General features: G+C 39.8%; 2 protein-coding genes and 4 pseudogenes across 12 annotated transcripts; 2 read left to right on the plus strand and 4 right to left on the minus strand.

The window, feature by feature from the left end:
* Positions 1 to 1956: 1956 nt before the first annotated feature.
* Positions 1957 to 2476, minus strand: LOC134809094 (cytochrome c oxidase assembly protein COX16 homolog, mitochondrial-like; annotated as a pseudogene).
* PANTROV1R-PS268 (vomeronasal 1 receptor panTroV1R-ps268 pseudogene) lies at positions 14968 to 15412 on the minus strand (annotated as a pseudogene).
* ZNF708 (zinc finger protein 708) lies at positions 16582 to 59188 on the minus strand. 4 transcript variants are annotated; one of them, XR_010153781.1, is made up of 6 exons: positions 58962 to 59188; positions 57719 to 57899; positions 41763 to 41889; positions 40510 to 40605; positions 17516 to 20153; positions 16582 to 17257 (listed from the first exon to the last, which is right to left on the minus strand). XR_010153781.1 is itself a non-coding variant. In XM_063801445.1 (5 exons), the coding sequence occupies exons 3-5, from the start codon at positions 41872 to 41874 to the stop codon at positions 18688 to 18690; spliced, it is 1674 nt and encodes a 557-aa protein (XP_063657515.1). In that variant the 5' UTR covers positions 41875 to 41889; positions 57719 to 57899; positions 58962 to 59188; the 3' UTR covers positions 16582 to 18687. The 4 variants fall into 4 exon arrangements, 2 of the variants coding, with proteins under 2 accessions (XP_063657515.1, XP_524178.4); XR_010153780.1 differs by lacking the exon at positions 57719 to 57899; XM_063801445.1 differs by having other exon boundaries at positions 16582 to 20153.
* On the minus strand, positions 18013 to 18692 carry LOC134809093 (zinc finger protein 257-like; annotated as a pseudogene).
* A 29284-nt stretch (positions 59189 to 88472) lies between the features above and the next one.
* ZNF738 (zinc finger protein 738) lies at positions 88473 to 114931 on the plus strand. 8 transcript variants are annotated; one of them, XM_024351783.3, is made up of 5 exons: positions 88473 to 88676; positions 91303 to 91395; positions 104816 to 104942; positions 105445 to 105540; positions 106950 to 108866. In XM_024351783.3, exons 1-5 carry the CDS (start codon positions 88674 to 88676, stop codon positions 107042 to 107044), a joined length of 414 nt encoding a protein of 137 aa, XP_024207551.1. In that variant the 5' UTR covers positions 88473 to 88673; the 3' UTR covers positions 107045 to 108866. The 8 variants fall into 8 exon arrangements, with proteins under 8 accessions (XP_024207551.1, XP_024207554.1, XP_016792575.3 ...); XM_024351786.3 differs by having other exon boundaries at positions 88483 to 88676; positions 108185 to 108866; XM_016937086.4 differs by lacking the exon at positions 106950 to 108866 and adding an exon at positions 112417 to 114931 and having other exon boundaries at positions 88494 to 88676.
* A 344-nt stretch (positions 114932 to 115275) lies between these two features.
* LOC134809092 (zinc finger protein 430-like) lies at positions 115276 to 116278 on the plus strand (annotated as a pseudogene).
* Positions 116279 to 126085: the final 9807 nt, after the last annotated feature.

Raw genomic sequence — 126085 nt, forward strand, 5'->3', positions numbered from 1 at the left:
GATTGAGACCATCTTAGCTAACATGGTGAAACCCCGTTTCTACTAAAAATACAAAAAGTTTGCTGGGCGTGGTGGTGGGCACCTGTAGTCACAGCTACTCGGGAGGCTGAGGCAGAAGAATCGCTTGAACCCAGGAGGCGGAGCTTGCAGTGGGTCGAGATCATGCCACTGCACTCCAGCCTGGGCGACAGAGACTCCGTCTCAAAAAAAAAAAGAAAGAAAAGAAAAGAAAAATTAGCTGGGCATGGTGGCCAGTGCCTGTATTACCTGCTATTCAGGAAGCTGAGGTAAGAGGATGGCCTGAGCCCAGGAGCTTGAGGCTGCAGTAAGCCATGATCAATCTACTGCTCTCCATCCTGGGTGAAAGAGTGAAATCCTTTCTAAAAAAATGCCAAAGCATAGCAACGTAAACTTCTGTGGGTTTTTTAAAATTGTTGTTATTATTATTCTAAGAGCTTTTGAGGTAAAGGTGTTGTTTGGCTACATAGGTAAGTTCTTCAGCAGTAATGCCTGAGATTTAGGTGCACCCAGCAACTGAGCAGTGTATACTGTACCCAATGTGTAGTCTTTTAGCTCTCACCCTCCTCCTGCTCTTCCCCTCAAGTCCTCAGAGTTCATTATATAATTCTCACGCTTTGGAATCCCCATAGCTTAGCTCTCACTTGTAAATGAGAACATACGATATTGAATTTTTATTCCTGAGTTACTTCACTTAGAACAATGATCTTCTAATCCATTCAAGTTGCTGTGAATGCCATTACTCCATTTTTTAATGGCTGAGTATTACATGGTATATACATATCCCATTTTCTTCATCCACTTGATGGTTGATGGGCATTTAGGGTGCTTCCATATTTCTGCAATTGGAAATTGTTTTGCTATAAACAGGACTGTGCAAGTGTCTTTTTTATATAATGACTTTTTTCTTCATGTAAATGCCCAGTAGTGGGATTGCTGGATCAAATGGTAGTTCTACTTTTAGTTCTTTAAAAAAATCTCCTGGCTGGGTGTGCTGGCTCAAGCCTGTATTCCCAACACTTTGGGAGGCCAAGGTGGGTAAATCACCTGAAATCAGGAATTTGAGACCAGCCTGGCCAACATGGTGAAAACCTATCTCTACTAAAAGTACAAACAAATTAGCCAGTCATGGTGGCATGTGCCTGTAGTCCAAGCTACTGAGGAGGCTGAGGCAGGAGAATCACTTGAACTTGGAAGGCAGAGGCTGCAGTGAGCTGACATCATGCCACTGCACTCAGCCTGGGTGACAGAGTGAGACTCCATCTCAAAAAATAATAATAAGAAGAAAATCCCCAGCTGTTTTCCATAGTGATTGTACTAGTTTACATTTCCACCAGTAGTGTTAAAATGCTCCATTTTCATCACATCCATGGCAATATCTAGTTTTTTGATGTTTCAATTGTGGCCATTCTTGCAGGAGTAAGGTGATATCACATTGTGATTTTAATCTGCATTTTCCTGACAATTAGTGATGTTGTGCATTTTTTTTCAGTATTCACATTTTTTATTTCAAGGTGTAAAATATATATGTCCAGTATTGTTACTTTCATCTGCAGATGGAATAATTGGGAAGTATAAAAACCTGTACTTGACTTTTTTTTTTTGTTTTTGAGACAGAGTCTCGCTCTGTCATCCAGGATGGAGTGCAGTGGCACGATCTTGGTTCACTGTAAACCCTGCCTCCTGGGTTCAAGCGATTCTTCTGCCTCAGCCTCTTGAGTAGCTGGGAATACAGGCATGTGCCACCATGCCTGGCTAATTTTTGTATTTTTAGTAGAGATGGGGTGTCAACATACTGGCCACACTGGTCTTGAACTCATGACCTCATGATCCACCTGCCTCAGCCTCCCAAAATGCTGGGATTACAGGCATGAGCCACTGTGCCCAGCCTTGTACTTGATATTTTATCAAGATTATCTGCCAACAAGTTACCCACATTCAGGTTTCAATGAGCCTGGAATCTTCTTTCCACTTGATAGGAGTATGTATTAGGAAATCCAGTTGATGACACTTTTATTTAAAAAATCAAAAAAATCAGCACAGTCAGGTTGTCTTAGTCTTAAGGATTTCTGGATTCCTTTCTTGGAGGAGGTCAGGATCTTTCCAAGGCTTGGGTCCTTGGATATTCTTCCAGTCATCAAAAGTGGAGTCTTTTATTTTCTCATATTCTGATTCTAATGATACTATTTGCTTTCAGTTTTTTTCCAACTCAGGATCAATTTTAATCTTCACATCATCATGTCAGATTTGTAAAAACTCACGAACACCAAAAGAAACTCCAACAATTAGCAACAACATGGGGACTTCGTAGTGGAGAGTCTTATTCTTGCGCAAAGCACGCATCGCTGCGGGTGCAAACATGACTGAACTCTTCCATCCGTTTAGAACTGCAAGCAGGCCCAACGCAGATTCTCAAATCTCAGCAGTCCAAGCTCTCATCAAGATAAGACTCACCAACTTTCCTTGGTTGTTTGGTGCTTGGTCCTTACTGATAGGTTTCCAAGCATTTTAAAAATATGTTTGCTGGCCATTTGTATATCTTCTTTTGAGAATTGTCTATTTGTGTCATTCGCCCACATTTTCATGGGATTATTTGTTTGTTTGTTGGTTTTTTCTTGCTGATTTGTTCAAGTTCCTTGTAGATTCTGGGTAACAGTCCTTTGTTGAACGCATTGGTTGTAAATATTTTCTACTCTGTGGGTTTTCTCTTTGCTGATTACTTCTTTTGCTGTGCAGAAGCTTTTCAGTTTAGTAAGTCCCATTTATTTATGATTTTTTTTTTGCATTTGCTTTAGGGTTCCTGGTTACAAACTCTTTGCCTAAGCAAATGTCTAGAAGTGTTCTTCTGATGTTATCTTCTAGAATTTTTATAGTTTCAGGTCTTAGATTTCAGTCTTTGATCCATGTTGAGTTGATTTTTGTATAGGATGAGAGATGAAGACCCAATTTTCTTATTCTACATGTGCTTAACAGCTATCTCAGCACCACTTCTTTAACAGGCTGTCCTTTTTTTTTTTTAAATGGAGTTTTGCTCTTGTTGCCCAGGCTGGAGTACAATGGCACAATCTTGGCTCACTGTAACCTCTGCCTCCTGGGTTCAAGTGATGCTCCTGCTTCAGCCTCCTGAGTAGCTGCGGTTACAGGCATGTGCCACCATGCCTGGCTAATTTTTTTGCATTATTAGTAGAAACTGGGTTTCGCCATGTTGGTCAGGCTGGTCTTGAACTCCTAACCTCAAGTGATCCACCTGTCTCGGTCTCCCAAAGGGCTGGGATTACAGGCATAAGCCACTGTGCCTGGCTAATTTTTGTAGTTTTATTAAAGACGAGGTTTCACCATGTTGGCCAGGCTGGTCTCAAACTCCTGACCTCAGGTGATCCACCTGCCTTGGCCTCCCGAAGTGCTGGGATTACAGGCATGAACCACCACGCCCGGCCTTAGGGTGTCCTTTTCATACTTTGTTTTTGTTAACAGTGTCAAAAATTAGTTGGCTTTAAGGATTTGGGTTCATTTCTGGGTATGAAATTCTGTTCTGTTGTTCTACATGCCTATTTTTATACCAGTACCATACTGTTTTGATAATTATCACCTTTTGGTATAGTTTGAAGTTGGTAATGTAATGCCTTCGGATTTGTTCTTATTACTTAGTCTTGTTTTGGCTATGCGGGCTTTTTGTGGTTCCATATGAATTTTATAATTGTCTTTTTTTGTTTTAGTTCTGTGAAGAATGATGATGCTATCTTTATGGTAATTGCATGGAATTTGTAGATTGTTTTTGGCATCATGGTCATGTTCACAATAGTCACTCTACTTATCCATGAGCATGAAATGTGTTTCCATTTGTTTGTGTCATCTATAATTTATTTCAAGTGTTTTGTTATTTACCTTGTAGAGATCGTTTGCCTCCTTGGCTAAGTATATTCCTAATTATTATTATTATTATTTTTCAGCTGTTGTAAGAGGGGTTGAGTTCTTGATTTGATTCCTAGTTTGGGTTGCTATTTGTGCATAGCAGTGCTACTGAATTTTGTACATTGATTTTGTATCCTGAAACTTCACTGAATTCATTTATCAGATCTAGGGGCTTTTTGGATGAGTCTTTAGTGTTTTTTAGGTATACAATCACATCATCAGTGAACAGTCACAGTTTGACTTCCTCTTTTCCAATTTGGATGCCCTTTATTTCTTTCTCTTGTTTGAATGCTCTGGCTAAGAATTCCAGTACTATGTCGAATAGAAGTGGTGAAAGTGAACATCCTTGTCTTGTTCTAGCTCTCAGGGGTAATGCTTTCAACTTCTTCCCATTCAGTATAAGGTGGGCCGTGGGTTTGTCATAAATGGCTTTTGTTACCTTAAGCTATGTCCTCTCTGTGCCAATTTTGCTAAGGGTTTTAATGCTGAAGTGATGCTGGATTTTGCCAGATTTTTTTCTGAGCCTATTGAGATAATCATGTGATTTTTGTTTTTAATTCTGTTTATGTGGTATATCACATTTATTTACTTGCATATGTTAAACCATCCCTTCATTTCTGGTATAAAATGCCCTTGATCGTGGTGTATTATCTTTTTGATATGCTGTTGTATTTGGTTAGCTAGGAATTTGCTGATAATTTTATCATCTATGTTCATCAGAAATATTTACTTTTTTTTGTTTTTTTGTCATGCCTTTTTCTGGTTTGGGGATTAGGGTGATATTGGCTTGATGGAATGATTTAGAGAAGATTCCCTTTTTATCTTTTGGAATAGTTTCAGTAAGATTGGTATCAATTCTTCTTTGAATGTCTGATGATAAAATATATCTGTGAATTCATGTACTCCTGGACTTATTTGGTTGGCAATTTTTTATTACTATTTCAATCTCACTACCTCTTATTGGTCTGTTCAGAGTTTCTATTTCTTCCAGGTTTAATCTAAAAGGATTGTGTATTTCCAGGAATTTATGCATCTTCTCTAGGTTTTCTAATTTGTACATGTATATATATTCATGGTAGCAAAATCTTTTGTATTTCTGCGGTATTGTCTGTAAATCTTCCATTTTGTTTGTAATTGAGCTTATTTAGATCTTCTCTCTGCTTTTCTTGGTTAATCTTGCTAGTAATGGTCTTTCAATTTTGTTCATCTTTGTAAACAACCAGCTTTTTGTTTCATTTATCTCCTTGTATTTTTTTGTTTCAATTTCAGTTAGTTTTTCTCTTTGTTATTTTTTCTGTGCTGCTGCATTTGGATTTGATTTGTTTTTGCTTCTCTAGATTTTTGAGGTGTAACCTTATGTAGTCTATTTTTGCTATTTTAGACTTTTTGATGTAGGCATTTATTGCTATCAACTTTCTCTTAGCACGACTTTTCCTGTATCCCAGAGGTATTCGTAAGTTGTGACATTATTGTCATTCAAATCAAAGTGTTTTTAAATTTCCATCTTAATTTTGTTGTTGATTCAAAGCTCATTCAGGAGGCTGGGCATGGTGACTCACTCCTATAATTCCAGCACTTTGGTGGGCAGATCACTTGAGGTCAGGAGTTTGAGACTATTCTTGCCAAAATAGTGAAACCCCATCTCTACTAAAAATACAAAAATTAGCCAGGCATGGTGGCTTGTTCCTGTAATCCTACCTACTCGGAGGCTGAATTGCTTGAACCTAAGAGGTGGATGTTGCAGTGAGCCAAGATCATGCCACTGCACTCCAGCCTGGGCAATAGAGTGAGACTCTGTTTCAAAAAATATATATATATCATTCAGGAGTAGGCTATTTGGGTTTATTTCTGCATTCTGTATTCTGTTCTACTGATCTACGTGCCTGGTTTTTTTTTTGTTTGTTTGTTTGTTTGTTTGTTTGAGATGGAGTCTCGGCTCTGTCTCCCAGGCTGGAGTGCAGTGGCACGATCTCAGCTCACTGCAAGCTCCGCCTCCCAGGTTCGCGCCATTGTCCTGCCTCAGTCCCGAGTAGCTGGGACTACAGGCGCCTGCCACCGCGCCCGGCTAATTTTTTGTATTTTTAGTAGAGACGGGGTTTCACCGTTTTAGCCAGGATGGTCTCGATCTCATGACCTCATGATCCACCTGCCTCGGCCTCCCGAAGTGCTGGGATTACAGGCGTGAGCCACCGCGCCCGGCCTATGTGCCTGTTTTTATACCAGTATCCTGCTGTTTTGGGGACTAGGGCCTTATAGAATATATTATGCCTTGAAGTCAGATAACACGATGCCTCCAGATTTGTTCTTTTTGCTTAGTTTTGCTTTGGTTATGTGAGCTCTTTTTTGGTTCCATATGGATTTTATCAGTGATTTTTCTACTTCTGTGAAGAACATTGGTGGTATTTTGATGGAAATTGCATTGAATTTGTGGATTGCTACTGATTTGTGTACATTGATTTTGTATCCTGAAACTTTGCTGAATTCATTTATCAGTTATAGAAGCTTTTCAGAGGAGTCTTTAATGTTTTCTAGGTATACTATTATATTACCATCAAACAGCAACAGCTTGATTTCCACATTACCAATTTAAAACTTTTTTTTTTTTTTTTTTTTTTTTTTTGAGACGGAGTCTTCCTCTGTCACTGGGATGGAGTGCAGTGGCACGATCTTGGCTCACTGCAACATCTGCCTCTGGAGTCAAGCGATTCTCCTGCCTCAGCCTCCTGAGTAGCTGGGACTACAGGTGTGTGCCACCACAGCCGGCTAATTTTTGTGTTTTTAGTAGAGACAGGGTTTCACTATCTTAGCCAGGCTGGTCTCCAACTCTTGAGCTCATAATCCACCTGCCTCAGCTTCCCAAACTGCTGGGATTATAGGCATGAGCCACCGTGCCCGGCCTAACAATTATATCTGTCTCATCACTTAAAAGAGCCACTAATTTTTTTTTTTTTTTTGAGATGGAGTCTTGCTCTGTTGCCCAGCTGGAGTGCAATGGCATGATCTCAGCTCACTGCAACCTCCGCCTCCTGGGTTCAAGCCATTCTCCCATCTCAGCCTCTTGAGTAGCTGGGATTACAGGCACGCACCACTATGCCTGGCTAATTTTTGACATAACACTAGATTTGAAGTGCTGTGGCTGTAGTAACTAGAAATGTCATGGTTGACTCAGCTTTACCTTCTGCCTATTTCTCACAAACACAGCAAAACAAGGAAGGCCAGAAATCCTACACCTTGATTGCAAACACACCAGTACCCTTCTAGGGAGAATATATGTTTGAACATATTAACTTGAAATTCCTGGCATCTTTTCTTGAAGAACAGACTTTTTTTTTTTTTTTTGAGGTGCAGTTTTTCTCTTGTTGCCCAGGCTGGAGGGTAATGGCGCAGAATCGGCTGACCGCAACCTCTGCCTCCTAGGTCCAAGCGATTCTCCTGCCTCAGCCTTCTGAGTGGCTGGGATTACAAGCACCTGCCACCATGCCTGGCTAACTTTCTTTGTATTTTTAGCAGAGACAGGGTTGCATCATGTTGGCCAGGCTGGTCTCGAATTCCTGACCTCAGGTGATCCGCCTGCCTCGACCTTCCAAAGTGCTGAACTTACAGGCATGAGCCACGACGCCCGGCCTGAGGAACAGATTTCTATATGGCAAATAATAAAGGCAAATAAAAATTAACACTAAAATAGAATGAGGAAAGTATTCTTTCTTCACCAGAATGGTTGTGACAGAATGGTTGCAGCAGGGTGGTCTTAAATAACCCTCACTCTATTTTGTTATTCTTGAACTATGGTCATAAGACATTTATGCTTATTTGAGAGAAATCTTTTTTCCTAATTCAGAAATTTAGCATGATTTTCACAATCTCACATTTTCAAAAACGGTTCATTATAAAAAAGAAAGATGATTAAACCAACTTCCATTTTTTCCCCAAAGAGTAACAAATTAAATCTGTAGTCTAAAGTACAGCTAATAAGTAAAACATAAAGATTAGTCACTTATTCTGGCTGCATAATTGGGAATAAAACACTTTTTGGGCTATAGGCCAAGAGCTTTCAGAGATGTTAGCTTATAGAATGTCAAGTGACCTGGTACAGAGACTTTCACCCCTCTTTCAAAAGGGAACATAATACTGAGTCTTTCACCCCTAATTCCAACTATTAAGCCAGAACGGGAGAAGTGTAACATGTCATTATCCACAAAGCATTTTATTATTACAGATTGAGGGTACGTGTGCAGATTTGTAACACAGGTATACTGCATGATGTTGAGGTTTGGGCACTTAATAATCCAATTACCCAAGTGGCGTACATCATACCTGTTAAGTAGTTTTTCACTGCTTCTCTCCCTTCTTTCTTCTTTTTGGAATCCCCAGTGTTTATTGTTTTCATCTTTGTTTCCATATGCACCCAATGTTTAGCTCCCACATGTAAGTAAGCACATGTAATAGTTTTCTGTTAATTTGCTGAGAATGGCCATCTTCTGCAGCCATGTTGCTACAAAGAACATTACTTCACTCTCTCCTGTGGCTGCATAGTATTGCATGGTGTACAAGTATCTAAGTTTTTTTTTATATCCAATTTAAGATTCATGGCTACCTAGTTTAATTCTATGTCTTTGCTACTGTGAATAGTGCTGCAAAAAACATGTGAGTGCAAGGAGTCTTTTGGGTAAAATAATTTATTCTCAGGCCGGGCACAGTGGCTCACGCCTGTAGTCCCAGCACTTTGGGAAGCCCAGGCGGGTGGATCACGAGGTCAAGAGTTGAAGACCAGCCTGGCCACCATGATGAAACCCCATCTCTACTAAAAATACAAAAAATTAGCCGGGCATGGTGACACATGCCTGTAGCCCCAGCTACTCAAGAGGCTGAGGCAGGAGAATTGCTTGAACCCAGCAGGCAGAGACTGAAGTGAGTCCAGATCGTGCCACTGCACTCCAGCCGGGGAGACAGAGCAAGACTCCATCTCAAAAATAAACAAATAAACAAATAAATAATTTATTCTTCTTTTGGTATACACCCAGTAATGAGACTGATGGGTCAAACGGCAATTCTATTTTTGGTTAAGAAATCTCCAAACTGCATTTCACAAGGGCTGCATTAAATTGCATTTCAACCAACAGTATATAAACATTCCCTTTTCTCCACAACTTCAACATCTGCAATATTTTTACTTTTTAATAACAGCCATTCTAACTGCTGTGAAATGGCATCACATTGTCATTTTGATTTACATGTCTCTGATGATTAGGGATGTTGAGCAATTTTTTGCATGTTTATTGGCAGCTCTCATGTCTTTTTTTGAGAAGTGTCTAGTCAGATCATTTGTGTATTTCCTTATTAAATTTTTATAGTATTCTAACCATTAAATTAATTTATATATTATATACATAATATATATGAATTAAATATTAACTTTTTCTTGTATGAAGTTTGAAAATGGTTTATTCCATACTCTAGGTTGTCCGCATATTTGTCAATAGTTTTCTTTGGTGTGCAGAAGTTTTTTAGTTTAATTAGGTGTTAATTTTTCACTTTTATTTTTGTTGCATTCACTTTTATGGTGTTAGTCATAAATCCTTTCCAGAGGCCAGTGACTAGAAGAGTACTTTTTTGGCGTTCTACGATTTGTATAGCTTTAAGTTTCACAGTTAAGTTTTTAATCTATCTTGAATTATATTTTTTATATGGTGAGAGGTACAGTTTCAATTTTCTCCTTCTACATATGATTAACCAGTTTTCCCACTACCATTTGTTGGATAGAGAGTTTTTCCTTGTTTACTTCTGTTGACTTTGTCAGAAAAAAGTTGGGTGTAGAAATGTAAACTTATTTCAGGGCTTTCTCTTCTTTCTATTGGTCTACATGTGTATTTTTGTAGCAACCCATGTAATATGGATTACCGTAGCTTGTAGTACAAGCCAGGTAATGTGAGGTCTCCAGGACTGCTTTGTTGTTAATGTCGCTTTGGCTAAATGGGCTGTTTTATTCTTCCATATGACTTTTAGAATAGTTTTCTAATTCCATAAAAAGTTGCATTTATAGTTTGATAGAAATAGCACTTAATCTGTAAGTTGCTTTAGGCAGCACGGACATTTTAATTATATTGATTCTTTAAATTCATGAGCGTGGAGTGCCTTTTTACTTATTTGTGTTGTCTCTAATTTTTTTCAGCAGTTTTGTAGTTCTTGTTGTAGAGATATTTTACCTCCTTGATTTAATGTATTACTAGGTACATATTTTTTTTTGTAGCTATTGTAAATAGAACCATGTTCTTTTTTTTTCAGCTTGAATATTATTGGTGCAGAGAAATGCTACTCATTTGTGTATGTTGATTTTGTATGGTGAGACTTTGCTGAAGTCATTCTTTAGGCTTAGAAATCTTTTGGTGAAATATTTTTTGGTGAAGTTTCCCAGGTAGAGAATTATATCACCAGTGAAGATAATTTGACTTCCTCTTTTTCTATTTGAATACATTTTGTGGCTTTATCTTGTTAAATTGCTGTGGCTACGACTTTCAGGACTATGTTGAATAGAAGTGTTTAGAGTGGATACTCTTGTCTTTTTTTTTTTTTGAGATGGAGTCTCACTCTTGTTGTCCAGGCTGGATTGCAATGGCATGATCTCAGTTCACCGCAACCTCCGCCTCCCACATTCAAGTGATTCTCCTGCCTCAGCCTCCTGAGTAGCTGGCATTACACACGCCTACCAGCACGACCGGCTAATTTTTTGTATTTTTAGTACAGACAGTTTCACCCTGTTGGCCAGGCTGGTCTTGAACTCCTGTCCTCAGGTGATCCACCTGCCTCAGCCTCCCAAAGAGCCGGGATTACAGGCATGACCAACCACACCCGGCCTTCTTATTTTTATTCTGATGGAGACCTCATCCAGGTTTTGCCCGCTCAGTATGATGTTGGCTGAGGATTTGTCATGGATGGCTCTTATTATTTTGAGGCATATTTCTTCAATGCTTAGTTTGTTGAGAATGTTTTTATAAATGAATATTAGATTTTCTTGAATGCCTTTTCTGCATGTGATAATCGTTTTTTAAAAATTATCTTTACATGGTGAATCACACTTATTTACTTGTATATGATGAAACATCTTTGCATTCATACAATAAAGTTTACATGATTGTGGCAAAATACCTTTTTGCTTTGCTTATAAACTCAACTTGCTAGTACTTCATGAATTTTTGTTTCAATTTTCACCAAGAATAGTGACCTGTAATTTTCCTTTTTTGTTGTGTCTTCACTAGGTTTTACTACCAAGATAATAGTGTTTTCAAATAATAATTTAGGAAGGACTTCCACCTTGATTTTTGGAATACACTCGGTAGAATTAGTACCAGGTTATCTTTGTATGTGTGATAAAATGTGGCTGTGAACTCATCTTATCCAGGGCTTTCTATGGTTGGTAGCTTGTTTTATTAGTAATTCAATCTTATTATATACTTTATACATTGTTGCTCTGTTCAAGACTTCTGTTTCTTTCTGGTTCAATACTGAGAAGCTGGATGTATCCAGGAGTTTATCTATTTTCTCTAAATTTTTTAGTTTGCATGCATAGAGATGTACACAGTAGTCTCTGAGGATGTTTACTATTTATGTGAAATTAGTTGTGATATCACAACTCTAACATTTAAATAGATGCAGAATAAAAGCTTGACAAAATTTGGCTGGGCGCAGTGGCTCACACCTGTAATCCCAGCACTTTGGGAGGTTGAGGTGGGCGGGTCACCTGAGGTCAGGAGTTCGAGACCAGCCTGGCCAACGTGGTGAAACCCTGTCTCTACTAAAAATACAAAAATTAGCCGGGCATGGTAGCTCACACTTGTAATCCCAGCTACTTGGGAGGCTGAGGCAGGAGAATTGCTTGAACCTGGGAGGCAGAGGTTGCAGTGAGCCGACATCATGCCAGTGCACTCCAGCCTGGACGACAAGAGTGAAACTCCATTCAAAAAAAAAAAAAGTTTGACAAAATTCAACATTCCCTCATGATAATCTCTAAAAAATAATTAGTATAGGACAAATGCATCTCAAGCCAATAAATGCCATGTATAGAAAAAAATGCCCAGCTAACAACATATTAAACAGTGAAATGTAAGCTCTTACTCTAAGACCTAGAACAAGACAGGGATGCCCTCTTTCTTCCTTTTTCTTTCTTCCTTCCTTTCCTTCTCTCCTTTTCTTTCTTCTTTCTCTCTCTCCTTCCTTCCTTTTCTTTCTTTCTTGTTCTTTCTTCTTTTTTTTTTTTGACAGAGTCTCACTCTTATCACCCAGACTGGAGTGCAGTGGCACAATCACAGCTCATTGCAACCTCTGCCTCCCAGGTTCAACTGATTCACCTCCCTCTGCCTCCCAAGTAGCTGGGATTACATGCACCTGCCACCATATCTAGTTAATTTTTGTATTTTTAGTAAGACTGGGTTTCACCATGTTGGCCAAGCTGGTCTCGAACTCCTGACCTCAGGTGATCCACCTGCCTTGGCTTCCCAAAGTGCTGGGAATACAGGCATGAGCCACCACTCCTGAGCAGATGCCCACTTTCCACATTCTTAACTAAACATAATACTAAATGTCCAAAAAGAGAAATTATAAGATAAAAGCAAAGATAGGCAGATTGGAAGAAAAGAAATTAAATTATTTCTGTTTGCAGATGATATAATCTTAAGTACAGAAAAGCCTAAGACTTTACTAGAACTACTAGAACTAATAAACAAATTTAATGAATTTGCAGATGATATAATCTTAAGTACAGAAAAGCCTAAGACTTTACTAGAACTACTAGAACTAATAAACAAATTTAATAAATTTGCAGATGATATAATCTTAAGTACAGAAAACCTAAGACTTTACTAGAACTACTAGAACTAATAAACAAATTTATTAAATTTGCAGAATACAAATCAACATATGAAAGTCAGTAGCATTTCTATACACTAACAATTAACTATCTCAAAATGAAATTTAAAAAGAATCCCAGCTACAATAACTTCAGTAACTATACTTTGAAATAAATTTAAGTAAAAAGGTGAAACACCTTATGTTATAATCTAAAGAACATTAAAGTAAAAAATTAAGTAATACACAAATGGAAAATATTACTCATTCCTGAACTGGTACTATTAATATTGTTAAATATGTGTGTCAAACAAAATAATCTACAGATACAATGTAACCTGTATCAAAATACCAGTGACTTCATAAAATGTTTTTAAATGTATTTAAAATTAATATGGTACCACAAAAGACCCCAAATACCCAGAGCAATCAAGCAAAAAAGAAAGGCTGAAGGTATCACACAACCTTACTTTGAAATATACTACAAAGCTATAGTAACCAAAGCAGTATATTGGAATAAAAATGAACACAAAGAAACCAGAAATATATCTATGTATTTACAGCTATCTAATTTTAAATATAGGTGACAATTTCTCAGAGAAAGGACAGTATCTTCAATAAATGGTGCTGAGAAACTTTACAGCCACATGCAAAGCAATGAGACCCTCATTTGACACCATATATAAAAATCAACTCAAAATAAATTAGAAACTTTCATGTAATGCTTGAAACTGCAATGAAACTAATACACAAAAGTAGAGTAAAAGACCCATAACGTTGGTCTAGGCAGTAACTTTTTTTTTTTTAGATGGAGTCTCGTTCTTTTGCACAGGCTGGAGTGCATTGGTGCAACCTCAGCTCACTGCAACCTCCATCTCCCGGGTTCAAGCAATTCTCCTGCCTCAGCCTCCCAAGTAGCTGGGACTACAGGTGTGTGCCATCAAGTCTGGCTAATTTTTGTATTTTTAGTAGAGACGGGGTTTCACCATGTTGGCCAGGCTGGTCTCAAACTGGCCTCAAGTGATCCACCTGCTTTGGCCTCCCAAAATGCTGGGATTGCAGGCATGAATCACCACACCCGGCTGGCAGTGACTTTATGATTTAAACTCAAACCCCAGGAAAGCAAAGGAAAAATAGATGACTCAGATTACTTCAAATTAAAAAGCTGCTGCACAGAATCTGATGAAATCAACAGGATGTGACAACTAAGAAATGAGAGAAAATATGTGCAAATCATACATGTGACAAGGGGTTAATATCAAAAACATATAAAAATTCAAATGACTATATCACAAAAAACAAACAACTATTAAAAATGAGTAAAATGCTTATTTTTCAAAAGACATACATAGATCCAACAGATACACAAAAAATTCTCAATGTCAATTATTATTATTGAAAGCCAAGCCAAAATAACTGTGAGATATATACTCACTTTTGATAGAATGACTCTTAGTAAAAAGAAATAAGTGTTGATAAAGATGTGAAGAAAAGGGAATGCTTGTACACTATTGGTATGAGTGTAAATGAGGACAGCCATTTTGGAAAACAAAAGAGATTTTTCAAAAAAATTTAAAATCAAACTACCATATAATACAGCAATTGCACTATTAAATATACATCCAAAATGAATAAAATCACAATGAAGGAACATTTGCACTTCTATGTTGTTCGCAACACTCAACACCTAATAAGTAAATAAAGACAATGTGGTAGATATATCTAGTGGAATACTCTTCACTTCTAAAAAAAAATTCTATTATTTTTGACCACATGGATTGACCTAGAGGATATTAGTTGAAATAAGCCAGGCACAGAAAGATTAGTATTTCACGATTTCACCTACACTTAAAGTATAAATAACAAATCTCATTGAAGTAGAGAGTAAAATGGTGACCACAAGATGCCAAGATATTTAGAAAAAAGAATGGTTTGGAAAGATGTCTATCAATGAATACATAATTATAGTTAAGTTGGAGGAATAAGGTCAAGATATTGTTTGTACAGCACTGACTACAGTTCATAATAGAGTATTGTATTTTTGAAAAATGGTAAGAGGATATTACAGGCTCTCACCACAAAAATGTTAACTATGTGAGGTAAAGCATTAATTACCTAGAATTTAGCATTTGACAATGTATATATACTTCAAATCATCATGCTTTACAGAACACACATTTCATCTGTCCAGTTAAGAAATGTATTTTTAAAACATTATAGAAGGATAACAATGTTTCAAATATTGTGTCTTTGTCATTAACTTGGCTGAATGGTATCCAAAATATATAGTTTTTGTGCTGTTTTTTTCGCATTATTTTTCAGCCACAACACAACCATAGGTACTCCGATATTTAACGGCATGTTCTGGACACAGCACAGTGTATGAGAGGAGCCAATGTAGTTTAGGGCTTCTAAGCTTGGGGCACCTGGAGTTTATGGTGCTGATGGTAATGGTATCATAGACAGTAAACGGGCAGGTGATGTTTATTGTCCCATGACTGTGAACACAGTAAACAAGCTTGCATGCAAAATAATAGAAAATGTTTTCATCCACAAGTTGCCAAAACTTCCAAAATTCTTCAGAGAAAATGACCAAGGAGTTGGCTATACTTAGATGACTCAGAATAAAAACCGTAGATTGCGCCAGGTGCGGTGCCTCATGCCTGTTATCTGAGCATTTTGGGAAGCTGAGGCAGGTGGATCATGAGGTGAGCAGTTTGAGATCAGCCTGCCCAATATGGTGAAACCCTGGTCTCTACTAAAAATACAAAAATTAGCTGGGTGTGGTGGCGCACGCCTGTAATCTTAGCTACTTGGAAGGCTGAGGCAGGAGAATCGCTTGAACCTGGGAGGCAGAGGTTGCAGTGAGCCAAGGTTGGGCCACTGCACTCCAGCCTGGCAACAGAGCAAAACTCTGTCTCAAAAACAACAACAAAAAAAACTGTAGACTGAACTTCACCCACTGAAAAAAAATTATATGAACTGAAAATTTCTTCAAATTGTAATATCAGTATGGAAAAGAAATATTATCTCAAATTTCAAATTCACAGAGGTCACTTTATTATTTTGCCACGTTTAACATTCACACTTAAAGTAGAAGATTCTGCATAGAAATGTAAGTTACACTACACTATAGAAAATTAAATTTAAAATTCTTTACTTACCATTAGAACTCCTAAAATTTTAATTTCTAAAATATATTTTCTAGCAAATTTTGTATTTGCTACACTTTGTATAAAAATCTAGGCCAGGCGCGGTGGCTCACGCCTGTAATCCCAGCACTTTGGGAGGCCGAGATGGGCGGATCACGAGGTCAGGAGATCGAGACCCTCCTGGCTAACACGGTGAAACCCCATCTCTACTAAAAACACAAAAAATTAGCTGGGCGTGTTGGCGGGCGCCTGTAGTCCCAGCTACTCGGGAGGCTGAGGCAGGAGAATGGTGTGAATGCGGGAGGCGGAGCTTGCAGTGAGCTGAGATTGCGCCACTGCACTCCAGCCTGGGGGACACAGTGAAACTCTGTCTCAAAAAAAAAAAAAAAATTAAACAGATATAAACAAGAAAAAAGAATAAAAATTTAACCTACAGAAACAATTTTTTTTAACTTATTTGCAGTTGAAAGCCACTGGCAAAGGAGATTACCAGAGATGTTAGTTGATTATGTTACCAAATAGTATATTCTTACTGTCATTTACCTATACCTTTGAGTAAATGGGATAGGTTTCAGTTAGTGGCATAATAATGCTTCATTGAATGCACAATAGTATTAACATGTTAAAAAATGTATAATTAAACAATTAAGTTCACACAATCTGAAAATTTTAAAATGTACTGCATTTTATTACATAAAAGTACAAGTAGTAAAATCATGTACTACCAATTTTTTAACAAAACTTAAATGTTCTTACTATAATGCAAAAGAATATTACTCTAAACACCTACCTCATGCACCACTCAATATCATAAGTTAACCACAAATATCGTCTCCACTTAGATTTTCATCATGCATGTTATATTTTAATGTCCTTACTCTTCCAAAGAAAAGGCCATAAATAATGCCCACCTAAAAAAAAAGAAACTCTCCTATCTTTGATGCTGTGACAACTGATCACATGCTTTCACATGTCAATACAATAGAAATGAAGAAATAGCATCAAGTAATTTGAGAGTTGAATTACAGCATTATTAGCTTTTTAAAAAATCTGTACTTCTTTTCAAGGAAAAAAGTACACTTTGGGCCAGGCGCGGTGGCTTAAGCCTGTAATCACAGCACTTTGGGAAGCCAAGCTGGGCAGATCATTAGGTCAGGAGTTCAAGACTAGCCTGACCAATATGGTGAAACCTCATCCCTACTAAAAATACAAAAGTCAGCCAGACGTGGTGGTGTGCACCTGTAATCTCAGCTACTCAGTAGGCTAAGGCAGGAGAATTGCTTGAACCCAGGAGGCAGAGGTTGCAGTGAGCTGAGATTGTGCCACTGCACTCCAGCCTGGATGACAGAGAGACTGTCTCAAGGAAAACAAACAAAAAAAGTATACTTTGAATGTAATTACAAACTTCCAAAAAATCTTCGACTCCTTTTAAAGTTATGTACAAATAAATTTATCTACCATTAGTTTGGGATCATTTTTTACAGTCAGCACTTTGATATAGTGTAATGTCTGAAGCGTCCATACCTTAGTTTATTTGTTTTTGAGATGGAGTCTCACTCTGTCGCCAGGCTGGAGTGCAGCGGTGCAATCTCAGCTCTCTACAACCTCTGGCTCCTGGATTCAAGTGATTCTCCTGCCTCAGCCTCCCAAGTAGCTGAGACTACAGGCATGTGCCACCAGGCCCAGCTAATTTTTGTATTTTTAGTAGAGACAGGGTTTTATCATGTTGACCAGGATGGTCTCAATCTGTTGACCTCATGATCTGCCCACCTTAGCCTCCCAAAGTGCTGGTACTACAGGTGTGAGCCACCATGCCCGGCCCTACCTTAGATATTTCTACTGTGAATTCTCTGATATTTACATAGACTTAATTTTGAATTAAATGTTTTAAATATATACTGCATCTGCAAAAATATATCTCAGTATGAACCCTCTGGTGCTGTCTAAGTTGTAGTTTTGGAAAACTTTTTTTTCAAATTTATTACATTTGCAGGGTTTTTCTCCAATCTGAATTCCCTGATGTTGAACAAAGTTGAAGCAACTGCTTCAGGGTTTTCTCTAGTACAAAATGTGTACAATAAGATCTGTGATACAAGTAAAGGTACTACAACCCTCTTTTATTTGTAATGTTTGTCTTCAAAATAAATACTGTAATTTAAAAGCTTATATTTTCTGAAAGATTTTTTGACAGTAATTAAATTTATAATACTTTTATTAAGTACTCTCTGATGTTGAGTAAGATGTGAGCAGACATTAATGGCTTTTTCACAGTCTTTATATTGGTACAATTTTTCTCAAGTATAAATGCTTTCCTGGCAATAAGGTGTGAGTATTCATTAAAAATTTTGCCACATTCTTCACACTTGTAAGAGTTTTTCTAGTAAGAATTATCTTACCTACAATCAAGTGTGACAATCATTTAAAGGTTTTGTCACACTTTTCGCATTTTTAAAGTTCCTCACCAGTATGATTTATGTTTAGAAAAGTTTGAGGTGTTGTCAAAATTACTGTGATGTCTTCCAGCTTTGTAGTTTCTCTCCAGTGTAAGTTTTTTTTATGTTTAGTAAGATTTAGGGACCAGTTAAATGCTTTGCCACATTCTTTACATTTGTAGGGTTTCTCTCTGGTATGAATTATCTTTTGTTTCATAAGGATTAAGAGCCGGTTAAAGGCTTTGCCACATTTATCACATTTGTAGGATTCCTCTCCAGTATGAATTATCTTGTGTTTTAATAAAAGGTGAAAATACATTAAAGGGTTTGACACATTATTTACATTTGTAGGGTTTCTCTTTGGTATGAATTCTCTTATGTTTAGTAAGGTTTGGGGATTGGTTAAAGGCTTTGCCACATTCTTCACATTTGTAGGGTTTCTCTCCAGTATGAATTATCTTATGTTTCATAAGGGTTGAGGACTGGTTAAAAGCTTTGCCACATTCTTTACATTTGTAGGGTTTCTCTCCAGTATGAATTATCTTATGTGTAGTAAGATGAGAGGACAGAATAAAGCTTTTTCCACATTCTTCACATTTATAGGGTTTCTCTCCAGTATGAATTTTTTTATGATTAGTAAAGTTTGAGGAGTAGTTAAAAGTTTTGCCACATTCTTCACATTTGTAGGGTTTCTCTTCTGTATGAATTACTTTATGTTTAGTAAGGATTGAGAATATACTAAAAGCTTTACCACATTCTTCACATTTGTAGGGTTTCTTTCCAGTATGAATTACCTTATGATAAGTAAGAGTTGAGGACTTGGTAAAGGCTTTACCACATTCTTCACATTTGTAGGGTTTCTCTCCAGTATGAATTACCTTATGATTAGTAAGGTGTGAGGACCGGTTAAAAGCTTTGCCACATTCTTCACATTTGTAGGGTTTCTCTTCAGTATGAATTATCCTATGTTTAGTAAGGGTTGAGAATACACTAAAAGCTTTGCCACATTCTTCACATTTGTAGGGTTTCTCACCAGTATGAATTCTCTTATGTGTAGTAAGGTGTGAAGATAGGGTAAAGGCTTTGCCACATTCTCCACATTTGTAGGGTTTCTCTCCAGTATGAATTTTCTTGTGATTAGTAAGGTTTGAGGACTGTTTAAAAGCTTTGCCACATTCTTCACATTTGTAGGGTTTCTCTCCAGTATGAACTATCTTATGTTTAGTAAGGTTTGAGGACCGGTTAAAAGCTTTTCCACATTCTTCACATTTGTAGAGTTTCTCTCCAGTATGAATTATCTTATGTCTAGTAAGAGTTGAGGACTGGTTAAAAGCTTTTCCACATTCTTCACATTTGTAGGGTTTCTCTCCAGTATGAATTATCTTATGATTAGTAAGGTTTGAGGACTTTTTAAAAGCTTTGCCACATTCTTCACATTTGTAGGGTTTTTCTCCAGTATGAATTATCTCATGTTGAGTTAGTTGTGAAAGCATGCAAAATGATTTGCCACATTCTTTACATATGAAAGGATTTTTTCCAGTATGTCTTATCTTATGTCTCTTTGTATTTGAATATTTATGAAAGACTTTCACATATTTATCATACTGAACTATTTTGCTCTGGGTAGTTGTCACACACCGGTTAAGTCCCTTATGACCTCCTTTGTGCAACTTATGCTCATCCACACTTTTACAGCCTTTCTGATATCCACATTTTCCATATCTTCTCAGTATCGCTTGTTGGAAAGAATTTTTTATATATTGCTCTGGCCTAAGGTCTTTGGCAAAATGAGAACACATAGCTGAAAGAAATAAAAATAACAAATTATTCCATTTACTCAACTCAGATTAATATCATTTACAAATCTAACTTATACCAACTATATAAGCAAGATGACATAGCAAAATACCACAGATCCTAAATCCTTTATAGACATATAAATGTAACAAAAACATTCTGACCAAAATACGTTTGTAACAAATTTATAAATAAGTAAAGTGTGTGCAGTGCCCCAGGTGATGACAATGCAAAGAGCCACATAGGAGAAAAAAGAAAAGTCTGTTACATTTACCCAACACACCTTTTTCTGCTGCCCAATATATCATAGTGCCTTCAGAAGTAAATTGCCAACTCCTGGTTTCTTTTTTAAAAGACTAAAAAAAGTAGTGTCACATACATCTTTATTTCTGGCTCTTAGGGGCCTTTTCAGACACTGGTTTCTATCTCCCATGACATAAAGTGCTAAAAGAAATGGTGGTATACTTTGGAATGACAGTTTGAGTCTGCTGAGACCAAAGTTAAGTGTTACAGCAGCAGAGACTGCAGTACCACATACAGGAAACAGGTTTAGCAAGTGATTACTGACTATTTAGAAAAAAAACGCTAACATACTTCTTTAACTTAAAAAGCCCACAAAATTTCAGACAAGACACAATCTAAGAAAACGTCTGAGAGACTCCCAAAATCTGTAGCCAAGACAACTGGTTTCAGACTATCCCAGGCCTAAGCTACATTATAAAGATTGTGACAGGGCCAGGCACAGTAGCTGACAGCTGTAATCCCAGCACTTTGGGAGGCCAAGGCAGGCGAATCACCTGAGGTTGGGAGTTCAAGACCAGCCTGACCAACATGGAGAAACCCCGTCTCTACTAAAAATACAAAATTAGCTGGGCATGGTGGCACATGCCTGTAATCCCAGCTACTCGGGAGGCTGAGGCAGGAGAATTGCTTGAACTCGGGAGGCAGAGGTTGTGGTGAGCTGACATCATGCCATTGCACTCCAGTCTGGGCAACAAGAGCAAAACTCCATCTCAAAAAAAAAAAGATTGTGACAGGTAGCTTGTTTTTAATATCTAAATCTCAATCAAAGATTAATGTACACAAAATATTAGGGTAGGATGACCCCATCAAAAACATTACTAAACTTTCAGAAGCAACCATAGGAATATAAAGATGTATACGTTTTTAAATTTAAAATAAATTAACTACACAGTGAATGAAACAGGAACACAGACAACTACTGAAGTTCAGAAAAATGAAGATAACAATAAAAATATTTAAAATATCAAAAAACATAAATTAGGAAGATAAAAATGTCACAGACAAGAAGAGAATCTTGGGAACTGCAAGATAGAGTAATCTATCATTTATAAAAATGTCTTATGAGATAACCAGTAAATTTTCAAAAAAAATTGGAAGGCCTGAAGAGAACTGGGTGATATAGTCAAAAGTCCTGGGAAAAAAAAAACAACAACAGTTGTCAAGTGAAAATAATACAACTAAAAAGAACTGGCCGGGCACAGTGGCTCATGCCTGTAATCCCAGCACTTTGGAAGGCCGAGGCGGGCGGATCACCTGAGGTCAGAAGTTCGAAACCAGTCTACCTAATATGGTGAAACCCCGTTTCTACTAAAAATACAAAAAATTAGCCAGGTGTGGTCACACGCCCCTGTAATCCCAGCTACTCAAGAGGCTGAGGCAGGAGAATCGGTTGGACCTGGGAGGCGGAGATTGCAGTGAGCCAAGATCATGCCATTGCACTCAAGCTTGGGCAACAAGAGTGAAACTCCTTCTCAAAATAAATAAATAAATAAATAAAAAAGAACTGTCCAACTGAATAAAGGAAAGACCTTCCAAAATAACCTAATCCTGAAAAAGTATATTGGCACTGCATATGCCCTACATACCAAAGATGCTGAAAGGAGTTCATCCCACTGAAAATAACATGATGCAGGAAAACACATAATCATACAAAAATACATAACTTTCTGGGAACGATATTTACATACACAAAAACAGAATTCCTTAGCATTTTAATAATGATGCAGAAAACATTATTAATTATTCTCTAAAATTTAAAAGATAAAAGCATAGAAATGATTATAAACATCTGTTAATGTAACATAAAAGTAAATAATTAGTGGCCAGGCATGGTGGCTCATGCCTGCAATCCCAGCACTTTGGGAGGCTGAGGAGGGCAGATCACCTGAGGTCAAGAGTTCAGGACCAGCCTGGCCAACATGGTGAAACCCCATCTCAACTAAATATATAAAAATTAGCTGGGCGTGGTGGTGGGCAACTGTAATCCCAGCTACTTGGGAGGCTGAGGCAGGAGAATCGCTTTAACCTGAAAGGTGGAGGTTGCAGTGAGCCGAGATTGCACCATTATAATCCAGCCTGGGTGACAGAGAGAGACTGTCTCTCAAAAAAAATGAATAAATAAAAATTTTAAAAATATATATGTATATAATTAGCAACATCAATAACAAAGTAGAGAGCAGATGTAATGAGAAAGAATTTTTGTATGCAAATAAGGTTAATATATATATATATATTTTTCTTTCAGATGGAGTCTCACTCTGTTGCCCAGGCTGGCATGATCTCAGCTCACTGCAACCTACGTTTCCTGGATTCAAGCAACTGTGGTGCAAATAAGGTTAATTTTTACTACATTAAAATTGTTTTATTTTTTAAAGTTTTTATGTAATTTCCAAGGTACCATAAAGAAAATATCTGTATAGATACACAAAAGAAAATAAGAAAGAAGTGAAAGCATATTAATACAAAAACCAAAGGACACAAAAGAAGACAGAAAGAGGGAAAATGAGGGACAAAGATACAAGAATTAAACAATAGAATTAATAAAATTACATTAGTTACTCTTTCAGAAAATTATTTATATATAAAATTAACTTTTCAATCTAGAGACAAAATTTTCAACAAAATGATTTATTAAAATCTTTCAAATACCAAGATTCATTTGCCTTTTTACAAGAGTCAGTTGAAATCTAATGATAAAAAAAAGACTGAAAGTAGCAAGATGAAAGTAGAAATTTTATGTAAATATTAACCAAATGAGAGAAGAAGAGGTCAAAATAATATTACACAAGCTACATCTTAAGTCAAAAAGTGTCATATTTAACAACATGTACTTTAAGTCAAAACTCTGAAAAGAGAAAAAAGGACACTGAACAATAGTAGATTCATTTACTGGGAACCAATGACTAGTGTGTGTGTGTGTGTGTGTGTGTGTGTGTGTACGCATGCACATCTCACATGAGGGTTTCAAATATATAAAACAAATATTGACGGAATTGAAGAAACACACAGAGAGCAATATAATTGTAGTAGAATATATCAAGACCCCATTTTCTTAATAAAAATAAAACAAGATGGAATATTAGTAAGGGAATAGAAAACTTGAAATCAGTATGGAACAATTATTTCTAACAGAGGTATAGAGAGCTGAACATCAGGATACACACCCTTCCCAATAGCTCATACAACATTCTCCTTGAAAGGACCATCTGTTAGGCCAAAAAAAATTCTTAACAAATTTTTTAAAACTGAAATTTTATGAATTACTTTCTGTGACCAAAATGGAATGAGATTATAAAACAATAATTTAAAAAACGGAAAAATTCACAAATATATAGAAATTGAACAACACACTTTTGAGCATGCTGTTGTTCAAAGGTTGAAATAATTAATATTGTGTAGATGTCCATGCTGCTCAATGTAATCTAGAGATTTAATGTAATGTCTTTCAAATTTCTTATTGCACTTCTGAAGAAATAGAAACAGCAACCCCAAAAGTATATGGAATCTCAAGAGACTATACTCAACAATCTTCAAAAAAAAAGGAACAATGTTAGAGGTATCACAGTTCTTTACTTCAAAATACATGACAAAGCTACATAATAAAAAACAATTTTGTGTGAATATAAAGATAAGAAAGTAGACTAATAAAATAGAATCCAGCACATGAACTTTCACATATATGGTCATATAAAGAGTCATTTGCTTACCCATAATTACTGCAGCACTGTTACTGAAAGCCAATAGGTAAAAGCAATGCAAATTTCTGTTACAAAATCATTTAGTAAATATAATTTGAAATATAAAAACACTGGAATATCACTCAGTTTGCAAAAAGCAGAAAATATTATAACAACTATAAAGATAAATCTTAACATTAGTCAAGATGAAACGAGCCAGTCACATAAAGACAGAGATTGTATGATATGTCTAACAGTTACACTCTGAAACAGAGCAACAATGGTGTTTGAAAAGTGAGATGAAATGGGAATAATTGGTAGTTGTTTAATGTATATTAAGATTTAGCTTTACGGCCAGGCAGTGCTGTACTCCAAGCACTTTAGGGGGCCGAGGCAGGTGGATCACGAGGTCAGGAGTTCAAGGCCAGCCTGGCCAAGATGGTGAAACCCCGTCTCTACTAAAAATACAAAAATTAGCCAGGCATGGTGGCAGGTGCCTGTAATCCCCAGCCACTTGGGAGGCTAAGGCAGAGAATTGCTTGAACCTGGGAGGCAGAGGTTGCAGTGAGGCGAGATTGCACCACTGCACTCCAGCCTGGGTGACAGAGTGAGACTCTGTCTCATACACACACACAAAAAAACAGATTTAGCTTTGCAAGATAAAAACATTTTAGCATATGTTGCATACTAATATAAATATAATTAATATGAATAAACTAAATATTTTAAAATCTTGTAGGTGAGGCGCAGTGGCTCATGCCTGTAATCCCAGCACTTGGAGAGGCTGAGACGGATGGGTCACTTGAAATCAGGAGTTCAAGACCAGCCTGGCCAACATGGTGAAACCCCATCTCTACTAAAACAACAACAACAATAACAACAACAAAAAATTAGCTAGGCGTGGTGATGCACACCTGTAATCCCGGCTACTCAGAAGGCTGAGTCAAAATACTTCCTTGAACCCAGGAGGCGGAGGTTGCAGTGAGCCAAGATGGCACCACTGCACTCCAGCACAGGAGACAGAGTGAGACTCCATCTCAAAAAAAAAAAAAAAATTGTTTTTTAATTCTAAATTTTGCTGTGTGTTTTTGACAAATAAAAGTAAACAATAATACTTAAAAGAGATAAAGACTTATCATAGTTTTAAAAATATCTTTAAATCCAAAAATAATAGAGATTCACAAATAAATTGAATGTTAATATTAGAAGAATTTCTATCACTATTCACTTAGACAGGATTAAACAACCATTCACAACACACCTACACAACAAATACACAAGTTATAAAAAAAATACACGGATAGGCTGGGTCCAGTGGCTCATGTCTGTAATCCAAGCACTTTGGGAGGGAGGCGGATCATGAGGTCAGTAGTTCAAGACCAGCCTGACCAACATGGAGAAACCCCATCTCTAATAAAAATACAAAATTAGCCAGGCATCGTGCCACTGCACTCCAGCCTGGGCAACAGAGCAAGACTCCATCTCAAAAAAAAAAAAAAAGGCCAGGCACGGTGGCTCACGCCTGTAATCCCAGCACTTTTGGAGGCTGAGGCGGGCAGATCACATGAGGTCAGGAGTTTGAGACCAGCCTCAACATGGAGAAACCCCGTTTCTACTAAAAATACAAAATTAGCCAGCCGTGGTGGTGCATGCCTGTAATCCCAGCTATTCGGGAGGCTGAGACAAGAGAATTGCTTGAACCTGGGAGGCGGAGGTTGCGGTGAGCTGAGATCACACCATTGCACTCCAGCCTGGACAACAAGAGCGAAACTCTGTCTAAAAAAAAAAGAAAAAAATACAGGGATAATATTTACACAAGCAAACAAACAGAGATAATTACATTGGCAGTAGACATATGGCTGATTCATATTTAATTTTGCTCGACATTGTCTTAAATTGCATTGAGTTAATCATTGTCATATACAATTTATTATTATTATTTATTATTATTTTTTGAGACAGAGTCTCGCTCTGTCTCCCAGGCTGGAGTGCAGTGGCACCATCTCGGCTCACTGCATGCTCCACCTCCCAGATTCACGCTATTCTCCTGCCTCAGCCTCCCAAATAGCTGGGACTACAGGCGCCCACCACCAGGCCCAGGTAATTTTTTGTATTTTTAGTAGAAACAAGGTTTCACTGTGTTAGCCAGGATGGTCTCGAACTCCTGACCTCATGATCCACCTGCCTCGGCCTCCCAAAGTGCTTGGATTACAGGCATGAGCCACCATGCCTGGCCTGTCACACACAATTATAATACAAACTAAAATATCAAAACACAATTAATTGGTGTGAGGTGGCATAACCTAAAAAATATAACTCAAAAATATAAAATTGCAAAACAAAATTAAAATATGAAATGTAAAACTTACTGGACACCATCAAGTAGATTAATATATTCATGAAAGAAATCCTAGAAAAAGAATACAGAGAAAAAGTAATATGAGGACATTTTAAGATAAAAACAACCTGAGAGCCAGGCACGGTGGCTCACCCCTGTAATCCCAGCACTTTGGGAGGCCAAGGTGGGCATATCACTTGAGGTCAGGAGTTCAAGACCAGCCTGGCCAACATAGTGAATCCCGATCTCTACTAAAAAAATACAAAAATTAGACAGGGTGCGGTGGCTCATGCCTGTAATCCCAACACTTAGGGAGGCCGAGGCAGGTGTTTCACGAGGTCAGGAGTTCGAGACCAGCCTGGCCAAGATGGTGAAACCCCATCTCTACTAAAAATACAAAAAAAATTAGCCAGGCGTGGTGGCAGTCCCCTGTAATCCCAGCTACTCCGGAGGCTGAGACAGGAGAATTGCTTGAACCTGGGAGGTGGAGGTTGCAGTGAGCCAAGATCAAGCCACTGCATTCTAGCCTGGGCGACACAGCTAGACTCCATCTCAAAAATAAAACAAACAAACAAACAAAAAATTAGCTGGGCATGGTGGCATGTGCCTGTAATCCCAGCTACTCAGGAAGCTGAGGCAGGAGAATCACTTGAACTCGGGAGGCGGAGACTGCAGTTAGCCCAGATCACATCACTGCACTCCAACCTGGGCAACAGAGTGAGACTTTGTCTCAAAAAAAGAAAAGAAAAACCTAAGAACTTTCCAAATTTTGATGTAATAAAAAAAATTTCTAACCAATAATACTTGATCCAAAATTATTTTACTTTAAAAACAAGATAAAAATAAAGACTCCAAAATAAAAGGTGTCGGTGTTCATCACTACTAGCACGGTCCTATGAAAAGTACTACATGGTGTCCAGGCACAGTGGTTTGGGCCTATGAGTCCTACAGTTTTAGCAGGCCAAGGCAGCCAGATCACTTGAGAATAGGAGTTCAAGATCAGCCTGAGCAACATAGTGAGACTCTGCATATAAACAAAGAGAAATACTAAAATGAGTCCATTATTTTGAAAATTAAAATGATGCTGGCCAGCATCATAAAACCATATATAAAATAAAGCTCTCTATTAAATGTAAACATACAGACACATATAGAGTTATTTACTATCATAATGATGGTACACAAAATCCTTAAGCTACTTCTACAGAATATGAAATATAAAATATAAATCTGTTAGTAGATGCATAGTATAAAATAATCTTTAATATCAATAACTACTGAAAAATATAAAGGTATAGCTTTCGTATTAAATTGAAGTTGTTACGAGATTAAAATATATCATTTTAGTTTTGGCTGGGTGCTGTGGCTCACATCTGTAATCCCAGTACTTTGAGAGGCTGAGGCGGGTGTATCACCTGAGGTCAGGAGTTTGAGACCAGACTGCCCAACATGGCAAAAACCCATCTCTACTAAAAATACAAAAAATTAGCTGGGTGTGGAGGCAGATACCTGTAAGCCCAGGTACTTGGGAGGCTGAGGCAGGAGAATTGCTTGAACCTGGGAGGTGGAGGTTGCAGTGAGCCAAGATCATGCCACTGCACTCCAGCCTGGGTGACAGAGCAAGACTCTGTCTCAAAAAAATAAAATAAAATAAAATATATTATTTACATATTAAAATGTTTTATGTAATCTCCATTTCTCAAGACAATTACAAAGATAATATTTATCGAAAGTATAAATAAGGAAATGGAAAAATAACAAAAGCATGACACTACACAGAATAAACAAAAATAAAGGCAGTAAAACAAGAAATGAGAAAAAAAAATCTACAAGAAACACATAACAGTAACAGTAAAACTGGTAATAGCAACTCTATTTTAAAGCAATCATTTTAAATACAAATTAATTAAACTACTTAATAGAAAGAAACATAATCCTAGGATGTTGTGAGGTCAAAGTGGGCTGATCACTTGATCCCAGGAGTTTGAGATCAGCCTGAGCAACATCTCAAAACCCTGTCTCTACAAAAAAAATACAACAAAACTTGCTGGGTGTGATGGCAAATATTTGTAACGCAGCTATTTGAGAGGCCGAAATGAGAGGATCATCAGAGTTTGGAAAGTTGAGGCTGCAGTGAGCCATGATCATGCCGCTGAAAACCAGGCCGATTGACAGAGTGAAACCCTATTTCAAAACTGAATGAATAAATACGCCAGGCATGGTGGCTCATGCCTGTAATCCCAGCATTTTGGGAGGTCAAGGTGGGTGGATCACTTGAGGCCAGGAATTTGACACTACCCTGGCCAACACAGTGAAACCCCAATTCTACTGAAAATAGAAAAAACTAGATGGGTGTGGTGGCACATGCCTGTAATCCCAGCTACTTGGGAGGCTGAGGCATGAGAATCACTTGAATCCAGGAGGTGGAGGTTGCAGTGAGCCAAGATCATGCTACAGCACTCCAGTCTGGGCAATGGAGTGAGATCCTTTCTCAAAAAGAAAAAAAATTAAAATAAATGAATAAATAAATAAAATTATAAAAAAGAAAAAGAAATAAAACATCTGAGTAACTGGAAAAAAGCATACAATATGCTGCCTACAAGAGAATGGTTTTAGCATTGCGTTGAATAGACTGAAAGTAACATAATAGAAAAAATTTATTTTTCATGCATATAGTAACCACAATTGGGTAAGGTAGTTATAATTATATTAGACATAATATGCTTTTAGTCAAGTACTAGCATGAGAACAAAATTGATATTATATAATGATAAAATAGGTCAATTTACCAGGAATCTATAACTATTATATCTCTTTCTATATGTATGTATGTATAAAACATCAGAGCTGCAAAATATAAAAAGCAAATACTGACAAAAGTGAAGAAATACTTACCAACATAATAACTGTAAACATCAACACCCCATTTGCAATAATAAATAAGAAAATAAGGGGAGGAGCCAAGATGGCCGAATAGGAAGAACTCCGGTCTACAGCTCCCAGCGTGAGCGATACAGAAGACGGGTGATTTCTGCATTTCCATCTAAGGAACCGGGTTCATCTCACTAGGGAGTGCCAGACAGTGGGTGCAGGCCAGTGGGTGCGTGCTCCGTGCGCGAGCCGAAGCAGGGCGAGGCATTGCCTCACTCGGGAAGCGCAAGGGGTCAGGGAGTTCCCTTTCCTAGTCAAAGAAAGGGGTGACAGACGGCACCTGGAAAATCGGGTCACTCCCACCCGAATACTGCGCTTTTCCGACGGGCTTAAAAAACGGCGCACCAGGAGACTATATCCCGCACCTGGCTCGGAGGGTCCTACGCCCTCGGAATCTCGCTGATTGCTAGCACAGCAGTCTGAGATCAAACTGCAAGGCGGCAGCGAGGCTGGGGGAGGGGCGCCCGCCATTGCCCAGGCTTGCTTAGGTAAACAAAGCAGCCGGGAAGCTCGAACTGGGTGGAGCCCACCACAGCTCAAGGAGGCCTGCCTGCCTCTGTAGGCTCCACCTCTGGGGGCAGGGCACAGACAAACAAAAAGACAGCAGTAACCTCTGCAGACTTAAATGTCCCTGTCTGACAGCTTTGAAGAGAGCAGTGGTTCTCCCAGCACGCAGCGGGAGATCTGAAAACGGGCAGACTGCCTCCTCAAGTGGGTCCCTGACCCCTGACCCCCGAGCAGCCTAACTGGGAGGCACCCCCCAAGCAGGGGCACACTGACACCTCACACAGCCGGGTACTCCAACAGACCTGCAGCTGAGGGTCCTGTCTGTTAGAAGGAAAACTAACAAACAGAAAGGACATCCACACCAAAAACCCATCTGTACATCACCATCATCAAAGACCAAAAGTAGATAAAACCACAAAGATGGGGAAAAAACAGAGCAGAAAAACTGGAAACTCTAAAAAGCAGAGCGCCTCTCCTCCTCCAAAGGAACGCAGTTCCTCACCAGCAACGGAACAAAGCTGGACGGAGAATGACTTTGACGAGCTGAGAGAAGAAGGCTTCAGACGATCAAATTACTCCGAGCTACGGGAGGACATTCAAACCAAAGGCAAAGAAGTTGAAAACTTTGAAAAAAATTTAGAAGAATGTATAACTAGAATAACCAATACAGAGAAGTGCTTAAAGGAGCTGATGGAGCTGAAAACCAAGGCTCGAGAACTACGTGAAGAATGCAGAAGCCTCAGGAGCCAATGTGATCAACTGGAAGAAAGGTATCAGCGATGGAAGATGAAATGAATGAAATGAAGCGAGAAGGGAAGTTTAGAGAAAAAAGAATAAAAAGAAACGAGCAAAGCCTCCAAGAAATATGGGACTATGTGAAAAGACCAAATCTACCTCTGATTGGTGTACCTGAAAGTGACGGGGAGAACGGAACCAAGTTGGAAAACACTCTGCAGGATATTATCCAGGAGAACTTCCCCAATCTAGCAAGGCAGGCCAACATTCAGATTTAGGAAATACAGAGAACGCCACAAAGATACTCCTCGAGAAGAGCAACTCCAAGACACATAATTGTCAGATTCACCAAAGTTGAAATGAAGGAAAAAGTGTTAAGGGCAGCCAGAGAGAAAGGTCGGGTTACCCTCAAAGGGAAGCCCATCAGACTAACAGCGGATCTCTCGGCACAAACTCTACAAGCCAGAAGAGAGTGGGAGCCAATATTCAACATTCTTAAAGAAAAGAATTTTCAACCCAGAATTTCATATCCAGCCAAACTAAGCTTCATAAGTGAAGGAGAAATAAAATACTTTACAGACAAGCAAATGCTGAGAGATTTTGTTACCACCAGGCCTGCCCTAAAAGAGCTCCTGAAGGAAGCACTAAACATGGAAAGGAACAACCGGTACCAGCTGCTGCAAAATCATGCCAAAATGTAAAGACCATCGAGACTAGGAAGAAACTGCATCAACTAACGAGCAAAATAACCAGCTAACATCATAATGACAGGATCAAATTCACACATAATATTAACTTTAAATGTAAATGGACTAAATGCTCCAATTAAAAGACACAGACTGGCAAATTGGATAAAGAGTCAAGACCCATCAGTGTACTGTATTCAGGAAACCCATCTCACGTGCAGAGACACACATAGGCTCAAAATAAAAGGATGGAGGAAGATCTACCAAGCAAATGGAAAACAAAAAAAGGCAGGGGTTGCAATCCTAGTCTCTGATAAAACAGACTTTAAACCAACAAAGATCAAAAGAGACAAAGAAGGCCATTACATAATGGTAAAGGGATCAATTCAACAAGAAGAGCTAACTATCCTAAATATATATGCACCCAATACAGAAGCACCCAGATTCATAAAGCAAGTCCTGAGTGACCTACAAAGAGACTTAGACTCCCACACATTAATAATGGGAGACTTTAACACCCCACTGTCAACATTAGACAGATCAACAAGACAGAAAGTCAACAAGGACACCCAGGAATTGAACTCAGCTCTGCACCAAGCGGACCTAATAGACATCTACAGAACTCTCCACCCCAAATCAACAGAACAGACATTTTTTTCAGCACCACACCACACCTATTCCAAAATTGACCACATAATTGGAAGTAAAGCTCTCCTCAGCAAATGTAAAAGAACAGAAATTATAACAAACTATCTCTCAGACCACAGTGCAATCAAACTAGAACTCAGGATTAAGAATCTCACTCAAAACCGTTCAACTACATGGAAACTGAACAACCTGCTCCTGAACGACTACTGGGTACATAACGATATGAAGGCAGAAATAAAGATGTTCTTTGAAACCAATGAGAACAAAGACACAACATACCAGAATCTCTGGGACGCATTCAAAGCAGTGTGTAGAGGGAAATTTATAGCACTAAATGCCCACAAGAGAAAGCAGGAAAGATCCAAAATTGACACCCTAACATCACAACTAAAAGAACTAGAAAAGCAAGAGCAAACACATTCAAAAGCTAGCAGAATGCAAGAAACAACTAAAATCAGAGCAGAACTGAAGGAAATAGAGACACAAAAAACCCTTCAAAAAATTAATGAATCCAGGAGCTGATTTTTTGAAAGGATCAACAAAATTGATAGACCGCTAGCAAGACTAATAAAGAAAAAAAGAGAGAAGAATCAAACAGACGCAATAAAAAATGACAAAGGGGATATCACCACCAATCCCACAGAAATACAAACTACGATCAGAGAATACTACAAACACCTCTACACAAATAAACTAGAAAATCTAGAAGAAATGGATAAATTCCTCGACACATACACTCTCCCAAGACTAAACCAGGAAGAAGTTGAATCTCTGAATAGACCAATAACAGGCTCTGAAATTGTGGCAATAATCAATAGCTTACCAACCAAAAAGAGTCCAGGACCAGATGGATTCACAGCCGAATTCTACCAGAGGTACAAGGAGGAACTGGTACCATTCCTTCTGAAACTATTCCAATCAATAGAAAAAGAGGGAATCCTCCCTAACTCATTTTATGAGGCCAGCATCATCCTGATACCAAAGCCTAGTAGAGACACAACCAAAAAAGAGAATTTTAGACCAATATCCTTGATGAACATTGATGCAAAAATCCTCAATAAAATACTGGCAAACCGAATCCAGCAGCACATCAAAAAGCTTATCCACCATGATCAAGTGGGCTTCATCCCTGGGATGCAAGGCTGGTTCAATATATGCAAATCAATAAATGTAATCCAGCATATAAACAGAACCAAAGACAAAAACCACATGATTATCTCAATAGATGCAGAAAAGGCCTTTGACAAAATTCAACAACACTTCATGCTAAAAACTCTCAATAAATTAGGTATTGATGGAACATATTTCAAAATAATAAGAGCTATCAGCTATCTATGACAAACCCACAGCCAATATCATACTGAATGGGCAAAAACTGGAAGCATTCCCTTTGAAAACTGGCACAAGACAGGGATGCCCTCTCTCACCACTCCTATTCAACATAGTGTTGGAAGTTCTGGCCAGGGCAATTAGGCAGGAGAAAGAAATAAAGGTTATTCAATTAGGAAAAGAGGAAGTCAAATTGTCCCTGTTTGCAGACGACATGATCATATATCTAGAAAACCCCATTGTCTCAGCCCAAAATCTCCTTAAGCTGATACGCAACTTCAGCAAAGTCTCAGGATACAAAATCAATGTACAAAAAACACAAGCATTCTTATACACCAACAACAGACAAACAGAGAGCCAAATCATGAGTGAACTCCCATTCACAATTGCTTCAAAGAGAATAAAATACCTAGGAATCCAACTTACAAGGGATGTGAAGGACCTCTTCAAGGAGAACTACAAACCACTGCTCAAGGAAATAAAAGAGGATACAAACAAATGGAAGAACATTCCATGCTCATGGGTGGGAAGAATCAATATCGTGAAAATGGCCATACTACCCAAGGTAATTTACAGATTCAATGCCATCCCCATCAAGCTACCAATCACTTTCTTCACAGAATTGGAAAATAGTACTTTAAAGTTCATGTGGAACCAAAAAAGAGCCCACATCGCCAAGTCAATCCTAAGCCAAAAGAACAAAGCTGGAGGCATCACGCTACCTGACTTTAAACTATACTACAAGGCTACAGTAACCAAAACAGCATGGTACTGGTACCAAAACAGAGATATAGATCAATGGAACAGAACAGAGCCCTCAGAAATAACGCCGCATATCTACAACTATCTGATCTTTGACAAACCTGAGAAATACAAGCAATGGGGAAAGGATTCCCTATTTAATAAATGGTGCTGGGAAAACTGGCTAGCCATATGTAGAAAGCTGAAACTGGATCCCTTCCTTATACCTGATACAAAAATCAATTCAAGATGGATTAAAGACTTAAACATTAGACCTAAAACCATAAAAACCCTAGAAGAAAACCTAGGCATTACCATTCAGGACATAGGCATGGGCAAGGACTTCATGTCTAAAACACCAAAAGCAATGGCAACAAAAGCCAAAATTGACAAATGGGATCTAATTAAACTAAAGAGCTTCTGCACAGCAAAAGAAACTACCATCAGAGTGAACAGGCAACCTACAAAATGGGAAAAAATTTTCACAACCTACTCATCTGACAAAGGGCTAATACCCAGAATCTACAATGAACTCAAACAAATTTACAAGAAAAAAACAAACAACCCCATCAAAAAGTGGGCGAAGGACATGAACAGACACTTCTCAAAAGAAGACATTTATGCAGCCAAAAAACACACGAAAAAATGCTCACCATCACTGGCCATCAGAGAAATGCAAATCAAAACCACAATGAGATACCATCTCACACCAGTTAGAATGGCAATCATTAAAAAGTCAGGAAACAACAGGTGCTGGAGAGGATGTGGAGAAATAGGAACACTTTTACACTGTTGGTGGGACTGTAAACTAGTTCAACCATTGGGGAAGTCAGTGTGGTGATTCCTCAGGGATCTAGAACTAGAAATACCATTTGACCCAGCCATCCCATTACTGGGTATATACCCAAAGGACTATAAATCATGCTGCTATAAAGACACATGCACACGTATGTTTATCGCAGCATTATTCACAATAGCAAAGACTTGGAACCAACCCAAATGTCCAACAACAATAGACTGGATTAAGAAAATGTGGCACACATACACCATGGAGTACTATGCAGCCATAAAAAATGATGAGTTCACGTCCTTTGTAGGGACATGTATGAAATTGGAAATCATCATTCTCAGTAAACTATCGCAAGAACAAAAAACCAAAGACCGCATATTCTCACTCATAGGTGGGAATTGAACAATGAGAACACATGGACACAGGAAGGGGAATATCACACTCTGGGGACTGTTGTGGGGTGGGGGGAGTGGGGAGGGATAGCATTGGGAGATATACTTAATGCTAGATGATGAGTTAGTGGGTGCAGCGCACCAACATGGCACATGTATACATATGTAACTAACCTGCACATTGTGCACATGTACCCTAAAACTTAAAGTATAATAATAATAATTAATAAATAAATAAAAGAAAATAAAAAATTCAGACATTATAGACTGTATTAATTATTTTACATACAGAGGAATACCTGAGAGTAGATAATTTATAGAGAAAAAATGTTTATTTGGCTCACAGTTCAGCAGACTGTACAGGAAGTGTGTGCCAGCATCTGTTTCTGGTGAGTAAGGGTCCTAGTAAGCTTATAATCATTGTGGAAGGCAAAGTATAACTGGGCACATCACACAGTAAGAGACAGAGTAAGTGTGAGGTGAAGAAGCCAGGTTTGTTTGTTTTTTTAACCAACCAGCTCTCATTTGAATCAATAGAGTGTAACCTTTTTGATTATCAAAAGGATGGTGCCAAGCCATTTATGAGGAATTTGCTCCCCCATGACCCAAACACCTCCCACCAGGTCCCACATCAAACAGGAGGATTATATTGCAGCATGAGGTTTAGAGAAAATGGACATCCTCTAACCTTAGGCCAACCATATCATATCACCAACTAGGCTTAACAGATATGTACAAAACTTTCCAGGCAAAAGCAAGGGAATACACACAATATTCTTACTTGCTCCTAGTGTGTTCTGTTATGACACATACCAAGTCTTATTAAATTTATGAATACCGGCTGAGTGCAGAGGCTCATATCTATAATCTCAACACTTTGGGAGACTCACATGGGGCAAAAAGTTTGGGACCAGCTTACACAACATAGTGAGACCCTGTCGCTACTAATAAATCAAAAAATTAACCAGGGGTAGTAGTGCATTTCTGTAGTCCCAGCTCAAAAATTTGAGGTAAAAGGATCACTTGAGCCCAGCAGCCTGAGGTTGCAGTGAGCCAAAATCATGTCACTGCACTACAGCCTGGGCAAAGAGTAAGATCCTGTCTCAAAATAACAACAAATACATTTAAGAAGACCAAAAGTATACACTATGTTTTCTGACCAAAACTGAAAGAAACTAGGCATTAAAAGCCAAAGTAAAACTGGGAAATCCAAAAATATAGGAAATTAAAACACACTCTTCAACAGATTCTTTTTTTTTTTTTTTTTTGAGACGGAGTCTCGCTCTGTTGCCAGGCTGGAGTGCAATAGTGTGATCTCGTCTCACTACAAACTCTGCCTCCAGGGTTCAAGCAATTCTCCTGTCTCAGCCTCCTGAGTAGCTAGCACTACAGGTGCGTGCCGCCACGCGCAGCTAATTTTTGTATTTTTAGTAGAGAAAGGGTTCCACCAGGTTGGCCGGGATGGTCTCGATCTCCTCACCTTGTGATTCACTTGCCTCAGCCTCCCAAAGTGCTGGGATTACAGGCGTGAGCCAATGCACCCAGCCACTTTTCAACATATTCTTGCTCCAGGGTCAAAAAATTTAATTTTTCAAAGACATTACTATGACCTAACAGTGGTGAATGAATTTAATCTCTATAAAAACCCTAATCACATAGTTTTTTACAGAAATATAGTTTATTTTTATTTTTATTTTTTTTAGATGGAGTCTCACTCTATTGCCAGGCTGGAGTGCAGTGGCTGCAGTGGCATGATCTTGGCTCACTGCAACCTCTGCTTCCCGGATTCAAGTGATTCTCCTGCCTCAGCCTCCTGAGTAGCTAGGAATACAGTCACCCGCCACCACGCCCACCTAATTTTCGTATTTTTTTTTTAGTAGAGACGGGATTTCACCATGTTAGCCAGGATGGTCTCGAACTCCTGACCTCATGATCTGCCCGCCTTGGCCTCCCAAAGTGCTGGGATTACAAGCATGAGCCACCAGGCCTGGCCTAAAATTTTTAAATTTGATTATAAACTATAGATAAACACCCTTGAAAAAGAACAAAGAGGCATTATACTTCCTGATTGGAAAACATATTAAAAGCTACAAAAACAAAACAATGTGGTACTGACACAAAGATAAACAGATGAAAGAACAGAATAGACAGCCCGGAAATGAACTCTTCTGTATAAGATAAAATAATCTTCCACAAAGTTGCCATGAGCATCCAATAAAGAAAAGATATTCTCTTCAAAAAATATTGTTGAAAACTGGAAATCGACACTGATGAAATAAAGTTGGATCATTTCCTTGAACAAAATACAAAAAAAAAATGGTTTAACTAAATACTTAAACATGAAAAGATAAATAACATCTCTTGGAAAAAACAGGAAAAAGTCATGTCATTGGTCTTGGCACTATTTTTTTAGATATGACACTAAATGCATGAGCAACTACAACAACAGCAATAACCATTAAGATTTAACTGCATTATACTTCAAAATTTCTGCACATCAAAACAAAAATTCAATAGACAATGCCTCCTAGAAAATGGGTGAAAATATTTGCAAATCACAAGAGATGAGTGATGAGTTAATATTCAGAATATATAAACAACTCTTAAAACTGAACAATAAAGCTGAATAACTTGATTTATTAATGAAAAAATAATTGAACTGAATTTTCATTAAAAAAGATACCCAAATGGGAAAAAGTATTTGAAAAGAAAAGCAAAATTAATAATTTATAGAGAAACACATAAAAAAGAAAAATGAAATCATCTCACACCCACTACAATGGCCACTGTAAATTTATGAAAAACACCAAATCTGTTGATAATGCAATGAAAATAAAACCCCTGTTGATTGTTGGTAGAAAACAAAAGAGCAGCCATTGTTTTAAAATGTTACAAATATTGGCCGGGCATGGAGGCTCAGGCCTGTAATCCCAGCACTTTGCGAGACCGAGGCAGGCAGATCACAAGGTCGGGAATTCGAGACCAGCTTGACCAACATGGTGAAACCCCATCTCTACTAAAAATACAAAAATTAGCCGGGTGTGGTGGTGCACACCTGTAATCCCAGCTACTCGGAAGGCTGAGGCAGGAGAAATCGCTTGAACCCGGGAGGCGGAGGTTTCAGTTAGCTGAGATCAGGCCACTGCACTCCAGCCTGGGCAATAACAGCAAAACTCCATCTCAAAAGAAAAATAAAATAAAATAAAATAGAATAAAATAAAATAGGAATTACAACTATCCAAGCCCCTTGTAAGCAGCCAACTAAAGGTGGACCCTAGTACAGAAACTGCAGGCTTGAGACCAAGCTACTACCCCTCTCCACAAACCCAGAGGGCATCCCAGAACCCTGTCAGCCCAAAAAAGAAGATCTTGGCTGGGCGAAGTGGCTCATGCCTGTAATCCCAGCACTTTGGGAAGCTGAGGCGGGTGGATCACAAGGTCAGGAGTTCAAGACCAGCCTTACCAACATGGTGAAACCCCGTCTACTAAAAATACAAAAATTAGCTGGGCATGGTGGCACAAGCCTGTAATCCCAGCTACTCGGAAGGCTGAAGCACCAGATCACTTGAACCCGGGAGGCGGAGGTTGCAGTGAGCCGAGATCACACGACTGCACTACAGCCTGGGTGACAGAGTGAGACTCAGTTTCGGAAAAAAAAAAAAAAAATCTTTACATTCTGAAATCAGTTTATCAGTTTATAAAAACTTGAAGAGGCATTTCCATTTTCAAATTTACAGACACCAATGCCAAACTATATTGTGCCCACTTGTCAATGCTTCTCTTTTAACATAACACTGAAAATATGTGGCAGAAGAATTAGTCAAAAAACAAAAAACCCATTGAAATTGAAGACAAGTAAAATGTTTCTGTTTGTAGATCATAAAATCTTACATATAAAAATACATAAACAGTACATTAAAACCTATCTAAATTAATAAATACACTTAGTAAATTACCAAATATAAAATCAACATATAAGTTATCGTTCCATAAACCTAAATTGTCTAATAAAATAAAGGAAGAAAACAATATTATTTACAATAGCATTCAAATAATGTATTTCTGAGAACAAATTCACCCAAGAAAGTGAAAAAAATCTTTACAATAAAAGATATAAGATTTCAATGATGAAATTAGAGAAGACACAAGTTTTAAAATATTTAATATCTATGGATTTAAAGAATAAATATTGTTAAAATACCATATTATCCAAAGTGATCTATAGATTCAAGAAACTCCCTACCAAAATTCTAGTGGCATTTTTTTCATAGTAATAGAAAATACAATCCCTAAATTTACATGAAACTATAATAAATCTTTTTTTTTTTTTTTTTTGAGATGGAGTTTCACTCTTATTGCCAAGGCTGGAGTGCAGTGGCACAATCGCAGCTCACAGCAACCTCTGCCTCCTGGGTTCAAGCAATTCTCCTGCTTCAGCCTCCAGAGTAGCTGGGATTACAGGCATGCGCCACCACGCCTGGCTAATTTTGTATTTTTAGTGGAGACGGGGTTTCACCATGTTGGTCAGGCTGGTCTTGAACTCCTGACCTAAGGTGATCCACCCACCTCGGCCTCCCAAAGTGCTGGGTTACAGGAGTGAGCCACCGTGCCCGGCCCAGTAAATCTTTTTAAGAGACAGGGTCTCCTTATGTTGCCCAGGTTGGTATCCAACTCCTAGGCTTAAGGGATCCTTCTGCCTTGGCCTCCCAAAGTGATAGGATTACAGCTGTGAGCCACTGCCCCCAGCCAAAACTACAAGAAACTTTGAATAGTCAAAGCAATCATGAGGAATAAGAACAAAGCGAACGTCATACTTTTTAATTTCAAACTATATTTCAAGCCTGTAGTAATACAAATAGGATGAAATGTGCAGAAAAATAAACAAAAAAAAATGGAACAGAAACCACAACTCTTACATATTTCAGACATGACACAAAAAGAGAACTTACAAAATAGTTTAACAGAGTTTCTCAAAATTATGCAGATATTTCTGAGTCTCCAGAAACAATGAGAAAAAAAAGTCAGATTGTGCAATCTCTTATATGCCATGAAGAGGACTTTAGCTCACTGTAAACTTGAAGGAAGATCACTGAAGGGAAAGTAGAATTTTTAAAGAATTTAAAAGCATAAGACAGAAGATGCCCCTATGTTGAAGTTAAAAAAACAAAACAGCTGCCTAGAAACTTTGGAACACAGATTTCCAAGTCAAATTTTAAGGACTGGCTTTCTCTTTTACCTTTGGACCTCTCATCTGTGTCATCTGTTGTATTCACTCTCACCTACCTGGGGGTTTGGCTACCATCTCGTGTATCTTCATATTCCAGGGCTCTTTTCCTTGCTCCAGACAGGTGATCAGGTCTAAATTAGACACAGCAATACCTGTTTTATTAAAAATAAATAACATGAATCTTGCTCATATTCTCCAGTTACCAACCTAGTAATTTTCTCAGTAAAGAGAATGCAGGCCAGGCACAGTGGCTCATGCTGGTAATCCCAGCACTCTGAGAGGCCGAGGTGGGTAGATCACCAGAGGTCAGGAGTTCAAGACCAGACGGGTCAACATGGCAAAACCCTGTCTCTACTGAAAATACAGAAATTAGCTGGATATGGTGGTGCACACCTGTAGTCCTAGCTGCTCGGGAGGCTGAGGCAGGATAATCACTAGAACCCAGGAGGCAAAGGTTGCAGTGAGCTAAGATTGCACCACTGCATCCAGCCTGAGTGACAGAGCAAGACTCCATCTCAGAAAAAAATATTTTAAAAAGAGAATGTAATAGAATATTCTAGTATATTAATCACAAAATATATTCTAGTAAATTAATCACAAAATACTAACTTATAACAAAATTTCTAAATATTAAGAAAATATTTTCAATTTGTATGTTCTTAATTTTACTACTCAGTGCTACTGAATCAAAAATTGGTGGTGGCAATTAGATTTTAAGGTGTGGGCAACAGTATTTTATGCCACTAAATTTCTGGAATTACCACTAATCTAGAGTGAAGGATACAGATCAGCTCAGAAACGTGGAAAGTTCAGGTCAGGGTGAAACATCTACACAGATAAATCCTACATTTTCTTAAAAACAGGTAGTTGAAACTCATTTATGTAAGCATAAATTGCCAAAAAACACGCAACAAAAAAGAGAAATAAAACCTTTAGAGTATATTAGGAATTGTATATTAAAGTTATCCTCACCTTGCTGGGCAAGGTGGCTCACGCCTGTAATCCCAGCACTTTGGGAGGCTGAGGCGGGCAGATCCTGAGGTCAGGAGTTCGAGATCAGCCTGACCAACATGGTAAGACCCCATCTCTACTAAAAATACAAAAATTAGCCGGGCATGGTGGCACATGCCTGTAATCCCAGCTATGCAGGAGGCTGAGGCAGGAGAATCGCTTGAACCCTGGAGGCAAAGGTTGCAATGAGCCAAGATTGCGCCACTGCACTCCAGCCTGGGTGACAGAGTGAAACTCTGTCTCAAAAAATAATAATAATAAATAATAAAAATTAAAAAAAAAAAAAACTTATCCTCACCCAGGAATACCAGGTTTCTGTAGTTCTCTAACATGACATTCCTATATAAATTCTGCTGTGCTGTGTCCAGGCACTGCCACTCCTCCAGAGAGAATTCTATGGCCACATCCATAAATGTCAATGGTCCCTGAAAAACACATACACACACACATATTTACCAAGTGGTTATGGACACAATTTTTAATTTGACTCAAGGTGAAATGAGAGAGTAAAGAGAACTGGTTCTGACTTATAGGAGTGACTGAAATTATCCAATAAAATAATTTTCAACACAGAAATATTCTCGAATGTATTCTCTAACTCTGAAAAAAGAGAGTAGTATAAGATCCACAAAATCAGCGTATATATGTTACTTTTCTGAATGATAAAGTATAAACTTAAGGGCATGAACAGAAACATGTACATTTTTTATTGCTATATATACATCATACAGAATGACTTGTGTATATTTTTCAGATGGAAAAGACATGTTGAGTTAGAAAGTGCTTCTCAAATTTTAGTCTGTAAAATAAACTGGAGATCTTGTTAGTGGAGATTATTTTTTCAGAAGATCTGGAATAAAGTCTCAGTTTTTAAATTTCTAACAAGCTCACCAATAATTCCAATGTTTTTGGCCCAAAAAGAATATTTTGTCAAACATCCCGTAAGTAGAAGGGCCTGTGTTTTTTTCAGTTTTACTTACCTGTACACAAAGATAAGAGCTTTCATTTTCCAAAGACATATGTATACAAGGAAAACCTAAGAAAAAGTCAGCTCCCAGATAAAATATGATGATTTATGCACATTAGCTGCATAAAGATACTTAATAATGAACAGAAAAATAATTAACTCTATGGTGAAAAAATCTTTCAGAGAGCTCTTTAACCAAAAGACTTATTTTGTCTTTTTTTTTTAACCAAAAGAATTATTAACATCAACTGCACTAGGACAAATTTTTATGATGTGCTAATGCATAACACAGAAGGACACAGCACCACTGCTGGAATATTCCCCCCAAAAGTAAATTATAGTCTGAATTTAACCATAAAGAAAACATCAGTTCTGTGCAAAGTTCAAGATAAACATATCTTTCACGTTTTAATTTTTAATAATGATTTTAGGTAGACATCTTGAGAATATGCCTTTAAAGGTGTCAGCACCACCTGTTTACCTGATGCCACCACACCCACAAGCAAAAAGATGAAGACTTGCAGAAAAAGTCCACCCATTTCTGTCCTTAATAACAGAAGAGATGCAGGAAAAACATGCTGCACCATGGAAATAAAGATATAAGTTTCATTTTTCCTGTCCTCAGGTGCCCTTCCCTTACATGGACACCAACAATTTCTGCTACAGTAATAAAAATATGGACCACACTGTCCTCTCCCTACCAAATCCAAACAGAAACAGCCCTATGGCCATCCTTTTAGTGCAAAGGTGAGACTTAACTCTTATGAATGTATCTGAACCCCTCATACTCAATTCTAGCCTCATGTTAAAATCACATGAGGCACTTAATTAAAACAACATGGGGCCAGGTGTGGTGGCTCAAGCCTGTAATCCCAGCACTTTGGGGGGCCAAGGAGGGTGGATCTTCTGAGGTCAGAAATTCGAAACCAGCCTGGCCAACATGGTGAAACCCTGTCTCTACTAAAAACACAAAAATTAGCTGGGCGTGGTGGAACGCGCCTGTAGTCCCAGCTACTCGAGAGGGTGAGGCAGGACAATCGCTTGAATGTGGGAGGCAGAGGTTGCAGTGAGCTGAGATCACGCCACTGCACTCCAGCCTGGTGACAGAGCGACACTCCATCTCAAAAAAAAAAAAAATACAAAAATTAGTCAGGCACGGTGGCATGCACGTGTAATCCCAGCTACTTGGGAGGCTGACTCAAGGAGAATCACTTGAACCTGGCAGGCAGAGGTTGCAGTGAACCAAGATCAAGCCACTACACTCCAGCCTAGGAGACAGAGTAAGACTCCATCTCAAAACAAACAAATACAATATGGATGTGTCCACCTGGAGCAATAAACAGAGCCTGTGAGGAGGGGTGAAGTACAGAGATTTCTGCAAACTGTCTGTGTAATCCTAATGAGAAGCCTGGGCTGATAACCACTTAGCTAAGCATTGCCTCTCAAGCTTTAGTGAGCTTAAAATTCACTTGGTAATTTTGGACCCACTCTACGTAATGGGATTCTACAGGTTTGGAAAGGATCCATGGATAAATGTTTTAAACAAGACCCCTGTCAATGTTAATGTTGCTCCCCCGGGCTCATTATTAGCAGTAGTTAAAGAAAGCAGGCCCAGCACAGAGTCCCTTACACTCAGCACTCTTGTCACAACACAAGTATTTCTGGTACAAATAAAGACAACCCATCTTCATCCTAAAGTTTCATATTATTTGCTGGCTCTTTAAAGTTTACAAAGGAAACAGAAGGCAGCAATGTCTGAAGAAGTCTGCATTTGGAAAACAACATGTACTAATGCAAGGTGTATTAAGCAGGCGCTATGTGCTCTCAAGGGTATGTTACAGGCTGGGTGCAGTGGCTCACGCCTGTAATCCTAGGAGGCAGGTGGCTCACTTGAGATCAGGAGTTCAAGGTCAACCTGGACAACATGGTGAAACCTCATCTCTACTAAAAATACAAAAAAAAAAATTAGCCAGGTGTGGTGGCATGTGCCTGTAATCCCAGCTACTCAGGAGGCTGAAGTGGGAGAATCGCTTGAACCCAGGAAGAGGAAGTTGTAGTGAGCTAAGATTGTGTCACTGCCCTCTGGCCTGGGTGACAGAGCAAGACCCTGTCTCAAAAAAAAAAAAAAAAGTATGTTACAGAGCACTGTGCTGGGAATAACATATTATATGATTTAACTCTCATAACATCATGCGAGTTGGTACTAAGTGTTTAATAATTACCAGGATTTAGATAAAGAGCCCAGCATTTTTAACTCTTCTACTGTTTCTCTGTCATTGGTTTTTTAAAAAATGTGTAGAAAAGCCGGGCGCGGTGGTTCATGCCTGTAATCCCAGCACTTTGGGAGGCCCAGGTGGGCAGATCACGAGGTCAGGAGTTTGAGACCAGCCTGGCCAACATGGTGAAGCCCCGTATCTACTAAAAATACAAAAATTAGCTAGTCATGGTGGTGGGTGCCTGTAATCCCAGATACTCAGGAGGCTGAGGCAGAATTGTTTGAACCCGGGAGGTGGAGGTTGCAGTGAGCCAAGATCATGCCATTGCACTCCAGCCTGGGCAACAGTGCGAGACTATGTCTCAAAAAAAAAAAAAAAAAAGCGTGTAGAATAAAAGCCTAATACAGACAGATGAGAGGATTATAGAAAGAGTTTAATGTAGTTTCGAGGAATTTTTACTGGGTTTATATTTACTTTTTTGTGACTTGTGGAGCAACTACTGAATCTGCAGGAATAGAAAACAAGTTCCTAAATGGAATGTTTCTGCAACCTTGGTTTTAATAAAAAATTAAGAAATTAAGACCCTAAAATACATATTTTACTTTTCCCATTTATCTGCTTTTGGGTTTCAGGAAATTGGGAGCACCAGCTCTAGAGAGGCAGCAGAATTCAACAACCAAAACTCTGATCTCTTCTGATCAGTTCTGTGAGGCAAGACTCCAGGGCTGGGTGAGATCTAAACAAGGCTCTCAAAAAGGGTGAATCTGAACAGAACTGGGTAAGGGGAGACCCTCTGTAGAATTCTGTTCTCTATGCCACTGGGGTATTTCAAGTTCTGTTTTTCGTAAGCTTACCTAAGAGAAACTTAAATCCCAGCGTTTGTGTAATTTTAATCTTTTCTAGCCACTGCCCTGTCAATTTTATAACATATACTAATAAGCAATTTAAACAAATCTCTTAAGGTTTTCTAGGGTAATATTATTAGAAGATAAATATGTATTATTAGCAAGATAAAAGAAATCAAAAAATAATAATGCTTCTGTCCATAAATATCCCTTCAAGTGATGACATCAGAAGCCACAACAATATAAATAAAGTGGCCCAAATAAAGCTCACAATTTTTTCACACATCTATTTGCTGTACCAACCATATGATACTTAATTCAACCATTTATTCAGTTGCTAGTCTAGACTAAGAGTTTCTGGATTGTAGAAACCATGACTGCTTCATCTATTTTTCTAATGGCCATATAAAATTATAGCAATCAGTTTATCTGCTTGAGTCTCCAGATCTCCTCCTTGTTTTTACCCAAGTACCAGAAAACTGGAGAAACTCATCTGGGTACCAATCAAAAACATCCCTTGTATAAGGGAAGGAACAAACACAGGATGACTCATTTCTCTTACACTGAGGCAAAAGCAGAATTAACCACTCTTGTCAGCCTGACACAATTCTGCTCTGGACATCCTCAAATGTCTCAAAAATGCCTACGTAATTGTGAGAGGGTTCCCAGTGACTCTGGGCTGATGGTCCAATAATAAGCCAGGCTAGAGAGAGTCATGCTGATTCTAAATAGAAAATGGAACTGCCCTGGTTGAGCTCCAGAATTACTTGTTCTGATTAACTAGCTTTTGGGTAGAAGGACAAGAATATTGTACATAACATTTTACAGGCAGGTATAGTTGTGGTCATGGCTCCGGATACTTTGCGGTCTTGATCTCTCACTCCTAAGATGTTTATTTATATTTACAGAATTTGCCATCAGATTCTGTTTACATCTTGAGCCTCTCACGTAACTGTGGCAGACCTGCTACAAGATCTTACTGGACAAAATCTGAAAAGCTCAAAGAGCCACAGTCTCAAAGGGAGCTGTAGGATGTCTATGTGGACATCTCACAGTGCAGAAAATGCCTTCTATTGGTTTTCAGTACATTCCCAATTTAAAGTCTGGCCCTGTCTTGTAATCCCAGGCAGAAGCCAGATCTTATGTGCAGATTCTAAGTGGGATCAACCTGACTCTGCATCCTTTGGTGTTACAGAAAGCAAAGTACAATCAAAGGAGAGATCCCCTCAGAGGCCGCTCTGGCACGTTCCAAATGATGTTTACCTAAAAGGAAATAGCTGAGGAAACATGAACATAAGTATACAATTTATTTGGGCCAAACTTGAGGATTGTAACCTGGGAGCAAATATTCAAGTTGCCTGGAATATATACTTTGATTAGCAGCAGTTACAATTGGATTTGCAAAGACAAAAAGAGAGGCACATAGAGTGGGTTGATACAAAGTTGTCTGTCAACATTTTTTATTTACAAAAATAAATTGATTATTGATTGGATATACATTGTTAGGCTATAGGGTGTGGGTTATAGTGTCCAGTGTGGCATTTTTAGTTCAATTTATAGCTACTTGTGGCAACAGCAAGCAGTTTCAAGAGGTAACTACATAGCTCAAAGAAAAAAGACATAATTGTGGTCTCATTTTAATGTCTCTCTGAGACTTATAAAGAAAAGGATTATTAGCCAGGCATGGTGGTGCAGGCCTGTAATCCCAGCTACTGAGAGGCTGAGACAGGAGAATCACCTGAACCTGGGAGGCAGAGATTGCAGTGAGCCGAGTTCGTGCCATTGCACTCCAGCCTGGACAACAAGAGTGAAACCCTGTCTCAAAAAAAAAAAAAAACCTTTTATATAGGAAATGCAAATCCTTTTCTTTTCTTTTCTTTTTCTTTTTTTTTTTTTTTTTTTTGAGACAGGGTTTCGCTCTTGTTGCCCCTGCTGGAGTGCAGTGGCGCAATCTCAGCTCACCGCAACTTCCTCCTCCCGGATTCTCCTGCCTCAGCCTCCCGAGTAGCTGGGATTACAGGCATGCGCCACCACGCCTGGCTAATTTTTTGTATTTTTAGTAGAGAGAGGGTTTCTCCATGCTAGTAAGGCTGGTCTCGAACTCCCGACCTCAGGTGATCCACCTGCCTTGGCCTCCCAAAGTGCTGGGATTACAGGAGTAAGCCAGTGGGCCCGGCAAAGTTTTCATTTTTTCCAAGCCTCAAGATCTAGATTCAGAAATTGGAGCTGCAGATTCAGATTCTGGATGGGTGGAGTAGCAGCAGGTATTACTTGCACATTTGTGGGCATTTTAGCAAGAGGAGAAAAAAGGAATTAAAAATTCTCATGTCTACATATCTATTCAATGTACACATGTTATTCTGCTAGGGTTTTTGGGCCCCATGGTCTCTGAGTCAGCTTCAGGTCTGATGACAGGAGTCCCTGAGGCTGGGCACGGTGGCTCACGCCTGTAATCCCAACACTTTGGGAGGCTGAGATGGGTGGATCATGAGGTCAGGAGTTTGAGACCAGCCTGGCCAATATGGTGAAATCCCATCTCTCTTTTTTTTTTTTTTGAAACGAAGTTTCGCTCTTGTTGCCCAGGCTGGAGTGCAATAGCACAATCTTGGCTCACTGCAACCTCTGCCTCCCAGGTTCAAGTGATTCTCCTGCCTCAGCCTCCCCAGTAGCTGGCATTACAGGCGTGTGCCACCACCCTCAGCTAATTTTTGTATTTTTAGTAGAGACGGGGTTTCTCCATGTTGGTCAGGCTGGTCTCGAACTCCTAACCTCAGGTGATCTGCCTGCCTGGGCCTCCCGAAGTGCTGGGATTACAGGTGTGAGCCACCGTGCTCAGCCTTTGGTGAAACCCCATCTCTACTACAAATACAAAAAAAAAAATTAGCCAGGCATGGTGGTGAGCATCTGTAATCCCAGCTACTTGGGAGGCTGAAGCAGGAAAATTGCTTGAACACAGGAGACCGAGGTTGCAGTGAGCTAAGATCATGCCACTGCACTCCAGCCTGGGCAATGCAGTGAGACTCCATCTCAACAACAACAAAAAAGTCACTGAAAGAGGTAAAATGGTTGATTGCTGCCCTGTAAGGTTTGTAGAAATCTGATCTAGCCTCTCTGGAAGTGACTGTAGAGGACAATAGATACCAAATAGGCAGAGATGCAATTCTTCCTGCATATTTAGGGAAGGGCGTGCACTTTGCAGCACAATTGTGAGTTGACTGGAATCCTGAGAGGGAAAGGCCCTTCTAGAGTAAAGCTTGGTTGACACCTTATATGTTTATATCACGTCTGGTAATTTTAGACTGTGTTTAGAAAATATAACAAGAGAAATTATCTCCAGCCCCAGAAAAACTTCACAATGATGGAAAAGAAAGAAAACTTTTATTACACAATTAAACCAGAATGTGACATGCATCACAATCAATCTGCTTAAGAGACTGCAAAGACAGAAAGATAGTCACCATAATTAGTCCACAAGTCAAAGAATTTACAGCACCATGTCATACAGAGCTCATCCTAAATTCACCTGGTCATTGGGGATGCCACCTATCTATGCTAATTGGTTATAATCAATGACAAAATAAACTTTTCACATCTTCATGACAGGAGGTAGTTTTGCAACTTGACGCCAGGTGCCTGCTGAAGGTAGACTCTCAGTCTCCTACTACAATGGTTGAATAGGGTGCTATCTTTTTGGTTATTTACACTTTAAAGCAATGGCTCTCTATGTTCTGAGCACTCAGCTACAGCACTCCTGCTTGCCCTCTACTTATGGCTAGTGTCCTCTCTTGACCCCTACCATCTGCCAATGAGGCACAGCCCAAAGCACAGAGCTCACAGCTGGCAGCTTACATCTTAAGTGAACCCCAATTGCCACAGCAGCACTCCAGTACCTCATCAGAGACTGAAGACTATGGTACAGGAGAGCCTACAGGATTTGGGGGTAGAATTGCACCTTCATAATAATGGGAATGGGAGTGGTGTTTCAGCCTCAGTTTCAATTTATTATGGTGACTTGAAAAAAATACTGCTGGATTTCCAGCATGAGTCCAGATAGAGATAGGATGGTTCTCCCTGTGAAAACCCACCTCTTTGTCAACACCAAGGGATAGCATTAGGGCTTCTAAAACAGACATCTGAAGCATTGAAGAGAAAAACAGCTCTCGGTCTGATTCTATTGCAAAATTATATTGAGAGAAAAAAGAAGTTAAATGTATCTTGAGAAAAAACTCAGATTAGATATGATTGATCAAGTCAGCCAGAAAATATTCCCCTAAAAGGAATTTCTCTCAAAATACCCCTAATGCACAGCTACTCTTGGCATGAGAAACATGAGCATTATGAAGAAAAAAAGCATATTCTCAGCAGAATTTTGTAAGATTTCTCTTCCATCTCTGCTGCTCTCATCTCCTAGCCATTGAATGGGGGTTCCATATTGAACCCAATTTAGTAAAAGCATTCCAATTTAGTAAAAGCAGAATTACCATTTGACCCAGCAACCTCATAACTTGGTATATACCCAAAGAAATATAAATTAGTCTCTCAAAAAGACACACACATGCACATGCATATTTATTGCAGTACTATTCACAATAGCAAAGACATGGAATCAATCTAAATGCCTATCAATAATAGACTGAATAAAGAACATATGGTATGGTCGGACAAGGTGGCTCACACCTGTAATCCCAGCACTTTGGGAGGCTGAGGCAAGTTGATTGCCTGAGCTCAGAAGTTTGAGACCAGCCTGGGCAACATGGCAAAACCCCGTCTCTACAAAAAAATACAAAAAGAAACATTAGACAGGCATGGTGGTGCATGCCTGCAGTCCCAGCTAATTGGGAAGCTGAGGTAGGAGGACTGCTCAAGCCCAGGAGATTGAGGCTGCAATGAGCAGTCATCGCACCACTGCACTCCAGCCTGAGTGACAGAATGAGACCCTGTCTCCAAAGAAAAATAAAATAAAAGATCTAATAAAAACAAAATATGGCACATAAACATCATGAAATACTCTCCGGCCATTTAAAAAAAAAAAAAAAAGAACAGCATTATATCCTGTGCAGCAACATGGATGGAGCTGGAGACCATTGTTCTTAGAAAAGTAATGCAGAAGAGAAGGCTGGGCATGGTGGCTCACGCCTGTAATCCCAGCACTTTGGGAGGCCGAGGCGGGTGGATCACGAGGTCAGGAGATCGAGACCATCCCAGCTAATGTGGTGAAACCCCATCTCTAATAAAAATACAAAAAATTAGCTGGGCGTGGTGGTGGGCGCCTGTAGTACCAGCTACTGTGGAGGCTGAGGCAGGAGAATGGTGTGAATCCGGGAGGCGGAGCTTGCAGTAAGCAGAGATCGTGCCACTGCACTCCAGCCTGGGAGACAGAGTGAGACTCATCTTAAAAAAAAAAAAAAGAAAAGAAAAGAAAAGTAATGCAAAACCAAATGCATGTTCTCATTTATAAGTAAGAGTTAAATAATAAGAACACATGGACACAAAGTGGGGAACAACAGTAACTGAGGCCTACTTGAGGGTGGAAGGTGGAAAAACAAAGAGGGTGTGGGCATTGTGGCTCACCACCACATTGGGAGACCAAGGCAGGTGAATCACTTGAGGTCAGGAGTTCGAGACCAGTCTGGCCAACATGGTGAAACCCCATCTCATCTAAAAATACAGAAATTAGCCTGGCATGGTGATGCACAGCTCTAATCCCAGCCACTCAGGAGGCAGGAGAATCGCTTGAACCTGGGAGGCGGAAGTTGCAGTGAGCCAAGATCATGCCACTGCATTCCAGCCAGGGTGACAGAGCAAGGCTTGAAAGAAAAAAAGGGAAGAGAAGGGAAGGGAGAGGATGGGGAGGGGAGGGGGAAGGAGGGAGGGAGGTGAGAGAGAGAGAGAAAAGAAAAAAGAAGGAAACAAAGAAAGAAAGAAAGAAGGAAAGAAAGAAAGAAAGAAAAGAAAAAGGAAGGAAGGAAGGAAGGAAGGAAGGTAAGGAAAAAGGAAAAGAGAGAGAAAATTAGAAAAAAATACCTATTTGGTGCTATGCTTAGTACTTCAGTGAAAAAATAATTTACACACCAAACACTCATGACACGATTTTACCTATATTACGAACCTGCACATGTACCAATGAATCAAAAATAGAAGTTAAAAGGAAAAAACTCCATGGGTAAGGGAGAGTGCAATGTAGATGGAAGGACTGGTTTGTGCCTGGGTGGGGCTGTACTCTAATTTATTTCTCTGTTCATACAGGCAGGTGAGATTATGAACAGGTGGTCCAGAACCCTAGGTTGGTGGAGAAAACAGGTTGCTGGTGCAGATTCAGTGTCTGGGGGTGCGGATATGCCAGGAGACTTGTAGACATGTTTGTGAGTTTGTAGCAAGAAACACCAGGATCAAAAATGCTGTGGTAAAATTCCTGAGGGTGGTGCCTAGTCCTGGGAATAAGTGTGGACACGTCAATGTCTAATGGGTATGTTTGTGAGTGGCTGGGAATCCTGTGGTGGCAGCTGTGGGAAAAGGGGGTCTGTCATCAGAGCTCATATTCTTTTTTTTTTTCTTTCTTTCTTTTTTTTTTTTTTCTTTTGAGACAGAGTCTAGTTCTGTCACCCAGGCTGGAGTGCAGTGGCGCAATCTTGGCTTATTGCAACCTCTGCCTCCCGGGTTCAAGTGATTCTCCTTCCTCAGCCTCCCCAATAGCTGAGATTACAAGAACGCACCACCATGCCCAGCTTATTTTTTCTATCTGTAGTAGGGACGGGGTTTTGCCACGTTGCCCAGGCTGGTCTTGAACTCCTGAGCTCAGGCAATCCACCTGCCTCAGCCTCCCAAAGTGCTAGGATTACAGGCGTGAGCCACGGCACCTGGCCAGAGATCCTATTCTCTAATTTTTCAGTCCTCTCTCACCCTGGGAGAACTGAAATCACAGGACAATGGGCAGTGTGACAGCCTGTGTACAGGAGAGCAGAGCGTCCCATTCCCAGACATCCAGAGTTTTATTCCAGGTCAGGCCCCCATATCTTTTTTCTGGCACCAAATCCGCAGTTTACTGAAAACCAAGCAATTCTCTAACACTAACTCATTGTCTAACATTTTATTTCTGACACCACCCAGTGTCAGCACAGGCCCTGACTCAGTCCCACACTGTCCTTACTGCAGATGCCAGACACAAACTCCATGGGCCCATTTACATTTCTGAGCTACTGTTTAAAAATTGGGGACTCCCATAACCTTTTTCAAGTTCAATAATTTGATAAAGCTACTCATAGAACTCAGCAGATACTGTAGTTATATTTACCAGTTTATTATAAAAGATACAACACAGGAAAAGTCAAATGGCAGACATGTATAGAACAAAGAAAGGTGGGGAAAGATGACACACATAGACAATCCAGATAAATAGCTGTGATTAATAAAATTCTTCATTGTTTGTGTTCTCCAGGAACAGTTTATCGAAAGAAACACCCTTCCCATTATGACTTAGATGGTGCTCTCTTTTCTTATCTATCACACAGCAGACACCGACTCTGCACATTTTTTTCTTTTTCTTATTGAAAAATCAGTTGAATTTGACTTCAGCGGTGAAAATAAAATACTTCTTAAGGAAACTTTACTTAAGTTTGTCTTTTTCCCCAAGGCTTCTGAACTTTACAATCCCATTTTATGTAACTCCAAAGAACAGGCTGACTTCAGTGTGAAACATTCTCTGATCTAAAATCTCATTTTTTCACCCTGCATTTGCCATTCCCCTTCCACCTCCTTTCTAATCTTGTTTGTTCCTCCCTAGGAAAGGAAGCCTTTGTCTGCCTGAACTTTGCAATTCTTAAAGACCTTGTAGTTGGTACTTCTGTTGCAATATTTCTTTGGAAGTCAAAATTTTTATGTAAATTCAACTTTGTTTTATTTTCAAAGTCTATAAACTGCCTCAAAACAAGAACAACTTCATCTTCAGTAAGACCCTCCCAATCCCCTTTCATTTTAACATCAACTGCATCCACCTGTGGGTCCCCAGCTTTCCAGGGCTCTGTAGCTTCTCTCAGGATAAAGACTTCTATGGCTGGGGTGAGCAGGCTGGGATATCTACAGGGGAGACTCCCCAGAAAAAACTAACTGGGCCTTTAATAAAATTTTTTTGCAGGCTCAATATTAGCCTTAGCTCTGAGCCAGTGGGCTAAAGCTTTAACTTCCATGTCAAGAGTTATTCACTTGGTCTTTGAAACTTAAGTGTTTAGCCGGGCGCAGTGGCTCACGCCTGTAATCCCAACACTTTGGGAAGCTGAGGTGGGCGGATCACAAGGTCAGGAGATCGAGACCATCCTGGCTAACACGGTGAAACATTGTCTCTACTAAAAATACAAGAAAAAAAATTAGTCGGGCGTGGTGGCGGGCACTTGTAGTCCCAGCTACTGGGTAGGCTGAGGCAGGAGAATGGTGTGAACCCGGGAGGCGGACCTTGCAGTGAGCTGAGATCGCACCACTGTACCCCAGCCTGGCTACAGAGCAAGACTCCATCTCAAAAAAAAAATAAACTTAAGTGTTTAAAAAATCCAGTGTTTCTTGGCTGGGCGCAGTGGCTCACGCCTGTAATCCCAGCACTTTGGGAGGCCAAGGCAGGCAGATCACCTGAGGTCAGGAGTTTGAGACCAGCCTGACCAACATGCAGAAACCCCGTCTCTACTAAAAATACAAAATTAACCAGGTGTGGTGGTGCATGCCTGTAATTCCAGCTACTCAAGAGACTGAGGCAGGAGAATAGTTTGAACCCAGGAGGCAGAGGCTGCAGTAAGCCAAGATCATGCCATTGCACTCCAGCCTGGGCAATAAGAGAGAAATTCCATTTCAAAAAATAAAAAAATAAATCTAGCAGTTTCTCAAACACAGTGTTGACATAAGAGAAGAAAATTTTAGGGTGCTTATATTTCATATCTCAATAAGAAAAGCAAAAGTGTCCATTCCTTTCAAACAATAAATGCATTATTTTATTATTTCCATTAAAAGTCATATAGTAAACAATTAGTCGTATGGAAACATGTCTAGGAGGTACCAAGTTTCAAATAAAATTTAGCTTAAAACTCAGAAATCAAGATAACAGGATTTGAACAGAGATATTCACTGTCACAAATTTACCCTGCAAAAAGAGGAGCTGATGCTTTCATGAATCTATGTAACTCAGCACTTATCTACCACATTTTCTTGTGAAAATGTATTCATTTTCTACAGCCAAAATGGGAAAGACATTTCCCCTATTCTTTTTCTTGGTAGCATTCTTAAACAGCCTTGAAATTTTATTGGAAATTACCAAGCCATAAAAAATACACCTGACACTGATGAAAGAAATCATAGATGGCACAAACAAATGGAAACAAATCCCATGCTCATGGATAAGTAGAATCAATATTGTGAAAATGACCATACTGCCAAAAGCAATCTACAAATTCAGTGCAATCCTTATCAAAATACCACCATAATTCTTCACAGAATTAAAAAAAATTCCAAAATTCATATGGAACAAAAAAGAGCCTGCGTAGCCAAAACAAGGCTAAGCAAAAAGAACAAATCTGGAGGCATAACATTACCTGATTTCAAACTACACTATAAGGCCATAGTCACCAAAACAGCATGTTACTGGTTTAAAAATAGGCACATAGACCAATGGAACAGAATAGAGAACCCAGAAATAAACCCAAATACTTACAGCCAACTGATCTTCAGCAAAGCAAACAAAAACATAAAGTGGGGAAAGGACACCCTTTTCAACAAATGGTACTGGGATAATTGGCTAGCCATATGTAGGAGAATGAAACTGGATCCTCATCTCTCATCTTATACAAAAATCAACTCAAGATGGATTAAGGACTTAAACCTAAGATCGGAAACTATAAAAATTATAAAACATAACATTGGAAAAACCCTTCTAGACATTGGATTAGGCAAGGATTTCATGACCAAGAACTCAAAAGCAAATGCAATAAAAACAAAGATGAATATCAGGGACCTAATTAAATTAAATAGTTTTTACACGGCAAAAAGAACAGTCAGCAGAGTAAACAGACAACACATAGAGTGAGAAAAAATCTTCACAATCTTTACATCTGACAAAGGACTAATATCTAGAGTCTACAACAAACCCAAACAAATCAGTACAAAACAAACAATCCCATCAAAAAGTGGACTAAGGATATGAATAAACAATTCTCAAAAGAAGGTATACAAATGGCCAACAAACATATGAAAAAATCCTCAACATCACTAATGATCAGGGAAATGCAAATCAAAACCACAATGCGATACCACCTTACTCCTGCAAGAATGGCCATGATCAAAAAATCAAGAAACAGTAGATGTTGGCATGGACGTGGTGAACAGGGAACACTTCTACATTGCTGGTGGGAATGTAAACTAGAAAAGCCACTATGGAAAACAATGTGGAGATTCCTTAAAGAACTAAAAGTAGAATTACCATTTGATCCAGCAATCCCACAATTGGGTATCTACCCAGAGGAAAAGAAGTCATTATTCGAAAAATGTACTTGCACACGCATGTTCATAGTGGCACATTTCACAATAGCAAAATCATGGAACCAACCCAAATCCTCATCAATCAATGAATGGATAAAGAAACTGTGGTATATATATACAATGGAATACTACACAGCCATAAGAAATGAATTAACAGCATTTGCAGTAACCTGGATGAGACTAGAGACTATTATTCTAAGCAAAGTATCTCAGGAGTTGAAAACCAAACATGGTATGTTCTGATATGTGGGAGCTAAGCTATGAGGATGCAAAGGCATAAGAATGATACAATGGACTTTGGGGATTTGAGGGGAAGAGTGGAAGGGGGATGAGGGATAAAAGACTACAAATTTGGTGCAGTGTATAATGCTCTGGTGATGGGTGCACCAAAATCTCATAAAATAGGCTGGGCGCGGTGGCTCATGCCTATAATCCCAACACTTTGGGAGGCCATGGCGGGTGGATCACTTGAGATCAGGAATTTGAGACCAGCCTGGCCAACATGGAGAAACCCCGTTCTCTACAAAAAATACAAAAATTAGCTGGGCATGGTGGCATGCCCACCTGTAATTCTAGCTACTCGGGAGGCTGAGGCAGAAGAATTGCTTGAACCCGGGAGGCAGAGGTTGCAGTGAGCCAAGATTGTGCCATTGCACTCCAGCCTGGGCAACAAGAGCAAGAGTCCATATTAAATATAAATATAAATACATATATATTTGATTATATATATATTCACAAAAAATACATCTGAGAAAATTCCTAAACTTACTCTAAGAAAGGAAAACTTAAATGAGAATTTCTCACAAATAAAATACATGATTAATATTAATTTTTTCTGAAATCTACCTCTTTTATGCCCTTTGTTAATATTTTCTTACCTTCCAAGTCCTATTAATAAAATGCAATTTACAGTTAAATAATGGAAGTCAACATAAGTGAACAAATCTTTTCAAGGTGACAAACCCAGGGAGTGGTAGTGCTAATTAGAAAACAGATGTGTCTAGACCGGGCGCGGTGGCTCATGCCTGTATTCCCAGCACTTTGGGAGGCCGAGGCGGGCGGATCACCTGAGGTCTGGAGTTTGAGACCAGCCTGACCAACATGGAGAAACCCCATCTCTACTAAAAATACAAAAACATTAGCTGGGTGTGGTGGCACATGCCTGTAATCCCAGCTACTCGGGTGGCTGAGGCAGGAGAATCGCTTGAACCTGGGAGGCGGAGGTTGCGGTGACCCGAGATCGTGCCATTGCACTCCAGCCTGGGCAACAAGAGTGAAACTCCACCTCAAAAAAAAAAAAAAGAAAAGAAAGAAAACAGATGTGTCTGACTGATATTCACCCATCCCATTCTGCTCACCTTAAGTGCTCAATAACCACCCTCTCAGGAGACATTACACTATGCCCCAGGTGCATTTTACTTTGTAAGTTCTTGCGCCATCTCACTTGGGTCAGGTTTTTCTTTGTCTTTTGGGATACTTTTTTTTTTCCACAAAATTTAGAGAATTCAGGGGGCAGAAATTATTTCTGTGTTTTCCCCTCAATACCAGCATCTGATTGGCTGACCAGCACTGTGTCTCCAAGAAATGGAAGCTGGGTTGGGTGAAGACAATCTTAATGTCTCAAGGGGTTAGCTTTTCAAAGGAAGAGTATGCCAGGAGATGCCTCTCAGCCCCAGGGCATCCACCTGCTCCCTTGAGAAGCTACACTCCATACCTCAGGTTGTCCTCAGGGAGAAAATGACCCAGGAGCTGATATTCACTAGACACTCTAGCAGAAAAAGTCATGATGTGTATCTTGGTTTACTCCAGACAGTACTGAAACCCAGGACCAGGAAAAAACTGAAGGGTGGCTGAAGACACATCACTCCGTAAAGTTTCCAAAGAAAAACCTTCACCTGAAAACAAACATTCTGATAAGATTTCTGTGCCTAAGGAAGATTAAAAAAAAAAAAGCCATAGAAATTTCATAAAATACAGTGTCAGGGAATTATTTTTTGCTTTCTTCTCATGAGAAATATTTTCAACCAGAAAACAATTTTAAGTGCCATCCAATGCTTTGTCAAAAAATGATTAAAATACAGTATCAAAAATGTACACTAAAGGAAAAACAGTTGAGAATGTGAATTAGGAAAGGCAAGCTGGCATTTGGAAATGTCAGAAGGAACTAGAAATTTAGTATTTTAGTTTATTTGCAGTTTAAATCTAACTGCAGGCCAGAGTTAGGCTGGAGGAATGGGGCTGGGAGGTACACTTGAGACCCCGCTTGGAACGCATGTGAAAAATGCAGGGGAAAATCAGTCCCCTGTGGAGTGTGAGAATAATTAAGTGGCAGGCAATTACACTGAGGAGGCTCTAGTCCCCGGGTTTCTACTTAACAGCAACAGCTACGTAAATGTACCTAACCGATTATTAAATATAGTTTTCTTCATCATGCACCTTATAAAAAGTCTTTCCTTCAAGCTCCTCCCATGAACCACAAACTACAAAACATACTTTTGTGCTCTACAATTGAATCATTCTTTGATTAAATTCTTTAATATTTTTTGCGATGACTGCCACAGATTTTTAATAGGAGAAAATAGGAACCGGGAACCCCACAGACCAAAGCTCTTCCCATTCATGAACCCGACCCCAAGTCAGGATTCTCCCCTGACCACCCTCCCATGGTCCCTGCACAATCTGGGAGAGGCGCGGCGCTGCCGGTGCAGAGCCGCCCAGAGAGGGCTGCAGGCCAGGGCACAGTCACTGCGCAGGGAAGAGACAGGACGCCCGGGGGCCCGGCTGTCGGCGCAGCCGCCATCTTATGGCTGAAGGGGACTGAGGCCGAGCTAGGCAAGGAGAACTCGGAGCGCAGATTGTAGAGATGACTGCGGGGAGTCCTGAGTCCCGCCACAGCCACTTCCCACAGGTTTCAACCAGCCCTTCCCCTCTCTCGGGATGTCGGACGGCACTCTCACCATTTCTAGGCTTCCAGAGGGTCCTGGAGTCTTAGCTGTGGATCTCCCAATACCTGCAGGTCACAGAGCCACAGAGTCTGGGCCTCTAGGAGCAGAGGACAAACAGCAGTGAAGACGAGACCCGGAGCTCCGACTGCAGCAAGAGACAAAGGCCGCGCCAAACCCGGAAGCCGCCCTGTCCGGTCCAGCTGCGTGTCTGAGGGAACTGTCCCCAGCTCAGAGTCCCTGATTGGATAATGTTAAAACCCGCCCCTTCAGGCCCTGAGTGACGGAGGATATGATCAGATGCTGGGCTGAATGAAGTGTGACAGCCTATGCTGCAGGCTTTTCAGGCAAGTCTTCCTCCCTGAGCTGAGCTAGGCCCACCCGAGAGGGTGTTTGCCTTTAATCTTGTGTATAAGGTCATATGCCCTTATAAATAATATGCTATATGGCTATTCACAAATGAAAAGAATATAATAACCCAATTGTTCTAAAAAAAAATTTTTTTTTTGAGATTGAGTTTCACTCTTGTTGCCCAGGCTGGAGTGCAATGGCGCAATCTTGGCTCATCGCAACCTCCACCTCGCGGGTTCAAGCGATTCTCCTGCCTCAGCCTCCCACGTAGCTGAGATTACAGGCATGCGCCACCATGCCCGGCTAATTTTTTTGTATTTTTAGTAGAGACGGGGTTTCTCCATGTTGGTCAGGCTGGTCTCAAACTCCAGACGTCAGGTGATCCTCCCGCCTCGGCCTCCCAAAATGCTGGGATTACAGGCATGAGCCACTGCGCCCGGCCCAATTGTTCTAAAATTTTATATTTTGTGACCTTCCTGACTTCTGGTCCTTTGAGCAGGCAGCCTGAGATTTTAAAAAGGAGGCAATTCTCTGAAATAAAATGTGAGCCACAAGTTGGGCGCTGTACCTCACGCCTGTAATCCCAGTACTTCGGGAGGCCGAGGAGGGTGGATCATCTGAGGTCCAGAGTTCGAGACCAGTCTGGCCAACATGGTGAAACCCCGTCTCTAAAACAATACAAAAAAAATTAGCTGGGCATGGTGGCAGGCGCCTGTAATCCCAGCTACTTGGGAGGCTGGGGCAGGAGAATCGCTTGATCCTGGGAGGTGGAGGTTGCAGTGAGAGGAGATCACGCCACTGCACTCCAGTATGGACAACAAGAGTGAAACTCTGTCTCAAAAAAAAAAATAAATAAATAAAATAAAATCATAAAATGTGAGCCACATGTAAATTTTAAATTTTCTAGTAGCCAAACTTTATTTTATATTTTTATTTTTTTTAGACGGAGTCTCACACTGTTGCCTGGGCTGGAGTGCAATGGCGCGATTTCTGCTCACTGCAACCTCTGCCTCCCGGGTTCAAGCAATTCTCCTGCCTCAGCCTCCCAAGTAGCTGAGATAAAAGGCGCTGGCCACCACGCCCGGCTAATTTGTAGCCAAACTTTAAAAAGAGTTTAGCTCTGTTTTTAAAAAGAAACAAAGAACAGGTGAAATTGATTGTAACAATTTAACCCAATATATCCAAAATATTGTCATTTTAATATGTGAGAAATATGTAATTATTAATGAAGTGTGTCTATATATATGGAACTAAACCTTTGAAACTAACTCGTATTTTACCTTTCTAGCACATCGCAGTTCAGACCAGGCACATTCCAGGCACCCAGTAGCAACACAGGGCCAATAGCTGCTACATTGAAGTGCAGCTCTGACATCAGGAGGGTGAACGACCTGAACATCCCTTTTCTGCCAGAGGTGAGGAGAGAGCCTCTCCCTACCAACATCTCTCTTCGGTTCTGGGGGTAGAACAGACAGTGGCCATAGATAGAGCAGAGGGCAGGCCGGGCGGAGTGGCTCACGCCTGTAATCCCAGCACTTTGGGAGGCGGAGGTGGGCGGCTCACGAGGTCAGGAGTTCGAGACCAGCCTGACCAACATGGCGAAACCCCGTCTCTACTAGAAATACAAAAATTAGCTGGGCGTGGTGGCGCATGCCTGTAATCCCAGCTACTCGGGAGGCAGAAGAATCGCTTGAACCTGGAAGGCAGAGGTTGCAGTGAGCCAAGATCGGGTCACTGCACTCCAGCCTGGGTGGCAGAGTGAGACTCCGCCTCAACAACAAAAAAAAAAAAGAGCAGAGGGCAACAGGAATAAAATAACCATAGGTAAACCACTGCTGACCACCTGTTGCCCTCCTTCCTTCTAGAGATCAGACAGTGAACAAAGGATGATGGGGCCAAAGGAGAAGAGAACCCTATGTCTTCAGACCCGTCCACACTCTTGACCTCCAATTTTTAGATATGAAAAAAAAATAGATTAAAGGCAAGCTTATCTTGCTATTTGGCCTTGGCCCTAATGGTCAGGCTGTGGTTGTCTATTTTCTCCTGTGGTATGAGGGACTGTGTGGGTATAGACACCAATCACATGCATACAATGTCTACATGTATTTCTGCATTACTCAATATTACCTTACAAGACATCCAACTCTGAATCAGAGGAAAAAATAGTACCTTTAGGGTGTCCACTGTGCGAAGGTAAGTAGTACTGAATCTGTCATTAAATCCTGGCGTCCTGTCTGCACTGGGTGCATGTGTTAGTTAGCTATTGCAGCATAACAAACCATCCAAAACTTTAGCTCGTAATTGAAATTGTCAGCCATTTGGGCTGCGCTCAGTGGGGCCATTTCTCTAGTCTCAGCTGAGCATTTTTAGACATGTATCATCAGCTGCTTATTGACTAAGCAGCTGTGTTTCTGGGAGTGAGCTTCTGCTTCTGGGGCTGTCAACAGGGGCAACTTTTTTCTCCTTTCCATGGTATCTTATTCTCTGACTGGCCAACATGGGTTTTTCCCATGGAGATGGCAGCATTCTGAAATAAAAACAGAAGGATTCAAGACCATTTGAGCCTGGGCCCCAAACTAGCCCACTGTCATGTCCACAGGTTTCTACTGCCCTGAGCAAGTACGACCCGCCAGATCTAGTGTTCAGAAAACAGATTCTGGATCTCAATGGAACAACTGTAAAAGCGCCTGGCAATGGGCAAGAATACAGGAGGATGAAAAATTGCTACCATTTTGGTAATCATTATTATTCTGCCCTTTTTAATGTATGTGGTTTATAGAACTCTTCCACAGAAAGAAACTTGTCCAAAGACTAACGGCTACTAAGTGGCTGAGCTGAGATTCAGAATAAATTCTGTCTGACTTCAAAACCCATGCACCACCATAAATAACAATATTACAGAATCTGCCCTAGTCCTTTGAAATCCTGATGAGTGGAACTTCTACAATAGAGGACAGATGTTCTTTAGATTCGTGCCCATATAGTACTGTTTATTATTGAGAATAATTCTCTCAAGAAATTCCAGAAGCAGACGGTGGCTTAAACCTGTAATCATAGTACTTTAAGAGGCTGAAATGGGAGAATCACGTGAGCTCAGGAGTTCAAGTGCAGCTTTGGCAACATGGTAAAATCTTGTCTCCATGAAAAAAAAAAAGTTTAAATTAGCCAGGCATAATGGTGCATGTCTGTAGTCCCAGCTACTCAGTTGGCTGGGGCAGGAAGATTGCTGGAGCCTGGAAGGTCAGGGCTGCAGTGAGCCATGATGGGTTACACCATTACACTTCAGCCTGGGTAATAGAGTGAGACCCTGTCTCAAAATAAATAAATAAATGCAATAAATTACAGAAGCAATTTGAAAGGACATACAATAATTTGGAAAAATAGCTAAGGATTGAGTTTATGAAATCAAAGCTGGCAGGGCATCGTGGCTTATGCCTGTAATCCCAGCACTTGGAGATGCCAAGGTGGGTGGATCACCTGAGGTGAGGAGTTCGAGACCATCCTGGCCAATCATGGAGAAACCCCATCTCTACTAGAAATACAAAATTATCTGGACATGGTGGTGCTCACCTGTACACCCAGCTACTTGGGAGGCTGAGGAAGGAGAATCATTTGAACCCAGGAGGCAGAGGTTGCAGTGAGTGGAGATCCTGCCATTGAAGTCTAACATGGGTGGCAAGAGCAAAGCTCCACCTCCAAAAAAAAAAAAAAAATCAAAGCCCAGCAACGCATTATATATTTTTCATCATAGAAAAAATTTGGGCCGGGCACAGTGGCTCACACCTGTAATCCCGGCACTTTGGGTGGCTGAGGTGGGTGGATCACCTGAGGTCAGGAGTTTGAGACCAGCCTGGCTAACATGGTGAAAGCTCGTTTCTACTAAAAATACAAAAAATCAGCCAGGCTTAGTGGCAAGTGCCTGTAACCCAGCTACTCAGGAGGCTGAGGCAGGAGAATTACTTGAACCCGGGAGGCTGAGGTTGCAGTGAACCAAGATCCTGCCATTGCACTCCAGCTTGGGCAACAAGAGTGAAACTCCATCTCAAAAAAAAAAAAAAAAAAAAAAAAAAGCCAAACAACACATTATATATTTTTCATCATAGAAAAAATTGGAAAACTTTTAAAAGAAAAAAAACTTTAGAGAAATAAAATTAAATTTAACAGAGTTTAAGTGAGCAATGAATAATTTACAAATCAGGCAGACTGTGGATCCACAGTAGGCTCAGTGAGACTCCAGCACAGCCACATGGTAGAAAAATATTTATGGACAGACAAAGCAAAGTGACATTCAGATAATGAAAGTGAGGTACAGAAACAGCAAGATTGATTAAAGCCAGGAATTTGCCTTATTTGAACATGGTTTGAACAGTTGATGTCCTCTTATTGGCAACAACACAGCATTTGGTACAAAAATGGATTACAGTCTATTTACATATCCAATTAGGTTTCCATTTACTTTATATTAAAAAACCTATTAACCAAAATTAAACACAATAGAAAACAGCTTTAGGCTATAATTTAATAATTTTTCGCTTTTGGACATCTTCTCAATGTTGAGAAATAGACCAGAACTTTAGATAATGATATCCCTCTGTCACCATAAAAAAATGTACTTATTTAGGCTGGGCGTGGTAGCTCATGCCTGTAATCCCAGCACTTTAGGAGTCTGAGGCAGGCAGATCACCTGAGGTCAGGAGTTTGAGACCAGCCTGGCCAACATGGTGAAACCCCATCTCTACTGAAAATACAAAACTTAGCTGGGCATTGTGGTGGGCACCTCTAATCCCAGGTACTCAGGAGGCTGAGGCAGGAGAATCCCTTGAACCCAGGAGGCAGAGGTTATAGTGAGCTGAGATTGTGTCATTGCACTCCAGCGTGGGTGATAAGAGTGAAACTCCATGTCAAAAACAACAACAACAACAAAAAGTACTTAATTAGTCTCAAATTCTACTTTAAAATAGCAGAACTGTGGATTTTGAAAAGTGGAAACAAAGACTTCAGGTTATTAGTTTTTTAAAGGATTACAGTAGAGGGGACCTCCTTGTGTTCAAATCTGCTGTTTACAAAAGAAAATCAAAACCTGGCCTGTAGATCGTAAAGATCTTCCTATTTCCTTAAATTTTCAGTTTGATTGTGTCACATTTACCATGAGTGACTCCATTTGGTTTGGTTTGGTCTGTTTGGGCCTAGTGCACAAGGTTGGTCCAGAATGATGGCCTTCAATAATTTTGTTTAAAACATTTTCTCCTTTAGGTTAAGTTCTCACATAGGTCAAAGTGTGACCAAAACTCAGGGGTCTTATTGCCACTCTCAGTTTTTATTATTTTGGGTTTTTGTCCTTATAATGTCATTCATAGGTTATGGTGTCCTCATGGTCACATATGTCTTTGAGTTTTTTTTAATGCCAGTTAAAGAGAAACCATTCGGGCTGGGTGTGGTGGCTCGTGCCTATAATCCCAGCACTTTGGGAGGCTGAGGTGGGTGAATCACAAGGTCAGGAGTTCAAGATCAAGCCACTGCACTCCAGTCTGGGTGGCAGAACAAGACTCCATCTCAAAAAAAAAAAAAAAAAAAGAGAGAGAGAGACCATTTGATATTCTAGAGATGACTACATGCAAATATTTATAACTTTTGAGAGAATACACTGCAAAAGGGAGACACTATTTTGACTATCACAGCACCACACCCAGCTAATTTTGTATTTTTAGTAAAGATGGGGTTTCTCCATGGTGGTTTGACTGGCGAGAGCACACCTGAACAAAGGAGGGAAGCAATTTTTATCAGAAGAATAATACCACAACTTTTAAGTATGCTTTTTGGCCAGGGTTCCCATGAACAACCAACTGAAATTAAATAGATCAAATAGTTAACTAGACAAATGGCCTACTCATTTCAACCAGGCAGACTGTTCATTAATCCCCTACAACCGAATCTCTGTAATACTCAATGTATTTCTCCACATGCAACTGCAAGTATTAGCAACTGCACAGATACTTCTCTGTTTATCCAGTAAGTAATCTAGAGAAATTCTATTATTTAGGACAAACTTAGGAGGAAAATTTAAAGTCTATAAATGTTATAAGTAAAATGTTTATTTAGAAACAGAATACTTGTTCCTTGGTACTGCAAGGAAAAATTAACATTCAGAAAAAAAAATTGTCTCAGCAAGGCAATTTTACTTTCTGCAGAAAGTGTGCTCCCCAGATGGAACAATGGCAAGAGCACACCTGAACAAAGGAGGGAAACAACTTTTATCCCTTATGCAGCTTATCCCTGCTACTGCATCCTGTCTCCATTAGATGGAGCTGGACCACACAATCTAAGCTAACCCAACTGGCTAATAATTTAAAAATTTCCTAAATAGGTAAAGGCAAGGGAGAACAAAGGAAAGGAGGAAGTTGTTTATGCCAAATAGGGAAGGGGCATAGGCTGCGAGCTGGAACATGCCTGTGAACATGTCCAGCACAAATATCTTGGTTAAGGTACAAGGACATAGAATGTACTATGTGCCTGTGAGCATGTCTAGCAGCTACATAGGATAGGGCTTAACAAAGAGTTATTAGCACAAAGCAAGGAGGCGTGAAGGAAGTTAGTCTTTAAAAGAAACTATTACTTTTAATACTTACAAATTATTCTTTAACAAGGAGGGAAACTTTGAAGAGGAAACTTTTTACTTTCTACAATAGTGTATCCATAATTCTTAGACTAGAATCTGCTATAGAGCCCTATTATGGGGAATAAATTTCTAACCATTGTCTCATTTACTCTAAACCATGGAAAAAAATAACCTACCAAGTGTGCTCATTCAGAAGAACAATGGCCTCCTGGCAATGCTCTTTATCCTATTCTGAATAAGTTCTCTTTAACTTGTAAAGTAAGTTAAGAGCAATGGACCAATATTCTGTTTCTGATGTTATGAAGCAACAAATGTCCCATTAAAATGTCTCACCCACATTGGCCCTTTATCTTTAATCTATCAAGGCATAAGTTTGTTCATAGATAAGGTTGACTGCAAAATCCTCTACATATAAAAATAAAACCCATGAGTGAACACAAGAGATCCCTTTTTTCTTTTTCTTTTTCTTTTTCTTTTTTTTTTCTTTTTCTTTTTTTTTTCTTTTTGAGACATAGTTTCACTCTTGTTGCCCAGGCTGAAGTGCAATGGCACGATCTCAGCTCACTGCAACCTCTGCCTCCTGGGTTCAAGTAATTCTCCTGCCTCAGCCTCCTGAGTAGCTGGGATTACAGGCACATGCCACCACACCCAGCTGATTTTGTATTTTTAATAGAGTTGGGGTTTCTCCATGTTGGTCAGGCTGGTCTTCAACTTCTGACCTAAGGTGATCCACCCGCCTCAGCCTCCCAAAATGCTGGGATTACAGGCATGAGCCACTGTGCCAGCCTTTTATTTCTTTTGTTTGCAGAGGCAAAAAAAACAGACAAACAAAAAACAGTGAACTAAGAGTGTCATGATAGCAGAAATGTCTTGATTTTTGATTTTGTGAAAATAGCAATCTACATCAAGGATGACATCTCCTTTTGAGGAGAAACATTCCTAGTTAGCTTTACCTTAAGATCTCCAATGGGTATAAAATTGTAAGAGTTTGGAGGTCTGCTTCTGAGTTGTGAGATTATGAACCCAAGGTTCAAGGTCCTGAAGTCTTACTGCAGTGTAGATGGCAAGCAGATTTAATCTCTGGGTTGTAGATTATAAAGACTTACTGTCCTCAGTCAGTAGACTGTTAAAAGGCTTTCTTTACCTGGTGAAAATATGCTTCATCATAATGCATTAAAATCTTGCTGCATTTAGTCATACTAGACTTCAGTAACAGAAGATACAAGAGGATCTATTTTTAGGTGCATAGGCCTTCCAGTGACTATTTTATGAGGGTCAACACTTTTTTTTCACTCCAAGTGTATATGATTGTCATCAATCTGCAATTATAAAAGCAATCCAGTCAATTTAGTTAGCTTTTCTCCTACTATTGTATCCATTATACCTTGTTTAACATTTTGAAAACTTGCCTAGTGAAATAAGTATTTTTATCATTGGAGACTTTTTCAGAAATGTCCCATGAGAGAAACATTTCCTTATATCCTTTTAGCTACTGGTATAACAGCAGATTTCTTACATCAGAAAGCTTTTCTACTTTAAGAAAACATGTGTTATAAGGGACAATTCAGTAAAATTTCTGTGTAAATGTTTAAATGGCCCATGGGATAGCAGAAAACATGCAGTTTTGATTGTTTTCTCATGTTTATATGTTTGTCAAAAGAAAAATGTCATAACCTATTTTAATAATTTAGAATAGTCACCCCCCAACACATGCAAACACACACACTTAATTTATTTTTTATTTATGTTTGTTTGTTTGTTTATTTATTTATTTTGAGATGGAGTGTTGCTCATTGCCCAGGCTGAAGTGCAGTGGCATGATCTCAGCTCACTGCAACCTCCACCACCCAGGTTCAAGCGATTCTTCTGCCTCAGTCTCCCGAGTAGCTGGGTTATAGGCTCCTGCAACCACATCCAGCTAATTTTTTGTAATTTCAGTAGAGATGGGGTTTCATCATGTTGGCCATGCTGGTCTCAAACTCCTGACCTCAGGTGATCCACCTGCCTTTGCCAAGACCAGCTCGGTTGGGGAGACCCTAACCCAGTGGCGCTAGAGGAATTAAAGACACACACACAGAAATATAGACGTGTGAAGTGGGAAATCAGGGGTCTCACAGACTTCAGGGCTGAGAGACCCAAAGAGAGATTTACCCACATATTTAATAACAGCAAACCAGTCATTAGCATTGTTTCCATAGATATTAAATTAACTAAAAGTATCCCTTATGGGAGGTGAAGGAATGGGCCAAATTAAAGGAACAGGTTGGGCTAGTTAACTGCAGCAGGAACATGTCCTTAAGGCACAGATTGCTCATGCTATCGTTTGTGGCTTAAGAATGCCTTTAAGCAGTTTTCCACCCTGGGCAGGCCAGGTGTTCCTTGCCCTCATTCTCGTAAACCCACAACCTTCCAGCATGGGCTTTAGGGCCATTACAAACATGTTATAGTGCTGCAGAGATTTTGTTTATGGCCAGTTTTGGGGCCAGTATATGGCCAGATTTTGGGAGGCCTGCTCCCAACATGTCCCCCTTCTCTGATTTGCAAATCGATAAAAGCAAAGGCAGCTTTGTCACAGTGAGCTACTTCTCGCAGGAGTCAGGATCCACATCTGCAGACTATACAAAGACAAACAACACAGATTAAAAGCAAAATCATCATTGAAGTCACAGAGTTTCCAAGTGTTTTTATCCATTTTCAGCTCCTTTAAGTACTCCAGTTCCTGGCATTAAGGTCAGGTGTGCCTGGGATGCTTTAAATATTTGTTCTCTTAATTTTAAATCCTTATGTTAAGCTCCCTGAGTGGGCCATATCATTTGAGGTTGACATGCCACTATACTGCCATGGTTCCAGATAATAGGAACTCTTGCTGTACTTCTTATTATATCTACCATCTGACCATTTTGTTCAGACCAGCTGAACATAGTGTGGGCGTGGCATGCAGACTGAGAGGTGAAATTCAAGCTAAACATCCCCTTAGGGTACCAGTTAATAATGATTCCATAGCAATCATTGTGCAGCACCTCTGCCTGCTCTGCAATGCAATCTTCCTAAACTAGTAGGTTCATTTTTTCTAACTGGGTCCAATCCTATTTACAAATAGGTTTTTGAGGGTGGTATGCCTCAATTATAGGAGCAGATTTATTATGGTAAATACTGAGATCAGAAAGCATGTGTAACTGTGTCATAAAGTGATTGCATCCAGGCATTATTGCCAGCCAAGATTGATAAATATAACCAATAAGTATAATTGTTCTCTGTGTCAGCCCTTATTGAAGGAATACTCACAGCAGTGGTGATAACCACTATCATAGCTACCACTAAATTATTCGTTGTGACTGGTTGTCTCACTTTTCTCAGGTTTTTTTCTGCCATTTGTGACAGCTTCTTGATTTGTCCCCAGGTGGGTGGCTGTGTTCAATGGGTGTTGCTCATGACAGTTGGGGTCCTCCTTAGCATCACTCTCAACATGGCTGCAACCGGGGGGTCCTCAGGATCCTCCCAGAGTCTTTTCCTTGGCATCTGGCTCATGATAAGGTTTCAGATGTCTTGATGGTATCCAAATTGGCTGTTGATTCAGTCCTGGAGAAACACAAGCATAACCTCTACCCCAAGTTATTATTTTACCTATTTCCCAAATTTTTGTTATTGGATCTCTCCACCAAATCAGTTGTTCTGCTTCTGTCTTTGCAACTGGTTTCTGTAGATGCTGTTCAGCTGCTGATAACATCTGGCCTTTGGGCTCAAAAAATTTTAAGTTAATAATGCTAGATTCAATTTCATCTGTGGGGTTCCATATTCTCTGTCTCCCTCTTTCTGCTTTTGCAACTGCTGTTTTAGGGAGAGATTCATTCTTTCCACTATGGCTTGTCCTTGAGAATTGTATGGGATACCAGTAATGTGTTTAATATTCCACATAGAGAAAAATGTAGGTAGAGCTTGGCTAGTGTAGTCTGGGGCATTATCTGTTTTAATAGAAGCTGGAATGCCCATCACCACAAAACACTGCAAAAGATGATGTTTAACACAGGTAGAAGACTCTCCTGTTTGGCATATAGCCCAGACAAAGTGAGAAAAGATGTCTACACATACATGTACATAAGCTAGTCTCCCAAATGAGGGAACATGTGTCACATCCATTTGCCAAAGAGCTATAGGTTCCAATCCTCGAGGATTAACTCCTCCTGTAAAAGATGAGGAATATACCATTTGGCAAGTTGGGCATTGCTGGATAATAGTTTTAGCTTCTTTCCAGGTAATGCTGTATCTGCGTTTGAGACCAGAGGCATTAACATGGGTTAAATTGTGAAAATGTCTAGCATTAGATATTGCGTTAGCAACTAGGCAATCAGCCATTTGATTCCCTTTAGTCAAACGTCCTGGAAAAGGTGTATGAGCGAGCCCTAATGTGAGTGATGTAAAAAGGATGCAGTCTACTCCTAACTGCTGTTCGCAATTGGGTAAATAAAATCATCAGGTGTTAATCTGTATGAAATCATAACTGAGCATTTTCAATTAACTGTGTGGAATGAACCAGGTATGAAGAATCAGAAATCACATTAATAGGCATATCAAAAGCAGTCAATACCTCAATTACAGCTACAAGCTCTGCTTTTGAGCTGAAGTATAGGGCATCTGGAAAACTTTACTTTTCGAGCCAGAATAAGGAGCTTTACAATTACTAGACCTATCTGTAAAAACATTCTCAGCACCTTCAATTGGTTTAAATTTAGTTATTTTAGGGAGAATCCAATTAGTTAATTTCAAAAACTGAAACAGCTTCATTTTAGGAAAATGATTATTGAGAATACCCACGAAGTCAGCTAAATGAGTTTGCCAAGTAAGACTATTTATAAAAGTTTGCTGTATTTGTGCCTTCATGAGAGGGACAATAACTTTTCCAGGATCATATCCATGTAATTTAACAATCCGAGTTCTCCCAATTCCTATCATAGTTGCAATTTGATCTAAAAAAGGAGTTAGAGTCCATGAATTAGTATGTGGAAGAAAAAGCCACTCTACTAAGTCCTGTTTTTGGACAATAACACCAGTAGGTGAATGCTGAGTTGAAAAAATTAGCAAATCTAGAGTCTTCTCTGGATCTATTCTATTTATTTGAGCTTTATGGACTTGCTTTTTAATTAGTTGTAAACTTTCCTCAGCCTGCTTTGTTAATTGCCAAGGGCTAGTAAGACTAGGATTTCCTCTAAGGATAGAAAACAGATTACTTGTGGCATAGGTAGGAATGCCTAGAGCAAGTCGTATCCAATTAATGTCCCCTAGAAGTTTTTGAAAGTCATTTAATGTTTTTAGTTGATCCCTATGTATGGTTACCTTCTGTGGCACAATGGTAGTGTCATTTACTAAGGTCCCCAAGTAGGAGTAAGGAGTAGTAGTCTGAATTTTGTCAGGGGCTATAATTAAACCAGCATGAGGAGTCAAATTTTGCAAGTGATCATAATATTGGAATAATATTTCTCACATGGGGGCAGCACAAACTATATTATCCATATAGTGAATAATGTAACACTGTGAAAAATATTTTATGAGTAGGTTCAATTGCTTACCCCACATACATCTGGCAAATTGTGGGACTGTTTAACATGCTCTGTGGCAACACTTTCCAATGATAACACTTAGCAGGCTGCAGGTTGTTTATTGCAGGAATTGTAAAAGCAAATCATTCACAGTCTTGCTCAGCTAAAGGCATAGTAAAGAAACAGTCTTTTAAATCTATGACTTCTAAAGGCCAAGTTTTTGGAATTATAGCAGAAGAAGGCAATCCTGGCTGTAATGCTCCCATAGGTTGTATAACTGAATTGATGGTTCTTAAGTCAGTTAACGTTCTTCATTTACCTGATTTTTTTCCTAATTACAAAAACTGGAGAATTCCAAGGAGAAAATGTTGGAGCTATGGGCCCATTTTCTAATTGTTCAGTAACTAATTTCTCTAAAGCCTCCAGTTTCTCTTTATTTAGCGACCATTGTTCTGTCCAAATTGGCTTATCTGTTAACCATTTTAAAGGTATAGGTTCTGGAGGCTTAACAATGGCTGCCATCAAAAATGATATCCTAATCTTTGGCGGAAATTTTGTCTTCCACTTGAAGCCATTCTTTCAAACCTTGCACATTTTTTTCTAGTCCCATGCCAGGGACATACCCCATTTCATGCATTGTATGTTGACTTTGAGGGCAATATAATTTTTCTGGAATTGGAACGTGTGCTCCCCATTGTTGTAATAAATCTCTTCCCCATAAAATTATAGGTATAGAAGTAATAATTGGTTGAATAGTCCCAGGTTGTCCATCGGGCCCCTCACAATGCAAAATATAACTACTTTGATACACTTCAGGTGCTTTACCAACTCCAACTATGTTAAATTGAGTGGGTTGAATTGGCCACAAGGATGGCCAGTGCTGTAGAGAAATGATTGAAACGTCTGCTTCTGTATCTATCAAACCTTTAAAATTTCTTTCCCTGAATAGTTATTTCACAGGTAGGACATTTATCAGTAATTTGATTTACCCAATACGCTGCTTTGCCTTGTTTATTTGTGCTTCCAAATCCTCTTTTTCATTTAATTTCACTTTTTCCCATTCCCACATACGGCACAATCAGGAGCTGTGCTATGTGCTCTCCTGGCTCTGCTTTCCAGGGAACAGAAGTAGATACAACAATTTGAATTTCCCCATTGTAATCTGAATCAATGACTCCTGTATGTATTTATATGCCTTTTAAACTTAAACTAGACCTTCCTAAAAGTAATCCTATTGTCCCCACTGGCAAGGGTCCACAGACTGCTGTTGGGACCTTTTGCGGGGGTTGCCCAGGCAGAAGGCTCACAGGTTTCATGCAGCATAAATTTACTGTGGCACTACTGGCTATGGCAGGGGACAGACATTTTACGGGGGTGATGGAATGGCCTGAGCTGGAAATACCCCCTTTTAGAATGGGGCCTGTGAAGGGCCCCTCATGGCGTTTCCTGAAATTGGGTTCCCTTCTTTATCAAACTTAGAGTGACATTGATTAGCCCAATGTTTTCCTTTTTTACATTTTTGACATATTTCAGGATCAGCAATTTTCTTTTTTCCCCTATCTGGCGGCCTGACTTCTACATTCCTTTTTAGTATGACCATGCTTCCCACAGTTAAAACAAGCTCCAGAAAATGGATTTATTTCCTTTATCCACTCTCAGTCCTGCCATTGCCTGTTCTACCAGAGTAGCTTTATGCAGATTACCTCTAATACCATCACTGGCCTTGATATAATCAACTAAATGTGCTTTCCCTCTGATAGGTCGCAGAGCAGCCTGGCAATCGGGATTAGCATTGTCAAAAGCTAATAACTGCAACACTATATCCTGAGTAGCCAAATCTGCAATCATCTTTTTAAGAGACTCCTGTAACCGAGCTATAAAATCAACGTATGGTTTTCTTGGTCCCTGTTTCATAGCACTAAAGGAAGGGTATTTTTCCCCACTTGAAGGGATTTTTTCCCAAGCTCTAATGCACTCTCCTCTAAGCTGTTCTATGGCATCATCCTGCATGACCACTTGTGCATCTAAACCAGCCCAGCTGCCAACCCCCAAAAGTTGGTCTGAGTTATATCAATTTGAGGATGGGCCTGGCCATTGTTAGCAGCCTGAATGGAAGCTTCATCTGCCCACCCAGTTTTCAATTGTAAGAACTGAGCAGGAGTTAGACAAACTCAAGTAAGAGTGTCCCAGTCAGTAGGAATCATCTGACTGGAAACAGCAACATTCTTTACAGTTGTTACATTACAAAACAGTCCCATTACAAAAGGAGAACCTGGTCCATACTGATTAATAGCTTCTTTAAATTATTTGAGTAATTTAAAAGGAAAAGGCTCAAATGTAGCCGTAATATTTCCCTGTTGATCTGGGGGGTGTATTCTAACGGAACTGCCAAGCCTCTAAATCACCTCTCGTCTAGCTTGCTGAATTCCTGCCTGAATAGAACTAAGAGTGGTCACTCGAGGCGCTGCTTGAACAGTCACTGGGGCAACTACTTTTCATCCAGTGTCCTCTGGAAAAGAAAGATCTGGAGGGTCTTTTTCTTCAAAATAAAAAGGAGGGTGTGCAGAAGGGTAGGGATGAACCTCTCCTTCCTTTGCCGCTTTCTCTTTAGCTGGTAAATAAACATGCTCTGTAACCTCTTCTGTTACTTTGCTATACTCTCGTTCCTCCTCATTAGTGTGAAAAAGTTCCAAGGTGAAACGAACCAGACCCCACACCTGTCCTATTTTTACCCTGATGCTTCCGAGCTCCCCCTCTTACTCACCACAGGGATTGCTTTAAGAGTACTCAGGTGTCCTCCAGTTAGTTTTCCATTCCAAAGATCGCTCCAGTGACCCTTTGACCTGGATTCGAGCCCCAATGATGGATGCCACTTGCCGAGACCAGCTGGGTCAGGGAGACCCTAAGCCAGTGGTGCTAGAGGAATTAAGGACACATGCACAGAAATACAGAGGTATGAAGTGGGAAATCAGGGGTCTCACAGCCTTCAGAGCTGAGAGCCCCAAACAGAGATTTACCACATATTTACTAACAGCAAACCAGTCATTAGCATTGTTTCTATAGATATTAAATTAACTAAAAGTATCCCTTATGGAAAATGAAGGGATGGGCCAAATTAAAGGAACAGGTTGGGCTAGTTAACTGCAGCAGGAGCATATCCTTAAGGCATAGATCACTCATGCTATTGTTTGTGGCTTAAGAATGCCTTTAAGCAGTTTTCCACCCTGGGTGGGCCAGGTGTTCCTTGCCCTCATTCCCGCAAACCCACAACCTTCCAGTGTGGGCGTTAGGGCCATTATGAACATGTTATTTTGCTGCAGAGATTTTGTTTATGGCCAGTTTTGGGGCCAGCATATGGCCAGATTTTGGGGGGCCTGCTCCCAACATGCCTTGGCCTCCCAAAGTGCTGGGATTACAGGCATGAGCCACTGCACCCGGCCCTATATTTATTTATTTATGTTTTCTTTTTGAGATGGAGTTTCACTCTTGTCACCCAGGCTGGAGTGCAATGATGTGATCTTGGCTCACTGCAACTTCTGCCTCCCAGGTTCAAGTGATTCTCCTCCTTCAGCATCCTGAGTAGCTGGGATTATAGGTGCCCACCACCATGCCTGACTAACTTTTGTATTTTTAGTAGACATGGGGTTTCACCATGTTTGCCAGGCTGGTCTCAAACTCCTAACCTCAGGTGATCTGCCCACCTTGGCCTTGCAAAGTGCTGGGATTACAGGCGTGAGCCACCATGCCCAGCCTAATTTATATTTAATTTAGATTATTTTATCTCATCTGTGATATGTAATGGAATACAGCACTTTCAATAACGGAAGCTATAAGAACTCAGGAATAAACAAGGGGCTGTTGGCTTTCTGGGTTTTCCATGAGTCCACACTTAACATAAAATTTATTTCCTCTTAAATACTAGGCTTTGTTTCTCCAATTTAGTTGCATTGCACTGATAACTGTCATAGGTAATTGACTTAAACCACAGGGTTTATTCAAATGACATATCTGAAAAATTCAGTACTAGCTGATTTACCATAAATATGAGACAGAGTATTTTCAAAATATTTAATTAATATTTATTTTGCCTGGGTTATAAATTTTATGAGTCAGTCTCTTCATTAGAACTCATATAATCCTTACCCAGTCCAAACAATATGATCCTCAAATTATCAGAAACCTGTACTCAATTTTTCTGGGCCATTTTTATCTTTTCATAAACCTTCTTAAAGACACAATACTCTAGAATTTTGCATGCTTTTGAAGTTTTTAGAAACTATATCAGAATTAACCTGTTAACTGTAGAAATGACTTGAAATGGTTATAAAGGAACAAATGAAAAGAAGTTCATTATATCTGTGGCCTACAATAATTTATCATAATAGCCATAATTATGACTAATAGCATATACTCAGGTATATTAGATTTTTAGAAATTGTAGGCCAGGTGTGGTGGCTCATGCGTCTAATCCCAGCACTTTGGGAGGTCAAGGTTGGTGGATCATGAGGTCAGGAGATCAAGACCATCCTGGCCAACATGGTGAAACCACATCTCTACCAAAAATACAAAAAAAATAGGTAGGCATGGTAGCATGCACCTGTAGTCCTAGCTACTTGGGAGGCTGAGGCAGGGGAATCGCCTGAACCCAGGACGCAGAGGTTACAGTGAGCCAAGATTGCACCATTTCACTCCAGCCTGGGTGACAGAGCAAGACAAAAAAAGAAAGAAAGAAAGAGAGAAAGGGGGTAGGGAAGGAGGGAGGAAGGATGTATACAATTTTGGAATACATTTTTTTGTTTGTTTGTTTTGTTTAGTTTTTCGAGACAGAGTTTGGTTCTGTCACCCAGACTAGAGTGCAGTGGCATAATCTCGGCTCACTGAAAGCTCCACCTCCCAGGTTCACGCCATTCTCCTGCCTCAGCCTCCCAAGTAGCTGGGACTACAGGTGCCTGCCACCGCACCCAGCTAATATTTTGTATTTTTAGTAGAGATGGGGTTTCACCATGTTAGCCAGGATGTTCTCAATCTCCTGACCTCGTGATCCACCTGCCTTGGCCTCCCAAAGTGCTGGGATTACAGATGTGAGCCACCGCGCCTGGCCTTTTGGTTTTTATTTTTGAGACGGAGTTTTGCTCTGTCACCAGGCTGGAGTGCAGTGGCTCACTGCAATCTCCACCTCCTGGGTTCCAGTGATTCTTCTGCCTCAGCCTCCCGAGTAGCAGGGACTGCAGGCATGCATCACCATGCTCAGCTATTTTTTTGTATTTTAGTAGAGACAGGGTTTCACCATGTTGACCAGAATGGTCTCTATCTCCTGACCTCATGATCCACCTGCCTCAGCCTCCCAGAGTACTGGGATTACAGGCTTGAGCCACCACACCCAGCCTTTGGACTAAATATTAATAACATTTATTAAAATAAAAGTTTGATCAAACATTTTTAATTTAACAATGTTTTCCATTTAATTTACCATATCAAATAATTCTGTTCTTCACTCTTTGGGATGCTGCATTGGCCCTCTGTAACATCCAAAACTTTGAGATTAAAAAAAAGACAATTTTTTAGCTTAAATGTGATTTTGTGAAGCTTGTCAAATATGTCAAAGGGTTGCCAGGCATGGTGACTCATGCCTGTAATCCCAGCAGTTTGGGAGGCTGAGGTGGGTGGATCATGATGTCAGGAGTTCAAGACCAGCCTGGCCAAGATGGTGAAACCCCATCTCTACTAAAAATACAAAACTTAGCCAGGTGTGGTGACAGGCACCTGTAATCCCAGCTACTCAGGAGGCTGAGGCAGGGGAATTGCTTGAATCCAGGAGGCATAGGTTGCAGTGACCTGAGATCATGCCACTGCACTCCAGCCTGGGTGACAGAGTGAGACTCAGTCTCAAAAAAAAAAAAAAAAAAAAAAAGTCAAAGGGTTAAAATGCTTTACCAAAGTAGGATCACATGGCACCATAAAATAATAGTCATTCACTTAAAAATGTGATAATAAAAGGATTTTAAAAAACAAAACCATTACCACTTGATATAAGAGATTGAGTTTTCCAATTAAAACACCTGAGAAAGACAGCATGAAAAAATTCTATCTCTACTTTCTTTGTTTTCAAATTTGTTCAAAAAGTGAACAAAAATATTTTACTTTGTCATATTATTAATACATAAGACTTTTGTTCCAGAGAAAATCAATTTCTAGTTTTGTATTCGTGTATTATCTATACTAAAGCTCATTTTAATAAAACTTTATAAATAAATCCACCAAATTTGTCACTTTTGACCACTCTAGATTTCCATACATGTTTTACAATCTTTTATAGTTAATTCTTTAACTTTTTATATTCTATTTTGTCTCTATTCTTTTTATTTTTTCATTTTTCAACAATCTCTAATTTCAAACTTATCGGGGGAACCAGCCCCCACTATTTCCATGTATGTTCTTTTCTATTTTCCTTAAGTGTCAGCCAGTCTGAGAAATAAACAGAAAGAGTACAAGGAGAGAAATTTTACAGCTGGGCCTCTGGGGGTGTCATGACATATTGGTAGGACTGTGATGGCGACCTCGAGCTGCAAAACCAGCAAGTTTTTATTAGGGATTTTAAAAGGGGAGAGGGTGTACAAACAGGGAGTAGGTCATAAGGATCACATACTTCAAAGGGCAATAAAGATCACAAGGCAAGGCAAATTAGAATTCCTGATGAAGGTCTATGCCCCACCGTGCACACATTGTCTTGATAAACATCTTAACAGGAAACAGGGTTCAAGAGCAGAGAACCGGTCTAACTAGAATTTACCACCAGGCTAGAATTTCCCAATCCTAGTAAGCCTGAGGGTACTGCAGGAGAACGGGGCATATTTCAGTCCTTATCTCAACCGCATAAGACAGACACTCCCAGAGTGGCCTTCTATAGACCTACCCCCAGGAAGGCATTCCTTCCCCAGGGTTATCAATTATTAATATTCCTTGCTGGGAAAAGAATTCAGTGATACTTCTCCTATTCACACATCTGTCTATAGGCTCTCTGCAAGAAGAAAAATATGACTGTATTCTGCCCAACCCCACAGGCAGTCAGACCTTATGTTTATCTTCCCTTGTTCCCTGAAAATTGCTGTTATTCTGTTCTTTTTCAGGGTGCACTGATTTCATATTGTTCAAACACACATATTTTACAATCAATTTGTACAATAGTGGTCCTGAGGTGACGTACATTCTCAGCTTATGAAGATAACAGGATTAAGAGATTAAAGTAAAGACAGGCATAAGAAATTATAAGAGCATTATTAGGGAAGTGATAAATGTCCATGAAATCTTCACAATTTATGTTCAGAGATTGCAGTAAAGACAGGCATAAGAAATTATAAAAATATTAATTTTTGGAACTGACAAATGTCCATGAAATCTTAACAATTTATGTTCTTCTGCCTCAGTTCCAGCTGGTCCCTCTGTTCAGGGTCTCTGACTTCCCACAACACAAACTAGAGGAAACATTCCCAGTTTTTTTATCAAAAAGTATTTTTTACTTGTCTATACATTCTATGCAGAGTTGTTTTTCTTACATCTAGTAGATTTAATTACATACGTTAATTACATTAACTCTGAACAACTGAATTTTTAGTGAAATCTCAAGGAAGTAATTTTGAACAGTTTCATATCAGTATTTGTGACAAAAACAATTTTATATTTTTTTAAAAAGACAATTTTCTCAAATTTTCTGTTAACTAACAGATCTAAATCTATTTAGTTTTTTAAACATCATATAAAAATAAGATTCCAGTAAATCATGGTGTCTCACACTTGTAATCCCAGCACTGTGGGAGGTCAAGACATGAAGACTGTTTAAGCCCAGAAGTTTGAGACCAACCTGGGCAACATAGTGAAACCCACGTCTACAAAAGATACAGAAATTAGTTGGGCATAGAGCCCTCCACCTGGAGTACAAGCTATTCAGGAGGCTAAGGTAGGAGGATTGCCTGAGCCTAGGAGTTTGAGGCTACAGTGAACCATGATGGAGCCACTACACTCCCTCCGAAGTCACAGAGTGAGACACTTTCTTAAACAAAAAAAAATGCTAATGTATATAAACTTAAACTTATGGGTTTCTTTGCTCTTATTATTTTAATAGTTATTGGGGTACAGGTGGTGTTTGCTGGTGATTTCTGAAATTTTGGTGCACTCATCACCTGAGCAGTGTACATTGTATTCAATGTGTAGTCTTTTATTCCTCACCCTCTCCCATCCTTCTCCTCAAGTCTCTAGAGTCCATTATATAATTCATATGTCTTTACAGCCTCATAGCTTAGCTCTCACTTATAAGTGAGAACATACAATGTTTGGTTTTCTATTCCTGAGTTACTTCACTTGGAATAATGGTTTCCAACTCCATCCATGTTGCTGCGAATGCCATTATGTTGTTTCTTTCTATGGCTGAGTAGTATTATGTATACCACATTTTCATTGTTTACTCATTGGTTGATGGGCATTTAGGCTGGTTCCATATCTTTGCAATTGCCAATTGTGCTGCTATAAATATGTGTGTTATAAGTTTCATTTTTTTGTTGTTGTTTTTTTTGAGATACAGTTTTGCTCTTGTTGCTCAGGCTGGAGTGCAATGGCGCGATCTTGGCTTACTGCAATCTCCGCCTCACCAGCTCAAGCAATTCTTCTGCCTCAGCCTCCCGAGTACCTAGGATTACAGGCATGTGCCACCATGCCTGGCTAATTTTTTATTTTTAATAGAGATAGGGTTTCTCCATGTTGGTCAGGCTGGTCTCTAACTCCCAACCTCAGGTGACCCACCCACCTTGGCCTCCCAAAGTGCTGTGGTTACAGGCGTGAGCCACCGTGCCTGGCCCACAAGTTTCATTTTTATGTGACTTCTTTTTCTGTGTATAGATACTCAGTAGTGGGACTGCTGAATAAAATATTAGTTCTATGTTTAGTTCTTTTAAGAATCTCCATACTGTTTTTTTATAGTGGTTGCACTGGTTTACATTCACACCAAAAGTGTAAAAGTGTTTTTTTTTTTAACCACATCCATGCCAATGTCTATTTTTTTGTTTTGTTTTAATTATGGCCATTCTTGGCACGGCACAATGGCTCATGCATGTAATCCCAGCACTTTGGGAGGCTGAGGTAGGTGGATCAATTGAGGTCAGGAGTTCAAGACCAGCCTGGCCAACATGGTGAAACTCCATCTCTAAAAATATATGAAAATTAGCCAGGTGTGGTGGTAGGTGCCTGTAATCCCAGCTATTCGGGAGGCTGAGGCATGAGAATTGCTTGAACCTGGGAGGCGGAGATTGCAGTGAGCCGAGATCGTACTGCACTCCAGCCTGAGCAATAGAGCAAGACTCAAGTCCCAAAAAAAAAAAAAAAAAGAAAGAAAGAAAAGGCTGGGCATGGTGGCTCACACCTGTAATCTCAGCACTTTGGAAGGCCGAGGCAGGTGGATCACGAGGTCAGGAGATCAAGACCATCCTGGCTAACACGGTGAAACCCTGTCTCTACTAAAAATAAAAAAAATTAGCCGGGCGTTGTGGTGGGCACCTGTAGTCCCAGCTACTCGGGAGGCTGAGGCAGGAGAATAGCATGAACCCGGGAGACAGAGCTTGCAATGAACCGAGATCGCGCCACTGCACTCCAGCCTGGGTGACAGAGCGAGACTCCATCTCAAAAAATAAAAAATTATGGCCATTCTTTTTTTTGACATGAGGTTTCACTCTTGTTGCCCTGGAGTGCAATGGCATAATCTGGCTACTCTTACAGGAGTAAGGTGGTATTGCATCATGCTTTTGATTTACATTACAAATCAAAGTCCCATTTATTTATCTTCACTTAATTGTATTTGCTTTTGGGTTCTTGGTCATGAAGTCTTTGCCTAAGCCAATGTCTACAAAAGTTTTTCTGATGTTATCTTCTAGAATTGTTAGTTTCAGGTCTTAGATTTAAGTCTTTAATTCATCTTGAGTTGATTTTTCTATGAGAGATGAAGATCCAGTTTTATTCTTCTACAGGTACCTTGCCAATTATCCCAGCATTATTTGTTGAATAGGGCATTCATTTCCCACTTTGTGCTTTTGTTTACTTTGTCAAAGATCAGCTGGCTGTTAGTATTTGGCTTTATTTCTGGGTTTGTTATTCTGTTCCATTGCTCTATGTGCCTATTTTTATAACAGTACCATGATGTTTTGGTAGCTACAGCCTTGTAGTACAGTTTTAAGTTGGGTATTGTGATGCTTCTAGATTTGTTTTTTTGGTTTTTTTTTTTTGCTTAGTTTTACTTTGGCTATGCGTGCTTTTCTTTGGTTCCATAAGAATTTTATAATTGTTTTTTCAAGTTCTGTGAAGAATGATGTTATTCTGATGGGAATTGCCTTGAATGTGTAGATTGCTTTTGGTAGGTTGGTCATTTTTAAAGTATTTACTCTACCCATCCATGAAAGTCAGATGTTTTTCCATTTGTTTGTGTCATCTGTGATTTCTTTCAGTAGTGTTTTGTAGATTTTCTTTTAGAGACTTTTCACTTCCTCGGTTAGGTATATTTATTTATTTATTAATTATTATTATTATTATTTTGAGATGGAGCTTCGCTCTCGTTGCCTAGGCTGGAGTGCAATGGCATGATCTCGGGTCACCCCGATCTCCACCTCCCAGGTTCAAGCGACTCTCCTGCCTCAGCCTCCCAAGTAGCTGAGATTACAGGCATGTGCCACCATGTCCAGCTAATTTTGTATTTTTAAAAGAGACGAGGTTTCTCCATCTTGGTCAGACTGGTCTTGAACTCCCGACCTCAGTTTATCTGCCTGCCTAGGCCTCCCAAAGTGCTGGGATTACAGGCATGAGCCACCATGCCCTGCCACGGTTAGGTATATTTCTGATTATTTTATTTTATTTTTTGCAGCTGTTGTTAAAGACTTTGTGTTCTTAATTTGATTCTCAGCTTGGTGGCTGTTGGTGTATAGCAGTGCTACCAATTTGTGTACATTGACTTTGTATCCTGAAACTTTACTGAATTTATTTGTCACATCTAAAAGCTTTTCGGGTGAGTCTTTAGGGTTTTCTAGGTATATGATCTTATCATCAGTGAACAGTAACAGCTTCACTTCCTCTTTACCAATTTGGATGTCCTTTATTTCTTTGTCTCATCTGAATGTTCTGGCTAAGACTTCCTGTACTATGTTGGATAGAAGTGGTGAGAGTGGCCATCCTTTTCTTGTTTCAGTTCTCAGGGGGAATGCTTTCAGCTTTTCCTTGTTCAGTATATTGCTGGCTGTGGGTTTGTCATAGATGACTTTTATTCCCTTAAGGTATGTCTCCTCTATGCTGATTTTGCTGAGGGTTTTAATCATTAAGGGATGCTGAATTTTGTCAAAAGCTTTTTCTGTATCTATTGAGATGGTCATACAATTTTTGTTTTTAATTCAGTTTATGTGGTGTATCACATTTATTGACTTATGTACATTAAACCATTCATCCATCTCTGGTAGGAGATGCATTGTATCATTGTGTATTATCTTTTTAATATGCTATTGTATTTTGTTGGCTAGTATTTTGTTAAGAATTTTTACATCTGTGATCATCAGGAATATTGGTGTGTAGTTTTCTTTTCTTGTTTTTTCCTGGTTTTGGTATTAGGGTGATATTGGCTTCATGGAATGATTTAGAAATAATTCTTTCCTACTCTATTTTTTTGAATAGTTTAAGTAGAATTGGTACCAATTCTTGTTTAAATGGCAGGTAAAATTCAGCTGTGAATCCATTTGGTCCCAGAGTATTTTTTGTTGGCAATTATTTCAATCTTGCTACTTGTTATTGATCTGCTCAGAGTTTCTATTTCTTCCTGGTTTACTCCAGGAGAATTGTATATTTCCAGAAATGTATTCACCTCTTCTAGGTTTTCTAGTTTGTGCATTTCATAATATTCATAGTAGCCTTAAATAATGTTCTGTGTTTCTGTGGGATTACTTGTAATATATCCTGTTTTGTTTCAAATTGAGTTTATTTGAATCTTCTCTCCTTTCCTTGGTTAATCTCGCTAATGGCCTATCAATTTCATTTATATTATCAAAGAATGAACTTTTTTCATTTATCTTTTGAAATTTTTGTTTCAATTTCATTTAGTTCTGCACTGATCTTTGTGATTTATTTTTCTGCTGGGTTTGGGTTTAGTTTGTTTTTGTTTCTCTAGATTCTAGAGGTATGAGCTTAGATTTTTAAATTTGAGCTCTTTCAGACTTTTTCATGTAGGCATTGTTATGAACATTCCTTTTAGCACTGCTTTTGCTGTATTCCAGAAGTTTTGATAAGTTTTGTCACTGTTATCTTTCAGCTCAAAGAGCTTTTATATTTCCGTCTTGATTTTATTGTTGAGCAAATGATTATTCAGGAAAAGATTATTTAATTTCCATGTATTTGTATAGTTTTGAGGGTTCCTTTCATAGTTGATTTCCAGTTTTATTCCACTGTGATCTGAGCGAGTACTTGATATAATTTCAATTTTCCTAAATTTATTGAGACTTCTTTTGTGGCCTATCACATGGTCTATCTTGGATAATGTTTCATGTGCTGATAAAAAATACACATTCTGCAGTTGTTGGGTAGAATGTTCTGTAAATATGTGTTAAGTCCATTTGTTCTAGGGTATATTTTAAGTTTATTGTTTCTTTGTTGACTTTCTGTCTTGATTATCTGTCTACTGCTGTCAGTGGAGTATTGAAGTCCCCTACTATAAATGTGTTGCTGTCTATCTCATTGCATTTTTTTCTTTCTTTTTTTTTTTTTTTTTTTTTTTGAGATGGAGTCTCACTCTTGTTGCCCAGGCTGGAGTGCAATGACACGATCTCAGCTCACTACAACCTCTGCCTCCCAGGTTCAAGCAATTCTCCTGCCTCAACCTCCTGAGCAGCTCGGATTTCAGGCACCCGCCACAACCCCCAGCTAATTTTTTTTTTTTTTTTTTTTGTACTCGAGATGGAGTCTTGCTCTTGTTGCCCAGGCTGGAGTGCCATGGCACGATCTTGGCCCACTGTAACCTCCGCCTCCTGGGTTCAAGTGATTCTCCTGCCTCAGTCTCCTGAGTAGCTGGGATTACAGGCACCCACCACCACGCCTGGCTAATTTTTTGTATTTTAGTAGAGACGGGGTTTCACCATGTTGGCCAGGCTGGTCTTGAACTCCTGACCTCAAGTGATCCACCTGCCTCGGCCTCCCAAAGTGTTGGGATTATAGGCGTGAGCCACCACACCCGGCCAACTAATTTTAGTATTTTTACTAGAGACGGGGTTTCACCATGTTGGCCAGGCTGGTCTCCCAACTCCTGACATCAGATCATCCACCCGCCTCGGCATCCCAAAGTGCTGGGATTACAGTTGTGAGCCACCTCTCCCGGCTTAAAGTTTTTTTCTTTAAAAGTTTTCAAACATTTGCTATGATGAAAAATAAATAATGTGCTGTTCAGCTTTGATTTTTTTTTTTTTTTTTTTGAGAGAGAGTCTCGCTCTGTTGCCAGGCTGGAGTTCAGTGGCACGATCTCGGCTCACTGCAACCTCTGCCTCCTGGGTTCAAGCGATTCTCCTGCCTCAGCCTCCTGAGTAGCTGGGACTACAGGCGCCCGCCACCACGCCCAGCTAATTTTTGTATTTTTAGTAGAGATCGGTTTCACCAGGTTGGCCAGGATGATCTCAATCTCTTGACCTCGTGATCCGCCCACCTCGGCCTCCCAAAGTGCTGTGATTACAGGCATGAGCCACCACGCCCGGCCTCAGCTTTGATCTTCTAAACTCATCCTTCATCTTTTCCAAAAATTATTCCATGTCTTTTCAAAATGCTTCTCCAGTTTTTTTTTTTTTTTTTCTTGAAACAGGGTCTCACTCTATCACCCAGTTTTGCTTGCAGTGGTGTAACCAATCATGGCTCACTGCAGCCTGGACCTTCCAGGCTCAAGCAATCCTCCTGCCTCTGCCACCTAACTAGCTGCAACTACAGGCATGCACCACCATGGCTGGCTAATTTCTTCATTTTTGTCATGAAAACAAACTCTTATTATGTTACTCAGGTTGCACTGGAACTCCTGCGCTCACATAATTCTCCCATCTCAGCCTCCCAAAGTGCTAAAAATATAGGTGTGAGCCACTGTGTTCTTCTGCAAATTTTTTTTTTTTTAATACAGAGGCTGGCTCTGTTGCCCAGGCTGGAGTGCAGTGGCACGATCTCAGCTCACTGCAACCTCCGCCTCCCCAGTTCAAGTAATTCTCCTGTCTCAGCCTCCTGAGTAGCTGGGATTGCAGGTGCACACCACCATGTCTGGCTAATGTTTGTATTTTTAGTAGAGACAGGGTTTCACCATGTTGGTCAGGCTGCTCTGGAACTCCTGACCCCATGATCCACCCACCTTGGCCTCCCAAAGTGCAAGGATTACAGGCATGAGCCACTGCACGTGGCCTCTTCTGCAATTTCTTAAGAGGATTATTTCCAGTGATAAACAGTAGTATATGAACACAAACCTAAAAGGAATCTGACTTATTCTGCAGAAGTGTCACTCTCCAGGATTTCAAGGGTCTAGGGCAGGGCAGCTAATTTAGTAGTATGATCTATGGAGGTGCATGGGCTTTGGCGTCAGATAAAGTTGATCCTGAGTCTTATTCCAGTCACTTAGTACTCGTGGGTCTTTGGACATGTTTGTTGATGTGGAGAAGCTCTATATACCACATATGCAAAAAAGGTAGACTGATACTGATTGCAAAATGGCAGCAATTTTTCTGCCCTCTTGTATCTATGCCCATTGTCAGGTGCTTTTACAGCTGTTTCCATCAAGATCCAGAATCTGTCTTCCAAACCCTAGATCTGGCTGGCCTTATTTGCTCAGGGCAGTAGAAACTTGTGAACATGACAGTGGGCTAGTTTGGGGCCCAGGCTCAAATGGTCTTGAATACTTCTGTTTTTTGTTCAGAATGCTGCAATCTCCATGAATAAAGCCCATGTTAGCAAGCTTAAAAATAAAATACCATGAGGAGGAGAAGCAAGGTGCCCCTGTTGAGCCCCAGAAGCAGAAGATCACCCCCAGAAGTACAGCTGGCTAGTCAACAAGCAGCTGATGATACCAGTCTGAAAGAGCTCAGCTGATACCAGAAGAATGGCCCCACTCACCCAGCCTAAATGGCTGATCATCTTAATTATAAACTAGTAAGTTTTGGATGATTTGTTATGCTGCAATAGCTAACTAATACATGCACCAGTGCAGATAGGATGCCAGGATTCAGTGACAGGTTGATTACTTGTTGCCTTCTAACAGTGGGCACCCTCTAGGTACTGATTTCTTCCCCTAATTTAAAGTTGGATGTCTTGAAAGAGAATGTTGGGTAATGCAGAAATACAGGGAGACATGTATGCATGTGATTGGTGTTTATATTCGCACAGTCCCCACACCACAGGAGAAAACAGATAACCACAGCCTCGCAATTAGGGTCAAGGCCAAATAGCAAAATAAGTTTGCCTTTAATCTATTTTCTCTGTGTCTAAACACTGGAGTCCAAGAATGTGGGCAGAACTGAAGATACAGAGTTTTTTTCTCCTAAGCTCCATCATCCTATGTTCACAGCCTAATCTCTAAAAGAAAGGTGGGCAACAGGTGGCCAGCAGTGGTTTACCTGTGGTTATTTTATTTCTGCTGCCCTCAGCTCTTTCTATGGCCACTATCTGTTCCAACCTCCGAACTGAAGACAGATGTTAGTAGGGAGAGGCCCTTCCTTCCCCTCTGGCCCTTCACACCACTGACATCAGAGCTGCCATGTGTGGCTCCTGGGTGCCTGGAATGTGCTTGGTCTGAACCGCGATATGCTAGAAAGGTAAAACACAGAGTTATTTTCAAAAATTTAGTTGCAAATATTTATATACTTCATTAGTAATTACATATTCCTCACACATTAAAATGATATTTTGTATATATTAGGCTAATTACATTGTTACAATCAATTCAACCTTTTCCTTGTTGTTGTTGTTGTTGTTGCTGTTGTTGCAGTCTGTCACTAGGCTGGAGTGCAGTGGCGCAATCTCGGCTCACTGCAACCTCTGCCTCCCGGGTTCAAGCGATTCTCCTGCCTCAGCCTCCCCAGTAGCTGGGATTACAGGCATGCGCCACCACGCCTGGCTAATTTTTATATTTTTTTCAGTAGAGACAGGGTTTAGCCATATTGCCAGGAGGGTCTCAATCACTTGATCTCGTGATCCACCAGCCTCGGCCTCCCAAAGTGCTGGGATTACAGGCGTGAGCCACTGCGCGTGGCCTCTTGTTTCTTTATATTTTTCACCCCCCGAAACGGAGTCTCGCTCTGTCCGCCCAGGCTGGAGTGCAGTGGCGCGATCTCTGCTCACTGCAACCTCCTCCGCCTCCCGGGTTCAAGCAATTCTCCTGCCTCAGCCTCCTGAGTAGCTGGGATTACAGATGCCCACCACCACGCCCGGCTAATTTTTGTATTTTTAGTAGAGACGTGGTTTCACCATGTTAGCCAGGCTGGTCTCAAACTCCTGACCTCTTGATCTGCCCGCCTTGTACTCCTAAAGTCCTAGGATTACAGGCGTGAGCCACCGTGCCTGGCCCCTTGTTTCTTTTTAATTTTCTAGTTTGGCTACCAGAAAATTCAAAATTCACGTGGCTCACATTTTATTTCAGAGGATTACCTCCTTTTTAAAATCTCAGGCTGCCTGCTCAAAGGACCGTAAGCCAGGAAAGTAAAAAAACCCTGAAATTTTAAAACATTTGTTATTATATCCTTTTCATTTATGTATAGCCATATGATATAGTATTTACAAATGCATATGACCTTATACGCAAGGTTGAATGCAAATACCCTTTGGGGTGGGCCTATCTCAGCTCAGGGAGGAAGCCCTGCCCGAAAAGGCTGCAGCCTAGGCGGTCACTCTTTCTTCATTCAGCCCAGCATCTAATTACATCTTCTGTCAGTCAGGGCCTGAGAGGGTGGGGTTTTAAACGTTATCCAATCAGCGACGCTGGGCTGGGAACTGTCCAATCAGGGACGCAGCTTGAGCGGAGAGGACGGCTTCCGGGATGTGGCGGGATTTGTCCGCTTCTTTGTCTCTGGCTGCCGCTGGAACTCCGGATCTCGTCTTCACTGCTCTGTGTCCTCTGCTCCTAGAGGCCCAGCCTGTGGTCCTGTGACCTGCAGGTATTGGGAATCCACAGCTAAGACGCCGGGACACCCTGGAAGCCTAGAAATGGTGAGAGTGCGGGGTCCAACATCCCGAGAGAGGGGAAGGGCTGGTTGGAACCGGTGGGAAGTGGCTGTGGCGAGACTCAGGCCTCCCCGCAGTCAGCCCCACAATCTGCGCCCCGAGTTCTCCTTACCCAGCTCGGCCTCAGTCGCCTTCAGCCATAAGATGGCGGTTGCGCCGACAGCCCGGCCCCCGGGCGTCCTGTCTCTTCCCTGCATAGTGACTGTGCCCTTGCCTGGAGCCCTCTCTGGGGAATCTCTGCACCCGCAGCGCCGCTTCGCTACCGGATTGTGCAGGGACCGTGGGAGGGTCGTCAGGGGAGAATCCTGACTTGGGGTGCGGGTTCATGAATGGGAAGAGGTTTGTTCCGTGGGGTTCCCAGTTCCTATTATCTCCTATTAAAAGTTAATGGGAGTCACTGCAAAAATATTAAAAGAATTTAATCAAAGAGTGGTTCTAGGCTGGGCGCGGTGGCTCACGCCTGTAATCCCAGCACTTTGGAAGGCCGAGGTGGGCGGATCAGAGGTCAGGAGATCAAGACCATCCTGGCTAACACGGTGAAACCCCGTCTCTACTAAAAATACAAAAAATGAGCCGGGCGTGGTGGCGGGCGCCTGTAGTCCCAGCTACTCAGGAGGCTGAGGCAGGAGAATGGCGTGAACCCGGGAGGCAGAGCTTGCAGTGAGCCGAGATCGTGCCACTGCACTCCAGCTGGGCGACAGAGCGAGACTTTTGTCTCAAAAAAAAAATTAACTTATTAAATAATTTAATCAAAAAGTGGTTCTAGAATTGTAGAGCACCAAGCTGTGGTTTGTAGTTTGTGGTCTATGGGAGAGGCTTGAAAGAAAGTCTTTTGTAAAATGCATGATGAAGAAAACCAAATTTAGTAATTGGTTAGGTACAGTTACGTGGTTTTTTAATTTGTACATTAAAGGTGAAAATTTCCTGGTTATGTAATCGGAGCTCAATTGGCAGTTTATAGTAGGTGAAGCCTGAATTTTGTTTCTCTGAATTTAGTAATTAAAAATAATGCGCCTGAGTTAGATTTTTTAAATTGAAGTAGGAACCCAGGGACTAGAGAAACCTCAGTCTAATTGCCTGCCACTTAATTATTTTCACACTCCACAGGGAACTGATTTTCTGCTGCATTTTTCACCTGGGTCCCAATCAGGGTCTTAAGTCTAACCCCCATCCCTCATTACTCCAACCTCATTCTTGCTTGCAGTAAGATACTAAATTTCCAATTTCTTCTGGGGTTCCCAAATGCCAGCTTTTCCTCCCTAATTCACATTATCACGTATTTGTGTTTTTTTGTTTGTTTTGTTTTGTTTTTGAGATGGAGTCTCGCTCTGTCTCCCAGGCTGGAGTGCAATGGCGCGATCTCGGCTCACCTCAACCTCCGCCTCCCGGATTTAAACAATTCTCCCGCTTCAGCCTCCCTAGTAGCTGGGATTACAGGTGCGCGCCATCATACCTGGCTAATTTTTGTGTTTTTGTAAAGACGGGGGTTTCACCATGCTGGCCAGGCTGGTCTCGAACTCCTGACCTCAGGTGATCCGCCCGCATCAGCTTGCCAAAGTGCTGGGATTACAGGCGTGAGCCACCGGGCCTGGCCACTTATTTTGTAGTGTACTTTTTTATACCGTATTTTAATTAATTATTTTTTGGCAAGGCATTAAATGGTGCTTTTTTCTTTTCTTTTCTATTTTTTTTGAGACGGAGTTTCACTCTTGTTGCAAAGGCACATTCTCGGCTCACCACAGCCTCCGCCTCCGGGTTCACGAGGTTCTCATGCCTCAGCCTCCCAAGTAGCTGGGTTTACAGGCATGCACCACCACGCCCAGCTGATTTTGTATTTTTAGAAGAGATAGGGTTTCTCCATGTTGGTCAGGCTGGTCATGAACTCCCGACCTCAGGTGATCCGCCTGCCTTGGCCTCCCGAAGTGCTGGGATTACAGGTGTGAGCCACTGCGCCCTGCATAAATGGTGTTTTGGGGGTTTTTTTGTTTGTTTTTTGTTTTGAGACGGAGTTTTGCTCTTGTTGCCCAGGCTGGAGTACAGTGGCATGGTCTCGGCTCACCGCAACTTCTGCCTCCCGGGTTCAGGCGATTCTCCTGCCTCAGCCTCCGAGTAGCTGGGATTACAGGCATGTGCCAGCCACCACGCCCGGCTAATTTTTTATTTTTAGTAGAGACAGGGTTTCTCTATGTTGGTCAGGCTGGTCTCGAACTCCTGACCTCAGGTGATCCGCCCGCCTCGGCCTCCCAAAGTGTGGGGATTACAGGCGTGAGCCACCACACCCAGACAAATGGTACTTTTAAGAAGGTTTGTTATCTGTTTGTAAATATTTTCCATGAAAAGAAAGCAAATAATAATCCCCTGACACTGTGTTGCAAAAAATCTCTGTGTGTCTTTTCCTTTTATCTTTCTAGGCACAGAGATGTTATCGGAATTTTTTTGGGTCAGAGTTCTGCTTTGGAAAATTTATGGGGTGATGTGTCCTCAACCACCGTTTAGTTTTTTCCCGGTCCTGGGTTTCAGTATTATCTGGGGATAAACCGAGATATCTGCCATGGTTATGTCAGCTAGAGTGTCTAGTGGATATCAGCTTCTGGTTTATTTTCTCCCATAGGACAACCTGAGGTATGGAGTGTATCCTGTCAAGGGGGCAAGTGGATACCCTGGGGCTGAGAGGAATCTTCTGGAGTACTCTTATTTTGAAAAGGTAACCCCTTGATATATTAAAATTGTCTTTGGGACCAGCTTGACAAACATGCTCTACTAAAAATACAAAAAACTTAGCCAAGCATGGTGGTGCATGCCTGAATTTCCAGCTACTCGGGGTTGCTGAGGCAGGACAATCACTTGAACCCGGGAGGCAGAGGTTGTGGTGAGCCGAGATCCTGCCATTGCACTCTAGCCTGGGCAACAAGAGCGAAACTCCATCTAATAATAATAATAATGATAATGATAATAATAATAATAATAAATAAATTGTCTTCTACCAACCCTGCTTCCATTTCATGGAGACAAATTGCTTGTCAGCCAATCAGATGCTGGTAATGAGGAGCAAACACAGTAATAACTTCTGCCCCCTGGATTCTGTAAGGGAGCAGAAGAATAGTGAAATAAATATAGTAAAAGAAAAAGAGTAAAAAACAGTGAAAAATATGTGACCAAAAAAATAGTATCCCGAAAGACAAACAACAAAAACAACAACAAACTGACTCCAGTGAGATGGTGTAAGAACTTGCAAAGTAAAATGCACCTAGGGCAGTCACCGAAAAATAGTGCAGTGTCTCCTGAATGGGTGGTTCTTGAGCACATAAGTGAGCAGGAGTGGGTGGAAGGATCTCTCATCTGATTGAATGGCCTGACTTGAAACGTGAGTCAGACACATCTGTTATTTAACCAGCACTGCCATTCCTGGATTTGTCACCTTGAAGAGATTTGTTCACTTATTTTCACCTGTTTTTTAGCTGTAAGGTTACATTATATTAGTAGGGCTTGAAAGGTAGAAAAATATTTGCAAAGGGCATAAAAGACGTGGGATTCAAAAAAATTAATCATATATTTCATTTGTTAAAAATTTTCACTTACCTTTTTCTTTCCCAGAGTGAGTTTACAAGTTTTCTCAGGTGTAGTTTTTAATGGCTGGGTGATTTCAAACAGAATTTCAAGCTTAGCTTTCAGAATGCTACCAAGAAAAAGAAGAGGAAAAATCTCTATTCCATTTTTGCCGTAGAAAATGAATACGTTTTCACAAGAAAATGTGGTAGATAATTGGTGAGTTACATAGATTCATGAAAACATCAGTTCCTTTTTTTGGCAGGGTAAATTTTTGACAGCAAATATCTCTGTTCAAATTCTGTTATCTTGATTTCTGAGTTTTATGCTAAATTTTATGAGATGAAACTTGGTATTGCCTGGAAGTGTTTCCATATGACTAAATGTTTGCTGCATGATTTTTAATGGAATTAATAAAATAATACATTTATTTTCTGATAGAAATACTTTTGCTTTTCTTATTAAGGTATAAAATGTAAGCACCTTAAAATTTTCTTCCCTTATAGGAATACTGTGTTTGAGTAATTTTTTTGGATTTTTCAAACAACTTAGTTTCAAAAACCAAGTGAGCAACTCTAACATGGAAATTAAAGCTTGAGCCCAGAGACTCAGAGCTAAGGCTTATATTGAGACTGTAAAAGTAGGTTATTAAAGGTCCAGCTAGTTTTTTCTGGAGTGCCTCTCCTGCAGATGTTCTAGCCTGCTCACTCCAGTCATGGAAGAAGGCTTTCTGATGAGAGAAGCTACAGAGTCCTGGAAAGCTGCAGGCAGATGAGTTAAGGTTAAGACAAAAGGGGACTGGGAGGGTCTTACTGACCGTGTAGTTGTTTTAAGGCAGTTTCTAGACTTTGTTATATGTTATAAAGTTAATTTCTGTTAAAAAATTTGAATTCCAGACCCAGGCACGGTGGTTCATACCTGTAATCCCTGCACTTTGGGAGGCCAAGGTAGGCGGATCACCTGAGGTCAGGAGTTTGAGACCAGCCTGACCAATATAGTGAAACCCCATCTCTACTAAAAATACAAAAATTAACTGGGCGTGGTGATGGGTGCCTATAATCCAGCTATTCTGGAGGCTGAGACAGGAGAAATGGTTGAACCCAGGAGTCGGAGGTTGCAGTGAGCCGATAACGGTCCCACTGCACTCCAGACTGGGTGACAGAGTGACACTCCATTTCAAAAAAAAAAAAAAATTGAATTCTAGAGCCGGGCATGGTGGCTCATGTCTGTAATCCCAGCACTTTGTGATGCTGAGGCGGGCATACCACCTGATGTCAGGAGTTCGAGACCAACCTGACCAATATGGTGAAACCCTGTCTCTACTAAAAATACAAAAATAATCCAGGCGTGGAGATGTGCACCTGTAGTCCCAGTGACTTAGGAGCCTGAGACAGGAGAAATGCTTGAACCCAGGAGATGGAGGTTGCAGTGAGCCGAGATCATGCCACTGCACTCTAGCCTGGGCAACAGAGCGAGAATCCGTCTCAAAAAAAAAAAAAAAAAAAAGAATTCAAAAAGAGCATTGCAACAGGAGGAATACCAATTATAAAAATTTTAAGGAATGCAATTTTAGGTAGACAAGGGCTTTTTTTCATAGAGTGGAGCCTACAAGATTAGAAAGAATGGAGGAGAATGGCAAACGGGGGGTTAAAAAATCAGATTTCAGATCAGAGAATGTTTTATCCTGAAGTCAGCATGTTCTTAGGAGGGATATAGAATGAAATTGTATAATGGCTCAGATTGAGGGTAGCTCAAAGTTCAGTAGCCTGTGAAAAATTTTATTTAGACCACTGAAGACAAATACAGCTGACTCTTTTAATAAGAAAAAGAAGAAAAGGTGCCAAGTTTTTACCAAAAAAGGGTCCCAATCCAAACCCCAAGAGAGGGTCCTTGGATTTCACTCTAGAAAAGAATTCTGGGTAAGTTCATTGAATAAAATGAAAGGAAGTTTATTAAGAAAGTAAAGAAATAAGAGAATTGCTTACGCCATAGGCAGAGCAGTCCGGAGGCCTACTGGTTGCCCATTTTATGGTTCTTTTTTTTTTTTTTTTTTTTTGAGAGGGAGTCTTGCTCTGTTGTGAGGCTGGAGTGCAGTGGCATGATCTCGACTCATGGCAACTTCTGCCTTCCGGGTTCAAGTGATTCTCCTGCCTCAGCCTCCTGAGTGACTGGGACTACAGGCATCCACCACCATACCCAGCTAATTTTTTTTTTTTTTTTTTTTTTTAGTAGAGACAGGGTTTCACCGTGATGGCCAGGATGGTCTCCATCTCTTGACCTTGATCCACCCGCTTTGGCCTCCCAAAGTGCTGGGATTACAGGCATGAGCCACTGCACCCAGCCAGTTATTTCTTGATTATATGCTAAACAAGGGGTGGATTATTTATCCCCATTGTAGACCATATAGGGTAACTTCCTGATGTTTCCATGGCATTTGTAAACTGTCATGGCACTGGTGGGAGTGTAGCAGTGAGGATGAGCAGAGGTCACACTCATTGCCATCTTGGTTTTGTTGGGTTTTATCCTGCTCCTTACTGCAAGCTGTTTTGCCAGCCAGGTCTTTATGACCTGTATCCTGTGCTGACTTCCTATCTTATCCTGTGACTTAGAATGCCTAACCATCTGGGAATTCAGCCCAGTAGGTTTCAGCCCTATTTTACCCACCCCCTATTCAAAATGGATTTGCCCTGGTTCAATATGCCTGACATTTCCTCCCTCTTTTGTACAAAAAAAAACCCTTAATCATAAGGGTTACAGAGGAATGAAAATTCATCTTCTGTAACTACTTCATGCTGTATAGGGGCGATGATATTCTTGCTTAACTATTAGAGTCTTTTGTATTTGAGGTTGAGAGGAGCTCAATCGAAACTCATCAGTATGTGAGGGCCATTCATAACTGTTGAGTTTCAAAAAAGGGGTTATCTCAAAGATTAGTAAGTGTTTAATTTAAGAAAACATCTAGGCTGGGCGTGGTAGCTCATGCCTGTAATCCAAGTACTCTGAGAAGCCGAGGCGGGTGGATCGCTTGAGGTCAGGAGTTCAAGACCAGCCTGACCAAATGACGAAACCCTGTCTCTACCAAAAATACAAAAAATTAGCCAGGCATGGTAGGGCGCGCCTATAATCCCAGGTACTCAGGAGGCTGAGGCAGGAGAATCGCTTGAACCCGGGAGGCAGAAGTTGCAGTGAGCCAAGATCGCGCCACTGCACTCTAGTCTGGGTGACAGAGGGAGCCTCCATCTCAAAAAAAAAAAAAGAATAGGAAACATCCAGAAAGTTTATCCTGCATTTCTACACACAGAGTACAACTGCAATATATTTTACAAGTTCAGGCAGCCGCTTCTTGGTAGCAAAAGGGTCGTTTCCAGAAGTCCTATCAGCTCTCAAGTTTCCCCTTTTGGAGGGGAAAGAGCTCCCCATGTCCTAATTCTGTCACTCATAGACACCAGCAAACAGTGCAAGACAGATTAATCCAAAAAGAATAGCAATTAACATCCAGTGGTGTGAAACCAGTTCTTAGTTGAGAGAGACTTTACTGAGAGCGGTCTCTAACCTACATCTTAGGAAGGACTATAACCTTCCTAAGTTGGGCCTTGAATCCAAGTACAGTCAAGCATCCTTGCCTTGTTTTAGAGGCTCCTTTAACCCACACTGTCTTAGGAGAGGCTCTGACTTTCCTAAGTTGTGCCTCCAACCTAATCTCATCCTTTACCCAGGTATATGGACTCAAAGTCAGCCAGTTGGTATCCACAGATAATTTTTCTGGGGGAGGGACAGAAGTCTCTTCAGTATAGTCCTTTTGTGGTTGCCAGGAAAATGTTACTAGAAAGAAGTCTTGATCCATACCCCAAGAGAGGGTTCTTGTATCTTACTCAAGAAAGAATTCAGGGCAAGTCATAAAGTGAAAGCAAATTTATTGAGAAAGTAAAGAAATAAAAGAAATGGCTTTCTCCATAGGCTGGTTGCGCATTTTTATGTTTATTTTTAAATTATATGCTAAATAAAAGGTGGATTATTTATATATCTCCTTTTTAGACCTTTACGATGTAACATCCTGATGTTGCCATGGCATTTGTAACCTCTCATGGCACTGGTGGGAGGGTAACGGAGAATGACCAGAGGTCACTCTCATCACCATCTTGGTTTTGGTGGCTTTTATCCCACTTCTTTACTGCAAGCTATTTTATCAGCCAGATCTTTGTGACCTGTATCTTGTGCTGACCTCCTATCTCATCTTGTGACTTAGAATACCTAACCATCTGGAAATGCAGCCTGGTAGGTCTCATCCTTATTTTACTCAGCCCCTATTCAAAATGGATGCTGTGTACCTCTGACAGATTCTGTGTCTGGCTGTGTAATAAATAAGGAAAGAGAGCACCATCTAAGTCATAATGGGAAGGGTATTTCTTTCTATAAACTGTTCCTGAAGAACACAAAGGATGAAGAATTTTATTAATCACAGCTATTTACTAGGGTTATGTATGTGTTTCATCTTTCTACATCTTTTTTTGTCCTATACATTTCTTCTATTTGACTTTCCTCAGTTGTATATTTTATAATAAACTGGTAAACATAACTACAGTGTTTTTCTGAGTTCTGTGAGTAGCTCGATCAGATAATTGAACTTGAGAAAGGGCTCAGGAGTCCCCAGTTTTTAAACAGTAGCTCAGACACATAGATGGGCCTATGGGGTTTGTGACTGGCATCTGCAGTGAGGACAATGTTGTGAGACTGAGCCCTGAATCAGGGTCTGTGCTGACTCTGGGTGGTGTCAGAATTCAAATGTTAGACATTGAGTTGGTGTTAGAGAATTGCTTGATGTTCAGCAAATGCTACAGATTTGGTGCCAGAAGAAAGATACCACAGACGCCTGGCCTGCAGTGGAACTCCAGGTGTCTGAAAATGGAAGGCTCTGCTCTCAGTGGAACTCCAGGTGTCTGAAAATGGAAGGCTCTGCTCTCCTGTACACAGACTGTCATACTGCCCGTTGTCCTGTGATTCCAGGTCTCCTCTTAGGGTGAGAGAATGAAATCTCAGAGGAAAGGAGATCTAATGACAGACCCTCTGTCTCACGGCTGCCACCACAGGATTCCCACCCACTCACAAACACACCCACTAGACATTGATGTGTCCACACTCCTCCCAGGACTAGGCACCACCATCAGGAACTTCACCACAGCATATTTGATCCTAGGGTTTCTTGCCAAAAAGACGCAAAAGTGTCTACAACTTTCCTGGCATATCCCCACTGTATCTGCAGCAGTAACCTGTTTTCTCCATCTACCTAGCATTATGGAGCACCTGTTCATAATCTCATCTGCCTGCATGGACACAGAAATAAATCAGAGTACAGCCCCACTGGGACCACGATCTGTAGAACAAACAGTTCTTTCCAGTTATATTGCACTCTTCTGCATGCATGGGTTTTTCTTAACTTTTCTTTTTGGTTCAGGCATACACGTGCAGGTTTGTTATATAGGTAAAATTGTTTCATGGGGGTTTGGTGTAGATTATTTTGTCAGTGAGTTCCTAAACATAGCACCAAAGAGGTATTTTTTTCTGATCCTCTTTGTCCTTTTATCCTTCATCCCCAACCAGGCCTCCATGACTGTTCCTTCTTTATGTCCATGTGTTCTTATTATTTAGCTCTTCCTTATAAATGGTGACATGCATTTGGTTTTCTGTTTTGCATTAATTTTCTAAGAATAATGGTCTCCAGCTCCATCCATATTGCTGCAAAGGACTTAATCTTGGTGTTTTTTGTTTGTTTGCTTGTTTTTTGAGACAAACTCTTTTTTTTTTCTTTTTTTTGAGACGTAGTTTTGCTCTTGTTGTCCAGGCTGGAGTGCAATGGTGCGATCTCGGCTCACTGCAACCTCAGCCTCCCAGGTTCAAACAATTCTGCCTCAGCCACCCGAGTAGCTGGGACTACAGGTGCATGCCACCAAGCCCTGCTAATTTTTTTATTTTTAGTAGAGATGGGATTTCACCATGTTGCTCAGGATGGTCTTGATTTCCTGACCTTGTGATCTGCCCACATCAGCCTCCCAAAGTGCTGGGATTACAGACAGAAGCCAAAGCGCCCAGCCAGACAAATTCTTACTCTGTTGCTCAGGCTGGAGTACAATGGTGTGATCTCTGCTTACTGCAACCTCCACCTCCCAAGTTCAAGTGATTCTCCTGCCTCAGCCTCCCGAGTAGCTGGGATTACAGATACTTGCCACGACGCCCAGCTGATTTTTTGTATTTTTAGTAGACACGGGGTTTTAGTATATTGGCCAGGCTGGTCTTGAACTCCTGATCTCAAGTAATCCATCTGCGTCAGCCTCCCAAAGTGTTGGGATTATAGGCATGAGCCACAGCGCCTGGCTTTGTGTTTTTATATGGCCACATAGTCTTCCTTGATTTTTATGTACCATATTTTATTTTGATTAAATCTTTATTTTATTTTTGGAGACAGTGTCTCACTCTGTCACATAGGATGGAATGCAGTGGTGTGATCTTGGCTCACTTCAGCCTCAACCTCCAAGGCTCAAGGTTTAAGGAATCCTCCTACCTTAGCCCCTTAAGTAACTGGAACTATAGGCTCACACCATCACGCCTAATTTTTCTTTTTTTATTTTTTGTAGAGATATGGCTTTGCCATGTTGCCCAGGCTGGTCTTTAACTCTTGAGCTAAGGCATTCCACCTGCCTTAATCTCCTAAAGTGCTGGCATTACAAGCGTGAGCCACCTCATGCTACCATATTATATTTTTTCAATCTAGTCTACCATCAATAGGCAATTAGGTTTATTCCGTGTCTTTGTTATTGTGGACAGTGGTGAAATGAACATGCATGTTTTAAGTTTTGCATTTAAGTCTTCAATTCAGGTTGAGTTGATTTTTATATATAGTGTAAGGAAGGGGACCAGTTTCAGTCTTCTACATAGTGCTAGCTAGTTATTCCAGCACCATTTATTAAATACAGAATTCTTTTCATATTCCTGTCAGGTTTGTCAAAGATCAGATGGTTGGAGGTGTGTGGCATTATTTCTGGGCTCTCTATTCTGTTGCATTGTTCTATGAGTCTGTTTTTATGCCAGTATAATGCTGCTTTGGTTACTGTAATGTAGTTTGAAGAGGGGCAATGTAATGCTTCCAGCTTCATTCTTTTTTTTTTTTTTTTTTTTTGAGACATAGTCTCGCACTCTCTCGCAGGCTGGAGTGCTATGGCATGATCTCAGCTTACTGCAACCTCCACCTCCTGGATTCAAGTGATTCTCCTGCCTCGCCCTCCTGAGTAGCTGGGATTACAAGCACACACCACCATGCCTGGCTAATTTTCGTATTTTTAGTAGAGATTGGGTTTTACCATGTTGGTCACACTGGTCTTGAACTCCTGACCTCATGATCCGCCAACCTCGGCCTCCCAAAGTGCTGGGATTACAGGTGTGAGCCACCATGCCCATAATGGTTGAAAGCTTTTTAAACATCTATTGAAATAACTTTGTGGTTTTTATCTTTAATTGTGTTTACATGATGAGTAACATTTATTAATTGTATGTTGAACCAACCTTTTATTTCAGAGATACAGCCAAGTTGATCATAGTGCATTAGCTTTTTGATGTTCTCCTGGATTTGGTTTGCCAGTATTTTGTTGATATTTTCATCAATGTTCATTAAAAATATTGGCCTCAAGTTTTCTATTTTTTGTTTTATATTTGCCAGATTTTGGTATCAGAATAATGCTATTTTTATAGAATAAGTTGGAAAGAAGTCCCCTTTTCTCAATCTTTTGAAATAATATTAGTAGAAGTGGTACCAACTCTTATTTTTACATCTGGTGGAATTCAGCTGTAAATTTTTCTGATTCTTTGTTGTTTTTGGTGGGTAGGCTATTTATTACTAATTCAATTTTGGAGCTCGTTATTGGTATATTCAGGGATTCAATTTCTTATTTGTTCAGTCTTTGGAGGATGTATCTTTGCTCCAAGGTTACAATCCTCAAGCTTGGCCCAGATGAAGTCTCTACTTATATTCATGTTGCCTCAGTTTTTTTCTTTTAGGTAGACATATTACTTAGAATGTGCTAGAGCAGCCTCTATGAAGGGATCTCTTCTTTGATTGTACTCGGCTTGCTGTAATGCCCAAGGATGCAGAGTCAGGCTAACCCCACCTAGAACCTGCACATAAGTTCTGGCCTCTGCCTGGGATTTACAAGACAGGGCCAGACTTTGGATTGAGAATGTACTGAAAACCAACAAAAGGCATTTTCTGTATTGTGAGATGTCAGTCTAGAAATCTTAAAGCCCCCATTTGAGAGTGTGGCTCTTTAAGCTTTTCAATCTTGTTCAGTGACCTGCTACAGTATATGAGAGGCTCCCGGTGTACATAGAATCTGATGATAGAATCTGTAAGTGTAAACAAGAATGAGAGATCAAGGCCACAAAGTATCCAGAGCCATAACCACAACTATACCTACCGGTAATTGTGATATTGGAGTAAAGTATTCTCGTCCTTCTTCTTACCCAAAAGCTAGCAAAAATCAGGATAGGTGACCCAGGTTCTGGGGCTCCACCAAGGCAGTTCCATTTTCTATTTAGAATCAGCCTGAGTTTCTCCAGCCTGGCTTATCACTGGGCCATCAGCCCTGGGTCACTGGGAATCCTCTCCTAATCACCTGGGTGTCCTTAAGACATTTGAGGATGTCAAGGGTAGAATTATGTCAGGCTAACAAGAATGATTAATTCTGTTTCTGTCTCGTTGTAAGAGAAAGGAGACATCCTGTGTTTTTTTCTCCCTCATACAAGAGATAACTTTGGTTGTTACCCAGATGAGAGTTTCTCAAGTTTTCTGGTACTAGGGTGAAAGACAAAGAGGAGGTCTGGTGACTCAAACAAACTAATTGCTTCCACTTCATATGGTCATTCAAAAAATAGATGAAGCAGTCAAGGTCCCTACCATCCAGGAAATTTTAGTCTAGACTAGCAACTGGATACATGGTTGAATTAAGCATTATATGGTTGGTACAGTGAATAGAAGTGTGCAAAAAAACCTTGGTCCACTTCTTTTTAATATTGTTGTGACTTCTGAAGTTATCACCTGAAGGTATATTTATGGACTGAAGAGTTGTTATTATTATTTGTGTTTCTTTTACTTTTCTAAGAATACATATTTATCTTCTAATAAAATTATCCTAGAAAACTTTAAAAGATCCGTTTAAATTGCTTATTAGTATATGTTATAAAATTGACAGCAGTGGCAAAAATAGATTAGTGTTACATAAACTCTGGGATTTAACTTTTTTTTTCTTTTTTCTTTTTTAGACGGAGTTTCGCTCTTGTTGCCCAGGCTGGAGTGCAATGGCGCGATCTCAGCTCACCTCAACCTCCGCCTCCCGGGTTCAAGCGATTCTCCTGCCTCAGCCTCCCGAGTAGCTGGGATTACAGGCATGCACCACCCCGGCTAATTTTGTATTTTTAGTAGAGACGGGGTTTCTCCATGTTGGTCAGGCTGGTCTTGAACTCCCGACCTCAGGTGACCTACCTACCTCGACCTCCCAAAATGCTGGGATTACAGGCATGAGCCACTGTGCCAGGCTGGGATTTAAGTTTTTCTTAGGTAAGCTTAGGAAAAACAGAACTGGAAATACTCCAGTGACATAGAAAACAAATTCTACCTAGGTTCTTTTCCCTGCCCCAGTTCTGATCAGATTCACCATTTTTGGAGGCCTTATTTAGGTCTGGCCCCACTCTGGAGTGTTCCCTTACAAAACTGATTTATAAAGATTCAAGTTTTTGGGGGTAAATCCTGCTGACTTTCTAGAGCTGCTGCTCACAGTATCCTGAAACCCAAAAGCAGATACATAAGAAAAATAAACTATACATTTTAAGATCTTAATTTTTAAATTTTGTAGTAAAACCAGTGCTTACAGAAACGTTCCATTTAGCAAATTTTCTGTTCCTGCAGATCCAGTAGCTGCTCTACAAGTCATAAACAAGTAAACATAAACACAAAAAAATTTCTCTAAACTACATTCTAAATCCTGAGAATTATTGAACACTTAGTATGAACTTTCAAGGTGTTAGTAGGACATAATAACAAATAATAACACATAATGTGTTATTCCCAGCACAGTGCTCTGCAACATACTATTGAGCACATAGTACCTGCTTAATAAACATTGCATTAGTTCATGTGTACATGTTGTTTTTTAAATGCAGACTTATTTAGACATTGCTGCCTTCTGTGTCCTCTGTAAACTTTAGAGAGCCAGCAAAGAATATGAAACTTTACATTTTTTGTCTTTATTTGGGTATCAGAAGTATTGTATTGTGACGAGAGTGCGGCATGTAAAGGACTCTGTGCTGTGCCTGCTTTCTCTAACTAATGCTAATAATGAGCCCAGGGGGAGCAACATCAGCATTGACAGGGGACTTGTTTGAAACACCCATCCATGGACCCTTTCCAAACCTACAGAATCACATTACATAAAGTGGGACCAACATTACCAAGTGATTTTTGAGCTCATTAAAGCTTGAGAGGCAATGCTTAGCTAAGTGGTTATCAGCCTAGACTTCTCATTAGCATTACATGGCCAATTTGCAGAAATCTCTTTACTTGTACCCTTTCCACAGGTTCTGTTTATTGTTCTAGGTGAAAGTATTCATGTTGTTTTAATTGTGTCTCATGTGACTCTAAGGTGAGGCCAGAATCAAGTGTGTGGGGTTCAAGATACATTCATGAGAGTTAAGTTCCACCTTTGCACTAAAAGGTAGTCACAGGGACTGTTCTGTTTGGTTTTGATAGGGAGAGGTCAGTGTCACCCATATTTCCATTACTGTAGCAGAAATTGCTGGTGTTTGTGGCAAAAGCAGGCACCTGAAGACAGAAATAGAGAAACATATTTTTATATTCATTGAGCAGTTCATTGTTCCTGAATCTCTGCTGTTATAAAGGACAGAAATGGGTGTGCTTTTTCTGCAGTTCTTAGTTCTTTTTTCTGTGGGTGTGAGACTAGCAGGTAAACAGGTGGTGCTGACGCCTTTTAAGGAATTTTTTCAAGACGCAGGTGTAACTTCTCCAGAGAATGTCATCTGAAAAGCATTTCCAAAGAAGACGAAAGAGGAAAAATGGCTTTTTTTTTTTTTCCAGCTAAACATGTGTCAGATGAAGAGCTGTGTCCACTCTGCCTCCTGGAGTGCGATGCATTTAGTCCTTGCAAACATTTACTTCTCTACTTGTGTTTCTTTCCCCTAATGAGTTTAACTACTTTAAAAAATTCTTGTGGTAGTCAAGGGTCTCTGCAAAATATCTCTCTCCTATATCCCAGAGCCTTCTCTACACTCTCTAAATCATGACTTCTTATATGCCATGCAGAATTCTTACCATGAATTTTTGATCTGCACTATTAAAAGTGTTTCCCTTGTTGCTGTTGAACGTGGAAAGATGTGGATACTCAAGATTCCTATTGGGGGAACGTCCTTAGTAAGGATGGAGAACATGTAATGTTGAGGTTTCATATGTGTTCTTCATTAGCTCTGTTCAGAACAGGATTAAGAAAATGCTTATTTAAACTGGATGGCATTTATTACTCTGAAAGTTCTGAAAAAAAAAATTATTGCGAGATACCCGCTTTCTAGGGTGCTAAAGAAAGACTACTTTAAATTGTTATTAAAAATTACAGAACATAGAAGATATCTGCATCTTGAACTCTGCATAAAACTGATTTTTCTGTGTGGTTAAATTCAGACTATACTTTTTGGGGGGCAATATCTCAGTAATGATGCTGTGTTCTTCGGTGTGCGTCAGCACATCACAAAAATTTGTCCTCGTGCAGTTGATTTTAAAATTTACTTCAAGAGCTCTCGGAAATATTCATTTCACTGTAGAGTTAATTATTTTTCTCCTCATTATTAAGTATCTTTATGTAGCCAAAGAAGAGCTGTGCATAAATCATCACATTTAATCTGGCAGCTGCCTTTCTTTCTTAGGTTTTCTTTGCATATGTCTATCTTTGGAAAATGAAGACTCTTATCTTTGTTTACAGGCCAGAAAAATGGGGTAAAACACAGGCTCTTCCACTTACTGGATGTTTGACAAAATGTTCTTTTTGGGCCAAATACATTGGCATTACTAGTGAGCTTGTTAGAAATTCAGAATCTCAGACTTTATTTCACATCTTCTGAAAAAAAAAAAATCTGCATAAGATCTCCAGTTTATTGTACACATTAAAACTTGAGAGGTGCCGTCTAACTCAACATGTCATTTTTGCCTGAAAAATATGCACTACTCATTCTTTGTGATGCAAATATAACACTAAAAAATGTACATGTTTGTGTTCATGCCTTTCGTTTTTATACTTTATTGTTCATAAAATTATCATATATACAGCGGTATTGTGGATCTTATACCATTCTCTTCTCTCAGAGTTAGAGAATACATTAGAGAATATTTCTGTATTGAAAATTGTTGGATGATTTCAGTTACTCCTGTAAGTCAGAACCAGTTTTCTTTACTCTCTCATTTAACCTTAATTCAAATGATAAATTCTGCCCATGGACACTTGTAAATATGTGTGTGTGTGTGTGTTTTTCAGGGGCCGTTGACATTTAGGGATGTGGTCATAGAATTCTCTCAGGAGGAGTGGCAATGCCTGGACACTGCTCAGCAAGATTTGTATAGGAAAGTGATGTTAGAGAACTTCAGAAACCTGGTGTTCTTGGGTGAGAATAACTTTAATACACAATTCCTTATATACACTAAAGGTTTCATTTCTCCATTTTTGTAGAATAATTTTTGGTAGTTTATGCTTTGCATAAATGTGTTTCTGATCCCTGTTTTCAAAAAATTGCGAGGAATTATCCATGTAGAAAAAAATTTCCTCAAGATGTTTTATCTTAGCCTGAACTTTTTGCATTCCTGAGCTGGTCTGTACCCTTCACTCTAGAGTAGTGGTAATCTCAGAAATTTAGTAGTATAAAATATTGTTGCCCATAGGTTAAAATCTATTTGCCACCACTAATTTTTGATTCATGAGCACTGAGTAGCAAAATTAAGGACCTACAAATTTAAAATATTTTCTAAATGTGAGAGCTTTCTGTCATTAAATAGTATTTTGGGATGAATTTTCTAGAATATTCTATTACCTCCTTTACTAAGCACAGTAATAGGTAGGTAATTAGAGAATATGAGCAAGATTCATGTTATTTATTTTTAATAAATCAGGTATTGATGTCTCTAAGCCAGATCTGATCACCTGTCTGGAGCAAGGAAAAGATCCCTGGAATATGAAGAGACACAGTATGGTAGCCACACCCCCAGGTAGGTGAGAGTGAATAAAACAGTTGACATAGATGAAAGGTTGGAAGATTACAAAAAAAAAAAAAAGCAAGTCCCTATAATGTGATTTGGGAAGCTGTGTTCCAAAGCAAATAGATTCTGGGAAGCCTGAGGTGTGTGGTTTTTTTGTTTGTTTTCTTTTTGTTGTTGTTACTGTCACATAGGGCCATCTTCTGTCTTAGGCTTTTAAATTCTCTAAGGATTCTACTTTCCCTTCATTGATTTTCCTTCAAGTTCACAGTGAGAGCCAGAGTCCTCTTCATGGCATATAAAAGACTGCAAAATCTGACTGCATTTCCATTGTTTTGGGGGACACACAAATATCTGCATGATTTTGAGAAACTTTATGTTAAACTATTTTTTTAGTTCTCTTTTGCATAATGTCTAAAATGTGTGAGAGTAGTGGTCACTGTTCTATTGGTTTTTATGTTAATTTTCTGCACATTCCATCTTTTTTTATTAGTATATTCTTGAAATATAGTCTGAAATTATAAAATATGATGTCTCTCTGCTTTGTTCTTTTTCCTCAAGATTGCTTTGGCTATTCAAAGTTTATTGTAGTTTTTTTGTTTTGAGATGGAGTTTCACTCTTGTTGCCCAGGTTGGAGTGCAAAGGCGCCATCTTGGCTCATCGTAACCTCTGCCTCCAGCGATTCTCCTACCTCAGCCTCCCGAGTAGCTGAGACTACAGGCATGCACCACCATGAGAGTTTTTAGTAAAAACTCATGTTTTTATAAAAAGTTTTATTAAAAAATTGGATTTTTAGTATACTTGCCTTGGCCTCCCAAAGTGTTGGGATTACAGGCGTGAGCCACTACACCCAGCCTTTTTTTCTATTTTATACTTTCATTCCATTTTGGTCATAGAATGTAATTCATAAAATGTCAAATTTAACAAATTTTTATGACTCCGTTTTTGGCCTAACAGGTGGTCTATCAAAGAGAACGTTGCATAAGCTATTGTGAAGGATGTGTTTCCTCATATTCTTGAGGACTCTTCTCTATTTCTCTGTTAAAAATAATTGTACAGGCTGGGCGCAGTGGCTCATGCCTGTAATCCCAACACTTTGGGAGGCCGAGGCGAGCGGATCATCTGAGTTTGGGAGTTTGAGACCAGCCTGACCAACATGGAGAAACCCCGTCTCTACTAAAAATACAAAATTAGCCAGGTATGGCGGCACGTACCTGTAGTCCTAGCTACTCAGGAGGCTGAGGCAGAAGAATCGCTTGAACCCAGGAGGCGGAGGTTGTGGTGAGCTGAGATCGTGCCATTGCACTCCAGCCTGGGTAACAAGAGCAAACTCCATCTAAAAAAAAAAAAATTGTATTATACTGCCTTCAATTCCTCTCTTCACTTACTAATATTCTGTCTTGTTTTATTTTTATTACAGAAAGTGGGGTATTGAAATTTCCTACTATAATTATATTGCTGTCTAGGTGTTTCTTCCAGTCTGTCAATATTTGCTTTATATATTTGGAACCTTAGTGTGACATACACACAGACACACAGACGTGCGCGCACACACACACACACAAAATTTGTCATAGGTTCCCAGTTAATAAATCTATTATTGTTTAATGTCCTTCTTTGTCTCTTTGCAGTTTTTACTTAAAGTACTTTATGTAAGATATGATAGTTTTTGACTTAAGATGTAGCTTTTGTAATACTATTTTGACCTCTTCTGCTCTCATTTGGTTAATATTTGCATGCAATGTCTAAATCTATCTTGCCACCTTCAGTATGTTTTTAATCATTAGATGTCAGCTGACCCTTGTAGAAAGGCAAATTGGATCTTGGTTTTTAATAATTTTAAATAAATTTCTTTATTGAAAGTATGTCTCTTGATTGGAAAGTTTTCTGAAACAAAGAGACTTACTAATTTTTTTTGTTGTTCTATTTGATTCTTGCATCTTTGTCTCACATTTTCTCTCTTTGTTTCTCTCTGTGGCTGTTTTATTTTTACTTTGATATGCTTTTACTTCTTTCTTATTTTGTTTTCTGTATCTATACAGGCATATTCTTTGTGGTACGTGGGGGATTACATAAAACCTTTAAGAGATACAATGTATTTCAGTCTAGTTAAAAATGAACTTTTGTTGCATGCAAAAATTTTTTCTCATTACATATGTTCTCAGATTTGTTCTTGATGTTGCTAATTATATTTTTATATGTATATTAACATGTTTATAATGATTTCTATGCCTTTATCTTTCAAATTTTGGGGAATAATTAAAAATTTCTTCTGTGCCATTATGATAATGCTAAGAAATGTATTTTTGTGTATGTGTGTATCTTTCCCAGAAAATAATGTGTTTTAATATGATTTTGTGTTGCTTTGTTAAATCATCTTATTTTCATTGGAAGCAACTGTTTTCAGCACCTTTTATATGTAAGGAAGTGCCAATATACTTTTTAAAATTTGGTTATTTTTGAAGTTTGTTTTCTCTTTATTTAGCAGGACAGATTTGGTGATGGTATTATACTCACTTGATAACTATTTTCTTCAGATTTCACTATATCACACAGTTTTCTTCTGTCCTGAAAAATTTTTGTTGAGAATCCACTGGCTATCTCATAAGAGTATTCTTGTAAATAATATCACTTTTTTTTTTTTTTTTTCTTGAGATGGAGTTTCACTGTTGTTCCCCAGGCCGGAGTGAAATGGCGCAATTTCACCTCGCTGTGTCCCAGGTTCAAGCAGTTCTCCTACCTCAGCCTCCCGAGTAGCTGGGATTACGGGCATATGCCACCACACCCAGCTAAGTTTGTGTTTTTAGTAGAGACAGGGTTTCTCCATGTTGGTCAGGCTAGTCTCGATCTCCTGACCTCAGGTGATTCACCCACCTCAGCTTCCCAAAGTGCCGGGATTACAGGCTTGAGCTACCGCGCCCAGCCAACACATCACTTTTATCTTGCAGCTCCTGAGATTCTCTTTTCTGTGACTTTTAAAATTGTGCTTACATATGTGTTTGATATAAATATCTTTGTATTCTAGTTTGTTGGTTCAGCTTCTTCATTTTTACATCACTTTTTAAAAGATTTCTGTTATTTTTTATATTTTTTACCTCCATAATTTCTGTTTTTCCAATATTTTAAATATTTCTGTTCTTATTTCCAGTTTTCTGATTTTCTGTAGTTCTCTGTGTTCATATTTTACTCATTGAGTATTCAATTTATTTTCAGTTTTTAAAATTAATGTATACATTTTTTATTTCTTTCTGAAAAATTTATAATAATTTTGTTGGTACTACATTGCCCTGTTTTATATATATTCTAATCTTTTATTAAAATTTGCACATTAAAAAAATGTTACCTGTCCCAGTCTTTGTAATGTGGCTTTCTCCTGGCATACTTTGAACAATTGTCTGGGTTAGAGATTCTGAGAGTCTCTCAGACATATTCTTACAATGTGTCTTGCCTGAAATTTTGTGTTTATTTTTTAGTTAAAGGAAATTATTCATCTTCTTTGTTAATACTCAGTAATCACTCACTGCACCTGTTTTCTTTCTGTGGTCCTGCAGTCTCTTCACTGCTTTAACATTTACCTTTGATCTCAGCAGACTCAAACTGTCATTCCAAATTATACCACCATTTCTTTCAGCACTATATGTCATGGGTGACAGAAACCAGTGTCTTCAAAGGCCCCTACAAGCAAGCAATAAAGATACATGAGCCAGTATTTTACTTGTGTTTTTTTAATTTTTTTTTTTTAAGGCCACATTTTTTTAATTGACACCTCAATCTCTACATACATACAGTATTGCATGAATTATAAGTGGATCAACAATTATATTATTGATACAAACTCTTGAGCATTTACATAAAACTACCGCTCCAGGTTTTGGTGTGTTCTGTGCCAGCTACTTTAGTGAATAAAAGAAACATAAAGGACCTCAACTACTTGAATTCATGAGAATCAGCTTTCAATAAAAGCATATGTGTCATCTCATAGAATACTTAATATGTCAAACCCAGGAAAATCAGTAACTAAGTAACAAAAGGAACACTTATTAAGAAAATTTGATGATAAAAATGTTAGGCTAAAAGACTAAGAACTTTAGCAACTGGACTGAGGAACCAGAAAGTATATGCACACTGGGAATTTTAAGAAAAGATCCCCATATTCTCCTGCACAATGAGGACCACATTCCAAAAACATAATTCTGGGTTGTTACAATGTCTTCTCTGCTACAAACCATAGTTTCAAAGATGAAAGAAACAAGTTCACATAAAAGAGTTTTAAAATTCTTCCCACTCAAAATAAAATAAAAATAATATGATCTCCATCAAATTATAAAGAAATTCCATCAAAATGGTGACCAAATAAAGAAGCCAGACCATTTGCCTTCACTGACTGCCTCAGAGGGCAGAGCATGTGTCACCTACAAGGAAGGGGAGATGGGGGTAGAGTCCCCACTCTCCCCTGGCCTGTGGAGTGGGGGTGGACAGGAGCCCTTTGGCTTCCCTGGGGTTTTGCTTCCTCACATAGGGAATTGAGGGAGGTGGGCTAGATGGCTTTAAGAGATCCCTCAACTAAAAGAATCAAAGTCAGCTTGAGATCCTATCTCTGAGCAGGCACATAAGGTGGCAAAAGAAATGGATTAAAAAACAGATGGATGATGTCTTTCTCACCTTTTAATACCATCACTGAGAACTAATCTGTACTATAGTTGAAGAAAATCTTTGCCCGGTACTATTATAGGGTACTCAATGAGGCATCTGACAATGAAATTTTTCATACAAATGTATAAAAAGGCTATATTAAGTTTGGGTGGGAAAACAATGCACCACCATGTTACTACCAGCAGTCAGGACGTCCTGTCTCAGATTTTAGGAGTCGCCGATCTGTTTGGGAGAAATGCTGAGGGGTATGCATGTTCAAGCCATTCAGTAGAGAGCTAAGGAGGGCACACTGTTCAGTAAATGGATAAACAGGTGCCCAGGAAGGCAACTTTAATGAAACTGTTTCTAAAACAAAGGATGTAAGAGACCTAAATGATCCAAGGAGAGTGATGGCTTCTCATTTTCTGTCCCCTAATGAGAATACAAATATTTCTTCTGGGATCTAACACACTAGCTTCATTTTCAAGATGCATCACTTTATTTTCCTTACAAGGCAGCAGCACATTAAGCACGTGAGAGTCACATGATTTCTGCAGTGAGCACCAAGGCTTCCAGGAGTCTTCTTGGAACCTACGGCCAGAAGAGTCCTGAGATTTCAAATATTAAAGCTTTCTCTACAGCCACACGTCCCTTTGATGTTTGGGTTATTGAACACAAACTCACTGGATAATTTGTTTTCAACATAGTCCATTTCCGCTCCTAAAACTGTTAGCTTTGCTTTCTTTTTGATGAATACTCTGACTCCATCTTGAATAACTTCTTCATCAGAATCTCCTTTTGTCTTTGTATATTCTAGAGTATAAGAAAGGCCATTACAGACCCTGGTTTGGACACCAACTTTTACACCTACAAGCTCAGGCTTACCTTTTTCTTTTTCTTTTTTTTTCGAGATGGAGTCTCATTCTGTCACCCAGGCTGCAGTGCAGTGGCGTGATCTCAGCTCACTGCAAGCTCCGTCTCCCGGGTTCACGCCATACTCCTGCCTCAGCATCCCAAGTAGCTGGGACTACAGGCACCTGCCACCATGCCTGGCTGATTTTTTGTATTTTTAGTAGAGATGGGGTTTCACTGCGTTAGCCAGGATGGTCTCAATCTCCTGACCTCATGATCCACCCACCTTGGCCTCCCAAAGTGCTGGGATTACAAGCGTGAGCCACTGCGCCTGGCCAGGCTTATCTTTAAGAAGTTGTTTTACTTTGGTTACTGCTGAAGGTGTCAGGGTGAGGGCGGCCTGGGTGGGCTGCAGCTTCCTCTTGCTCACAGCCTGGACAGTTGCCTGGACTAAGGGAGCTGACATCTTCACCATCCCAATGCCCCAGTGCCTCAGGCCAGAGCTCGGCTGCCTCAGCCTGTCTCCATGGACATGGCAGGTGCATTCTACTTGTGTTTTTTAAAATACATATATAAAATGTTGGCAATTTACTTCTTTTTTTCTTTTTTTTCTTTTTTTTGTTTTTGAGATGTAGTCTTGCTCTGTTGCCCAGGCTAGAGTGCAATGGTGTGATTTTGACTCACTGCTACCTCTGCCTCCTGGGTTCAAGCAATTCTCCTGCCTCAGCCTCTTGAGTAGCTGGGATTACAGGTTGAGCCACCATGCCCGGCTGGCAATTTACTTCTTTTTGTTTTTTCGAGATGGAGTCTTGCACTGTCACCCAGGCTGGAGTGCAATGGCATGATTTCTGCTCACTGCAACCTCTGTTTCCTGGGTTCAAACAATTCTGCCTCAGCCTTCTGAGTATCTGGGACTACAGGCACACACCACCATGCCCAGCTAATTTTTATATTTGTAGTAGAGACGGAGTTTCACAGTGTTGGCCAGGATGGTCTCAATCTCCTGACCTCGTGATCCACATGCTTCAGCCTCCCAAAGTGCTGGGATTACAGGTGTGAGCCACCACATCTGGGGCAATTTACTTCTAAAGGCATTATTTATATCGGGGAGCAGGAACAGCTGTTTTGGGTAAATGTAACAAACTTTTTTTTCTTCTGTGTGACTTTTTGCACTGTGCTCACTTGGGGTACTTTAAACATTTAGCTCATTTATAATTTTTTCTCAGATGTATTTTCGTTAGTATGTTTTTGTTACATATATATGTCTATAAAAAATTAGGGCCTTTGGTATTTTGCTATATCATCTTGTATATGTAGTTTGTATAATGTTATAGTTTAGATTTGTAATCTGTATTTATCTGAGTCTAGTAAGTGGAGTAACTTGATATTTTTATTTCTTTCAGTTACATATTCTCATTTTACCCAGGACCTTTGGCCACAGCCGGGCATAAAAGATTCTTTCCAAAAAGTGATACTGAGAGAATATGGAAATTATGGACATAAAGATTTACAGTTAAGAAAAGGCTGTAAAAGTGTGAATGAGTGTAATGTGCAAAAAGAAGGTTATAATGAACTAAACGAGTATTTGACAACTACCCAGAGCAAAATATTTCAATGTGATAAATATGTGAAAGTCTTTCATAAATTTTTAAATTCAAATACACATAAGACAAGACATACTGGAAAGAAACCTTTCAAATGTAAAAAATGTGGCAAGTCATTTTGCATGCTTTTACACCTAGGTCAACATAAAAGAATTCATATTAGAGAGAATTCTTACCAATGTGAAGAATGTGGCAAAGCCTTTAAATGGTTCTCAACCCTTACTAGACACAAGAGAATTCATACTGGAGACAAATCCTACAAACATGAAGAATGTGGAAAAGGTTTTAACCAGTCCACAACTCTTACTAGACATAAGGTAATTCATGCTGGAGAGAAACACTACAAATGTGAAAAATGTGGCAAAGATTTTAAACAATCCTCACACCTTACTAAACATAAGATAATTCATGCTGGAGAGAAACCCTACAAATGTGAGGAATGTGGCAAAGCTTTTAATTGGTACTCACACCTTACCAGACATAAGATAATTCATACTGGAGAGAAACCCTACAAATGTGAAGAATGTGGCAAAGCCTTTAATGTATTCGCAACCCTTACTAGACATAAGATAATTCATACTGAAGAGAAACCCTACAAATGTGAAGAATGTGGCAAAGCTTTTAAACAGTCCTCAAACCTTACTACTCATATGAAAATTCATTCTGGAGAGAAACCCTACAAATGTGGAGAATGTGGCAAAGCTTTCTTCAGATTCTCATACCTTACTACACATAAGATAATTCATACTGGAGAGAAACCCTACAAATGTGAGGAATGTGGCAAAGCTTTTAACTGTTACTCCTACCTTACTGCACATAAGATGATTCATACTGGAGAGAAACCCTACAAATGTGAAGAATGTGGCAAAGCTTTCTACCGATTCATTTACCTTACTACACATAAGAGAATTCATACTGGAGAGAAACCCTACAAATGTGAAGAATGTGGCAAAGCTTTCTACCGATTATCTTATCTTACTACACATAAGATGATTCATAGTGTAAAGAAACGCTACAAATGTGAGGAATGTGGCAAAGCTTTTAACTGGTACTCACGCCTTACTACACATAAGAGAATCCATACTGGTGAGAAACCCTACAAATGTGAAGAATGTGGCAAAGCCTTTAGTGTATTCTCAACCCTTACTAAACATAAGATAATTCATACTGGAGAGAGACCCTACAAGTGTGAAGAATGTGGCAAAGCCTTTAATGTATTCTCAACCCTTACTAAACATAAGAGAATTCATAATGGAGAGAAACCCTACAAATGTTTAGAATGTGGCAAAGATTTCTACCAATTCTCATACCTTACTACACATAAGATGATTCATACTGGAGAGAGACCCTACAAACATGAAGAAAGTGGCAAAGCTTTTAACTGTTCCTCACAAATTACTAGACATAAGATAATTCATACTGGAGAGAAACCCTACAAATGTGAAGAATGTGGCAAAGCTTTTAAAAAATCCTCAAACCTTACTAATCATAAGATAATTCATACTGGAGAGAAACCCTACAAATGTGAAGAATGTGGAAAAGCTTTTAACCAGTCCTCAACTCTTACTAGACATAAGATAATTCATACTGGAGAGAAACCCTACAAATGTGAAGAATGTGGCAAAGCTTATAACTGGTCCTCAAACCTTACTAAACATAAGAAAATTCATACTGGAGAGACACCCTACAAATGTGAAGAATGTGGCAAAGCTTATAACTGGTCCTCAAACCTTACTAAACATAAGAAAATTCATACTGGAGAGACACCCTACAAATGTGAAGAATGTGGCAAAGCTTTTAACCAATCTTCAACCCTTACTGTACATAAGATAATTCATATTGGAGAATAACACTACAAATGTAAAAAATGTGGCAAACCTTATAACCAGTACTCATACTTTACTACACATAGGAGAATTCATGTGGAAGAGAAATTCTACAAATGTGAAGAATGTGGCAAAGGCTTTGACTGGTCCTCTACCCTTACTAAAGATAAAAGAGTTTGACTGGGTGTGGTGGCTCATGCCTGTAATCCCAGCACTTTGGGAGGCTGAGGCAGGCAGATCACCTGGTCAAGAGTTCAAGACCAGCCTGGCCAATATGGTGAAACCCCATCTCTACTAAAAATATAAAACATTAGCCAGGTGTAGTGGTGCACACCTTTAGTCTTAGCTACTCTGGAGGCCTAGGTGGGAGAATCGCTTGAACCCAGGAGGTGGAGATTGCAGTGAGCTGAGATTGCTCCACTGCACTCCAGCCTGGATGACAGAGAGAGACTCTATCTCCAAAAAAAAAAAAAAAAAAAAAAAGATAAGAGATTTCATACTAGAGAGAAACCCTGCAAATGTGAAGAATGTGAGAAAGCTCTTAACCAGTCCTCACACCTTACTGCACATAAGAGAAATCATACTGGAAGGAAACCCTACAAATGTAAAGAATGTGAGAAAGCTTTTAACTGGTACTCATGCCTTACTACACATAAGATAATTCATACTGGAGAGAAACTCTACAAATGTCAAGAATGTGGCAAAGCTTTTAACCGGTACTCAACCCTTAACTACACATAAGGTAATTCGTGCTGGAGAGAAACCCTACAAATGTGAAGAATGTGGCAAAGGTTTTTATTGATTCTCATACTTTACTAAAAATAAGGTAATTCATTCTGGAGAGAAATTCTACAAATGTCAAGAATGTGGCAAAGGCTTTAATTGGTCCTCAACACTTACTAAACAGAATTCATAGCAGAGAGAAATCCTACAAATATGAAGAATGTCACAAAGCTTTTAACCACTTCTCAACCCTGATGACACATAAGGTAATTTGTGCTGGAGAGAAACACTACAAATATGAAGAATATCTCAAAACTTTTTATAGATTCTCATACCTTATTAAACATAAAATCTTACAGGAGAGAAATTATACAAATGTGAAGAATGTGGCAAAGCTTTTAAGAAATCCTCATCCATTACTAAACAAGATAATTTGTACTGGAGAGAAAACCTACAAATGTGAGGAATGTGGCAAAGCCTTTAATGGTCCCCTCAACTTTCTGCACATAAGATAATTTATACTGTGGAGAAGCCTTACAAATTTGAAAAATGTAGCAAACCTTTTAACTAATCCTCAACCCTTACTACACATAAGATAATTAATGCTGGAGGGAAATCCCACCCATGTGGCAAAGCTTTTAATCAATCCTCAAACCTTACTAAACATAAGATAACTCATACTGGAGAAAAATCTTAGAAATGTGAAGGATGTGGTAAAGCCGTTATCCAGTCCTCAACTCCCACTAAACATAACATAATTCATACTGGAGAGAAACCTCACAACTGTGAAGAATGTGGCAAAGCTTTTAACCAGTCCTACAAACCTTTTTGAACAAAATAATTCATACAGGAGAGAAACCCTACAAATGTGAGGAATGTGACAAAGCTTTTAACCAGTCCTCAATTCTTACCAAACATAAGAAAATTCATACTGGAGATTAACCTTATGAGTGTGAAAAATATGGCAAAAGCTTTAACTAGTTCTCAGTTATTATTATTATTTTTAGAGATGGAGTTTCACTCTTGTTGCCAAGGCTGCAATACTGTGGCATGATTTCAGCTCACTGCAACCTCCGTCTCCCAGGTTTAAGCAATTCTCCTGCCTCAGCCTCCCGAGTAGCTGGGATTACAGGCATGCACCACTATACCCGTCTAATTTTGTATGTTTAGTAGAGATGGGGTTTCTCCATGTTGATCAGGCTGGTCTTGAACTCCTGACCTTGTAATCTGCCCACCTCAGCCTCCCAAAGTGCTGGGATTACAGGCATGAGCCACCACACTCAGCCACTAGTCCTCAGATCTTAACACATATAAGATAATTCATACTGGAAAGAAACTCCACAAACCAGAAGGATGCGATAATGCTTTTGACAACACCTCAAGCTTTTCTAACCATAAAAGGAATCATATTGGTGAGAAATCCTAGAAATGTGAAGAATGTGACAAAGTCTTTAAATGGTTGTCATACTTGACTTTTTTCTTTTTTTGAGATGAAGTCTCACTCTTGTCCCCCAGGCTGGTGTGCAATGGCATGATGTCGGCTCACTGCAAACTCCGCCTCCCAGGTTCAAGTGATTCTCCTACCTCAGCCTCCCAAGTAGCTGGGATTACAGGCACCTGCCACCACGCCTGGCTAATTTTTGTACTTTTAGTAGAGATGGGGTATGACCATCTTGGCCAGGCTGGTCTCAAACTCCTGACCTCAGGTGATCCGCCCACCTCGGGCCTCCCAAAGTGCTGGGATTACAGGCATGAGCCACCACTCCCTGCCTTACTTGATTACATTTAATATAATTCATACTGGAAAAAATTCCTACAAGTGAGAACAATGTGGCAAAACTTAACCACCTTATTGCACAGAAAAGCATTTATGTTTGAGAAAAATTATACAAATACAGACTGTGAAAAAGACATTAATATCTGCTTACATCTTAACACCAGAGAGTTCATACTTAATAAAAGCAAGATAAGGGTGATTACTGTCAAAAGGTCTTTCAGAAAAATATAAGCCTTTAAGGTGAAGAAGAGAATTTATATTGAAGATGGACATTACAAACATAAAGAGGGTTGTAGTACCTTTACTTGAATCAAATTTTATTGTACACATTTTGTACTAGAGGAAAACTCTGAAGCAGTTGCTCAAGCTTTGTTCAACATTAGGGCACTTATATTGGAAAAGTGTCTTGCAGATATAATAAATGTGGAAAAACACTTTTCAAAAACTACATCTTAGAAAACACCAGAGTTTATACTGAAGAATATTTTTGAAGATGCACTAAAAATGAAAAAATATTTAATCCAAATTAGGGCTATGTAAATATCAGAATTTATAATAGAAATATATAAGGAACTGACACTTCAGATATACTAAGTCAAGAGTTCTGAGTATAGAAAATAAAACTAAAGTTGATAGAAAAATATTTGTATATAAATTTAAGAGGAGTAAAAGATTTTTTGCCGAGTAGTAACTACATTCTAAGTATACTTTATTTCTTGAAAGAATTACAGACTTTGAAAGCAAATGATGTAATTCGACACTCATTTTCTGGTGTTTCTTCATTCTTATTCACTTGTGAAAGCATGTGATAATTGTTGTTGCATCAAAGGTATGAGAGATTCTTTTCCATTAGGTGGGCATTATTTATGATCTTTTCTATGGACAAGTAAGGACATTAGAATGTAAGATGCATGATGAAAAAGTGGAGAGGTTCTTTGTGGTTAACTTATACTCTTGAGTGATATATGAGGTAGGTGTTAAAAGTATTATTCTTTTGCATTATGAGAAAACTAGTAGTATATTATCAGTATATTATTGTACTAATTGTACTTTTATATAATAAAATGCAGCACATTTTTAAAATTTTACATTATGTGTGAAGTTAATGGTTTCAACATTTTTAACATGTTAATCTCTTGCTAGTGGCTTTAAAGTATAGATAAATAATAATATTCCTGTTGGGTAAATATTTATTCTTATTTTAATCAATTAAATTTATTTTTCTTAATTTTTGTGGGTATATGAGTATATATACTTATGCCATATATGGCATATTTTGATACACAAATACAATACATAATAATCACGTGCTAAATGTATCCATCACCTCTAGCATTTATCCTTTGTATTACTGACAATCGAATTCTACACTTTTACTTATTTTAAAATGTACAATTATGGCCAGGCATAGTGGCTCACACCTGTTATCACAGCACTTTGGGAAGCTGAGGCGGGCAGATCACCAGGTCAGGAGTTCAAGACCAGCCTGGCCAACATGGTAAAACCCTGCCTCTACTAAAAATACAAAAATTAGCTGGGCATGATGGCAGGCACCTGTAATCCCAGCTACTCTGGAGGCTGAGGCAGGAGAATCACTTGAACTCAGGAGGTGGAGATTGCAGTGAGCCGAGATCGTGCCGCTGCACTCCAGCCTGGGTGAGAGAGCAAGACTCCATCAAAAAAAGAAAGAAAGAAAGAGAGAAAGGAAGGAAGGGAAGAAAGCAAGCATTGGTCTCTACTCTCATGAAACTTTCAGTATAATTTCATAGAATCCTCATGCATTCCTGAGAAGTGAATACCTCTGAAGTTTCCTAAAGCACTACTAACCCAAAGTAACCAGTATCTGAATTTTGTATTATCATTTACTTTATGCAATTTTATCTGTAAACAATATACGTTTCAGTGTTGCCAGATTTTTGGCTCTAGATAAATTCTACAATTTTTCATCTGTGACTTGCTTTTTTATTTACAATTGTTTCCTTCTATTTTTCTATGTTGCTTTGCATAGCTACAGTTGTCCATTTCACTGCTGCATAGGGTGAATATACATCAATTTTTAAACCAATTCTATAGCCAGTGGTTATTTGTGAATTCCAATTACTCTATATTTTACCAACTCTTGGAATTACTAGACATATTGAGGGGTGAAGCCAGCTGGACTTCCTGGGTCAAATGGGGACTTGGAGAACTTTTCTGTATAGCTAAAGGATTGTAAATGCACCAGTCAGCACTCTGTAAAAATGCACCAATCAGCACTCTGTGTCTAGCTAAAGGATTGCAAACACACCAATCAGCACTCTGTAAAAATGCACCCATCAGCACTCTGTGTCTAGCTAAAGGATTGTAAATGCACCAATCAGCACTATGTAAAAACCCACCAATCAGCACTCTGCGTCTAGCTAAAGGATTGTAAACACACCAATCAGCACTCTGTAAAATGGACCAATCGGTGCTCTGTAAAATGGCCCAATCAGCAGTACGTGGGCAGGGCCAAATAAGGGAATAAAAGCTGGCCACCAGGAGCCAGCAGCAGCAACCTGCTTGGGTCCCCTTCCATGCTGTGGAAGCTTTGTTCTTTCACTCCTCACTATAAATCTTGCTGCTGCTCACTCTTTGGGTCTGCACCACCTTTAAGAGCTGTAACACTCACCACGAAGGTCCACGGCTTCATTCTTGAAGTCACCTAGACCACAAACCCACCAGAAAGAAGAAACTCTGGACACATTGGAAGGAACAAACTCCAGACACACCATCTTTAAGAGCTGTAACACTCACTGCGAAGGTCTGCGGCTTCATTCTTGAAGTCAGCGAGACCAAGAATCCACCAGACGGAATAAATTCTGGACACAATATTTTTTGACAAAGTGGAGAATCAGAATGGTATATCATTTATAGTTTTAATTAGCATTTCTATAGTTACTAATGAAGTTAGCATTTTTCAGAAGTTAATTGGTCAGTTGTGTTTTAAGATGTGCCATCTGTCTATTTTTAATGTATTTCATTTCTTTTTGTATTCATACTCTATAAGGTATATTGTCTAAATACTAATTTTTTGTAATATGTGTTTTTGTAGATTTTAGTCCTAGTTATGATTTGCCTTTCCACCATCTATATTTAAACATGTTTTTATAAGTTCTTAATCAAAAATTCTTAGAATTTGGTCTAATTTATAATGTGCCATGTTTAAGACATTGTTTTACCCCACTGTTATAACAACAATAATATCCTGTATTTTCTCCTAAAAGTTTTAAATTCTCAATCTATGTGAAAAATTGTTGTGTCAATTGCTGTGCAGGAATCCAATCTACCCAGGTAGAACCAATTGTTTAGGTACTAGCTTATTGACTTGTTCTACTTTGCCAGTATTATTGTAATACTGAGCTCTCATTTTAATCTATTGGCTGGGACCATAGATGCAATATTTAATTAAAATGTTGATATAATGTTTATGACATCAAAAAACAAGTTTTCAATGGTTTATCATGTACATTTGCTGTAGTACATTTTAGATACCTTCTATATTTAGAAAATAAAATTTCCTTTTATTTTTAGTTTGCTAAAAGGTTTTTACCAAGCCCTTTTTCTGTGCCTATTGTATATACACATATAGATTTTACAAAGTTTAACTTATCTTGTACTCTCGAGATAAACTTATTCATGGTTTTACTTTTTTTTTTTTTTTTTCTTAAGATGGAGTCTCGCTCTGTCATCCAGGCTGGAGTGCAGTGGTGCAATCTTGTCTCACTGCAACCTCTGCCTCCTGGGTTCAAGTGATTCTCCTGCCTCAGCCTCCCAACTAGCTGGGACTACAGGTGCGTGCCACCATGCCTGGTTAATTTTTATATTTTTAGTAGAGACGGGATTTCACCATATTGGCCAGACTGGTCTTGAACTCCTGACCTCATGATCCACCCAACTCGGCCTCCCAAAGTACTGGGATTATAGGCGTGAGCCACCACTCCCAGCCGGGTTTACTTATTTTATACAGAGCAAGATTCAGTTTGTTAGCAAATGCTTTAAAACTTTAAAATCTGTCTTTATGAATGATACTTTTATAGTTATTCATGTTTTGTCTCTGTCAATCTTTGGTATTAACTCTCAGAAATTGAGTTGTGCAGTGTTTTTACTTCTTCTATTTTTTGAAAGGTTAAATAATATCAACAGTATGCTTTTCATTTTTAAACTTTAAATGTCTGAAAGACTTACCTGTAGAGTTTTCTGACATTGACATTTTTTGCATATGTGTTAATTTCATCTGCTCTCATCTAGTTTACTAGTTCTGTCTAGTGCACCTAAGTTCAAATGTGGTTAGTGAGTTCTTTTAGTTATTGTATTATTCATTCCACAACTTAGTTACTTTTTAAATTGTTTTATAGTTTCTAATGTCCTGTAGATACTTTCATTTGTCTTATTTAAATATGGTAAGCCTAGTTGTTTTTAATATTTTTGTCGATAAATCTAATATTGGATGTCTTTGCAGGTTTGTTTCTGTTATTCCTTCTTCTGGTGTCTTTCACACTGTCTTCTTTATTGTGAGTTTTGTCATCTTTGGTTGCTTGCTAGTCACTGTTCATAGAAAATTACTTTCAAGTTTCATCAAGGACTGGATGAGATGTTACCTTCTTTAAGAAAGTTTGCTTTTGCTTCTTTCAGTTTTCTGAAAATTTTACAATGTGGAACAATCATTTGGACAACTTTAAGTAATGTGGTTCATTCAAAACTTATATAACTGATGGAGAAATTTATGTAAGATCAACGTGTGGTGACAAGATTGTAGAAATTTCTTTCTCTTTTAAAAATTTTTCTTCATCACCTGCCCTCAACCTCAAGACAATCGTGTATGCCATTCCTCAGTGTTGGGAAGAAAGGGACTGTTTGGGTCATACATAGCCTTTGAACTCCCAGGTTAATTTTGAGAAGGTTTTTAAATAATTCCCAAGTGCTAAACATCCAAAAGTACATAATAAATATTAGGTAACATCATTATACTAGTAATCCTGAACACAATATTTTAAGTGTTCAGCTGCACTATTGTGTTCTATGAAAAGAAGGTTTTTGTTTAGAATATTTTCCAATAGATTGATTACGTGTTATAAATTGCAAATATGTTTGTAGTTTGTATAAGGCAAAGAATGAGATGTTTGGATTCAAAGATGCATAAGATCAAACACTAAGACAATTTTCTATGTAGTTGAGGAGAAAGAGTGGATGTTGAAAAAGCCAATGCAGCTCATGGATTGCAAGTTTCTGCCTCCTGCTCCCACCTAATCTGGCTGTGCCTGGCTGCCAGCAGCCAAGATTTGCTTTATAATACTGAAGAAAAAGTATTAAGAAAGCCAACCCCATAGTCTGTTTACATACACAAATATAAAGCAATGTTCTTCTCTAATTTGAGGAATATGTTCAGGAAAGCTAAAATGATTTCAGAGTAAGAAAGTAAAAAGTTGGCAGCATGAGCACATCTAGCCCTACATACTGAGTTGCTTTTGGAGTGAAGAGCTAACATGAAAGGCAAGAGAAAGATTAGAAAATAATAATTTTGCCGTTGAGTACTTTATATTTTTTATATTTCCGTGAATTCCATAAATAACAAAATTGTATGAATGCATTTTTTTCTGTAAACATTATTTTGGATATAGTGTCTGACTCTGTTGCCCCGGATGGAGTGCAGTGGTCAGTTTACAGCTCACTGCAGCCTCGATATACAATGCTCAAGTGGGTCTTTCACCTCAGCCTCTCAAGTAGCTGGGACTACAGGTGGGTACCACCATGTACAGCTAATTTATTTGATTTTTAGTTTTGATAAGATCTCAATATGTTACCAACACTTGTCTTGAACTCCTGAACTCAAACAATCTTTCCCCCTCATCTTTCCAAAACAGGATTACAAACATAAAGAAGCACACTTTACCCATATAAGTATTTTTAAATATTACAGACAGCACTTTGGGAGACTAAGACAGGAAGATTGCTTGAACAAAAGAGTGTAAGATCTGCCTGGGCAATGTAGCAATACCTCATCCCAACAAAATGAAACAACAACAACAAAGAGAATGCTGGTATCATGTGAAAATCACTACACTCAACCTCAGTGCCCTTTTGCAGACAAACTCTGTATAAGTTTATCTTTACAAAGATTTGCATATGTATGTGTGATTTTATGTACCTTTTGAAGTAGTATTGCATGTGTGTTTCCTTGGGTGAGATAGTGTGTTTGATGGTTATAAGAGCAGGCTCAAAGTACCTGTAAAACCTTGGGCAAGTTGTTTTTTGTTTGTTTGTTTGTTTTTGTTTTTGAAATGGAGTCTCGCTGTGTTGCCTAGGCTGGAATGCAATGGTGCGATCTCGATTCACTGCAACCTCCGCCTCCTGGGTTCAAGCGATTCTCCTGCCTCAGCTTCCCAAGTAGCTGGGATTACAGGTGCCTTCCACCACACCTGGCTAATTTTTGTATTTTTAGTAGAGATGGGGTTTCACCATGTTGGCCAGGCTGGTCTCGAACTCCCGACCTCAGGTGATCTGCCCTCCTTGGCCTCCCAAAGTCCTGGGATTACAGGCCTGAGCCACCTCGCCTGGCTGGGCAAATTTCTTAACCTCTCTGTCTCATCTATCACTTGAGAATAATAACATGGCCAGTAAAATCAGTGTTGTTCTTTGAACATATTAACAAAGTAGAAAAAGTTATTTTAAGAGCAATAAAAATATTAAACACAAAAGAGGATATTTATAGATAAAGTCAAGATTTTAAAATGATATTGTAGGGAGGCTGAGGCAGGAGAATGGCGTGAACCCGGGAGGCAGAGCTTGCAGTGAGCCGAGATCACACCATTGCACTCCAGCCTGGGCACACAGCGAGACTCCGTCTCAAAAAAAAAAAAAAAAAAAAAAAAGTTTGCCTTTAATCTATTTTCTTTATGTCTAAACATGAAAGGTCAAGACTGTGGACAAATTTGAAGACATGGAGTTTTCTTCTCATGTAGCCCTATCATTTTTTTGTTTTGTTTTGTTTTAAGACAGAGTCTTGCTCTGTTCCCCAGGCTGGAGTGTAGTGGCGCGATCTCGGCTCCGCCTCCCAGATTCTGGTGATTCTCCTGCCTCAGCCTCCTGAGTAGCTTGGGATTAAAGTCACCCACCACCATGCACGGCTAATTTTTGTATTTTTAGTAGAGATGGGGTTTCACCATATTGGCCAGGCTGGTCTCGAACTCCTGACCTTGTGGTCTGCCCATCTCAGCCTCCCAAAGTGCTGGGATTACAGGCGACAGCTACCGTGCCCAGGCTTTTTTTTTTTTTTTTTTTTTTTTTTGAGACGGAGTCCCGCTCTGTCACCCAGGCTGGAGTGCAGTGGCAAGATCTGGGCTCACTGCAAATTCTGCCTCCCAGATTCTAGCGATTCTCCTGCCTCAGCCTCCTGAGTAGCTTGGGATTAAAGTCACCCACCACCATGCACGGCTAATTTTTGTATTTTTAATAAAGACGGGGTTTCACCATATTGGCCAGGCTGGTCTCGAACTCCTGATCTTGTGATCCGCCCACCTCAGCCACCCAAAGTGCTGGGATTACAGGCGACAGCTACTGTGCCCAGGCCTTTTTTTTTTTTTTTTTTTTGAGACGGAGTCCTGCTCTGTTGCCCAGGCTGGAGTACAGTGGCAAGATCTGGGCTCACTGCAAATTCTGCCTCTCAGGTTTAAGTGATTCTCCTGCCTCGGCCTCCTGAGTAGCTGGGATTACAGGCATACGCCACCACGCCTAGCCAGTGTATATATTTTTAGTAGAGACGGGGTTTCACCATGTTGGCCATGCTGGTCTCGAACTCCTGACCTCAAGCGATCCGCCCACCTCGGTCTCCCAAAGTGCTGGGATTATAGGCGTGAGCCACCGCGCCTGGTGGCCCTATCATTCTTTGTTCACTGTATGATCTTTAGAAGAAAGGTGGGCAACAGGTGGCCAGGAGTGGTCTACCTGTGGTGATTTTATTCTTGATACCTTCTGACCTTTCTATGGCCTCTATCTGTTCCACCCTCGGAACAGCACAGAGACGTTGGTAGAGAGAGGCTGTCCCCTCACCACTGGCAGAATATGGACGTTCAGACCCTTCACCTTCCTGACGTCAGAGCTGACACATTCAATACAACAGCTATTGGCCATGTGTGGCCGGCTACTGGGTGCCTGGAATGTCGCTGCAATTTGCTAGAAACTAAATTGCAATTTGCTAGAAAGGTAAAATACAGAGTTAGTTTCAAAGATACAGTTCCAAATATATATATATACTTCGTTAATCATTACATATTGCTCACATATTACAATGATAATATTTTGGATATATTGGGTTAATTAAATTGTTACAACGAATTTCACCTGTTTCTTCTCCTTCTTTTTTAAATTTTTTTATTTTTGAGATGGAGTCTTGCTCTGTCGCCCAGACTGGAGTGCAATGGCGTGATCTTGGCTCACCTCAACCTCTGCCTCCTGGGTTTAAGTGATTCTCCTGCCTCAGCCTCTCTATTAGCTGGGATTACAGGCACCTGCCATCATACCCAGATAATTTTTGTATTTTTGTAGAGACGGGGTTTCACCATGTTGGCTAGGCTGGTCTTGCACTCCTGACCTTGGGTGATCCGCCTGCCTCGGCCTCCCAAAGTGCTGAGATAACTGGCATGAGACACTGCACCCGGCTTTCTTTTCTTTCACTTTTATTTTCTTTCTTCTCTTCTCTTCACTTTTCTTTCTTCTTTTTCCTTCCTTCCTTTTCCTTCCTTCCCTCTTTCCTTCTCTCTTTCTCTCTTTCACTCTTTCTTTCTCTCTCTCTTCTTTTTTTTTCTTGAGATGGAGTTTCACTCTTGTTGACCAGGCTGGAGTGTGCAGTGGGGCGATCTCGGCTCACTGCAACCTCCGCCTCCCTCCACCTCCCGGGTTCAAGCGATTCTTTTGCCTCAGCCTCCCGAGTAGCTGGGATAACAGGCGCCCACCACCACGCCTGGTTATTTTTTTTTTTATTTTTAGTAGGGACGGGGTTTCATCATGTTGGCCAGGCTGGTCTCAAACTCCTGACCTCAGGTGATCCACCCGCCTCGGCCTCCCAAAGTGCTGGGATTACAGGCGTGAGCCACTGCGCCCGGCCCTTCTTTATTTTTAAGGTCTG

The sequence above is a fragment of the Pan troglodytes genome, chromosome 20 (assembly GCF_028858775.2).
Source record: "Pan troglodytes isolate AG18354 chromosome 20, NHGRI_mPanTro3-v2.0_pri, whole genome shotgun sequence".
Classification (NCBI taxonomy): domain Eukaryota; kingdom Metazoa; phylum Chordata; class Mammalia; order Primates; family Hominidae; genus Pan; species Pan troglodytes.

Excerpts from the sequence above, each read along its gene's own strand:
- ZNF708 (XM_524178.9), bottom strand. Across the intron at positions 40,606-41,762 it reads CAGAAACCTGGTATTCCTGG|GTATTGCTGTGTCTAATTTA; the intron begins GTGAGGATAAGT and ends TTAATAAAACAG. Across the intron at positions 20,154-40,509 it reads GATGGTAGCCAAACCCCCAG|CTATGTGTTCTCATTTTGCC; the intron begins GTAGGTGAGAGT and ends TATTTCTTTCAG.
- ZNF738 (XM_016937086.4), top strand. Across the intron at positions 91,396-104,815 it reads AGTACTCTTATTTTGAAAAG|GGGCCGTTGACATTTAGGGA; the intron begins GTAACCCCTTGA and ends TGTGTTTTTCAG. Across the intron at positions 105,541-112,416 it reads TATGGTAGCCACACCCCCAG|TTACATATTCTCATTTTACC; the intron begins GTAGGTGAGAGT and ends TATTTCTTTCAG.